This window comes from Sceloporus occidentalis, unplaced genomic scaffold (assembly GCF_023333645.1).
Source record: "Sceloporus occidentalis isolate IW3139 unplaced genomic scaffold, rSceOcc1.0.p SCAF_51, whole genome shotgun sequence".
In the NCBI taxonomy this organism is placed as follows: domain Eukaryota; kingdom Metazoa; phylum Chordata; class Lepidosauria; order Squamata; family Phrynosomatidae; genus Sceloporus; species Sceloporus occidentalis.
The window spans coordinates 2,126,548-2,270,726 of record NW_028317031.1 but is presented as its reverse complement, the minus strand read 5'-3'; the positions used below and the strand labels follow the sequence as shown (position 1 = coordinate 2,270,726).

The 144,179-nt window shown below is 38.2% G+C and overlaps 2 protein-coding genes across 2 annotated transcripts; both read right to left on the bottom strand.

Annotated features, from left to right (window-relative positions):
* Positions 1-52,016: 52,016 nt before the first annotated feature.
* Positions 52,017-93,614, bottom strand: LOC149288425 (protein transport protein Sec16B-like). The gene is made up of 25 exons (XM_089491632.1): positions 93,316-93,614; positions 91,783-91,877; positions 88,718-88,835; positions 88,225-88,270; positions 87,808-87,940; positions 86,763-86,917; positions 86,068-86,129; positions 85,172-85,307; positions 83,716-83,943; positions 82,874-82,971; positions 82,421-82,502; positions 80,078-80,195; positions 78,764-78,875; positions 76,496-76,601; positions 70,123-70,257; positions 62,764-62,865; positions 59,821-59,890; positions 59,015-59,245; positions 57,631-57,692; positions 56,416-56,541; positions 55,523-55,609; positions 54,909-55,029; positions 54,104-54,183; positions 53,939-54,025; positions 52,017-52,175 (listed from the first exon to the last, which is right to left on the bottom strand). The coding sequence occupies exons 1-25, from the start codon at positions 93,612-93,614 to the stop codon at positions 52,017-52,019; spliced, it is 3,048 nt and encodes a 1,015-aa protein (XP_089347758.1).
* Positions 93,615-122,896: 29,282 nt separating this feature from the next.
* On the bottom strand, positions 122,897-129,675 carry LOC149288424 (histo-blood group ABO system transferase 2-like). The gene is made up of 4 exons (XM_089491631.1): positions 129,665-129,675; positions 127,622-127,768; positions 125,193-125,324; positions 122,897-123,605 (listed from the first exon to the last, which is right to left on the bottom strand). The coding sequence occupies exons 1-4, from the start codon at positions 129,673-129,675 to the stop codon at positions 122,897-122,899; spliced, it is 999 nt and encodes a 332-aa protein (XP_089347757.1).
* Between the last annotated feature and the right edge of the window lie 14,504 nt (positions 129,676-144,179).

Sequence of the window (144,179 nt, the reverse complement as noted above, 5' to 3'; positions counted from 1 at the left end):
TGCACAGTTTGATTTGTTACATACATCCTTGTTTTTCTTTGATTATCTAACAAAGACACAGCTGAAAAGGTTAAAGAGTGATAGCTATCTATTCCATCTGGCGAATGACTCTGAGAGTCCTAATCACAGAACATTTTTTTCTTTAGACTTTTTTTTTTACCCCATATCGGCAGCTTGAAAAAGCAGGACAAGCCTATGGTCCAGACCCTCTTTGATTCCTCATCAGCCAATAAATGGCTGGACTTATACTTTGATGAAAGGTGGCTATCTGACGAGAGAAGGCTATCTAAAAATAGCTTGCCTATATTGTAGAGCAGAATATACGATGTTTGTGCTTCCAGGAATATAGGCCCTTTGTTAAATGCCAGCATGTTACTAATGACAAACTGTTAAAACTGGAATAGCTCTGCTTAACCATTTTCTTTTGTCATATTTTGCTTTGTGGCTCTCTCCACCAAAGAGAGGTCTACATTGAATTTTTACAACAGCATGTCAAACGGACCGCAAAGTAGTAACAAATCATTTTCTAAACCGTTTCATTTTTTTTTGCATTTTGAAAATTACAAAAAATATTCCATTATTAGTTAAACACAAGAGGACTCTCAGATCCCACTTGCACAAACTGGCATGTTCAGCATAAAGAAATGTAGACAAATAGAGCCGAGGGGAGGCTATTACAATTTGTACTACAAGATGACAGTGTTTTGTTGTGCAAGTCAAATATTTCGAGTTACCGGGGTTTTATTATAATATCTTTCCGAGTCAGAAGGGGAAGACACAGCTGAAAAGTATTTTGTAGAGAAGTAAATAATTGTTATTGCTCTTCTTCGCATTCGCAGGCTGTGTACTGCGGGGGACTGGCAAGGAAAGGGTAAACAAGCCGAAATCACAGCCTTGCCTATAATAAAATGATTATGGGCAAGAATGAGATGCCAAGTCATGTTAAATATTAATCGTAAACCGAGCAGTAGTTTAAGTGTCTTAAAAGTGTGATGTTACTATGATTGATTCCATGAAATTCTCGACATATTGAACATTGCTAGGAAGCTCTTTGAGATGTATTTTTGAAAGGTTTCCAGATGATGTATGATTGGAACCGAAAGATGAATGGAAATGAGAGGAAATTTAGGTCTGAGATAGAAAATTGCTTGTTGTCTAGGCATAGAAATAAAAGATTTGTTAATCTATAAACTTCATTGCTTAGCATAGTGAATAGGATATGTCAGGCCCCAGATGAGACAAGGATTCTGTTTGATTTAATTTGTTTAATTTTTAACCCCTTAATGACAAAGCCCGTACATGTATGGGCTCAAAATGCATTGTTTTCAATGGGTTTAGGGACCGCCCATTGTCCTTAAGGGGTTAAAGTGAAATAAAATATCACAATTTTAACACATAACTACAGCAATAAAATATGCCGTGTATCCTACTGTCAGTTCTTTTGATTTATCATGTTAGATTACAATGATAAATATAAATGCACCCATAGCTAAGTAGATGGCTTTTGTAGTAGACTACAGATTAAGTATATCACATCCAAACTGAGATTATTGGGATATCAATGGCAATTCTCTTTACACATTATTTTAAGAATGTGGTTTCCTATCACAACTGATTTAAAAGCCTGCTTGCCGTAGCTGTATTTGGCATTCTTCTTAACGTATCCTAGAAGACGCAACTGTGTATGTTAAAAATAGTTTAGACATTGCCCGCGTTTACAATAAATGAAATGCAAAAAACATCAGGAGGATACATTAAAAGCGAATACACTGGTCAGTCTTGGGATGTTTATATGCATAACGCATAGGAGCTTGAGAAAGACCTAGCAAGGTGGAAAAGTGTGTTGGCTCCCTTGCGTGTTCCTGTATTCAATGGGGGTCAAGGAAACGCTACAACACAGCACACCAGTAAATCAGGGGTTGTTGTTATACAAACTTCATGTTTGTGATTGATTGAATGTAACAAAGTTGCTCTATCATGTCAGAAATAACGTTCACTCTAATTCAGTGCGTAAACACAAGTGAGCAATGGGTCCTGATGGTGTGCCAGGTGGTGTTTTACTGCTGCTGTCTTAGCATATAGGCCGACGTTGGGGATTTTGGTTACCTCAAAGTGGGCTATTCTTTTCCTCCTATTCCAGGGCCGTTGTAGGTATTAAAGTTGAAGGTGCATATGAGTGGGCAGTATAACAGAAAGTGCAGCGTTCTTTTCCAGATGGTAACTGCTGGTAAGGGATACCAGTGGAGATCGCTGTGTGCCCTCGGCATACTAATGAGCACCCAGGCCTCAAACAGCAGATGGCTGAAGCATCATTATTACATAAAAATGGACACATATATTGATATATCAATCTATTTGTCAAAATACATGATTCTTTGAATATCCTCCCATTAAATGGACCTTTTTTTGAAACTCGGCATATATGATAGTTTTAGAAAATTGTGTTTACCTTTCAGGCCATAAGGTAGATGATTTTAAACCATCTGTGTGAAGATTGAAACAATCTGTCCAGGTAATCCAGGTCTAGCTATAACAAAGAGGAATGATTTTTAGTTATACATAGTAGCAAAGTTCTCAACATATTCCATATCATGTTATTTGGACATATTACATGCTCATTCAGTATTTCAGAATAATCCTATTTAGCCTCCCACTACACCCCTAAAAGTTGGGTTGAAAGCAAGTGCTTAACTTGAGCAATGGGGTAAAAAGCAGTAGCACTCAATCTAGTCCCTGACAATGGCACCACATTTACTATGGCTTTCACATCTAATAACCCGATATTCTCAGTGCCACCACTGTGACGTGTCTGTGTAAGACAAAGCTGCTGTTATAAAACATCACTACATTGCTTGGAAAATAAACAAAACTATATATATATATATATATATAATGTGCTTGTGTTAAAAATGCTTTGTCGCTCATCTTGTTACACCGTCAACTCGCTTTAGGAAGAAAATAAATAACCCTTATCATTCACTATCTCCGCCTAATAGTCCTTTCAAAATACCCCCACTGCCCTACACCCCCAGGTGTCATTCCTGCAGCAATTCCCCTTCCATGATTACTGTTGCCTCTGTGTTTCATGTGAATTCATGATTAATTATTTGATGTCCCAGGTGTACTGTTTCAGTTATTAACTGTACACCTATGCTATGTTTGTGTATATACGGGTATATATATATATATATATATATATATATTGGGTAAACAGTCAATGTTTGTGTTCTGCATTCCGTAGCAGTCTGTTCTGTCCTTAAATAAACTCAATCAAGCCATAGATCTCTCCCCAGTCCCTGTGCTGACAGTGACACCCTATTTACTATATCCGTCACACCTAATAGCCTTATACTCTCACGTGACAGGTCTGTGTTGGAATGAACTTGTTATAAAACATCACTTTACCGAACTGAAAATAGGGGAAAAAATGGTGCATATATTGGACCCCTCTGTAAAATAAAACCCCTCTTTAAATCTACAACCATGTCTTTTAACCGGTCAACTTTGAGTATGCCGTGAGTTTTAAAGGCTGAAGCATGCTGATGATATATAGACGTAGCACGAACAATAGAGCCTGCAACTAACTATGCACACAAAAATGATCTTAGTAGAATAATTGTAGCCAAAATAACCTTTTTGTGCAGTAAATTCTAGTATTCCGGAGACACATTATGAATGCTACATAAATAATCCAGAAATATAGACTTATTTCGATAGAGAAAGAAGGTTTTTTGGCTGTATAGAGCCATGTGCTGAAATCTTATAGACGTAAATGTACATTTTCTAACAGAATAAAAAAAAAATCATGCTTTGTTTTAGGTTTCTCTCTCTCTCTCTCTCTCTCAGCTTATTCTCAATAGAATTCAGAGAGGCTCTGCCAATTTTGTCAATATTTGAAATCCTTACTCGGCTAATGTCAAATAAGTTTAACAATTTCAGTGCAAATATGCGTGTAACATTTGGCTTCAGAATATACAAGCATGTCTGGATATTGAAGGGTTAAACCTGGCCTTTCTGAAATCTACTCAGTTTCCTGAGAATGAAGCATAATTTGCCGTGGTCTATATTTACACGCTCATATACATATGTATCTGACCTTCCCCGACCTGCCAAAAGCAGCAGTAGATATTTTGAAGTAAATAATCAATGGTCATTTCTGGAAAGGCAATAATTAGAGACAAGTGTATGAGATCCTCATTAGATAAAATGCCGGCTAAAATGACACATATCTTTACTGTTTACTGCGGATCATTAATGTTCACCCAGAATGACTTTTGCGCCTGTATGAGTAATAGACTCTTGCATGTAGATAAGGAAAAACAGAATTAATGTTCAAAAAGGAGTACATTTCTCTTTTAATCTGTTTTTTTAACTTGATTTCTGGACAAAACTGGATTGTTGTGTTGTGCCAGGTCGAGACTTTAGAACCCAGGCTATGGTCAGTGCAGGGTGCACTCAATCAAGCTCATAAGTGTAAAGCTAATGCCAATTTATGGGAAGGGGGTCAACTAGTATGCAATGCATAGCTCAAAGGATACGATCCTGTTTTTCTTATGGAGGTCAGCACCGCGGAGAGGGACTCATAATCGCAGAATGCTGGCGGGTAGTACCCGACCCACTATTTGGGGTTTTGTACGGCCGGTGGTAAAATACACTGAGTAAGTTATCCTACCGCCTCCCTGTAGTAAGTTTTCATTAAGAGCAGGTGTGCCTTTGAGAGATGGGGTTTGGGGGGTCAGGGTATCTCGCCTATGGTGGGGCAAACTGGACCTGTGGTTGATTGGAGCAAGCACTATGGTGAGGGGCTCATAGTTGCAGAGTGCTGGTGGGTAATGCCCAAAACACTGGTTGGGGTTTGTTATGGCCATTGGTACCTGGCAGGTTACTACTAAGGACGAGGCTCAAGGCAGGGGTCCGTCCATCATGTGTGTTTAAGGAATATGCTTTTATACAATGTTTTAGTTGTAGATTACAACCTGTCACGGCGTTTAATAAAACTAGGTGGCCTTTAAAATACAACCTCTGTGTTTTTACTTCGCCAGGTAAACGGCGCTGAGATCTTGGGTCGGTTGGGGAGATTAGTGATTAAAACAGTGGCACTACCAGGAGCCTAATCCCACAACAGGGGGCATGTTCTGAAGATCCAGTAATACAAACAAGAAATCATATCATGGGAGCATGTGAGTACTGGAGTCAGGTGAGCACCAGAGGACTTGCTAAAACCGTGGGGTTATTGTCCAAATACAGTTCCTAATCTGTGTTATTAACATGCATATTATCTGTAATCACGTTGCAAGTACATTTTTTACAGCCTCCTCCACCCCCACACACCTAATCTGCTCCATGCAAACAGGTATTTGTATGCATTATATATATAATCAGCATCTGTACCCGGTGGGCGAGTGCTCTAATAAACTTAGGAACAGAGCCTATAATGCTAGATAATAAACATGTTTGCTTTACCTTATGACTTGCTGAAAATGGGAACTCCCTTACTGTGCTTGAGGATCAAGCCTTAATATAAGTTTTTGTTACCTTTTTGTCACCCTCAGTCAATAGCAAGGCTGAGAAGGAGAGCGTTTACCTTTTTGACAACATACAGGAGGTCCACTCCTTGTGCAGTCTATGCCAGGAGATCTGATTGTTGCAGCATCCATTTCTGTTTCTCCAAATAGCCTTTAATAAAAGAAGCCTGAAACTACTCTTGTTGGGTACATCGAGTTGGCGGATCCCCTAAGGTTGATTCATCACTTCTGTGATTGTGTCCTACAAATAATCTATTCCTTAGATTTGGCGAAGTCACTGTGTGTACTACGTATTTACTTATGGCGAATAAGATCAAGGACAAAACCCTTTAATCAATAAACTATTTACCACATTCATATGCTTTTGCTTGCCCACACATACACACACACCACTTTTTTTATTTTCTCGTCAACCATGGTTTACAGCTGATGTGAATGATAAGCAGTAGTTAGAGGAAGAAAGGTCGAATGCGAGAGCCCTCGCATTCTACTGAGCATTATCCTTTTTTCAAACTGTTTTCCCTTATTGCATTGTTTATACAGAAACTGCTAACACAGACTATGCATACATTTCTGTGCTTAATATTTTATAGAGAATTCGGTGAAGGGTAAGCTGGTACTATACAAAACAAGTTTGATGCTCACCAAGACGGACAGCACTTCATAGCCTGTCCTATGGTATGTCCCTGGTTGGGACTATCTCAGGTTTTAGTTCTCTTGTGCCATTACAGGGGAAAAATCTCCATCAACATATGAGTCTGAGCTTGCCCATGTGCAGTCCAGAACTGAAGTGTGAGGGAAAACTTTTGTGAGGGAAGGCTGGTGGCAAGTGGGCAATGTGGTAATTATCTACTGATCTGCTCTCATTTGAAGTTAGAAGATGTTGGGCCACCGTCTAAAGCTTTCTTATGTGTGTTAACTGCAGCTCCATATATCTCCTCCAGGGTATATAGAATTAGAATGATTAAAGTAAGCTTTACAGTCCTGTGTATAGGACAGCGGTGGATGGTGCATCTACCAAATGTCACTTGGTTCAGCATGATGCTGGGCTGAATGGCGCCACCCAAACCCAGATCCAAGGGCAGAGTGGCAACTTTCAGAAAATTGGTGAACCCAAACAAACAGCCAAGTGGCTGCTAAATATATATTTGATGCAAAAAATAGTCACAGCTATTGGTTCTGTTGTTTCATGGACTTCAGTCTATAGAGTCCATAAATAGTGTTATGTGATTGTGGCATAACCACTGTAGGCAAAATTGGATGTCTATTTTAACCATTTACTGCAACATCTGTGATAGCCCTGTTGTTCTCTGTACTTTTGATTTCAGTCTTCATGGATTAATTCCAGATCACTTTACAAAAGCGCAATTGAATTTTCACATTTACAGAGTGTGTCTGGCAGCCAGACATCTAATAACGCTGATATTAATAAATATAACTGTAAGTCTGTATTTATGGTTTGTATAGAGGAGGGTAGGTTTCTGTTCTCGGGGAGGAGGAAAATAATAAGTTTGCTGATTAGTTTCTGCAGAGCCACAGCCTGCCGTTTTCTTGTGTTGAAGGGCAATTCCCATTTACTTCAAAGTGAGCATTGTCATGGCTGCTTGTTCAATATACCTTTCTCTTTCTATATTTCATGTGTGAGAGACGCCTTCCCATATGGCCATTGCTATAGTATAAGGCAGCAGGGAGACAGAAGTTTGTTTTTTTGTGGGTAGAGAAGGTTTATTACGCATGCATACTAAAGCCAGCTCTAATTTCTAATGTTATTTTAAAATGTGCCAGGACTTGGGTTGCTAGCCACTGCCTCCAAGAGCAAAAACCCCTGGATCTAACGTAGCAGAAGGAGCCTTTCAACACTCTGATGTCTATCGCCGCTGATTCTGATTGTTACTCCACCAATCACAGAACGGTATAGCTGAAATCCCACCTCCTATTCCAGATTCTTCAGTCACCCTTCCCTGTCTGTCACACAAAGGAATTTCAATTATTACAGATAAAAATGGATCACTTCTTAGTTAGACACACAAATCCTTATCCGATAAGCTGCTTAACTTTCAAAAGGAATTGGCAATTAAATAAACACAACAAACCCTAAACATCAAACTAGTCACAGCCAAGAAATACTAGCCATTGAATGCTAGCCCAACTGGATTGACAGTAGAAAATAGTGACATCTCTGACGCTCAGAGTGTGCGGTGGATCAGTGATGCAAAACAACAGAAAGCCTCAGGGCACCATTCATTTGCAGGAACATTTAATTGGTTAAGCCAGGACTGTTATGGAAGTGACTTTTGATCAGTATCAATAGGAATACATTGTTCTGATAAAATGATCATCAGACAATTGGAACAGCTGGCACATGAGCCTGCGCTGAGCAGTACTCCTGTAATCTATCACATAACTGCGACAACATAGTCCCTTAGCCCGACACTTTTTTAATTGCTACATCTCCGGCGTTTGTGGGGCTACCACGAATTGCCATCCGATGCTGAAGTTTTCCTTTTGTTCGTTACAAAGTAATTTCGATTTCCAGTGACCAAATGTCACGGTAGATTAATTGCATTTTTTAACATTGGTTAGAGGACAATAATAATATATGTTGCACCTTTTAATTCTGGGAACAATGCATAATGCACTGTTATGTTGGATACATTTTTGTAATTAAATTACAACAATGTGTATCATACTCCCATGAAACATTCCTATTCTGGCGATTACCTTTTACTTATGCATGCTTAAAGCTAGCAACATGAAGGTAAGCTTTGGGTACACTCTTCCTTTTTTTGGTTGTCAGGTTGTATCTTGTCAGGAATGCGTGTTATCAGTAGGGCTTCATGATGGTCACGTGAACACTCAGCTTAACTTTTAGTGGGGCTCCCTTTGACTCCTTTATTTAGAAACAGAACCTCAATTAATTAATATTAGACTTGTGCATTCGTACTTGGGAGAACATGAAAACAAGCACGAATGTTGCGTTTTGGTAATTTAAACCGAATAAACTAATCTTCGTGTTCGTCTTCGTAAATATCTCCTAGCTAATCTCCCTGGTCCCTTCCCCCCATACAAGTCACTACCTCTAGCCTACCTTAAATCTTTGTAGCATCGCAGGGGTGAACAAGAATCTCTAGGACCGCGCCAGGAGTTAAAGGTCCGTAAGCGTGACTCTATAGGTCGCCGGCAGGGAGCTCCTCTGGCATCAACCAATGAAGAGTAGAACACAGGAACAGGCAAATATTCGTGGAATAAGGAGGGTTTATTTTTTTCACCAAGATGAACACAAAGATTTGGCCGGTGCCCAAGTCTGATTAATATATGTCATCACACTTATGGTGCACACTAAGTCGCTTCCATACCTTCCCATTAATACAGAGCTAAAGTGAGCTTGGGTTTTATAATACAAGTATTAATTTAAACTCTTAGTGCAGGGGCGTCCAACATGCGGCCAGGGCAACCGATCTTACACGAGCCGCACCTCAAGCCCTGCTACTTACTTGTGGGAGGGTCTTCTGGACAGCACAGAGGAAGCGGAGTTCACGTGACTTCCTACTTCCTCTGTGCTTTAGCAGAGAAGGCAGAGGGAGGCCGCGCCCCCTGCTGAAGTCTGTGAGCGGCATCGAGGGAGCTGCAGTACAGGTAAGGGGGTGGGGAGGGTGTTTGAATGAGTGTGTGTGATTGAGGGAATGAATCTGTGAATTAATGATTATATGAATAAATGAGTGTGTGTGTGTGTGTGTGTGTGTGTGTGTGTGTGATAGCATGGATGTGTAAGTGCTGGAACCTAGGCATGATGGGACTGTGATTGCTGTTAGCAATCACACTCCTATCATGCCAAGTCAGCCAGTACATGCTGAAACCTGGCCAGCTGCCCCCCTTGTGTAGTGATAATGCCAGCAGTATGGGGTCTGCACTTACAGCCACCCTGTACCAGCATGTACTGGCTGACTTGGCATGATAGGAGTGTGATTGCTAACAGCAATCACAGTCCCATAATGCCTAGGTTCCAGCATTTACTGGATGGATGTGTAAGTGCTGGAACCTAGGCATGATGGGACTGTGATTGCTGTTAGCAATCACACTCCTATCATGCCAAGTCAGCCAGTACATGCTGAAACCTGGCTAGCTGCCCCCCTTGTGTATTACATAGTAACATAGTAACATAGTTCATAAGGTTGAAAAAAGACCAAAGTCCATCAAGTTCAACCTATATATGTATTGATGCTGCCAGCAGTATGGGGTCTGCACATCACTTACAGCCATCCTGTACCAGCATGTACTGGCTGACTTGGCATGATAGGAGTGTGATTGCTAACAGCAATCACAGCGAGCACAGTCCCATCATGCCTAGGTACCAGCATTTACTGGTTGCCTAGGCTAACAGCAATCACACTCCTATCATGCCAAGTCATATTGCTAATTTTGTCCAATTGCGTGTTACCTACTTTTATTAAACATGTGAGTTTTTATTAGTATTTTTAAAGGTGGGGGTCATTTTCGGTTTTGGCTAAGTGAACCCTGAATGTTTTGGTCCAGAATTTTCATTTTAGTTCATCCCTAGAATAAATCTAGGGAATCCTGAATTTGTAGTCGCAAAACTTTCAAGGCCCAGAAATCAGTGAGAGGAAGAGTAAAGGTTTTGTGTCATTTTACTTTATTTTAATCTGCATATTTTATTAAAGGCCATATTTTTTGTCACAGTGAAAAATGAGTGCGGCCCGCGCACGGATACAATTCTGATGAAGTGGCCTACTGCAGAAAAAACTTGGACACCCCTGTCTTAGTGAATGTTATTTAAAGAGAAATACAAACATATGTCGCTTCTTACAAGGTAACCATTGCCATTGCTGGGACCTTGCTGTCTTTTCTTATGGTGCCAGTCAAGAGCACAATGTAGCACTTTTTTGCCAAGTCAAATAGATTATATTTGGAAGAAGTATCTAGGGAGAGATCTCTGTTTAATGTACTTGAAGGGTTGAAAACTATTTTTTTTCATCATACAGACATGCACACAAATTTACATAGATATAACAATGTACATTTTATAAGGAGGGGAGAGTCACTCCAAGGTTACAGAAAGCTTATCATGTGTTCTGCATATAGCAGCACAAAAAAAATGGTATGTGGTTATATCTTACCCCAAAAATGATGGGTTTCATGATTTAAAGAAAATGTCTCCTTGATATAAATAAATAAATTATATCGTATAAAATATTCATATACAATTTTTTTCAGATGCCTCCTTATAAATCATACAGTACTCATTCAGCCAACTGACAGGAAAATCATTGCTAGGCGTTAGAGTTGTCTGCCTATGTCAAATGTATGACTAAGTCTGACATTAGTTTTGACAGATGCCAAAGAAAACAGATCGACAATGAAATGTGTTCTATTGTTGTATGAAGGGATATAGTTTCATGTACTAGTATAGTCTTATTTGTTGTTTTATTTGTGATACACTATACAACTATATATATCTGGTTCTGCCTTTTGTAATTATTTGTTATATCATTCATCAGAAGATTCAAAACTACCAGGAGACATGAGCGATACTGAATCCTAATTGTACTTATGGATCCTCTAAATACAGACTAGGGATTTTGTCGATTGGAATTAAGCAGATGTGTCTTGTTTATGTTTTAGCTATAACTAATGGTTTGTTGCATTAAAGTGGCTTCTTATGTTACCCTTGTAGTCAGCTTTACATACTTTCATTCATTAGTTACCACTTTGGGTTGTGAATAATGTTGCAACCTTCCACTTGTCATTCAACTCATCAGAACTCCAAGTCCATCTTAGTTACTGATTCCACGATCAGCTCAGATATTGTAGCTATTGTGTTAAGTACTAGGTTTCTAAAGAAAATACAGTCAGAAAAGTCCAAATACAAGCAATGAGCAATATGATGGAAATGTACTTTGCCTGGGGCAGTGGTTCCCAACACAGTCCTCACTTACACATCAGAATTAAGTAACTACTACACTCTATTCCAACAGAGAGAATCATAAAATCTGGGCCATTGATGCGTCTTGAGAACTAGGTTTGGAACCTCTAGCCTAGGGTACTTAGAACGGAAAGTGCTTTGTGAATTTCCCATTTTCCATTCAGTTCTAAGATTTTCAAAGATGTCTTAAGTTGAATCACCAGTGATTTTAGTGGGATTTTGGAATATTTGCAGCTTTAAATGGGGTTCCAACAGAATCTTCTATTATCAAAAGTAGCGATAGATGATAGAATTTTCTGCAACCTGACCTTTAAATCCATTGACATTCAATTTTTGCAGACTTATTTTTTGAGGGTTAGTCGGAGGAACATGTCATGCATTGCGTATGTCTCAAAATAACCCCTGTGTACACCATGGTTCAAATGAAGCAAGTCCAATTAGAGTGATTGATTTTTTTAATAGGTATCAACATTGATTTTTTTTTCCTTTTATTTTATGCAATTATATTATTTTGTTACATATTGTTTGGAGGGCTATAAATATGCATTGGACTTCATCATTAAAAATATGTTTGTGCCTTATTCTGTTTTTTCAGGGTTATGAAATTCTGAAAAAGTAACATGTTTTACTATAGTTTTTGTTATGATTTGTACATTTAAATCATGGAATATGTAACATTTTTCATTTAGAAGCACAGAGTTTTAATCACCCTGAGTGAGTAGCTGCCAGGGGTCCTTGGATGGTATCTTATAAGCAAGCTCATAAATCTCTGTGATTGGTTAAATAAGACATGAGGAATAGAAAGTGATGTGCGAAGCTGGAGCAGTCTCCCTTGCCATTGAACCTCTTTCACAAAGACCTTTGAGGTTCTTCAAGTTTATACCGTTTATGTGGCATGTAAAGCAGAAAGTTAATCAAAAGTCTGCTTCCAAAATGGCTATACAGCTGCGTCAAGCTCCACTGCATCAGCTTCTGCAGTGAGCAACTGGGCTCCCGTGATGGTAAAAATCACTGAAATCAAACTAGTACATGGAGAATTCGTCTGATGCTGCTGTGACCCCATAGGGACAGAGAATTCCAAGGAAATTTACAAAAAAAAGAGAAAGGTGCAAACAATGCAAACAAGTATATATAGGCATTCAAAGATATGTACATTTCTGATTAGAGGTAGTTCCTGTGACCACATGGAGGTAAAAAGTCATAATATGTATGTGCTGATGATATTTTTATGAAGTACATGTAAGGATTATGACCCTCAGAAGGACTGAACTGGTCCCAATACCAATGGTAATTGCACTAAAGCCCATTACACTCTTTACGTTACTATTAATTTATAGAGCACCAGCAAATTTTATCAGGTTCGTATATATCTTCAGAAATGTCCTTGGCCTAACACAGAATAAGGTAGCCCAAATTCACGTCATGGTCCATAATGCTGATGATATTATGTCATGTCTCTGGGTCTTAAAGATGTGTCCATAGGGTGGAATTAAGTTACGGAGGCTCTTGTGCTTCCCCCCCACACCGGAGTTGTGTTCCTCCCGCTCCCCCACCCCAGATCTGCTGCTCCAGGTGGTAATGCACCACTAATAGAGAAAGTTATGAACCAACCTGCTTATGAAAAATATCAGTCCAAGAATTAGCACATTAGTGGAACAGCTGTGAAAACACCTGACAGTTGGCTGTTATAAATCTTTGCTGTTGCGATATCTGGACAGCTATCTGGTATTAATCCGTAGTCTCATTTGGTTTTGGTGAAGCACTGGCCACTGGAGGGAAACCTCAAAAGATCAAAGCTGCTGATCTCAAGACTATTGGGATGATTTTGTATTCCCAACTTTCCCTGCTGATATTCATCAGTACTAATCACAGACATAAGTAGGTAGCTTATTGTTCAGACTCACTAGCTTATACTTTGACATTGAAATGTCTACTATTGTCACGGGAGAGTACCAAGTTATTATACTATTGAATAATAGTATAATATTCTCAAAGGGAATGTGACATATAGTGTTTTTGTTTTAGAAAAATACATCTAATTATGTTATCCGCTATCGGTTTGGCCTTTCCACTCTTTCCCTTGTTGGTTTTTATTTATAAAATAAAAGCTCTTGTTAGAGGATTATAAATAATGCAATTTGTGATTAAGTTGACAAAGATAAAGTAACATGGATTTGTAAATGAAGGAAATCAGCCCTTCTAGATGTGACATAGAATTCTGATACATATAAAATCCTCTGCGGAATTTACTTAATATGGACTAAGACAAATATCTCCTAACAATCTGAATTCTAATGTGAATGTCTCTACACATATCTTAAGGGATTTAACAGAACGTCCCTTGCCACCCACTGCAGGCAGGAGCATGTAGCTGTATTCAAAAGCAACTAGTAGATGACTACAACCAGGTATCCCCCACATACTAGACATTCTGAGATTTCGTCAATATGCTGTGACGCTTTCCCTATAGAAACCCTTCCGAGTGCCTTACTTTGGTGTTCAAATTAGATATGGAAATTTTACTAGAAATACAATTGTTTTTATACATTTAACTAAGGAGGATTATATATATTTGTTTTATGTTTCCATAAATAAATGAACTTCTGTCCAATGCATATTTGTATTAATGCAGAAAGTGCATAACAATGATAAATTTAGTTACCAATAATAATGACAAATGTCATTATAAACCAAAATCTTTTACAGAATATTTCTTCCCACGTATTCTCTATTCAGGTGAAAACAGCACCGTTATAATAACATAATACAGTATAACATTATAGTACCACCTAGTAATTAAGGTTGAAAAAGATGTATGTCCATCAATTTCGAACAATCACACATCCTTGTTTAATACAAAACTATAAAAAGGAGAACAAAACAATTATTTTGCATCCAAAATGACAAATGTTTTTTTCTTTGGATCAACCATATGCCATTACATAAACCCAACAAATAAAACAGTAGTCTCTGGGGAGGGAGACAACATAGAAAAGTGGTATTGTCTGTGCAATTTTAACACTTTTTTTGGTTGAGGTTGATAAAAAGACTAAATGCTGTTATTCGTAGAATGAATATCAACCAAAGCTTGTTTATACTGTTTTCCATGTCTAGCATAAAACGTGAGCATTAACAAAACATCAACAAAAGAAGCTAGATGTTAAATTGGAACATCACCCAATGGGGATCGTATACCAATAAACTCACAAGGCAAATCTTGATTGGATAGAATGGTGGGTTGTATAATGAAAACAAAAAAATGTCAGAAATCAAAAATATAGTATAACAATTATTAGTTGTCCTTTTTCCGCTAATTATGGCTAGAGTGATTCCTAATTTCCCAATCTCTATTCTGGTTTCTGCTGCAAACAAGCTTGTCACTTAACAAAAATATGCTACAATTTACAGTATAAAAGCAACAGGGTCACAACAGTAAAACAATTTGTTGTTATTTAAGAATGTAGGTGTTCAGCATTTTAAAATATTACATTTTCATCTAGAATTCAACACCATCCCAACTTGTCATTTTCTGTACAGTATACAAAAAAAGTTGGACCGTGTATATAAACAGTCACTATTTGCCTCTGTATGTTCACACATATAAATCTCATTAAGTTATTGTGTATGATCCATATTCCAAGCAAACACGCAAAACGGGTTAAATGGAATTGTCCTCCTGTTGCTGTTCTCAAAAGGTAATGTTTTCATTATAGATAATGAGTAAGATCCAGAACATCAATACTAAATGCCCTAACTGGAATTCTGTAATGAAAGTTTAAATAAAATAAAATAATAATAATAATAATAAAATTTTTAAAAAAAAGTGTATTATTTCTTAACCTTAACCACATAGCTCAACATTATGCCTGGCAAGCAATGGGCTAGCTTTCAGGAAATACATCATTAATCAAAATTATTAACGGACAAATTACCGCTGTACTAACCTAGAGCTAGTCCCTTTACTGCGATTACCTTAGAGGTCAAAACTGGGGCTCAAAAATCATTGATGTAAATAATTAAATACTGTATTGCATATTACCTTGTTTCCCTCCCTCTTTCAACCCCTGGTTTGAATAATTTCTTCCTCTGGGAATAAAGGCTGGACATTGATTATTTGGAATATTATGATTATTAGGAAAAGTACCCCATGCCCACAGTTAAATTAGGTAGTGGCTCTGTAATGTTTTGTGGCTGTTTTTCTGCCAGAGGACCTGGAGATTTTGTTAGGATACATGGCATCATGTACTCTATCAAATATCAATATTAATTGAAAACCTGGTTGCCTCTGCCAGAAAGCTTAAATGAGCCATTCTTCCAGCAGGGCAATGATCCAAAACAAAAATCAACACAAAAATGGTTTACTGACCATAAAATCAAGGTCTTACCATCATACCTGGGAACTTCTGAGCTCTGGCTACACAAAGCCTTCCCTTGTGGGAACGGCAGCCAGGACTGCCCACTGACATCAGCGTGCGTGCGGTTTCTGCTTACATTGGTGGCCGTTCCCGCTGAGGTCCCTCCCCATTTAAAGAGGAAATGGGCATGTCAAGACCCCGCTCCCGTGACCCAGAGAATTCGGGTATTGACCCCGAGAAGCGGTGCTTCACCCGGAGATCTCCGGGTCAATCTCAGGTATGCTTGGACCATGTAGATTTCAGTCCCTTGACTTGAACCCCATAGAGTACCTGTGGGGTGAACTGAAGATAAGAGTCCAGCAGTATCAACCTTGGAACTCTGGAGAGATTCTCTGTGGAGGAATGTATTCTCCAACCTCATCAGGCATTATAAGAGAAAATTAAAGGGTATTGACTAAAAGGGTGCCAATAATTGTGCCACACATTTATTTAACACATTTTTTCTTTTTTTTTCTTTGGATAAACATGTGTTGTGTTTCCACTCGTTTGATATCCACGAGAGCAGAGAAAGGATCAAAGGGTTAAACAATAAAGGATTTTTCACAGCCTTCTTTGCTTACCAAGGGTGCCAATGTTAGTGGAGGGCGCTGTATGTTTTTCAGTTCTGGTGGGGCAGGGCTTTACTAAGCCCTTTCATGTTAATTTTTGATCAGTTGATTTTCTGTATTTAACTAAGGCTTTAAGAGTAAAAACAATGTAGTTTGCTCAAATGACACTTTTTTTGCAATTTCAATACATATGACTGCTATGGCCGGTTCCCAGCAAATGCTAAGCCCGAACAAAACACCAGCATTTATGTAAGGGCAACAGCTATAGCTTTAACTCAGAATTAACAACCAAACATTACCAACCTGCCCGCTGCTAGACTCCAAGCCCTAGGGGCAATTACCTCTCTGCAATGTAAAAGGTTCTGGTATCCTGTGGTGCTATCAGACGCCATCAAAAACTGTCTTGTTATGTCTGTTTAGGTGCTTAATTTAGGACATCACTTGAGCCATGAGAGAACCATAAAACAAGAAAGGGAAAATCGCTCCCTGGTAAGAGAGAGTAAGAGACCACCTAGGGCATATAAACACCTTTGTGAAATGTATATCTCCATTGCTGCCACGACCTCATGCTGACGAGTCCCATTAAGGACAAAACAGCTGTCCATGAGTGGTGATCTGGCTACTGCACCTCTTACCCGAGTTTTGTCTAAAGGCTCTCTTGTACAGCGGGCAATTACTTTCAAGGGATCCATGTATAAAGTGGATAAAGAGGCAAAAAGTGATTGTTGTTGTCCTTATTTGCATGTGCCTACCCAGAATCCCTTGTGGTTGTGGCAGCATCATGAGATTTCTGAGGAAAAAACAAGCCTTCTGGTGTCTGTAGATGAGTGTTTAATAATGCTTCTACTACCCGCTTAATTTTAAGTGGAAGGGTTTTCCATCACCTTTACCCACCATAACTTATGTAATGGTATTTCTCATGCTACCCCAAGCCTCACGTATTAAGCCAGTATTACAATTTCATGCTGATGAGTCCAATTAAGGATAAAGCAGCTGTCCATGACCAGAGGGATCACCGCGCCGGGCAGAGACAAGAAGGAGATAAAATGCTCGCTCTACATGGACGACGTGACCATCTTCTGCGCGGATCGCCGGTCGGTGAGAGCGCTCGTCCAGACGTGCGAGGACTTCAGCCGAGCTTCAGGCGCAAAGGTCAACTGCGGGAAGTCGGAGACCATGCTGTTCGGGCAGTGGGACCTGACTTCTGAGCCGATCCCGTTTCCCGTCCAAACCGACTTCCTAAAGATCCTGGGAGTCTGGTTCGGCAGAGACGGCGCGGCCCTGAAAAGCTGGGAGGAGAGACTCAACAAAGTAAAGCAGAAATTTGGGCTGTGGAGCCTCAGAGACCTCACCATCGAAGGGAAAGTGCTGGTGCTGCGCAACGAGATTCTTCCCGTGCTGCAGTACGTGGCTCAGGCCTGGCCCTTGCTGGTCACCATTCACCGAGCCATCAACCGAGCAGTTTTCCACTTCATCTGGGGCTCCAAAATGGACAGAGTAAAGCGCGCAGTGATGTACAAGGAACCCGGCAAGGGAGGCAAAGGAGTGCCTGACATCCCTACCATGCTGAGGACCTTCTTTGTGTGCAACTGCGTGCGCAGGACTCTCAGAGACATAGCGAAAGGCTCTGCTGGAAACTCCATGTCTCGCTTCTTCCTGCTGCCCCTGTGGAGGCAGCTCAAGTGGGAAAAGTGGGACAGCTCCGTCCCTTACAATTGGACCATGCCCTGGTTCTACTCGGACGTGGGCAAATTTGTAAGGGAGCACCAACTGGAGGGAGTTAAACCAGACTTGTGGTTACCCCGTGTGATCCACAAGTTCATCAGAGCCAAAGACACTATGGAGAACATCCCAGGGCTCCCCGACGCCACAGCCAAGACTGTCTGGGCTAACGTGTCGTCGAGCAGGCTAACCAACAGGCATAAAGACATGGCATGGATGGCCATTCAGGGAGGCCTCCCCCTAAGGACATTTATGCATGCCAGGGGGCTGTGCAGATATAGACACTGCCCACAGTGCATTGTGGAGGAGGAGACTTCTCTTCACTTGTTCTGGCGGTGCCCGTTTGCACAGGCTTTGTTCAGAGCCCTGGAGCTGGATCTCAAGGACTCTATCGAGAGAAAGTACCTGTCTTACCATTCGGTACTTTACGGACTTTTTCCAGGAACACACACGGAGAGCGCCATTGAGGATGCTTGGCGTCTCATGTGCTGTGTAAAGGACGCTCTATGGTTTGCCAGGAACCGCCTGGTGCTGAGGAGGGAGCAGGTCACAGTCCGTGACTGCCGCAGGCTTATCCACAGCCTGCTGAGAGACTACTCTCTCAAGGACAGTCTAGAGGCTGAAGACTAGCCCCATTCTCCTCGGCCCCCTCCCCCCCCCCCATTTCCCCAGGTTATGTTCCACCAAGTGCTAACCATATGCGCCACGTCTGGAAATGTAATTGTACACTGCTTCTACTGAGCTTTCCGTAACTGAAGTCGTACTGTAACGTGTATTGCCCTGCGCTGCGTCGCAGTACTGCTTATCGTCTACCTGTACCGATAATACCGATTTATGTACTCCTGCTAAAACAGGTTGATGTCTGTTTTATCATAATCAGTTTGTATAATAAACTTAAATACAAAAAAAAGCAGCTGTCCATGACTTGGATCTGCAGCTAAGGTTTTTGCAGCCAGTAGTCTGCATGGTTCAACCCAGAATCCCTAGTGGTTGTGGCAGCACCATGAGATTTCTGAGGGAAAAACAAGCCTTCTGGCTTGTCTGGTGTCTTTAAATGAGTGTTTAATAATACTTCTACTACCCCCATAGATAGTATACAGATATATGGAGTTTTGCGATTGAATTCTGTAAGGTGCATACAACACTGTTTTATTGTAATATATTTATGTATGTTAGAGTGTATGTGTGTGTGATTCTAAGCATGTGTAAGCTGTGGATGTGCGATAGCGTGGAAGATTGTGTAAATGTGAGTGTGTGTGTAAATTTCTGTGTCGGCTGGTATGTCAGTTACTGGGGGGCAACCCTTCTCTGACCCCAAACCTGTGTACACATAACCATACCTATCTAACCATGGCTTCATGGCCTTGGGATGTTTGGATTTATATATAAGACGCAGACATCCAAACAAAACACATTTTAATTCCCAGTTATTTACCAGACATTTATAAATAAATAAAAAAAATCATTTTGTAAATGGCTTCCCTTTTTAATAAAGGACACCTTTTAAAAAACATTAGTCTTTACAAAATTTCATAGAAGACAAAGCTTAAAAATTCTCCTGTTCAGAAAGACAAAACCAATATGTTTGCTAGCCTAACTTTCATCATGATGCTAGCTTTTTGATAAATTAGACACCGAATGGAAAATTCACTTAATGCTTTTATTTTTGTCTTTGGGATCTTTAGCATAAAACATTTACAAAGGGCTATTAATCTCCTTATGTTAGAAAATGCTTTGCAATCTCCCATGGAGAGAAAGGCCTTGCAAAACATTACTAATTGAATGTTCTGATATTTACAACATTGTCAATGCCGTTGTAGCTTGTTATTCAGATGTGCCCAAGGTAGATTTTCTAAATCCAGAGCCTAATTGTAAAAAAAGCACGCAGGCAAATAGAACACATGCCATTATCTATAAAGTCACATCTTATGCGTGTTCTTCTTACTAACGTGGGAGTCAACGTCACTGTTTTTCTACTAGCACACGGTACTGTGCAAAAACTGATACTTTGCAAGTAAAATGCAATTTTGGGTTAAAATTTCCAAACCTCATTGATTATAGCTGTTTGATATTTGACATCTGTAAATACATTGGTGATTATTTACCAAGTCTGTCTACAAAGTAAACCAGCCAAATCAAGCCAATGGAATGTATAGTGATTTACAGCATACTGACATGTCCCTTGATTAATCAGGCAGGATTGCATGTATTACAGAGAGTATAGGATTTTATTGATTTAACCGGTCAAATGCTGAATTGTTTATACAGGGACTGTAGTAGGAAAACAAGCAGTTATATGCAAGCTGCAATGTAAGTATTATGATTTGCATTTATTTCTAGGTATTACAGAAGGCAGATGGGTGAGAGTGAGTAGCTCAATGTCATTGTTCTCTTGGAACCCAAAATCCTTCTGTGCCTTTGATTCCCCTGACATCCCTCTACTAAACTTATAAAGATTTATAGTGTCCAAGGTAATGTATTTTTACTAACTTCACCGTGAACCCAACCACTAGCATAGAATGCATTGGGAACAACCAGCATTTTATAAGTAAGGACAGGCCGTTTGCGTCATTGTTCCCTTAAAGAAATATGGGTATGTCTGCCCCTTTAAGAGTGAACCCGATGTATTCACATGGCAGTGTAGTTAAAGATCTGATAACAAAGAGAAGATTAAATGAGCTGTCAGGGCTAAATTAAGAAGTAAATCAATGGATAGTGCTTAAAGAGGTTTTAGCATTAATATCTGGTTCAAATCATGCCTTTTTAAATTTTAGAACAGACCATCAATGACCCATCTGCGTGGCCATTCTCATTTGCATTTCATCTCAAAGTAGTCCTGGATCGTAATGTACTAAAGGTCGATAAAACCATTTTTAAAATGAATTTATCAAGATAACCGAAAAAGTAAAAATAGTGAAGCAATTGAAACGAAGGAAAACATTCCAATAAGATGTTCATTGTTTTATACAACATACATTATTTACCCATTTATGTATTATCACTTAAAACATGAGTCTGAAATTGCTTTGTGCAAAATGATTTTAACCCCTTAAGGACCAGGCTGTGTTTTACCTTTTGTACCATTGGGACCGAGGCTGTTTTAATACTTTTGCGGTGTTCGTGTTTAGATGTAATTTTCTCTTCACTCATTTAGTGAACCCACACAAATTATATGGTTTTTTTTTTCAGGACAAGAAGGGCTTTCTTCAGATACCATTGTTTTAATCATATTATCTAATTTCCCATAAAAAAAGTAATAAAATATAATGAAAAATGTAAAAAAACCCCACATTTTCTGACTTTTACCCCAAAAATCTTTTACTCATCCAAAAAAGCTAATGAAAAACCCTACTAAATATATTCTACTATTTGTCCTGAGTTTAGAAATACCCAATGTTTTTATGTTTTTTTGCTTTTTTCTGCACGTTATGGAGCATTAAGTACAGGTAGCGTTTTGCTATTTCAAAACCATTTTTTCCAAATCTGGTAATTCTTCCCCCCATGTGCCATTTCGGGTATCTTTGAAGCCGGCCAATGCAATTTACCCCATCAAATCATATATTTTTGAAAACTAGACACCCCAAGGTATTTCAAATGCTAGTATTTTAACCCTTTCCATGCATGAGATTCTACCACCAGCCTTTGCCACACTTTGTGTTAGTATTTTTTTGGTATTTTTTTTTACACAAATTGTACTTTGGGTATACATTTATAGCTCCAGGTATACGTCACTATCAAACAACACCCTAATATGTGTTCAATAACATCTCTCGAGTACAGTGATACCACCCATGCATGGGTTTGACTGCTGTTTGGGGTTAAAAGGCCACATTTGGGAAGTGCGCTTTTTTTCCCCTATTTTGGTTAGTCTGTGCCTATGCCCTATCTTTGAGCCTGGCCACTACAATTTACCTCATAAAACCATATATTTTTGAAAACTAGACACCCCAAGGTACTTAAAATGGTAGTATTTAACCCTTTCCATGCATCAGATTCTACCACCAGCCTTTGCCACACTTTGTGGTAGTATTTTTTTATTATTTTTTTTTCACACAAATTGTATTTTGGGTATAAATTTATAGCTCCAGGTATACGTCACTATCAAACAACACCCTAATATGTGTTCAGGAACATCTCCCGAGTTCAGTCATACCCCACATGTATGGGTTTGTCTGGTGTTTGAGGTTAAAATGCCACATTTTGGAAGTGCGCTTTTTTTTTTCCCCCATTTCGGTCAGTCTGTGCCTATGCCCTATCTTTGAGCCCGGCCACTCCAATTTACCCCATCAAACCATTCATTTTTTTAAATTAGACACCCCTTGGGTATTTGAAATGCTTTTATTTAAATTTTTCCACGTCAGGATTTTTGGGAAGATACAGCGCTAATTTTAGCACTTGCTCATAATAATAAACTTTATTTTTTAATTTTATTTATTTTACTCTTTTTGGACTTTTTTTTTACATTTTGCTGGAACTGGATAGTTCCTCTAAAGCATAATAATTTTTAAATGTTACCATGTTTTTTTTAAGCTTTTTCTTTTTTTCTTTTTTTTTTTTTTTTTAAATATTTTACTAATCACATAGTGATTAGAAAGCTGGCCTCCATTGACTTGTATGGTTGAATGCAGTACCTGTATTCAACCAGCAAGTGGAGCCAGAGTTCTCTAGAAGGTCAGGAGACCGTCTAGCGAACTTTTTCAACTTTATTATTTTTCCCGGGCCGCCGCCATCTTGCGGATGGTGAAGACTGCGTGCAGCTGCGGCTGTGACCGCTCTCCGGAGCGGTCACAGTCCATCAAGAGGTAAGTGTTTGGTGTCGCTGGATGCCTCCTGATCGAGGCATTCCAGCGACACCATTGAAGTTTAGGAGGTGATCGTTGATCGCCTCCTAAACGCTTTTAAAACGGGCGTCCGCCGCCATACAATGTATGGCGGCTGTTGACGCCCCGGGGAGGGGCCAGACATGGCCCATCATGCCGATCTCGGTGTTGCTGAATGCCTCGACATCGAGGCATTACAGCAACACCGTTTAAGCTTAGAAAGTGATCATTGATCACTTTCTAAGCTTGTTTAAGTCTGATGACGTGTCAGGAACGTCATAGGTCGTTAAGTGACCGTTTTGCATGACGTGCCTGACCCGGCAATGGACGTTAAGGGGTTAAAGGAAATATTTTCCTTTGTTTATTAATAATGACATTAATGAGAAAAGAGACAGAAGTATCAGAACATATACAGTGTAATTAACAAATATGTATGGATTTAAATTGCTTAATGTACTTTTACATGCTTAAAAACATTAGATTTTACGCCTGCTATTCTTTATTAATATAGAATTTGCATATTTGTATAAATACAGTACATTATACAGAAGCAGCATATTAAAAAAAACAGGCTTCACCGGCCTGGAGCTGGAAGTATAAACAGGGAATATTATCTAGAATCATTACGGTTATTTCAGGCATCCAACATTCATGACTCGAGTGGCCGTACTATACATCGGGAAAAAAATCTCCCAAAGCTATGTATTTATTGAACTCATAATGTATGTGTTATATCAGGTTATTACAATCTTGAATCGATTGACTACAAAATTAATAATAATAACTCAGCGTTTATGGAATAAATGTATGTGGGTTTTTTTTAACAACTTAATGGTTCAAGATTCACTACAGGTCAATATTTAAGGCACGGGGAATGGGGGGGATTGGCACCCCCCCTTCATTGTTTTAAAAAAGAAATTAAGGGTGGATAAAAAAAGCAATGAGAATTTTGATATTAATTCTATTTTTAATAGCCCTTTGTGAATGAAACTGTTGGTCTCTTACTGGCTCTGAATGTGCGTGAAGAACATTCAGGGCGATGTTAAGTGCCAGGAGTTTACACGGATAACAAACTGAATCTTTATTGAAAGTGGGGATTATATCATGGTTCAACAAACAACAGCCTGTGTGATAAGAACATTTTCAAATAATTTGTACACCTTAATAAAGATAACGCGGCCACATAATGCACTGATCTGTCTTCTGTCCGGGGGCATAACATAACCCCGAAGCCCCGAAACTTCACAAGCAACTTGTCCTACAATGCCACCTCTGCCCTCAAAATAGGTTGTTAAAATATAACTTTTTAAAAAATGCATTGAATTCCCTGACCTTCTTTATTGCTATTCAAGTGGCTAGTATTGTGGCTAGTATTGTGTGTTTTCCAATGGGGACGATGAGGTATTTGGCCCTTTTGACACCAAGTGAGCTTGATGAGTTTTGTTTGAAAAGGCATCCACCATTCTTCATTATAATAAATAATAAGGCAGCATAACATAAGTGTAGCCTTGGAAAATGTATGAATAGGTCACCAGAGTTCAATAGTTGTATAATATTGTGCATTTTAAAATCACAGATGCAGCTATCTTTGGATATGCTTATATTTTTTTTAAAACACGATACAAATTCATTAGTTGAAAAGGTGCTGAAATTCTAAAGGTATTAAGACCTATACAAGTGCAATGTTCTGTACAAGTAGGCACATCATGGTCCTTTTACAATAAAAAAAACATTTATAAAACACAATGTTGGTGATGCATAAAGAAACCATAATTGGTGCGATATGCCATCAATTAATGCATAGAGGTTGAAACATGAAGACTTCAGTAGTGGCTATTAATTAATTTTTTGGGGGATAAAAACCTGAGTATTTTTCCATTCCCAAATCGACTGTGTAACATTCTTTGAAGCAAAACCATTTCTACATTGTCACAGTTTTGCATACGTTTTATCCTCAGTTTCACACACACACATATATATATATATATATATATATATATATATATATATATATATATACTATAACATAAGGTATGGTGGTTAAGGGTGATGGAAAACCCTTCCACTAAAATTTAGGGGTATGTAGAAGCATTATTAAACACTCTACAGACGCCAGACAAGCCAGAAGGCTTGTTGTTCCCTCAGAAATCTCATGATGCTGCCACAACCACAAGGGATTCTGGGAAGGCGCATGCAAATAAGGTCAACAATTATATACACTTTATACATGGATCCCTTGAAAGTAATTGCCCACTGTACAAGACAGCCTTTAGACAAAACTCGGGAAGAGGTGCAGTAGCCAGATCACCACTCACAAAAGGTGATAATTGTTGACCTTATTTGCATGTGCCTACCCAGAATCCCCTGTGGTTGTGGCAGTACCATGAACAACAAGCCTTCTGGCTTGTCTGGTGTCTGTAGATGAGTGTTTAATAATGCTTCTAAAAATATATATATATTCTGTACATTTCTACCATAGAAATAAGAATGCTCTAACAATGTCATGTGATTTAAAAAAATGTAATTTTCATATCTTCCAACAGACATTAGGGTGGCCAGGACATTTGCTAAATAATAAAGATATAATTAATTTGCATTAAAGTTTAAACCATTAGTTGTAGTCCAGTGGTGTCAAACCCAGTGATTGGGAGATGGAAATCTGCCAGAGTTATATTATTCTTCTAATTAACATGTAATTAAACAATTAGCAGCATGCATCACTTAGCTAAATGTTATATACCTTCCAGAAAAACTGTTATCCCTGATGACTGGACATAGTCTGCTAATAGGTAGCAGCTCTAGCTGTTGATGTTTCCCTGGATAGCGGAGTATGACATAAAGTGAAGCTCATCAACGGGCAAAAAACCAGCCCTCGGTCCAGTGTTGTTCTTATATATGAGGACCACACTAATTCTGTCCATGAATTAGCTTTTTTTAAATTACATTTCAATTTAATGCTTCATAGACTCATCACGAATTAGGCAGACCACATGAGACATTTTCTCAGCTCACGTATACATTTCAAATGGTTTGGACCACCATTGTGTAGAGTGCAGCCCTTGCGGTATTTGGAATGTATAATGAAGTAATTGATTCCCTTCTGTGTCTTTTCCTCGTGTCCTAAGGAATCATGTCTCTTATCTAACCCTTTTATACAAGTAATTAATTATTTACTCAGTCCGGCTTCATCAGGCTGTGTCTTGGATACTCTTAACCAAAGCCTTTTTGACCAATGTGTAAACCCCCCCCACATTTCTAGTTAATAGCTGTGTTCTGAAAAACAGGCATCAATCATAATACAATAGTCTTATATCAAGTGCATAGGTTGCATGTATAAAATTGTAAACACCAATAAAATTTATGGCTTATAGAAGTACGACTGAGTTACGTGTCACAAAGTCAAAGAAACATCCAGTGTGGTGTATTGATTAAAATTTAAATGCAGTATTGATTTCTTGAGATAATTAGTACAGATGATTTTAATGACTACAGGTATCAATCATGACAATTCTACGAAAATTGTGGGATTGAACCTAGTATAGTGGATTTTTTTAGAATTGTGAATATTTTATACGTATAAGAAAGGGTCCATATTAATGTGTGTAATGACATGACCAAAATGAGGAAGTCTTAAAAATACCCCAAATACCTATATTTTATTGTTATTGTTGAGAGAATACGTTTCACTTAGTTGTCAAGACACCATAATTTTCAACACATTTCAGCAGTAGAGATATCCTCTTTTTTGTGCATTATTTATCATGTAGCGATGGGCACAAGAGCCATGGAAAGCACACGTCACTGATGGAGGGTCAACAAACCTGTTTGGTTCTGTTTGGAGTAGGCGAATATCACCACACACAACACTGTGATTCGACCACACATTGAAGCACGAAACAAACCTTGTGCTATATATCCCTGTAGGGAAACAAGTACTGAGCTGCCCTGCATAATGCTTCCTTTTTGTGGAGAGATTTCTTGTAGGTCAGCTCATCCATTTAACTATGCATAGTGCAAGAACAGCTCTGGTAAGAGACACTCGCTGGGGTTGGCCCTTCACAATGCATAATGAAGGTGGGAAGAAACAATCAGCTTTTCTGCAAAATATTTATTTGTGAACCGACCCTATAAAATGAGTAAAATTTAAACATAATATGAGTAAAAGGTTCAACTGTGTGATAGTAAAATGTGTGATAACTTATATCTGACATAGCACTCCTTTAAAAATGTTCTTATAAATTTAGCTGTGACATTATGTAAGCTTTTCAAAGGGCTGTTTTTAGACCGGCACATATCAAAAGTGGTGCTTTTCCACTACCTTTAATTGTTTGACCTTTAATACTGTAGTACTTAAATTGACAAGTTGACAGGAAAGGAAAATAACTTAAATGTACTTATTTATTTTGTCTTTTATTAGTTATTGGATCTGACCCAACAAAAGCAATACAAATGTAGTACCATGGGTACTTGTGATGATGAGTACTGGGTACTGGGTACTGTCTCCCGCAAACTAAAACAAAAACAAAATGCTCCCCTCACTCTTACCAGGTCCTTCTAGGATGAGACACACAAGTAAGAGCTGGTATAGTGCTTGTTTCGGCAGAGATGCCTGCCTCTTGTGTCCTGTATTGGCTGTATAGTTGCTGTGTGTCATAAGCCTAGCCTATGACATCATAATCTGTCATCAGAGTCCTGAAGGAACAAGTGACAGAGATCTGTACTAGTCCTATAGCTATTGAGTGGCACTTACTGTGGCCTGCTGCCCCAGGCCTTCTCATGGCTGTCCTGCCTACCCTGTGGTTCAGCACAGATCTCTTCTTCATCAGTCCATACATAGCCAGGGAGATATGAATGAAGACTTGGACCAAAAAAAAGACGTATATTCATCTGAGATTATAGAACAAGTCTTGCTAAATTAAAACTCAAAATCAATCAGCAAATCGTTCCATAACGTTCTAGCACAGAAATCATTAAAAGAAAAAATTATCTTTGTATTCATACATTTACCGCAATTGGTAGCACATTTGAAGGCAAAAGGGTTAAACAATTTATGACAATTGTTGGCAATAGTTTAAATTGTAATTCAAAAACACATATTGTCTTGTTCTAATTTGTGCTGTATGTCTTTTCTTTAAGTTATACCTTTACTTGAAAGCTCTTCAGACACACAGTAGGTATGAATGAGGCTGATTACTTTACAAGAGAATGGGATTTAAGGGCTGATAATCAGAGTCCATTCTAAGAGAAAAAGCAAAAGAACATATTTGAACTAATTGTAAAGATAATTAATACCCTTAGGTGATCTCAAGGTTTCTTTGAAAGACATGTCACCTTGTTGGGTTTCTGCAAGTCTCATTTTGTTAGACAGTGTCAGTCCCATTGATTATGATATAATGCACTCTTTAGTCTTTTACTACAGCCTTTCTGAAGAAGTGACCTCAGATCCCATCAGGAGTGCCCATCAGATACCCTAAAGGGTTAACATATATTACTATTACCTTCACTAACCTGAAAGCAAAGACTCAAACAGGCTGTTTTAACCGTCTGATGAATCACCCCCTACTGACTTGGCTTCCTAAGAGTTCACAGTGACCTGGTTTTCCTATTATTCCTACTGATGCCACATAACTGTTTTAATGTGCTAAAAAAGTCTCTTCTACCCACAGCCCAACACGTCAAATCACTAATGTATCTTAAATTGCTACATGGAGTCTGCAAATGGTCCAATTTTAGCTGCTAATGCACACAGTACACGTCATGCAAAAACAGTTCTGCTGAATTTCTCTACCAGCGTCATGTTTTTTTATCACCTGGATGGCAAGGAGTCAACAAGCTGCACCTGGGAGAATTGGCCTCTATTTTTTGCGAAGATGTGGCGTGGAGTGGGTTCCTTTTGAATGCATTAGGCAGGTCTTCAGAAAGGCTGCAACAAAAGCAATGCCTACAGCAATATCACCTTCTGAAGTCCAAATCTCATGCAGCTCTCAAGCTTTGTTGATAAATTATTCCTAGTCTTGTCCTCAAACGTTGCTCTCATTCATAGTCAGCCGTGAAGTGAAATATTATTTTTGCTTTTGATCGCATGTATTTGGAAAACAAATATGTTATATCTGTATACAGAATCAGCCGTGGAACAAAAGCCTGTTTTTGTGACACTATCTTCAGATCTATTGTAAACAATATGGTTGATGGATGTTGGCTTGCATGCTGCTGTCTTTCTATCATACACGAAACTGCTGGTAACATAAACCCGGAGTTTACTATTGTCCGCAACACACAGTTTTTGCTGCGCTTGTGCCAGCAACATTTTAATTGGAGATACTGTAATTAGTGTGAATTTACGAGCTTCAAACTGACTAAACATACATGCAAACCAGACTGGAAAATATTGTTAAAAAGACAGTCCTACTTAGCAAGGGAGAAGTTACTGGTGAACGGCCTTCGTTATATTTTAACAAGACTACTGTGCTGATTTTTTATAATTACCATTCCAAAATCGATTTCATTTTAGTTTTTAGTGACCCACAATGATTACCTGTTAGTGTTTAAGACAACATTTGATGGAGCTGAGGTTTCGACTACAATCTTACACTTTCATATACTTTGTGGCAGAGACGTGGGTTTGGCTGCCACTTATTCTCACGCGGTTGACATTGTGACCACTAAGAGATTTGAGTTCCATTGTGTATTTCCACAGATACAGGGGCATGCTGAGGCCGGTTTAGAAGGTGCAATGTGCCTCCATCAACACAGACAGTATGCTTCATCTCCTTCAGGTTGCTCCCCACCTTATGGTGCCGAGTATTGGGATCTAAGGTCATATCCTGAAGCTCAGCATGTTGAGGCTGTGTATGGCACGATTTAGAGCAAGTCTATTGAAGGAGGCACAAAATCCCCACAATCTTTTTGTATGTTCAGGTGAACAAAAAAACATTTTTGACCTCTCCCATCCTCCTACTTAGTAGTAGGAGGTGATGGGATTCAATAAAATTATATCATTATCACTTAGAGTTCTGGGTAAGGAAGAAGGGTTAAGAGAGGCAGATAGTTCCTTCCTGTTCCATATGGTACATGAGACAAAATGATTTCTGGCCCAACCCTGGCGTGATGGGTTTGCAGAAGAGCTAAGGATTTCGATTTTGATCTCTGCTCTACTAAAATATGTCCAGGCCCTGGAGGCTCCAAGTTTCCTGAAACGCTTCTAAATACACTGACCCTTTGATTTAGAAAGAACCACTCATCACAAATGGTAGAAGGAGCCAGATCGCAAGGGTGACGAAGTGTTCATCCCACTCCACAATGGGTACAAGAACATCAAGAACATGGTAGAGAAGACAATAGAGCACTTGATGGCCCATCCAACAGAAGTTCCAGTCCAATATATATTTTATATTTAACCCTTTAATAATATGTTTATTTCTGTACTTTTCTGAAGGTAAAGGAAGCCTTAGTATTCGTCCTGGTGAAAAAAGGGTCCGTGTGTTTATTTTATACAGTATTTATTATAATGTACAGTAGGGAGCCTGTGCAAAGTGCTTTCTAACTGGTAATATCTCAGACCCAGCAGACCCGCATCTCTACAACTATTCCTTAGTTGCCATGTTAACACTCAAGTGTAGGATTTTAGTCTTCTGAGATACAAATAATTTAAATAAAAATAGTTAGCTAAATATAAATGCATCTGCCTGTGGAACAGAAACATGCTTCAAGCTAAAACTACTTGCACTTATAGTGAAAGTAATTTTGACCTGACACATTCAATTCCATAACGTGCATTTGCATAGTACTTTGATAACTGTTTTTGCATTAATTTGTCTCCATATGAATGTATGCATAATAATATCAATACCAATATTATTCTAGACAATCTGCACATAATGTAAAAAAAAAAATCCTTGTTCTTATCAAAATGAAATTTCCTGGCTACCTAGCATGGAAAATCTCAGTATTTACATATGCAAATTTGCAAAAATGTGACACCTTTCTACAACTGCAACCTTGGATACTGGCTAAGGGTTCTTACAAAACAGGGGCATCCAGGCGTGGACTGTACACACATCTATTAACAAATAAAATAAAAACATGTTTGTTATATTTTCTCAGATGACATCTGTCATGTTTGAGATAATACCATAAATGTTTTTCGTTGATGCCCGAGGCAAATTGTTCTTCCAGCCAACAGGAAGAAAGCGAACAGGTGCTCCAAGTAGAGTGACCATATGTCCCTGATTGCCTGGATCCCGGTCCCGGGCAGCCTCAATACCGGAATAATGCAATGAGAAGTCTGAGTGAAGGAGGTCTCAGACAATCAGGAGACTTCTCAACTCTCCTGATTGCCTGAGAGTTCAGAAGCCTATCCCTACTGGGGGATATACAGTCCCTTCCTTCCCTCCTTGGCCAAAACCAATTGATCTGGATCATCAAAGGCACCCCAAAGAAGGGACCCACTGAAGTCTTCAAGGAGCGGTGGCAGCCAAAAGGCACAACCCCACCCATACCAAAAAAGCCGTGTCCCTTCAGACCTAGAATGCATAAAAGGTACATTATTGGTATTTTTATTCTGGGTCTATCTTGTTGGCTTATTTAATCATTTACAGAAAATAATATATTTTTTTACATATTAAAAACCTTAAATTTACAGTTATGCTGGGTTTTTGTTTCTTAAGTGGACACAAAAGTCCCCGTTCTTGACTGTCAAGGCCTCAATCTGAGAAAATGAGTGTGGTTTAAACCCAAAAAAGCAATTAACTAATGAAAACCAAGAAATCTGCAGAAGTTGAAAAATCCCCCTCAACGAATGATCAAAAATTCTTTAGTAGATGCGGCACAAAGTTATTAAATGTGAACAGGAAGCATCTTCTCATGGCATCAAAGCTGAAGGTGGATGTGCAGAATACCGAATGCAGGAATCCGAATAATTTTGATCATGGTGATTTCTGAAAAGGGTGTCATTATTTGACAGACACTAACCATTGATCTTTGTAGTACTGTTAGTGTTCAAATAAACCCGCTTTCAATTTATTTGAAATATTTCCACAGAGAATATTCTTATTTTTGTTGACTCAAATATTTAAACTTTAATTAGATATTAGAGACATAGGGAGTGCAGATAGATAAATCGACAGATATTGTTATGGATGCTGGACCCCTTTGTAGGAAGATTATTGGTACTGTAATGTTATATTAAGTTGCAGGGGTTAAATTGTAATATTTTGTTTTCATTGCTATGTGTATTAATTATGACTCACTATCTAGTCTGTGTTTAAATGTTACTTATATAATCCCTTTACCTCTGTTGTGTATTCACCATTTTCGTATGTGTGATGAGATTAGTCTGTTGCCGATGTTGTCTCTGTAATCCCATGCCGTTACGTTATGTGTTTGACATACACAGGAAACAGGAAGGTAGCAACAATGGCCGGGGACTTCCCTCTAGGACACCTTGTTTCTTTTATATATACATCCAATGGTTTATTTTGGTCTTGGCTAAGTATGACCTAGAACAGCACTGCGTGGTTGTGGCAGCACATTGCGATTTCTGAGGGAAAAACAAACCGTCTGGTGTCTGTAGATGAGTGTTTAATAATACTTCTAATGTCCTCACACAAACAGTGGGCACTGTTTGTGAGTGTCAGGGTTAGACTTTACAAAGGCTATGAATGGATGTAGGAGCATAGAAAAAGTCAAATATATTAAGATGAGACAGAAAGAGTTAAGGAGAAGATGTCTAACTAATTGGGGGGCAGGAAACCCCATGACCCCTCTGCCCTTTTTGCCCTGCATTAATGATGGCCTTGGGAGACAGGGTTAAGAGTGGAGAATGTGGGTGTTTTTGTTGAAAAAGCAAGGATTCCTGGCAAGACCCAGAGAGCCACAAAATACATATCCAGATGGAGATCCTGGTGCTTCAGGGTGGTCAGGAATATGAAGTAGGGGGATGAGTGTGGCCGAGTACACTTCACAAGACAGTGGGCAGCTGTGAAGGGTTTGTTTATTACACACCCAGAATAAACTATTTGATTGTGGTTGTAATGGTATCGAGAAAGCCTTTTGGAAGCTCTAAAGTAGAGATATGAACAGGAAAATTAATTGTCATTAGCAAGGACCTGAAGTACACTGAATGTCTGATGGATTTATCTAAGTATCTGCCTTCTCATTCAAGAAATATATTTGGTAATCAAATCCTTCCAAAGACTAGAAATAATTGTACATTTCACAAACCAAGTCAACTAGAGAAACAGATAACAAGTCTAGGGGCTTTATTGAGTGCTACATACTTCAGGGATGAAAACATATGGCTTTGGTCTCCTTACACAGCCCTTGAGCAGTTATTAGTGAGCTCTAGATTGTTAGGAAAGGACTCTAGGCCTCAGAAAAACAATCACTGAGAGTTCAGAGGATATAATTATTTTTTTCTCAAAAATAAAATATTTTTTATCACAAAACAAAAAAAAGTTTAGCAATACATTGTTCAAGAAGCATTGATATATATTTCCCAAAAGGACTCATTAATACCTTAGTGCTGGGTTAGTGATAGTCAAGATTCCGTGCCTCTTTTGAACTCAAAACCTCCAGGCCAGTTTGGTGACCATGAGGTATTCTTGTTGCCTGAGGCACCCTAACCAAGAGTACTTCTGTTTTGTCTTGCTTCACTCTTAGCCAGCTAGCATTCATCGACTCAATGAGGTCTGCTAAGCAACTGTTGATGACGCAATTAATAGTATCTGGGGCAATTGAGTTGTGTGCCATCTGCGTAGCAATGGTTTCTCAGGCCGTGTCGCCTAATAATGTCTCCCAGTTATAGAAAGTAAATTGCGAATAGCATAGGAGACAAGATGGAACCTTGTGGAACTCCACAGGCTAATTCTTTTAGAGCCGATAAGCATGATCTGGATGTTACTCTCTGTGAGCTATCATCTGCAACCTGACTGGAAATGATCAAAGAGGTTATAGCTTGATAGATGGGCCTCCAGTTGAGTTGTCACTACTTTTTTCAATTGTTTGCACAAATACTGAAAAATTCACTGACACTGGTTTTCGACAGTCTCAAGCATAACCTTGATGCAATGCACTCGTGAACGTAAGTCACGTCCCTGAGTATCAGTTAGGAAATGTGGTCATCTTAGGTAGGCCTTCCACATCCCCTCAGTGTATGTCTGCAGGCCTGTGATTTTATGGCTTCTGGCTTTAAAGTACCAGGACCGACTTTACCCCTCTAGTCCGATACTAGAGTTAATGTTCAGGGTGGCGTTTGAGTTGTGCTTCGTACATTTGTGCAAGTTGTTTTGAATTATGCTAGTCATTCCTTCAACATGAATGCCTACATGAACTCTTATGGGTTCTGAAGAATATAGAATTCTGATTGATTACAGATGAACCACTAAACCAATGCAGTAAGTTCTTAAGTTTATTTAAGTTCTTATTTAAGTAATAGTAGTAGTATTGCCAGTGATGTCAAAGGAAAGCCTTATCATCAGAGAATGACATTCCACGAAGTGAGGCATAAAAAGCCTCATGTAAACTTGGAAATTTAAATTTTGTTTCCTCCTATTTATAAATATATATAATATAAATATATGTTGAATTGCTATGTGTGTCTAAAAATACCTATCCGTTGTTTTAATTAACCCTTCAGTTGCTGGCTTTTTTTAGACCAGATTTTTGCATTTTATCTCTCCACCTAATGTATCGGTTTGTCTTAGTCTGTCAATTCTCGTCTTGTCATATCCCTTGAACTTATGTATTGTATTAAGCGCTGCGTAAATTGTTGGCGCTATATAAATAAAAGATAATAATAATAATAATAATAATAATAATGAAGCTCAGGCCGTGTAGAAGGGATTCATTCAGTGTAAACCTTTTTAATTGGTCCTATTATTAAAGATTTTGCAAGTGAGTTGTCTGAGGTTAGTGTGCATTGCTTGGTAATGTCAGTCTGACAGGCTTTTTACATTATAGCTAAGTAGGGCAGCAGTCAGCGCAGACCATACCAGTCATGAATATTCTAATTGGTTATCTCGCGCTACACACTACAAGCTCACTTTAGCAAGAATGCTTTAACTGTAATTTGTTGACTACTGTATGTGTCAGTTTAACAAGGTGCATATTGTTGCTTATGTTTAATGTAATCCAGGTGCAGGGTATAGCTAAATGATTTTGTTATAGTAGATGGAGAGGGTAAACAAATGTTAGTTTTTTTTCAGAAGTCCATACTATATCGTGCGCATGATACAGCTGTATTAGCCCGAAAGAAAATTCAGACTTTAGTTGAAGTTTATTCCTCATAAAAGATGTAATATTACGTGAGCTTTTAGGATCTCAGAGGTCTCGTCTTTAGATGGAAAAGTAAAGCTAAGGGGGGCAATGTTTTTCCATTTGAAGAAGAGATCTATCTAATCATCTACCACCTCTCTCATTCTCTCAGAAACTTGCCCAAGTGGCAATTTTGAAATGCCCCTTCCTTTCTGTCCCTGCTTTCTCTGGTCTGGCCCACTCCCATCTTTGCACTTAATTTATCTTCTTCACTCGTCCTCCTTGGCATAGCCTTTGTTTTATTGGTGAAGGATAAATTACGCTATCCATGGACTTGGGTCAGATGGCTCACTTTATTTATACACTTTTTTTTATTAAACTGTAAATTACGGGTCCAGCTCTCTTTAGAAAAACAGAGTTTAATTATATTTCAAATTTATAAAATCTACAAATTGTTTTGAGCCTCTGTTTGATTTCTTTTGATAATCATGAGGTTTCGAGCAAGTGTTTTTTAACAAGGAATGAAAAAAAAATCAAATGAATGCCAGACGATACACATAAATCTGGTGAATTCTGAAAAAAATGTATGCATGTAGAATTCATATTACTATGAAATATCTCCAGTTTCAGCTTGGTAAATATTGCCCATTATATGGAGTAAATTCAAGAAACCAAATAGAAACCTCATACTTTGCTTTAGTGTCTCTGACAGACAACTGAGCTTCCGTTAATTAAATCCCACCAGGACATTCAACTCCGTGTAGCAGAAAGAAGAATCTTTTCTCATAGATGGCTCCTTTGGGAATATGGTGAGTCTTTGGTAAGTGAAGCGATTGTTGCAGTAATCCGTAGGGAATATCTGCGGTATTTCATTCAAAAAGGAAGATGATATCTGCAGAGGGAGAGTTAGGAGGTGTCTCGGGTTGAGGACTTTGGCGAGTGTATACCTTGCTCAATCCTTCTGTGATCTTTAGGATTCAGCAAAGCTGCCCTCTGCTGTGCAGGTCTATGTTACAGATGCAAGATTGTCCAAAAAAGACATATGAGAATAAATGACTGTAAAATTGATTCACTAAACCTATTAATAGTTTATTAATATCTGAATTAGTATGAAACTGAAAAAAATGTAAAATGTAGAATTTGTGTACACAGAAACTGATGACTTGATCCAATATTACCCATTGTAAATAATTGCTCCTATAGTGGACCCTTATTCACCAAACACTGGTAATTTACAGTTTTGGGGTGCCTGAAGGATGACTTTAAGATCATCCACAGGGCTCATCAAATTCTATGATGTGAACAAATGATTTAAACAGGCAGTTCTTTTAACTTACTGAATTATACTAACTTTATCCTTTGTTTTTACAAAGAGTTCCTGCTAGACCAAATTCATTACTCTGCCCGAAGTGTGTTTCTATTCAGTGTGTTTCTATTTTATTGTAACTAGTTGCATTATTGTAAATGGTTATGCTATTAAATAGCTAATAAAATACTTTTCAGAAAAGCAACTTCTCTTTTCAGAAGTCCTGCATATTATTATTAACGTTTATCCGTAAGCCAGATATATGTGACCTGTGAAGCATTACAATATGACAAAAGTAATGCGACAAGCACTAGAGCAATATGCCGGCCAAGATGGAAAAGCATGCATTGGTAATAACGTCCATCCCAACTCTCTCTAAAATGTAAAACAATGTTGCTCTAGGGACAAAAGGCTTGCAGTGTTTTGGCATTCTTTCTGTTATTACTTTCAAGGAAATGCTGGTACCCCCAGAATAAAAAAAAAAATCAAGTACAAAAAAAAGACTTGTTGGAAGAGCTAGAGATATATATTAATTGAGCAATTAGTTAGAGAAAATATATGAGATCTAACAGCAGCAGAAACATTAAAGTTTTATAATTAAGTTTTACAATATACGAATTAAAAAAAAATGTAATGGTGGCCTGGAGTAAATTTACCGGATGATATTTTTAAACTAGATACCTATGAATTGTACTCTTGGTATATTGCAAGGACAGTAAAATTCTAGTATCAGAACTTTAGTAGGACCAACATGACTTCTTATTAATGCTCATTACTGCCAAACCCATTTAAAGGTTAAGTTACCATATACACTCACTGGCCACTTTTTTAGGTACACCTTGCTAGTTGGACCCCCTTTTGCTTTCAGAACTTCCTTAATTCTTCGTGGTATACTTTGTACAAGGTGCTGGAAACATTCCTCAGAGATTTTGGTCAGCTGCTGCAGATTTGTCAGCTGCACATCCATGATGCGAATCTCCCGTTCTCCATATCCCAAAGGTGCTCTATTGGATTGAGATCCGGTGACTGTGGAGGTTATTGGAGTTCAGTGAATGTTCAAGAAACCAGTTTGAGATGATGTGAGTTTTGTGACATGGTGCATTATCCTGCTGGAAGTAGCCCTCAGAAGATGGGTACACTGTGATCATAAAGGGATGGACATGGTCAGCAACAATACTCAGGTAGGCTGTGGAGTTTAAACGATGCTCAATTGATACTAAGGGGCCCAAATTGTGCCAATAAAATGTCCCCCACACCCTTACACCACCACCAGTCTGAAGCGTTGATATAAGGCAGGAAGGAGCCATGCTTTCATATTGTTTACGCCAAAGTCTGACCCTGCCATCTGAATGTTGCAGCTGGAATCACACGTCTGAACTCACCTTTTCACTTGCGAACAACTCCAAAAAGAAAAAAATCCAAAGACAAAATAGTAACACTAGCTCAGCAGCATATCAAATGATCCCACCAACAAGGACAGTCTAGAATCAAAATTTGCAGTAAATTCTCTCTGCATGCAGGAACCAACAACTCGAGACATGTGTTTTGGCTTTCATGGGCCTCATTAGAGAGGAGTGGTTGGAATTAATTTAGGTACTTCTTTTCTCTTCTTTCTCTTTCCCTTCTTGCTTTGACTCTCTCTCTTTCTTTCATTTTTCACCTTTTCTTCTATATAGTTACAATAATCTTAAAAAAAAATTTTTTTTTAATTTAAAATAATTTGTATGTTGGTTAGTTAAGCAAATTTAAGTAAAAATTACCTAATTTTTTTTTCATTTTGGTACTGCTTGGACACAATTTTTTCCCCCTCAATAATTTGCTATGTGAGTGCAGGCTGCAATTATAATTGTCCCCAATATGTTTTATTGGCATGATTCCATCATTGGAGGTTGTGAACATGGCATGCTTAAACATGTTGACTTATCCGAAGACTTGTAAATTAGCAATAAAATAAAAAAACTACCCTAGAAAACAAATAGCAATTTTCTCTTAACTATAAACTACAGGTTGATTTTATGCTCTGCGTTGAGTTTTTATTGTACTACAATTCTGGAAAACACCATGTACGCAGTATGAAATTGGACAGCACTGCATACATGATGAGATAATCACATATTCTACTGGGACTACCTCCTTCAACATAGAAGAAGTGGATGTTCTGAATGGCAAAAACAAATTTTCATGAAAAAGGACCGATTTTAAGTGAGATCAGGTGTTACTGGTTACAGCCACATCAAGTAGATAGCACAGCATGACTGCTATAAGATGTTTTCTCACAGACCAGAACCTCTATCGAGCAATGACGGTGGGATCCACTTAACATGATAAGTGATGGAATTTACCAACAGTACAGGAATAAAGTACATTTAAATGTTGTATCTGTCACAGTAGGCTAAAATTTAAACAAACAGGGTCAAGAATACATGAATATAATATTGAGATCATAGTATGTGTCTTAACGTGTTCTGTAGACTGCTTAGGATTGCAACTGTTAGTGTTATATAGCACCCTAGAGATATGTCCTGATTATTTTTACAGAGTGCTTGCTTTTGTTTAATAAATGAAACATTTCATCCTACCAGGTTTTGTCCAGATGCAACAGTCATAGCGTATTTCAGCTGAATGTATTTTATGGTGAATTTGATGGAATAATCTTATAAAATTTACCCTAAAGCTCAAATTCCAACAAAGGTGATTATGGATGTTCAGAAAGACTTAACTATTATGCAATATACTGTGGATATATTTTGGTTTGAAGGCATAGAATATATTAATTCTTTGGTATAAAAACAGGAATGCTTTGTTGTTATGCTAGACTATATCAAGAAAGACAGAACATATAATTATCGTAGTGTTATTTAACAAAACTTGTTATTGATGTGGTGCTGCTTCATCCACTCTTTGTTTTTTTCCTAGCGTTGGGTAAATTGGCTTGCATTGTGTTAAAAACAAAGCCAGAGCACGCAAGCTGCACATGAGCAGTAAAGGACCTTCTCATTTAGAAAATCTTTGTTCGTGTTAGTACTAAAAAATCTTGGCTCTGGCACACAGTTACCTTGAACACAAGCCACTCCATGACACTTCTTGTTCTTCTGCTGCGATCACTTGTGCCTGTACCCAGGCCCAGACTGGCCATAAGGCACACCAGGCAAATACCTGGTGGGCTGCTGGCCAACAACCCCACACACTCCAGTAACGGATCTACAAGAGCATAAAAACGTAGTGTGCTGCTGTGCATAACCCAACTGTCAACTGGACTTATGTCGTCTGGCGGCTGCTGGCCTTAAAGTGCCAGGACAGCCTCATCTTTGCCAGTTCAACACTGTCTATACCTGTCTTTTGGTACTCACTGTGTTACTTACCCCCAAGCTTCTCTTTGGTGCGTTACTCAGCACACATTCCCCATATAGGGGGTGGCGTACATATACAGCCTAGCTTAGGGGTTTGTTTTGATGTTCGCTAACTTGGAGGATGATTGTTTTAAGATATTAAAGGGTAATCTCTGGTATACTTTGAGTTTCATATAGCGTGGAGATTAGATAAACAATGAAATGTCCTGTAGAAGATCAATACAGAGTTTATTAAGCAAATGCCGTTTTTACAGAACACAACTGAGAAAATACTGGATAAACAAAATACTCTAGAATGATGCACCTAGATGTTTAAACCGTATACTTTAAATAATTAATCCTCACTACTCTATAATCTATAATTCACAATGTCTCCATCCAAAGCACCATTTCCCCTGCAATAACATTTTTTTGGATTTGGGTTGTAATTGGAAAAATTAGTTTACATCAATATGTATGTAGTTCGATTTCCAGCCATTTTCCAACCTTATATTTACCAGGAAAGTATCTCTTGATATTTGAATGCAGTTATATGCGAAGGCACTTTGGTTTTCTCAACCTTTTTTTAACATTCATTTCAATCACAATCATATTTGGCAAGTCCATGCATTTATGCAGCATTACTGATTTTATTGTGGCTTCACTGGAGCATCTGCATGGTGGAATAACTATTGGGATTGCAGGCAAAAGTTGCAAAGCATTTATTCCTTTTTATGAGGGGAAAACCCTCTTTGGGACCATATTTCCCTGCCTCTGTTTTCTTCCCGGATAAGAATACTTGGATGCTCTACAGCCCTGAAAGTCACAACAATGTAGATAGAAACAACAGAAAATAGGCATATACAATTGCTGTAATTGTACATTCTCTCCAGGACATACATTCAATATAAATCAACAAATAAATAGTAATTTAGTAATACGCCCAGCAATGCTTACAACTACATTCCCTAATAAAAGAGTGACTTTCTTTGGCCGATTCTCATAAAGGGAGGTATGCCAGGGAACCTACACCTCTTGTGACTATTATGTTGAGGAGTCCATTAGGGTAGTAGGAAGATCACTGCACTTGTTCTTATGGGATCTTAACTTGAGTTTGTAAGGGGGATAAAGGGGGGTACGAGTATGTTTTAATTGAGGCAAATATTAGATGCAGCCATTATAGGCTTAGATGGGTAGATATACTGTATACAGATAAAATATTCTTTGATAAACACACATAAAACGAAATCCAGCTAAGGACAGAAAGCAGCTTTTAATAGCCTACCCTACAGTATGAACTCACTCAGGAGTATCTCAAGTTTGAGCTCAGTTATGCCATTACAGAGAAAAATGACATATCAGCCTGATCATGCTCACGCTGCATGAGGGAAACAGCAACACCACTGGATGTCTGCTTCTGCCTCAAAAGCAAGGCATGTTTGAGAACACACTAAGCACAAGCAAGCCAAGAGGTTCACATCTGTACTCACCTTTACACTTGGGGTAAACCCCAAGAGATCCTCAAAGGGTGAAATCAAGAAAACAAATGAGCTAAAACTTGAGATGCTCCCAAGCACCATATGTCAGGCCATTAAGCAGCTGTCCATTCTCAGTTGAGTTGTTCTAAATATTTCATGGATACAACTTAACCTAAACACCTGTGTCACTTTGTAAGTACTGCTGCAGTACAGAGACAGCTTTTGATCTAGGGGACATGTGCTGATTCCAAGTGCACTTTGAGAAGATTAGAAAAAAAAGCTCTAGGGGAACACAAGTATGATGATATGTTCTTTCTGGATTTCACCCAAATTACCTAATGTCCCAAACTCAGCCCTTGAGCACCAATGTTCATTAAAATAACTTCCTGGAACCCCTGTAGAAGAAAATGGGGATACAGGGCACATAACCCTCACCTCTACCTTAGAATGACACAATTACTAATGTATGTATGTATAGATTTCTTTCTATGAAAGAAAATACATTAATAAGAGAATGTCTGAGAACAGAGGGAGATCAAAAATTTCGATCGTGTCTCCTGAAAAGGAAATACTGAATTTTCCTAAATTGCAGGAACCTATTTATTTCTGTTTCATGTCAGTGACTGAATTATTCCCAATCCACCAGCTGTCATAGCTCTTCATTTTAATTAGGTATTAATTAAACATCATTGCTGTGATTAAATAGCCATACAATTGCACACAATGTCAGCCCACAGTTGTGTTTAAAGTTGAATTGCTTATTCCCTTTGTAACGTGACAAGGTTGTGACTCGCCTGTCCATCCTGTGATAATATGCAAGGTGCCACATTTAGCTTCTTGTAAAATTTCTTCATTAGTAGAAAAATCCCAGAATTCTAATTTCTGATGTTATATGGTAGGTAATAATATAAAATAAAATGATAATGCCCGTGTAGCATTAGATATCTTTATGTTCCTAAGGACCCTGAGCAATAAAATTATGGGTAGAACATTCTCCTTGACATGACCCTGAGCAGCAAAGTATGGGCGAATTCCTCTCTTGATAGGATTGTTATTATGATAGGTCTACTTTTTGTGTGAAAATATCTCTAGATGCACCAAGTAGCTCTTTTATATTGTATCGGACTAGAATATATTGGATGAGAAAAAATCCAGTATTCACATAATTTTAGTTTATATTAATAATGCTAAGTAAACAAAGGATCAGATACACCAGATAATCTAAAACCAGTACCAAAGATATGACTAGAAAGGTATAAAGCTATGACTGTGAACTCTTCTTAATGCTAATCGCAGGGCGCTTGAAACACCTTTCTTTTTGTGAATTTATGTTTATGGATGGGATTATTACTAACACAATTTTTTAATCTAATCATACACAACACTTGATGATGCAATATTATGACAAACATGAATCATACTTGCATGTCTTCCTGTTAAACTGTCCCATGCAGCCCAAAACTTAAGTGTAAGTTCTTGGATATGCATTACTTAACCGGTAGGAAAAGAAAAAAAAAAAAGAAAGAAACTATAATATAAAGGCTGAACTCAGCTCTCATTTGCATGATGGCTGGAGTGTCACTTTTGCCTGCTTAAAGGGTAGAGTGAGCGAGGCATCATGGTCAGTTGTATATAGGTTTGGTGTTTGTTTTTTTTTGGTTTGTTTTTTTTTAAATGTGCCCTTTTAATAAATTCAGCACTACAGTTAAAGTTGGTGTCAAGGTGCTCCCATTTCAAAATTGCATCCTTCATCCGTAAATGACAAGCTGGCTAATTCCCCATTACTACTGGTTCACCTACTTTTACCTGCACAATGTCAATTATAAAGCAGGAAATGGGTAAAAGAATAAGTATTGCGACATTTATTTAACACTCATCTACAGACACCAGACAAGCCAGAAGGCTTGTTTTTCCCTCGGAAATCTCATGGCGCTGCCACAGCCACAAGGGATTTTGGGTTGGTGCATGCAAATAAGCCTACCCAGAATCCCTTGTGGTTGTGGCAGTGCCATGAGATTTCTGAGGGAAAAACAAGCTGCCTGGTGTCTGTAGATGAGTGTTTAATAATGCTTCTACCACCCCTTTATTTTAAGTGGAAGGGTTTTTAATCACCTTTACTCACCATAACTTATGTAATGGTATTTCTCGTATTACCCCAAGCCTCAAGTATTAAACCAGAATCACAACCTCTTCTTGATGTGTCCCATTAAGGAGTGGTGCTCTGGCTGTCTTGCATAACAGGCAATTATTTTCAAGAGATCTGTGTATAAAGTGGATATAGAAGCGAAAAGTGATTATTGTTGACCTTATTTGTATGCACTTACCCAGAAATCCTTGTGGTTGTGGCAGCACCATGAGATCTCTAGGGGGAAAACAAGCCTTCTGGCTTGTCTGGTGTCTGTAGATGAGTGTTTAATAATACTTCTACTACCCCCTTAATTTTAAGTGAAAGGGTTTTCCATCAGCTTTACCCACCATGACTCATGTAACATTTATTTAAGACATTAAAACCTGGTGGTTGCAAGCAAAGTTTACTTATTTTATGTAGCTCTCAATGATCCTGATTAACAGCATTTGCATTCATTTCTATAAGAAGCTGGAGAGGTCTTTTTCACACTTGGAATGTTAGAAATGCAAATTCACTTATGCCCCATTACTGTATCCAATGCAACCTCACACAGGAGTAGTAGACACATTCTTGTTATTGTTGTTATCAAGAGGATTTTCAAATAAAATGCTAAAATGAATCATTTGCCACACAAAGTTTGGTAATTATTTTTCAATAGGGTTAGCTTGCTATATATGGCTTCTAGTTTTTGGAAGAGAATATATTAACCTCACCAGTGCTATGGGTCAGTCACACCCCATCCGGTTGGCACCCTTTGGATTGAGCCTGCTTGTCAAGCAGTACTGTAGATAGTGCATGAGAACAATTCAATATACTCAGAATCGCTCAATAATACCATTGCTCACGGTTGCTATGCAGAAACACAAGGCTGTTGTGAAAGTGGATTTATTTTTTGAATCAGAACAGAACACTTACAGCATATTTGGTCTTTTCAGCAGTAAAATAATAAAAAGGAACCTTCATCAAAAGTATTTAACACCCTTGGATTCAATATAACAATTGTTCATCATTTTCATTAAGCCAAACTATCATCAATACTTTTTTGTTGTTCTTTAACAAAATTTTCACCAAAGCAATAAAATGTAACCTAGAACATCTAACTCATATGAGTTCTCTTTTCATGTCTGTGTAGCTTTCGTATCATGCGCATATTCAGCCAAATGACCCAAAATTACACCAACAAATAAAACATATCCAGAAACGTAAATCTATTTTTAGACATCTAATGTTAGACCAAGCAGGCTTAGGGGGCCATAGCTTCATCTAGTTACACTAGAGAACTGCATGCAGCGGCCCATTCAGACCTGAGGACCTGAGAACCTGCTAGTCCTCAACCATCCCAACCAGGAAGATGCAGCCTGGGAATACTTTTCAGCCACAGGAGGTATTAACAGGCCTAGCAGTCCTACTTCACCACATGAGCCCAGCCAAAAAGCTTAGAAAAAGAACAAAGCTGAACAGGCTCCTAAGAGCCCCTGCAGTCAGTACCCAACTCATTCTAGGCTCCTTTGGGGAACACCACAGACCACCTGTGATCTCAGTGATGTTTTAAGGTATATGATTCCTCTGAGGTCCATGTCTGGACTCACGTTTTCACTTAGGGAGAGCTCCTAGCCGTTTCCAAATAAAACAAATATGCTCAGAAAGCCAAGGCACAGATCTTTGTGTGTACACATAAGGTTCATATCTAGTGAAACTGTAAGTACAACCTAGCTCAGCTGACAGATTTAAACTCGCTCTACTATGAAGAGACAGTTACAAATGACGGCTTGTTTTCAGATTATACCTGCTCACTCTACCATAACCCAAAACATTTCAGCTGCTCCAATCAGGATACCTGTGTTGATGAATATGGAAATTCCCAAAGAAGGGTACGGCAACCTTTTCACCTTACATGAAGAGCTTCAAAGTATCGTGAGATAACACAAAAGAGCTGCAACAGAAACCTGTAATATAAAAGCATTGACAATATAGCTCCCTGTGCCAGTCAGGGGAGACCAGAGAACCCCCCCACAGCCAACAGAAGAGGAAAAGCACCTGATAATTAAGACTGTCCCACCAAAACCAGGACAAATCATCATACCCAGATAGTCATACTTCAAACCAGCAACAACATCACTTGTATTGCTGTAATGTAATTAGCAAGGTACTCCATGTATGGACTCACCCTTTTAACTTAAGGAGAGCTCCTAGACATTTACAAAGGAAATGAATATGTTCAAAAAAACACAAGACTAGCTCAGCTGTAAAATACTCAGATTGCCCTAATTGCTCACAGCCCCCAGAGAAAAACCAAACATAATTAACTGAGCAGACTTAGGCTAGGTTTCCACTTGGGTTTTTGTCCTGCGTTATTTTCTTGATGAAAAACGCCAGGAAAAACACCAAGAAAACTGCCACTGCATTTACCTGCGTTTTGGTGTTTTTTCTGGAGTTTTTTCTGGCTTTTTTTTTACCTTAGGCAGTTTTTCCAGCATTTACACGTTAGAATTGTCACCCAGCTAAAAGGGATTAGGATAAATGGCAAGTATCTGCCCCTCCTGATGTCATTTCCTTGGTAGAGTTCTACTTAAACGCCCCGGCAGACCCTTTTGTCTCTTTTCTGTGGTTTGTAAGGCATGCTTTATTCCGAATGTCTGCTCCTCTAGGAAGATTGGCCCCAAATGATGGTGCAAATGGTTTGCTGTTGCTTTTGGCACGCTGGATCCCGTTGGGTATGTTTGTTTGTAATGGCATGTTTGTTCCAAATGGTGTAAAATTCAAAATGAACTTTGTTTTGTGTGAAACTGTTTGTTTCCAGCCTATTTCTCGTAGGACACACAGATACTGGGTCCATCCTCTGCATTGTAACTGTTGAAAAAAACGCCATAAAAAACGCCAAGGCAAAACCCACATGGCTTTTTCATGGCGTTTTTTCTCTCCCATAGACTTCTGTTGGAGAAAAATGCCAGAGTGTCAACATTGTGCGATTTTGAAAAACTGCCACAGAGCCCAAAAAAGCAGAAAAACGCCACAGAGGACTGAAAAAACGGCAGACAGAAAAACGCCAAGTGGATATGGCATTGTGCGATTTCCTATTGAAGAACGGCTAACATCTGGCCGCAGCGTTTTTTCACAAAAAAAACGCCGTGTGGCTGAATTGGCGTTTTTATGGGCGTTTTTAGCAAAAAAAATAAGTGGAAACCTAGCCTTAAGAAGACCAAAATGTATGTCTGGGGTGTTGGTTCCTATGTGCTTCTTATTTCAGTTCTTGACTTCCCTAGTGGGTCGCCTGGTGGCGGATCTCCTCTTTCATAAACACATATTGTTGGAGAACCACTAATTACAATTTCACCATTCAGTAAAATTTAGTTACAATACATTTTCTGTTGTATTATATTATTCTGTCTTCTTTCAGGTTAATATTGCCATATTTTACATAAGACTTTTGTCTGGTGTTCTTTTTTTCCAAGAGGTAGAGGAGAATACATGTGGGGGAGTCTCATATCAGCACTGCCTATGAACCTTATTTTGCCACACAAATTGAAAAAGTGTAAAGATGAATTAATAGTCTACTGTAATATGTACACATGGACAGAAATACCGGAAACTGTTGCCGTCACAACTTTTAGGAAAATGTAAAAAAAAAAAAAAACATCAACTTAACAGGAGAGAACTTAATAGGGAATAATAATCATGTAGTTCTGGAGTAAGTTAAGACCATGGTATGCATTTAAGGTGCTTCTTAAAGGGACACTATAGCCATTATATGTACTTTCGCAGAATCCCCCAAATGCATTTGCCCCTTTACCTGCCCCATCTCTACAGGCTGTCTGCAACATTGTAGTGCTCCTTCAAATTCACTTATTTTCCATATATTAATATGTTACTTACATTCTTAATTGTAGAATCGGGTACCCAAGTGTTTTTTTTCTTCTTCAAGATGCACAACAAGACCTGCATTTCTTTATATAATACTTGTTTAATAAATAATGACAGTAATAATATATTCCCCTTCTAGTGTTCCTTTGTTCCATCAATATTGCTGCATTTTTTAACTACCCTCCTCGAGTTTTTTATGCTGTGTTGTCTTGGAAATGACGTTAGAGGTCCAAAGTCAGAAAGCGCTAACACCTCCAGGAACAGATAGAAATCTTTCTAGGAGGCTTAATGGTATTTTTTTTTTAGAAGCATTGATTTGTTTTAACATATTTCAAATACTTTTATACCTGATATTTCACAACACTATCATTTGTTTTGTACACTTTAGTTGCATTCCCTGTATTTATTATTATATTATATTGGTATATTGTGTGTCATACTGTAGATTTAATGAAAAAGCCTCCTATTATTATATTCATCACATTATTACCTGTGTCTCAGACCTTCTCATTGTAGTTTAGTGTTTGAGGATCACCATATTGCTTACGGTACAATAGTACAATAAGTAACGTCCTTGTATTGTAGTTCGTCTCTGGAATGGTTTACCTTCTTGTCTGGCAATACACATTGATGTACAAAATTTGAAAGTGACAGATTAGGTGGAAAAAAAACAGAAATCAGAAATATCTGATTTACCTGCTGAAGGGCAAAGTTGTCTGATCCCTGTCTCCTACTGAACAGACGCAGAGAGAATGATTGATGGCTATTGCAAAAAGTGACCTCCTATTACACTGTTCTGGTTTAGGTACTAAGATTAACAAGATGTAGTGACCAAAACACGCATGTGGTAAGGCACAGTACTCCACGTACCACTTTGCAGCATGGAATTGAAGAGGCAAGGTTAGTGTTTCCTATTGTTTTTAACACAGGTTCATTTCTGATAATTTCAACAACATTCATTCTGTTATATATTCTCCAATTACAAGAGACATATATACTTTAAGAGAACTGCTCTACCATACTTCTTCACAATCACTATCTATGGGAAATGAGGCAAGGTCATTTAATTCTCCATTAAAATGGAACCCCTTTATTCTCAAAAGGCATTCTTTTAAAGGATAGTCCAAGAAAAACTCTGTAATGAAAGCAAGCTTATAACAGCCTCCACTCTTCAGGGAAGGCTTTCCACAAGATTTTTCTGCGCTCTGTGCACTGGGGCACAGCCATGCTGGATTAAAAATGGCCTTCCCCAAACTGTTCCCACAAAGTTGGAAGCAGAGCATTGGTTTTGTGGTAACAGTTTTGGGAAGGTCCTTTTCTATTCCAGCATGACTGTGCGCCAGCGCAGAGCGCAAGGTCTATAAAGACATGGTTGGATAAGTTTGGTGTGGAAGAACTTGACCGGCCTCACAGAGTCCTGACCTCAGCCCCATCAAACACCTTTGGGATGGACTAGAATGGAGATTGTGATCCAGACCTTCTCATCCAACACCAGTGCCTGACCTCACCAACGCTCTACTGGATGAATGAACACTCCAAAAGCTTGTGGAAAGCCTTCCCAGAAGAGTGGAAGATGTTATACCTGCAAACGGGGACCAACTACATATTATTGTCTAGGTATTTAGAATGCAATGTCATAAAAGTCCCCGTTGGTATAATGGTCAGGTGTCCCAATACTTTTGTACATATAGCGTACCTAGAATTTCCTAATTATGACCCATCTGACTGATTAGAAAATAATCCATGTACCTTGTTTTCTGACAGTATGTCCAATACTTAAACATTTAAAACCAGCAGTGAAAAGATTAGCAAGGGGAAACCTCTGAATATGTCATTTTGAGACTAACATCATTGATTAAGCCGTATTAGAACTGATAAAATTTTAAGATCATTAATTAATATCACTGATAATACAATTATTATGTGAATTACACAAAAATGGCAGGTTGTATTTATTTGATACTTTTTTTACTAGCTTGTTGATTATAAATTAATTGAAGTATGCTTCTTGCCCGAGGCAGAAATTCACATTTCAGTTTTTGTCTCTCTTTTTTCTCTTCCTGTTATGGTATTATCTAGAAATTAATCACAAGTTCTTTTTTTTAGGTTATAAATAGTAGTCCATCTCAACATCCCCAATAACTCACACATTCACTTGTTTTCCGCTTCCGAGATGCGAGGGTGTATAGACAATCACTTGGAGTGACTCACTTTCTCACTCTCTCTCTCACAATGTCCACTCTCTCCCTACTTTCTCTGACAACCATAGCTTCACTAGATCATAAAAGAGCTCACCAGTCACGAAATGCATATTTATATATATATATACATAAATACATAGTCCTTTTAAATTGTCATGGTGTCCCTTTTACAAATGAGAGGATTCTGCAGAATAAACCATATGCATTTGCATGTGTTATATACTTGTCTTTAGTGAGGATAAAGCAAAAAAACAGGTAAAGATGCATGACATAAGGCCAAAACAAGATATTTTCTGTTTTACGGAATGTTTGCATTGCAGTTGCAAAAAAGAATGATCAGCTGATTAAATATACAACCACGTGAATGAAAGGATTCCAGAGGGAATGAAAGGCTTTTTCCTCTGTTTGATTTGTGCTACTAGTGTTGAATGATCACGTCTCTCTCCCTGAGTGGTGCTCTGTAAAACTGTTGATCATCAGGGCTGCACCGGGTATCGTCCTTGTAGACGGCTGGGCTTGTTCATAATGTGACCAGTTCCTGAGAACTTGGGAAGAAGAACAGGTACATGTTAGTAACATTTGTATCTAGAAAGAGCATTTGTCCGTGTGTGTGTGTCGAGATACATCAGCCAGCAGGATACTGTGTGTGTTATTTTTTTTTTTTTCGATTCAAAATTTTTTAGTGACAGCCAGACCCATCATGTGACAAAACAAATAGAAATAAAGCATAGTGAAACAAGGACTGCATCCCGGCGTCTTTTTCGTTTTTTTGTTTTCAATGGAGATATAAATGCAGCATGAAACATGTGAAAACAAAATGCGACAGAAACAAGACCAAAATCAGAGGTCCAAAGGGGCCTTGCGCCCCAGAATGGTCAAGAGAGTATAGGTGGAGAGCATATGCCCCGACGGGCGAACATAGTTGACCTACTAGCAATTCTGGAAATACAAAGCGGAACATACAGAAATTTTTTTGTTTTTTTTAGAAAAAAAAAAAAAAAACGAGGCGGTACGGGCAGAAACCACCAAAGAAACTGAGACCTCAATAAGGAAAAAGGAGACCCATGGGCAGAGATCCCATGTAACAGTAGGCAAAGCCGCCCAGAGGCGAGCAGTATAATAGGGGTGCCGCAGTTGTCTGGGAAGCACACCGCGGGGGCGGGGGCAGAATGACCTTATAATAAGACCAGACACTAAGACTTATGAACCTTCCACCCTCAGAACAGGAGAGACATGAGAGATGACATGAGAGAGAGAGAGAGACAGAGGAAAGAAAAAGAGAAAAAAAAAAAAAAAAAAGGGGGTAAAGTTATAGATACATATAAATGGGTCCGAAGAGCCGCGGAGGTAGATCACAAAGCGGCCATCCTACCCGTAGAGCCATCGGCGTACGCAGAAGACATCCAGGGGGTCCACACCATCAAAAAACGCTCAGAAGTGTCATGTATGTATGCGGTGAGTTTTTCCATGTGCATAATATGCCAAATTTTGGCCAGAAGCTGTGAGTGGGATGGGATGCATGTATTCCAGTTTTTAGCAAGGGAGAGTCGCGCCGCAGCACAGATTCTATGAATAAGCCGGTGAGTATGCGAGAGGAATTGAGGATTAGGGTGATGCTTATTAAGCAGGGCCGTCAAAGGGCACCGATCCACCCGAGTACCAATGATCTCACTAAGAAGATCGAAGATCCATGTCCACACATCCACAACCAGGGGACACGTCCACCACATGTGGAAATATGAGCCCCTTTCTCCACAACCTCTCGTGCAACAATCGCTGGAACCCGGAAAAATCTGGGCAACGCGGGAAGGGTGGAGATACCACCTGCCAACCACCTTAAATGCCCCTTCTTTAATAAGAGTATTAGCTGTAAGCGAGAATGTGTTAACGTAAATTTCTGACCAGTCCGACTGAGTTAAAGAGATACCCAAGTCACGTTCCCACAGCCGACAGTGGGGAGGGGAGTCAGGAAATGCATAGGTGATAAGGTGTGTATAAAGTTGTGAAATCGCACCCGGCTGTCTCCCCCCCGTCCAGCACAACCGCTCAAACGGAGTCAGAGGCGGCAAGGTACTGGGAAACCTGAGCGCTGTCAAGAAGGAACGAAGCTGGAGGAAATGAAAAGTTTCAGTAGGGGGCATCTGTAAGACAGTGGTGAGTGGGATACTGTGTGTGTTATTTTTTTTAATATTAAGTCTGACACACACAGCATTTGATGTTGAGGTTACCTGACACGCTGACACCAGGGATTCCACTTCAGTTATGTCAATTAACAAACGTTTGCTTGAGATAATCATGATGAGGCATGGAAGTGCACAGATAACCTTAACAATACATATAAACAGTGGGGAAGAAGCGAGGCCTCCCTGGGACACACGGAACACTGTGTCTCAAAGCAGCTTTGGACACTTTTGTCTGGAGCAAAAATTATTGAACGGCTGATCTATCCCAGGAAAGGTACCTTCGAGTTCCCTGGGTTTACTCTGTCTGCTAACGCTTATCTTTCAAAATACACGCTGTCCTCTCCTCTGCGAGCATCAGCTTAGTGCGGATAAAGCTGCGCTCTTTGAAAACATCTCCATCTACCAGGATTTTCACTATATTGGACATTCTTTGGACTACCTCATCGATTTTCGATACATTCAATTTCTATTTGCAATATGTATGTCTGTGCACGTGTAATACATAAGGTATATAATACATATTTACTTATATAGATGTATGTGTGGCTATATGTCAGTGTGAGCATGTTTTAGTGTCGATATATGTGAGTGTGAGTTTGCGTGTATGTGAGGCAGGAGTTACGGGTGCATATTATACTCATGTACTCATTTTTTTCTTGGAGGATACATTTGTACCTGCATATTATAACCAAGTGCGTATTATACTTAAATTTTTACTGTATATAGAGTATACATTCTTTCTCTTATAATAGTTAACCCCTTAATGACAAAGCCCGTACATGTACAGGCTCCAAATGCATTGTTTTCAGTGGGTTTAGGGACCGTCCATTGTCCTTAAGGGGTTAAAAGAATATTGTTCAGAAACAGAGGTTTTAATGAATTTGAAATACTATACAACCCCATCTCTTGTGATTAATGGCCCTTACGATTGACAATCTACCTTCCCCATCCCCCACAAGTGTTACAAAAGCTGAATGATTATTTTTCTATTAATTTGGTGTTATTGCTTTTCCCCCCGATTTCTTAAATTATGTTTGCACAACGAGCCTTGGGTTGATTAGCATTTATAATATTGCTATCACTGCAAAATTTGAAACCGCATGAAATCAACCTTCCTTATCATATTTTTTTTTTAGAATAAAAACCCATCTACGAGCACTGAATATCTCTGAACTACATTAAAAAATCTACTATTTATAGCTGTCACCCTGATTTAATATTAATCAGTATACAACCTGCCATTTATTTTGGAAATAGAGCACCGTTCGCCAGCATCAAAAAATGTGAATTAATAAATCAAAATACTTAAATATGTAAATATATTTATTTAAGAGTAAGATGTAGTGGATTTATGGCAGAACTGAACAAGCGTTTTATCTAAACAGTTATCTTTAAAGAGAAAAGTTACATCATTGTATCTGGAAATTATATTAAGCCATTTTTTTCAACCTATATTGCTCAACATTTTTTTTCTATCCTGCAGAACTTGGGTCTCAGAGCAAGGTCCATTGATAAAGATTTGTTGTTGTTATAAATCAAAGAAGAAAATATCTGTTTGCCAAGGAAAAGCAGCAAAATATTGGCAAAAATCAAACAAGGTCCCTGTTCTGATAAATACCATAATAATAAAATAAGGTGTTTTGTATTGGTAATTAGAGAAATTATTCAACATTATGATCTAAATAGCTATAGCTTTTCAGAAGATTGGGGGAACAAAGCACGTGACCCACTTCTCAATTTGGCCCAACGTCTTCTACCTGCTGACTTTGGGTAGGGGATTAGGTTGGGATTTGGGAATCGGAGTTGGGCTATTAATTGATCAATGTGCAATTAATGCTACATTTCCCACTGGTGCATCACAACTGAACATAGGTGAATGAATTCTGAATATCTGGGGTTTCCTAAGGACCTTTATTAAAACCAACCGGTTACCACCATTTCCAAAAAGCTGCAATAGGATTCTCAACATCAGGCCATTTATTATAATAACCCTTGTTTAGTAACCTGCATTTATCTATTTACCTGAACGTAGCTTAAGTACACGGGTTCTGGAAACATGCAGACGCTGATACTGTCAACCACATAGCTTCATTTTTGAACCACATAAAAACCTTTAAACCTCTGTTCTCTGTTTTTTTACATTTTAGTTGCCATGAAAAAACAGAAACACTGAACCTCTGCTACAAACTGGTTAATTTAACGTATGCACCAGCATTTAGAGGATATTACCTGTGAAGGATTATACATTGGAACGGCTCCACCAGGTCTGCCTGTCTGATCTCCAGGGACTAACATGGGAATATTTGGTTGTCTCACCTAAAATAACAATGCATTTAGATGATTCCGTGCACATACATGAGTCCTAACCTCACAGCACCAGAACTGTACACTTACCATGTTCTCCTGTTGACCCTGAGTGTCTGGTAATACTGAACTGCTATTGTTGTTCTGCGGCTCTTCAATTTCTTTACCGCCTGCCAAGAAGTACATTATACAAAGAATCTGTGACTCTCCTTTGATATTGGGGCAGTGCTCTGTGAGCTAGCTCTTACATTGCATGAACAGGCTGCCATTATTTGAATCCTCGTGGAATTCAGAACTTCTGAAATTAAGTTCCGTCTTCCACAAAACAGCATTGACATAGAAAAAAAAGCAGGCTGATAAAGAAAAAATTATATAAAATAAAAGCCTAAATTCTGCTTTACAAGAGCTCTGTGTTTCTTCTTTTATGGGCTCAACAGTTTGTTTAGATCAATTACTGTAAGGTTTAGCAGGCTTCATCAGGCCACTTCTAGATTTTATCTTCAACAATGATGGACAAATCTCTAGCTATGTTGCTGTGTTCTTCACCGCGCTTAATCAATATTTGAGGAACCAGTAGTCTATTTTTATGGAACGTCTATCAATTAATAGATCTCTTGAGCCACACATTGCATTAAATAAATCAATGTGATGGAAAGGTCAAGTAGGTACTAATTTAGGTTCTTGGATCTATAACATGCTTGCACTAACACCGTATGTTTATAATAAATTATACACCATGTTGTATGCCAAGTTCTTGGCTTGATCTAAACCTATCAAAATTATTTTATTATTTAGTCTAAAATGTTACAACGTTGACACTGAAAAGAGGCAGGTTTTGCCAAATTTGAAAATGTGAAAAACTGTTGTTATAAAAAATATTTGTAGCCAGTGTTACCTGCGTTTTTGGAAAATGGATTGATTTGGGTATTTGCTCGAGGGTAAGCTGGTGGTGGAGATGAAGAATAAGAAAGTGTTTCAGAAGCTGCATTGGCCTGCATGGGTGGTATAGGCTCCTTCTGTTGGAAATAATATGCATGAGCCAAATACGAGAATGTATGATATATGTATCACCTTTCTATGATTGCCTCCATGTTTTGGATTTTATGCAGATTATACAAGACACCTAGTAATAGTCTAGAAAAAAAAAGACAGAAAGAAACAGAATCCAGAATGGCAGACAAGAACCATTCGGCTCATCTGACGTATTAACTCATTTTGTCTTAGATTCAGTATAATTGTATGCCTATCCCATGCATGCTTCAATTCCCTCACTGTAATAGCCTCCACCACTTCCACCACCTTATCTACCACCCTCTCCATCAATTAAAACTGCCTTATATTACATTTAAACCTCTGACCCTCCAGTTTTAAAGTATGGCCTCAAGTTTTAAAATTTTTCCTCTGAAATAAACGTCCATCCTGTATTTGGGTACTTTGTTACGTTGTTTATGCATTTCCTTTATGAACACATTTTTTCCAGTAGATTCATGTTTTAGGTTCAAGCGTTACCTGATTTGTAGTGTCTGTTGATTTTGGTGGTTCTGCGTTTCTTGCTGGCTTTGAACGGAACCATCCAAACCAACCAAAGGAAGAACCCTGAGTAGTTAAAAGAAAAAAGAAGAATTTGTGGAAAATAAATCAACACCTGTTTTGTGCTCACAGAACTACTGGCTATTCAGGACAGTTTAGGAAGGATTTGTCAGACCCTGGTTAACCCTTTGAGCAGCAAGACCATTGGATTTCACTCCTGCTATTTCACAGGGTTCCATGTCAAATTTGATTTGATACAATGAGAACATGCAAAAATGAACATCAGATATTGAACTGGCAAATAAAAAGCTAAACTATGTCCATGTGACCAGCCAACATTGAATTCGGTTTTGGCGACAAAAAAATAAAAAAAACCCAAAAAAACCTGTTCCATGGGGAGAAAAGAAAAAATAATCACAAAAAGCAATACATCTGTTGCTGGCTTTTTTAACGCTAGGTTTGCAGTTCCATGCCTTTGATTAATGATTCCCTATGAGCTCGTTCTGAATAAAAGCACCAATTCCATTTAACAGAACACATTACAGATGAACTTAAAGATTTATCCAACTTGCATCTCTCCGTTCTGTGTTGATGCTGGCTTGTATTGTAACATACACAAAGCTATTTAAAATTTAATCACAAACACTCTGCTATGTACAGAACAAAGGAAAACTCCAGGGAAATATAATCAATGTTAATTTAGCCCAAAGCAGAAGGGCAGCTAAAGAGAAAAAATGAAGACATTTGGAACACTGTTTAACTGATTTACATAAACCCATAAAATATGACATCAAACTATGACACAGGAGAAATAGGAAACAAATCTTCATATATAAGGTTTTTTTCCCCTTGCATAGTGCACATTATATCACCTTCTTTGCTTCATATGACTTGTCATCTGATGTTTCTTTCTCTGCTCCGTCTTCTTCCTCCTCTTCGTCCATGGAGACTGTAGAGGTCTCGGACACAGTCCGTACTCTCCCCGATGCAAACGGAGGCTGCAAAATATGAGGCACAGAAGTGGCAGAGATGTTTTGTATTCCCATGCAAGCAAACAACAAAAATTCCCTCTTCTGTGTCAAAGATTCCTAATGTTTCACCAGTGTGATGGCTTAATTATTAGCAAGAATAAATGTGACGGTCCTCCAATGACGGGCATAGCTAAAAACTAAAGTTTTGTCTTCTACAGTGTTTCTGGAAGACCTGCTCAACCCTTTTTGTTGACATCAGCATCTTAGCCTTTAAAACAGGCTTCTATACCTTCCATTAACATGATGTCAGTGTGCTATGTGTTGAACCAAGTTATCGTTGGTTATTTGAGTTGCCTTTTTTACCTTACCCAAAAGCACAAATAAGAACTCAAGTGGTTAAAATACCACATGGCAAGCTATCGGGGTTATCAAGATGTGGACCTCATTTATGAAATGCATAAAGTACTTGCACGTGGTCTCCTCAGGCAATGTTGCCCCAGTCTGTTTCACTCACTTTCCAAAGAATTATATATTCTGATTTATTAGCACTGATCTACTCAAAAGCCACTTTGAAGGATCTCACAGATAAAAAAAGCGGCCAATTATTCTAAGCCTGTGATTATCGTACCCATACTCAGACATGCATAATTCTTACAAACCCAGTTAACAGTTGAGGGCAAATCTGCAAAAAACCTTCCACAAGACCATTCGTTCTAAATGCCATACATCGGCATGACTGTGTACTATTACAGGATTATTATGGGATTTTAAAATGCTGGATTAGACACTCTTACATCAGCTTCTTTCATTTTTGGTAATAATGGTTATATTGTTATTTCCATTTTTAAGTGAACAATTCAGGTTGTTCTTTTGTGATTTTGTGTGAAGCATGCACCCTATTATGTAACTACAATGCCCCCTTTTATAGCTTTTGGATTCATAAATACTGGAAAAAATAATGCGTGCAGCAGTATTACATAATTTTTCTCCCAGAGATTCAGGTAATTTAATTTAACCTACATTTTACTAATCTGGCACCTTCCAAGATATCAGTTGTGTCCATGATTTGCTACACAACCTGTCACTCTTAACCGACCTCTTAGTCCACCAACTCACCTGCGGGAGGACACCAGCAGTAATAAGGCTGGTCTGCGGAGGGGGCTCTTTTACTGGGATGTCTAGAATAGATGGGAAAAAAATGAAATGACTTAAAAGCTTACATGACCAATAATGTCGTGGATGATTTATGGAAAGCAGAAGAATCTTATTGGAACCAGAAAATACTGAAGCGTAAGTCTCAAATTTCCTGCCCTGAAAAGCCACCACAAATACCATTAGACTATTTTAACAGCATCATTAATCAAATATTGTGTATTATGTATTAAATAAAAACAAATAAAGTGGAAACAGTTCAGTTTTGAATTAGACAGTCCTATTTGAAACAGCATGTATATCAATGCAACGCAGATCACAATTATCATACAGTTGGTAGCCGAGAAGAAACCATGGACTGGTCTTTTTTTTTGATCAGTAAAGGAGAAAACAGAGGAAGACTTGGGTGGCAGCTGATTATTATTGATTAGATTTTGGGTTTTTTGGCATGTTGGGCACTTTAATTTTCTAACATAAAAACCAAAACAACATTAGACTCATATAAAAATGATTCATGGTTTCGTATTTCCAGCTGAGATGAAGACAACAAAATAAATTTGGTCTACATTTTAGGATACATAAGGATTACGCATCATGGGTAGTGAGCTCTAGTAGTAGTAGTAGTAGTAGTAGCAGTAGCAGTAGTAGTAGTAGTAGTAACAGTAGTAGTAGTAGTAGTAGTAGTAGTAGTAGTAGTAGCAGTAGTAGTACAACATGTGCAACATGAAGTCCACATACCACAGCTGGAATATAAATGGTTATTAAACCTCATAATGTATAATTTCTATTAAGAGAACTAACAATATATACAGCAGAGACAAAGCATTACATTTTCCCTTTACTGCAACTTTGTTTCCTACCAAAACTCTTTTTAATTTCATGCAACAACGCATTAATCTTCAATCCTTCATGCCACTGCATTGTGGTTAATTTTCAACTTATATTCGCACTTCAGTTGCCCCCTACCGTATGTACGCAAAAGGCAATAAAAGTAAAATAACAATACATTTTTAGTCAAAAAGCACATTAAAAACTATGGGGATTTCTTTACTAAACTTGATAAACCAGTCATATGTGAACTCCTGAACATGGTAGAATTTTAGGATTTCTTTAATAACTGTGCATTTAATTAACAAAGCATGCTGCTGAATCATAGCAGAATAAGGGCGGATTAGAACAAAATCCCAGAATTCTTCCAGCTCCGGCATGAGGGATAAGTAAAGCAACCATACCCAATGAAAAGGTTTATGGGAATCATCAGTGCCTATAGGGCATGTAATGAAATGTCCGATGCTGCCTACCTATGTCCAGAAGCTTGTATAACATTTATTGGTGAGCCTGGTTATACCTGGTATGTGCGTTGGTTCCTGAGCGTTAAAGCAGGAGGTATATTCATTAACGGCTGCCAACTGCCGTGTATTGTGTTCCATGTCCTCCCTACTTGGGGTTATCATAGCTTGCATTGATTGGTTCTCCGGTGTCCACGTGGCGCAATGACCTGCTGTATCATCCATATCTTGAGTCTCCTCAACCCCACTGAATGCCTGTGCTGCATGACCTTCAGTCACAGTGATTGGTGCTAAGAGAGAGAAGAATACATTGTGTCCACTAACATTCCAGATTTAACTTATACATTCTATCCAAGAACACTTGCAATGCAATTTATGACAATTTATAAAAATGCATGTATCCTAATAATATGGTCATCAAAGAAATAATATAAACACAGTACACACTCATGCTGCAGATTACTCTGTCCTGAAAGCATAAGACATATTTGAGATCCACTTTAAAGACCATTTCTGAACTGAAGGAAGTGTCCAACTTTAAGCATTATTGTGTCCTACCACAGCTTATGCTACAGGCAGGATTTGTGGCCCATTATTAGCACTCTGACATACAGGAGGGTGGTATAACATACTGCATTGGCCTCTAGCAATTAGAGAATATTTCCCGACCTGAGAAGCTTATCAAAAGGACCCTCTGATCTTCAGGACCCACTCCCTAAGCAAAATATGTTACAGGGAAAAATGCCTCTGGCAATGTGTGTGATATAAGTAAATATACACCAGTAACCTGTGTTTGTAAATTAATATTATCAATCCCGCGGAACCTGTTAATAATACATAAAAGGTGTATGTACAGTAGCCTTACCTGTAAATCCTGATGCTTTAATTGGTTCGTTGACAGGCACAGGGGTTTGTCTGCCCACATCAGAACTAGCCTGAAGAACACACAGACACATTTCCATAAAGCTCTAAGACTCGCTTGTAAGAGAGCACACAAAGACAATGTACATCTTACAAGCTAATTGTAGTTCCTTATGTTCGGGGAGATAAGCTACTGGTTCACAGTAACACAGACGCTGACAGTAGAATTTATATCAGATTCACCCAGTTTGAAGCTGCAAAGCTGAGAAGCACTTTTTACTGTTCATTGTAACAAAAAAAAGATATTCCTTAACTTATTCTGCTCCAAATGTATGTGCAAAGCATTTAGTGGCGCATTCATTTACAATGTAATGCTAGTTTGTGGAGCCATGGAAGGGTTAATGAGCATTTTCTCTATGGCTATGAAATATACAGAGAACACTATAGGTACTCTACTGCGGCTGTGTTAATTGCAATTACTGATCTACCAGAACTAACCTTTCCAGTTGTGACAGTGACCACTGGAATTTATTAAAGGTCCTGTGGCTATGTAATATATAAAACATTATTAATGTCACTGCAGTTGCAGGATATGGGTAATGGGATCCGAACATGATTGATCATAATCGATCATTTATGCGTACGCACAAGAGCCACAATTACTGACTGGATTAAAGTAAGATGCCATTATCGGCCGTGGAGGTGCAGCTAAACCGCAGAGGATCAAAAAGCAAACAATTATTCAGAAAGCTGTATTTTCTGCTTTATGTACAAAGAACCCTATAAACTAGGACAGCAACATTAAGCTCATAGATAAATTCATTTATCAGAACAACCTACTACATATACTTTTGTCCACGATTGTTACAATCAGCGTAATTGTTTCGGATATATGTGATTTGGAAGTGAGGGATCATATGGAAGCTGTGAAGACATGTGGCCAAGGGAGGCTGAACAAGAATTATCTAATCAATTCCCTGTCCCGATCCTGTCTCTTCCAAAACCCTTACAAAGGTTACCTGAACAAATGATCTGCATTTAAAGGCAGATAGCGACTTAACAAGTAGGAAAAAAAATAATTTAATGGGGTGGGATAATCATCCATATTATCATTTAGAAAAAAAAGGAGAAAAATAGGAAAGCAAATGTCATGTAGACTGATAGAAGATAATAAGGCTAAAAACATACATTTTTTTCGCTAAAAAAATGGACTTAATAAATAGGCCTCGATGATGTACATTATGAGGCAAAATCACAATGTGTTTCAAATTGGAAACATGTGGCATAAAGGATACTAATCCTGTTTATTTCAATACAAAAAAAAACAACTAAATGACTGTTTAACCGACATTACAGATGGTCCCTGAAACGTGTGAAACCTGATTTCCCAACTGCAGTCATGACTATTCTATACTTTTAATTAAGTCTCGAGATTGTACTTTGAAAACAAAAACAGCTCAAAATGGCTTCCATTTTCACGGCGGATTGTGCGAAAGAGTTTCCACGTGCCGCATTTTAATTAATAGACAGCAATTCAATGTTTTTTTTCGTTTCCACCGGCTAAGCAAGTTATAATGTGGCCTCCGCGCCTTGAAACATAAACAACGCATGCTGTTCTTCTAGTTCAGCTCGCATACAAATCCTCTGTAAGACTTTCAATATACCTCTAGCTGTGGCTTCCTCCGCTCTAACGGCTTCACCTGCTGGTCCCTGGGCTTCCTGTCAGAAGCCCTTTTATGCTCCTGTAATTGCTTGATTTTGAAACCACAGAAAGTCTGTGATATCTTGTGCCAATTACAACCATTTCCTCTCCGTGCGTACGGACCCCTAGCCCTTGTACAGTCACAGGTTTTTATATCTGCAAAGTGCCGAGAACCAAACCACAGAGAAAAGTGAATAAAAAAAAAAAAAAGAATGAAAAACATGATGGCAAAAGGGGCATTTTTTTCTCTTTTTTTCTAAGATAAAATGTAATTTATTTTTTTCATGACTCAGGAGTTAGATTTATAAAAGACTCAAAATCGAGTCCTCCTTACTTAAAAAAAAATATATATAATCCCCCATACTTGCGAAAAAAACATGGATTTTCAAAGTGATGGGCTTGAAAATTACTACTATATTCAGCGATACTGATAATTGGAACATAATATTTATTCTCATTTGCCTGGAAGAGGATTAATTCAAAGAACACTAATCACTGTAGTATTCTATAATTCACGAAAATCAGCATTAATTTGGTTTAGCAACCCAGCCGTAAAGAGGTTCGATATGTCCCAGTTTCTGGTGCTATTTTATATAGGGCTACTGACATTCAAAAAATGAATTACCATACATTCAGGCACCAAATAGATTGATGAGGAATACAGATATCTATGATTCATTTATTAGCAGATCCATTCAAGCCTGCATAGAATAGATGGTCAGCGGCTGACTGAGTGAACTATTAAGAGTTAATGTGACAGGATGATATTTCAATAATCTGCTTTATAAAATATCTTCTTGAGTGATTACATTTATTCTATCAATATGAAAACAACTAAATACCGTATATAAAGAACTAAAAATAAGCCTGGGGATACTAAAAAAAAAACAAAAACATGAAAGAATGACTTTGTTTCTCTATCGTACTGATTTTTTGTATAAATAATTGGAATTCTTTGCCATGTCAGAAACCTTAAAAGGTTCTCAGTATATTTTTTGTATACCGATTCTGCCCAACGCATTGCCCTAGCTGCAGCCCCAGCTTGAACCCGGTATCGCCCTGTTTTGGCGCTGGCATAGAAGAAGGGGGACTATTTATTTGAAATAGATATAAGAAATAATAACGGCACTGCTGCTTCTGTAGGTCGCACTCCAATCAGGTATCTTGCTTGCACAATAACACATGACCTTTAATTTAATGGGGTTATACAGTATCGTAAACAAACTTGAATCCAAATGAATTTACCTGTAACTGCCCAAGCAAAGTCCTTAGTTGCGTCATCCATTTGGGTTCCTCTTCAGACCTGTCCAGGATGCTTGGGTCAGAAAATTTCAGACGTACTGCCAGCTGTGAATTTAAAGGGCATGTTCAAAGCACGATTAGTAACAAGAACTGATACGGCTTACTCGTGCAACAAGCAGAACCCTCTCTACCTAATGTATCAGTTTGTATTAGATTGTCAGTTCTAGTTTTGTCATACCTCTTGAATATATGTATTGTATGGCGCTATATATATATATATATATATATATATATAAATGATATAATAATAGTCTTCTTTATCTCCCTAAACCTAGTTAAGTTATAATAATAATGTATTGATATAGGACATTTTGTATCTTTTATATCACTTTTAAAACATAAAATATGTGTGAATGGGGGGACTGGATCTTCTCTAAATAATATTTTGTGAGTCTGCTCTTAGCTCAAAATGTACGAGATAATAATGTTGTGCCACTTCTCCTTAGGGACTTCTGAAAATACCACAAGGGAGAATTCTCCATCTCGCTCAGTTTTCTTTATTTTACTTTTAGGCGACTTCATTGAACTTATACAACCAATATTCTACTGAGCGGAGGTCTCAAAATTTCAAGGGTCAGTCCTCAACATTGATTAAAATTTTGGGCATGATACACTTTATTTTATTCTGTTAAATGTTATGGCACATGCATTTCAAATGTTGAGGAAGGCACTTGACCAGTTTTATGATCAGAAGACAGCATGTATAATAATATAATGTATAATAAATGCTTATTTTCTAGATACATTAAACTTGTTTCTATTGCCTTTTCTCTCCTTTTTACCCATGTACAATGTAGCATTAGACATACATTTTCATTAGAAAAATAGATTTTCATAGAGTTGTATTTATTTGTGGCTATTCCTTTATACATTTTTTTATTTTGTACATACTGTATGTATATTTTTATTTAATTAGAAGTATTTGTTTTGATTGGTTAGCACTAGGTCAATAGCAATGGCGGTTCCTTGAAACAAAGACTTATGAGTAGGAGAACCTGGATTATATCATGCTAGAATGCATATTTTTAAATTAATATTGAGCAGATTTTTTTTAAAATATGTATTGCTTAGTTGACTTCTCCCTCAATCATCACAAAGATACTAATGATACAAACCACATAAAAAACACATTAAGGACCATGTTTCACCAAGGGAACTGTATTCTTAGAACTGGACATGAAAGTATGGACATGAATGTAAAAGCTCAAGATTCTTCCTTTTGATACTGTTGCAATGACCATATTCATGCAGTTCACGTCAAATGAGGGTTTGGAGAAAATTTCTCCTAATGATTTCCGGTTTCATTGAGACTTCGCTTTAACCTCAGGTTTATGGTACTTTCGCTGACCGTTATTCATACCGCACTCGATGACAATGATTTTTTATGGCCACTTCGCAGCAATGAAGTAACTTTCCCAGTGACCTTGAACTTGTTACAGATCAACCCTACTGTATATTTGTGTATATTTGAACCTGTGGAAATGAATAACCTATTTCCTCTGTTGTTCTGAATGATCTATGACTTTGGCCATGATGATGGATGCTACTAAAAAAGTCCCTTGTGTGTTGTATCTTTTTTTACACTCCATGGATAAACAGTATGTATTATTCAAAATCTTCTACGGGTTCCACATGATTTCTACAAATATTCACTCAATGTGGTATTGATGTAGGTTCAGATCATCCAGCTAATTTTAATATAAGAAAAAGACAACATGAGTAAACATAAAATGAAGCTTTAAATGATCATTTCATTTATTGAAGGAAAACTTATATTACTCATGTGAAAAAGTAATTGCCCCTAACCCTAATAACTGGTTGTGCCACCCTTGGCAGCAACAACTGCAATCAAACTTAACTGGGTTATGAGTCTTTTACATCGCTGTGGAGAAATTTCGACCCCATTTTCTTGGCAGTAATGCTTTAATTCAGCCGCATTGAAGGGTTTCCGAGCATGATCTGCCTTTCTAAGGTCCTCCCGTAGCACCTCATTCAGATTCAACTCAGGACATCAGACTAGGCCACTCCGAAACCTTGGTTTTGTTTCTTTTAAACCATTAGAGGTGGATTTTCTTGTGTGCTCTGGATCGTTGTCCTGCTGCATAACCCAACTGCTCTTGAGCTTTAGATCACAAACTGATGGCCGGATATTCTCCTTCAGGATTTTCTAGTAGAGAGCAGAATTCATGGCTCCATCAATTATGGCAAGATGTCCAGGTCCTGAAGTAGCAAAACACCCCCAGACCATCACACTACCACCACCGGAGTTTTGGCACAATGCTCTTATTTTGTAATGCTATGTTAGCTTTACACCAGATGTAATGGGACTCATGTCTTCCAAAAAGTTCCATTTTTGAACAGTCAACAAAATATTATCGTAAAAGTCTTGGGGATCATCAAGATGTTTTTTGCTAACGTGAGACGACCCCTTGTTTTCTTTTTGGTCAACAGTGGTTTCTGCAATGGATGCCATTTTTGCATAGGCTCTTACATTTTAGTCTGGGTTCTTTTGTGACATCCCTGATGAGTCATTGATGTGCTCATAGGTAGGTTGGCCTCTCCTGGGAAGGTTCACCACTGTTCCAAATTTTCTCCATTTGTAGATAATGGTTGACCATGGTTTGTTGGAGTCCCAGTGCCTTAGAAATGGCTTTGTAACCCTTTACAGACTGATAGATGTCAACTTTTCTCATCTCTTCTCTAGATCGTGTCATTTTATGCTGCTTTTTGAGACCTTTTAGCCTTTTTCACTTTGCAAGTGATGTTTAGATTCAACAGTACTAGTCATAATCGTGACTAGGTATGTCTAGTGAAACTGAACCTAATTATCAACTCAACTTGGTTTATTGGTTAATTTAGTAACTAAGGGGGCAATTCCTTTTTCACATAGCGCTAGGTAGAGTTGGATAGCTTTTTTTCTATACACAAAATCATCATTTAAAAAGTGTTTTTAGTGCTTACTTGGGTTAATTTGGTCTTATCGTAAAACTCATTTCACGATCTCAAACATTTAAATGTGACAAATATGAAAAATAAAATAAATCGGGAAGGGGGATATACTTTTTACAGCATTGTAGATTTTTATTGGAAATCACTAGCGTACAATGATACCTTAAGTCTATTTTGTTGAACCAGTAAAGAGGGCAGCAAAAAAAAAGAGAAAAAAAAAACATGGTGTGAAGTGGATAATAAACACTAGCTTGTTCTACTCAAATAGTTAAGAGGAGTTACTGATTAAAAGCTTATCTGTAAATCAAGCTTCTTGTATTTTATATTTGACTAGTGGCTTGTCATGTTTTTTAACAATGAAGCAAATGAATGTTGCATCAAGAGACATTTCCATCAGCAACGATAGATCATTGTAAGACTCCTTAAAGTGTACGGCTTACTTGGATAGTGACCGCATTTAGAAAGTACCTTGCTGCTATGGTATTGGATTGTACCTAGCCAATGCATCTAAATGTTTATTTTAGGGGCATTTTGCTTTATTTTTCAAAAAGACTAAGAAATAACATGCCAATTAAGAGCTTTTTTCATACATTATGAATGCCTAAAGAGGGAATAATGTCCATTCTGGAATGGGCATATTCCATTTTGTGCCCCATAACATCTGAAAAAAACATGCAACAAATCTACACATGCTAAGTATTTACCAAATTAAGACACATATATTAATACACTTAGCAGTATTTTGGTCAACTGAACTAGTTTGGGAACAATTTTCATAGGAAAATATTAGGGACATTTAAAAATATATATTTTCATTATTTTAATGTAATATTCATACTAAATGTTGGACTATACATCTAAATAAAAAGCACCATCTTTCCATGTAAAAACGATATATATTTGTGTGGAAGAACAAACAATTAAAAAGGAGAATCGTGGTTAATGTAAAAATGCCCTGGATCCTTCTGTCTGCACTTTTTTCCCTCCCTTAAATACGCCCTAGCCTATCGCTGGTGGGTGGAGGGACACATTCTTATGACACCAGCCATGGGTCGGGGGCGATAAGCACAGAAATCACACAAGCACCATTTTTTTAGTTTTTATGCACGTGGTTTTTTTTTATATTGATTTACTAATATGGTTTTGAACTGAAAGTGCCATCATGGAGCCAAGGCCTTGAAGACTCTGCTTTTTGGTGGGGAGGTGGGTTGTGTCTTTTGGCCACCACCCAACCTAGACGAGTTTGACAGGTCCCCACTTCAGGGGGGGGTGTACAAGATCTATGCAACTCCTTCCATCTCTCCTTGGCCAATACAGCCCTACAAGAAGATTGGTTTCCACTATGGCCCTACGACTTGAAGCATCTGTTCAACTTTCTTCATGAAATTACAAATTACCTCAGGAATCAAACCTGCTTTAACTGGGCTGCCAAAGTTTGATCTGGGTTAGTTTTTTGTAATTCCACATCATGAAGCCAAGGCAGTAGTTATATATTTCTTCTTTCTTTGCTGCCGCATGGAAAATTGCCTTCAGGCGGCCATGTGCATGTCACCATCCAACACCCTTCCATTCTTTCTACTTTTCATACATATGAGAGGCAAAATGCAGCAATAATTAGGGATAAACAGTAATTGTACTAAAGACCAATATCCATTTTCCATTCAAGCAGCAATTTTAACCCAGACTATGGATTGAGAAAGCAGGCAGCGGAAATAAATTAAAACTACTGTGTGTCCAGATTTAGACTAGTGGAAAGGAGGCACTTACATCCTAGTAGTGATTAGACCCTTTGATGACTAATGCACTTATTTTATATACAGCCCTTTGCCCAGCACATAAAACTTAACTATTATATTTTTCCATGAGTTCATACCGAGGCTCACTGTTTTTATTTTCATCAGAACTATAGCAGAAAATATTTCCATTATAGTCAGAACCAGACAATCTTGTCTCTACAAAAGCACTGGAAGAAATCACAGGACCATTAACTTGTACAGCCTCAGTACTTTGGACTTGAAGGGAATCCTAAATGAAAAAATGGTAAAGTCTACGTTCTTTAAACATAGCCATACACAAAACATAGAACCAATATAATTCTTCATACTAACCCTAAATCTTCATACTAAGCATACTGAATATGAATAAAATAAATGCAATAAGGTTGCTAGGCCAAACAGTCCACATCTGATGCTATTCCAAAAAAAATATATCTGTTTTGTCAACAAACACAAAATACTAAAGAATCACCATTCTAAAGCAATAGTGTGTAAATATCAATGGCTTGTAATCGTTGCTTCTAATAATAATAATATGCTAGGTTAAAACATTATGTTTAAATCTAGTTTACTATAAAGCCTGATGTTCTTACTTAGTAAATTGATACAATAAAATAATGTTTGCAAGGTAGTAGACTGATGTAAATACTGTGCCTTCTGTATTAATTGGTAATAACATAAACAAGAATAAAACATTTTATAGAAAGTCTCATGAAAGATTCAATTGTGAAAGATGGTTTACACGCAGAATAGATTATTTTGTGAGCCCTGCAAATGAAGTCATGAAGTTGACAGGACCACTTTATTGCGGCATCAGTAATGCTCCTTGAAGTCAAGAAAGTCTATTACTATTAGTTACTATTATTGTTACTATTCAGGTATGTACTGGGGTGTATGTAATAACAGTTACACTTTTTCATCATCACCATCAGAGTTGTATTTACCTTTGGTGCTGCCCTAACCATGGCAGAGCCGTCTGCGGCCCCCTGCTGTTCTTCCTACTGGGTGGTGGGATAGGACATTATATCCCGGTGCTCCACTTTTAAAGGGAGTGAGGCGTGGAATGAAACTATGGAGGACTGTGCCAACACGGCACAGCCCTCCATGTGTGTATGGGCTGGTTAGACAGATCACTGTCTCCCTTTTAACTGGCCTATAGGCTTCATTACTAGGGAGCCTAATCGCCCAATAGGGCAATAAATCATGCACTCTGTTATGTGCAGAGGACCTGCCGCCTCCCTGGACCCACCGCCCTAGTCGGCCTATGCAAGAATACGCCGCTAATGACCATCATTGTTTGACAAACAGGTGTGTTGCAAAAGAAGTGTGGGTGTTACATGTGGCCATATTTAGGCAGTTTGCTGTATAGAATAAAAAAAGTACAATCGCATGTATAAAAATAATAGGTAATAATGTTTTCATACAAATATCTATTTCTTATATTTTTATTATCATGGTTTACATTGCATACAATTCCATGTGTTATTCTGAAAGCTGTCTTTTTGTCAAAAATTCAATAGTATCGAGTAATATTGAATCATAAAGCCGCTGCTCCACATACTCTAACTAAAGGCAGCATTAGAAATAGCTTTCCTGGTACTGCTAAATAGCCAAAGCCATCTCTGAAATCATTTTCAAGCAACACATTTTGCTTCATTTCAGGGAATCCTTAATTATCATGTGATGCAAAAGCAGGAACTCATAGGTTGTTGCCATAGAAACGGAAAGAGCTTCTTAATTGATGCAGTGCTTCAACATAACTATATCTGCAGGACTTAACTAGCGTGTTCAATGAACGTTTCGTCTAAGTGGAAGAGCACCTTTGTTAATGTTTGAAGCAAAATCATATTGCTGGGCAATAACACGAGCATCTATACATGCGAAAAGGGGCCTTATTTTCCAAAAACTACAGGAATTCTGGGTTTAATGCAAAAAAACGATGCAATCAGTAAAAATATTCTTTGTATGAGTACTAAGTGGACCGCCGTTTGCATTCGTTTGCATGATAGCTATAAAGTTTTAGTATGCCTGGCAAGCGAGTATTGAACTAATTGGTGTATACTATATTAATGCACAATTAGGCAGGACTGAAAGATGCCAGCCTGCCTCTAAATGGCATCCTCTTTCAGATACAACATTAATCATTATGCTTAACTCTTGACGGTATAGGAACAGAAACACAGACAGTCTGCTACATCCTGATACCTTCTGTTGGCAACAATGAAAAATATTTTAGGAAATTACTAGCTAAGCCATGAACAAGTAATGCTTATGAGTTTGCCGTATGGGTTTTAAACTTTTAAACTCCAACCTCCATCAGTATATTAGACTGTTATTGCTCATAAATTCAGAATAGTTTAGTGCCTAAATACAAGACAACTTCTCTTTGAACCAATACAGACATATACACATTGACCTTCTTAGTCTTCTTCATTGAGGTGTGGTTGGTATCTCTCTAGGCCAGGTGACCCAAAGGGGTCCACATATTTGGATAACCCTTCTACTACGATTTTTGTGTATTAATTAGTGTATCCAGCAGCGAGCCTGTCCATTGTTGGAACGTGAGAGCCAAGCTTACCTTGATTAACTGTGATATCAATGTTGCAGAACCTGAGTGCGAGAGGACAGCAGCGGCAATGCACTCGCAGTAATGGAGAGCAAGCGATGTCAGGCCATAATCCAGCAGGCGTGTGGCATATACCAGTTTGTATACCTATGGGGCATGAAAGAAGCGAGATAGAATTTAGAAAAACATATAGAATGAAACTAGTAAAATTAATATAAAACATAGCACATGGAGATCTATGTACAAAATGCAACATCTGGTTATACGAGAAATAAAGACACAAAGGTATTCAAAAAGTTTGGATTCATCACCACAAATATAATACTCACGTCTTGAGAATCACTGCTCCTAACAACATTGCCACATCGATGCTGAACTATTATCCCTTATATATGAAAATGTTCCTTGAGAGGTTGGCTTCTAAATATGTTTGCATGGCATACATTATTTTCTGCCACAAAATTAGTATTTGCCCTGTTCATCTATGTTCTAAAGAAACAATGGCTCCTGGAACCCACAAAACAGCGTAACATTATCCTCATAAAACCTTTTTTTTTTTTGTACAATGACTGACCGCTGAATTTTTAGCACTAATTACTTTTTTGAATATTCTCTATTGTAGTTTATGAAATTATGTTTTACTTGATATGTTTCAACATATTGGTCCAGAACTCTGTGTGCCTAGATCATTTACTATTACCGTCTATGTACGCACCAACAACGAGATTAGTTAAGTGCTGTAGATGAATCAATTTATCAGTGCTAAGCTCTCTAATTTCTTCCTATACTTGGGTGAACATCTGAAGAAAAACCCACCAAGTATCAAAGGATGTATACTTGATCTATATGTAAAAATCCTATTATATTGGTATATTAATTGATGTGAACAACTTTTCTTTAATGTAGACCTCTTGCATATCACAATGGCAGGAAAAAGATTAGATGCCTAAAGGCAGTGAATATAAATTAGAGAAACCTAGATAGAGCGATAAGATATATTGAAAGTTGTGTTCATAATGTATACAGGTAGCAGAGATGCCTTGGAGCCTTGTAGAAACCCCCACCGCCGTGGGACGATCAATACAGATTGTGCGGGTGCAACAGGAGACAGGGAGGTAGAGGGAAAAGGGAGGTCAGGATGAAGTAAGTCAGGGATGGCAATATTAATAATGAGGTCAGGAAGCCAAATATGGATCAAGCCTAAAAAGCAATTAATCAATATTCTCAAAGCAACCATAGTTGAAGAACAGGAACAGCAGAATAGGAGGCAGGAGCAAACCAAACTCATAAATAGATCACATACACAAAAAAAAACATACAAGAACAAGGCTAAAGACCAAAGGGTGACCAAAACGGTCATCACACAGAGGATTTTAGCAGCGAGACATGGATCAGTAATGAATCACTATCATTGTGTTCTGGGTTTTTTCCAGTTGTACAGTCATGACCTCAACGACGTATAATCATATTGCAGATGGAAGTGCATCTGGACGCTCTCATTAGGTAAAGCCATGTTCGCTGCAGTCCAGTCTGAGCGAAAAGGCCACGGCTGATTGTCTAAACAGGTGAACAGATGTTAGCAGAAGCTCATCGCAGTCACCCAGGTCATGTAAAAGTGGCTATACTGTTGCAATCTTTAAAAATGCTATATAATAATTATGAATATGATACTGAATCCTTTAACTGTTTCATGATCATGAGTGCTTTGTACCCTACAGACCAGTAATTGTTGTCATTTTTAAAAAGTTGGTTTCTTTTGTCGTGTTAAGTGTATCCGCACAAATTACATATATTGTTTACTTTTTCCAGTGCAGCTTTCATTTGAGTATATATTTATACACATGGCAATATTTACTATTATTACAATATAAAAGGTGTCTATGTCCCAGTAACGAAATAATACAAGAATAACTTATGCATATTTGTTTTACGTTCTGGAGGGCCTAAATGTATCATTACATGTTACACTATTTCAAAAAATAAATTTGTGTTGATATATTTGGTATAATGGGAGAGGTACAAAGTGTATATGGAGGCTTTTACTTATATATATCTACATATGCATCAACCTTTTTGCATTGCTCACCCTCTTTGTAGCTAGATGCTCCTTCTGATGATGGCATAATAACAACATCATTAGGATTCCTATAAATATGTATTATTATTTTATTTTTTTAGTAGTGTTTTGTAGAGGGATAAATTCTGTTTTAACCCCTTATCCATTCTGATCTTATTGTGTACAGATCATGCTGTGTGTGATCAGCAACGAGAGGTCATCAGAGTCCCCTGTATGGTCTATACAGCCAACACCGCAGGAATGGAACAAACTACCTTTTGAGCATTCAACCTTGTTGATGTTAACAGGGCTCGCTCGAGGGGAGATGCAAGATGTACTATTACATCTTATGTTTGTTCTGGATTTTTTTTAGATAGTTTTAGTATGTCCTAAGGTGGTTTAGATCAGGTAAAATGTTGGAATATAATAGGCACAGATTTTTTTGCTTTTAAAGATGTGTGCACAGTATTAAAGGTAGGTAATAAAGGTAGGTAATAAAGACCCTCTTAATACGGCTTCTTATGTGTGGCCAGGGCCGGCCCAAGGCAAAATGCCTGGGGCGAATTTTAAAATGCCGACCCCCCCCCTTATCTACCCTTCCTCTCCCTCCGTCCCTGCCGCCCCCCACCCATTATCTACCCTTCCTCTCCCTCCGTCCCTGCCGCCCCCCCCATTATCTACCCTTCCTCTCCCTCCGTCCCCCCCCCCCTTGTACTTACCTTTCAGCAGTCCTGCGGCGAGTCTCCCTGTTTAGTCTCGGTGCCGGCTTGTAATGCTGAGCACCGGAAATCTTCCGGCACTCAGCATTACAAGCCGGCACCGAGACCGAACAGGGAGACTCGCCGCAGAGGAGAGAGAGAGGGGCGCCGAGCGGGTACTGACAGCTTGGTAAGCGAAAACCACTCGGCGCCCCTTTCTCTCTTTCGCTTTTTAAACAAAAAAAAAGGGCTTGGGGCGGCAAAGTGCCGCCCCTTCAAAAGTGCCGCCTGGAGCGGTTGCCCCACTTGGCTCCATTGTCGGGCCGGCCCTGTGTATGGCACCCAATGCTTACCATGTTTTCAAATGTTCTCAACACTGATAAGGGAGAAAGGTGTTTATAGAACCTGATTACATATCAACATGTTCCATTCTTTGCAAACTCTGACTAAGGTTACCATAGAAACCATGTGGAGTCTGCTAGTTTAGATCTATTGAGAGATATTGTGATATAGTTTAAGTAAATTCAACCTAACAATGTCCATCTGCATAAATGTGGCACATGTGTTATAAAAAGTACCAGAAACTGCCTTCAATGACCATGTCTATACTTCAAGATCAGAGATATTGAAATATTGGCTTTGACGGCCACAAAGAGGCCAAATTTTGTGATATTACAGTACCTATCCAATGAAAATCATAAGAAATATTAAATCCTGCCTAGGAGCTTTGAGGTTTTGGAAAAATGTTACATTGTAAAAGTTGTCTTATGTGAAACCTCTTGTTGACTTTCAAAATCAAGGACCTTTTGGGTTTCCCCTTTGCGACAGAGATGTTTTTTCTTTATGATACATTAAAATTTGATGGCGCTATATAAAACAATAAATAATATTAACAATAGAGGTGTAACAAAGGCCAAAGTCCATTTGGTTATCTGTAATAACAATGTTTGCAATATTTGAACTATTTTTTTTAAAACCTTAATAACTACGTTACCATGAAAACAGTGGACCTGAAAAATAGTTACACAAAAACACTATCTTTACAAAATGTATGGCTGTGCTATTGTATTAAACACAGCAATGTCACTTTTTTCAGTAAATAATAGCATGTTTAATAAAAAAAAATTGCGATTATTTTGATCCAGGCGTACATACAAAAACAAATCCTTCTTGAACATGTAAGAGAAAGAGGTAATATGTCCAATCCAGCCTGTGTACATTTATAATTTTTTTCTTTTTATTATCTTTTATTTATATAGTGCCAACAATTTACGCAGCGCTTCTTACAATACATATGTTCAGGGTTTTACGACAGACTAAGACAAACCGATACATTAGGTAGAGAGGGACCTGCTGGCAAGCTGGCAGCCGCCAGTGTAATTAAAATGACGTCCCACTCGGATTAGTAATAAATGTATCAGTGCCATTTGTATAGTCTAACATTGCATGAATAAAAAACTCTTTGATCCTTGAAGAATTTCTCCTGTGCGATGAGGATCAGACATAGCCTGTATCCCAAATGCTATACAGATCCCTTAATAATAATGAATCAAAAATGGAGCTATAATTGGTTTCTGTGCAAGTGAATAGACACAATTAACATTAAATTAAGGCCGAAAAGCAGCAACTAGCATCTTCTCAAACTATAACTACAGGGAGCCACGCATATTAATACTATGCTTCAGTTTAGGAGCCCTTCCACTAGCATTTCATCTATAAATGTAACTGTTTGTTGTATGGTTGAAATATTTTAGACCCACAGTCTCATACATTATTTGTACACAAAATACAGCAATATATTTTGGGTATTGCCCTAGGCCAGCTCCCCACCCTCTCCTCCTGCGGCTGCTATCTTTACTGCTAAGGGCCTGGCTATGACGTCATATGCTATAGCACTTTTATGCGTTAGGAATCTGGTCCTAGGAATTCCGTTCTGTTTTTTAATCACTCTGAGTACAGAGATGAGAAAGCTCTGCGCATTATCTGGAGCACTCTTGCTGCATATACTTGCAGACTACCTCCACCTCTTACCTCATGGCTATGTAAGGTTGGCTTCTACCTGCTGCTCCAGATCAACAACCTCCATACCTTCACCCCTTGCTTTTTCCATTTGGCATTACATGGTGTCTTGGTAAACAAGACTTATCTATTTGGCTCATCTCTGAGTTTGGTTATGACCAACGCAAAAATTCTACCATTATTGTATTGATCTATTACATTCTAACATTCTATTTAATGTATTGCTGGTCCATTTTAGGAGACCTTTGTAACTAGGTTTTGAGAAGGTTGTATCTGATCATAAGTGGGAATACTGAGCATATTGTGCAATATGTCTTTGCTGATTGGTAGGGAATCAGTTTTTCTTGGTTTGTGTTTGGTTAAAAAAGAAAGTCAAGATAATTAAAGATCATGTCCGCAATAAAATATGGGACTTTATCAGTTCTGCTCTCCTGTTATCTTGCGTCTTCAGGTCCTCGTGCCTTAGTTAGGATCGATGGAAAAATGAATACAAGTTGACTACAGGGAAAATCTTTGGACCTCTGACTACAGGGTCAAATTTGATAGAAGATGGACATACTAAAATGATAATGCTTTGTATGAGCTGCCTTCAAAATGCAATGGTTTAAGTGAGCAAAAAAATCAATATTCTTGACGGGTCATAGCAATCTCTGTACCTCAATCCAACAGAACATTTGTGGTTTGAACTAAAAAAAAAAAAAAGCAATTAACAAGTGAAAACCAAGAAATATGAAAGAATTGGCGAACCTCTCCCTGGAGCAACAGTCTAAAATATTTAAGAAGACATGTTGGGAAATAAAGTGATGAAAACCAAAGTTGGATGAAATAACATTCTAGATTCAACAATGTGAATCACAGTGACTATTTCAGGTTTTATTTCTATTATTTTCCTTAATTTATCATTTTAAAACTAAATATATTCCTCTTTGCAGTGTTGTTTAACAAAAGCCAAGTATTTTTGGAAGTTAAAATGTTGTTATACAGAACATTGGATGCACTGTATAAAACCAGTAATTCTTGCCATTTTTCACCAGTGGTGTTAAACTCCACCACCCTGCCAGAATTTTAGGGCTTCTTTAGAAAAAATAAAATAAAACTGGGCATCATGGATCAACATGTACAAGTGTCAACCTGACATATCACTGCATATCACCCAAGCTTTTTACTTATTTAGTACTAAAATGTTGGTTAGAGAAAATAAAGGGTATTTTGTCACTTAGTAGAAGACCAAAAACAATATTTAAATATCTGAGGATCCTGTCTACAAATGTACATTTCAGTAAAACATTTGAAATACATTCACATGATTAAGAGGACAAAAAAATATATTATTAGGTGGAGTACAATATATGAATGCATTGTACAGTCTTTACACCAATAATTGCAGACTCTCTATATGCATCCATACATATGGTAGACACATGATGTGTATGTGTGTACGTGCCGGACTATATTGATGAATGGGTACATGAAAGATAGGAGGAATATAAAAAACAGATGGTGAGTAATTTGAAAATGGTGAGAAAGATGACATGTTAAGAGAAAAATTTAGTAGACTGAGCAATAAAAACCCTTACTGACAGTAGAATCGGATCCTTGCGGCAGTGGTTACCTGGAATGCAGGAATACAATGGTCAGGTTTCCCCAAACTTTGGCAGTACTCCATGATTTCAGTACGTTGGATACTCTGTGAGCTGGCAAACTTCTGAAATCTTTGGCTGGAACACACAGCATTAAAGGTGGGTGACCAAATAGTAACACAGAGGCAGAAATATATAAAGGGAGCATTGGTAAGAATGACCATTAAATAATAAGAAACATAGTGAAAAGATTGAGAAAAAAATATATACCAAAACACTTAAGATAACCAAGTCAATAAAAGGTGAAATCTGTAGAAAGACATTGCCCCCTAGTGGTAACTCTGGCAGAGTGACAGAAACCTGATATTCTTTCAACAGCTCAATATTTTATCATTAAACCGGGATTTTTTTTAGCTGAAAATAAATTATAGACTTTAAAAAAAATCCATATAAAACATCCATATAAAATTGTAGAGTGCTTTATATTTTTTAGTATTCTACTGTTCTACATTTTCTAGCTTTCTGCTTTTACTGGAAATTATTAGGTTGTTTTGTGTTTCCTAAAATTCCCAAACGTCTACATTTCGTTCTATACAAAGCTTCAGTATGAACTATTTTTTTTGGCTTAAATCTGCCATTGAAATCAATGGGCGATTTCATCTGAAAACATCCCAAACTGCCACTTTGGTGTTTATAGAATCCAACCCAAAATAACTCCAACGAGTCAGTGAACAACATAGAATTATGTCTCCACTGAGCCTGATAACAGAGGCAGCTAGTTGTGATGAATAGTCTGACAGAGAAAAACAAGGTATTTGGCTGGTATCCACATCTATATCTACCCATGTTCATCTGGCCATTAAAATGCACACGCATCACATTGCATGTCAGACACAGAACATTATCTTAATTATTCTGTATGATTAATATCAGTAGCGTTGACAGCACAGCCCAAAGAGCCAATGGTGATCTCACACCATGAGTTTAAGCTCAATGGATACTGGTGGAGCTACAGATAATTTCAGGGGTCAGTGAAGCCCATATAAAAGAGGTATAGTGCTTCTCAGATTGTTTATGACATGATAAATTACTCTGGGTAAGGAAAAAAAGAACAAAAAGTAAAAAAAAAAAAAAAAAAAAAGTCTAATGTCTTAAGTCTTAATCGAATGGAACTCATAGTTTCTTAGAAAACCTCTTTGGAACAAGCAAAACCTGAAACATCTTGGAGGTTATTTGTAAAAGGTGATTATGGTGCTAAGCTTGAAAAGAAGTCTTATCACCGTAGCATAGAAACATAGAAAGTGGCGGCAGATGAGAACAATTCGGCCCATCCGGTCTGCCCAACCTCTGAAACAACAGAATTATCAACCTAGATGAAATATAGACTCAAACCTTAATCAGTCCTTGGCCTTGTGTTTAAATTCCCTGACTGTATTAGCCTCTACCACTTCTGGCGGTTGTTCCGTTTATCTACCATGGACCAGGAGAATGCAGCATCAGAAGCCCAACATGGCAGCTGATGCTGTTTGTGACCACACCAGACAGGGATGTAACAATCATGGTCGCAGGAGGCTCAACTGCAACCGCGCCACCACTTGTCTGCACCTTTAAAACGGCTAGGTGCGGGGGAAGTAAGAGAACATCTGGTTGGATTATCTCTCATACATTCTCCCTGCATGTTTTGTCTGACAAAAACATCCACTTCCTACATGCTAGATCAGTCTATACACGGCATGGAGGAAGAGAGACACACCACTCCTGCAGGTAAGTGGTGTGGGCAGGGCACAGGCAGGTTGTTTGGGGGCACTGACAAGCATTTTAGAAGCAAAGATGGCACAGGCAGGTTTTGGGGGGCAAAGATGGCACATGCAGGCTGTTTGGCGGCACTGGCAAGCTACTTGGTGGCAAAGATAGCATAGACAGGCTGTTTGGGGAGAAAAATGGCACAGATAAGCTACTTGCGGACAAAGGTGGTAGGAGGCTGTTTGGGGACAGAGATTGCACAGACAAATTGATTGAGGCTAAGATGGCATTGATAAGCTGTTTGGGGCAAAAGTGCCATTCAAAAACTACATGGAACATGTTGCTTGGTGAAGTTGGGGGACCCCGGGGAAATTTCCACACCAGGGCCTTGTGGTTTTAGGTTATCAACCTGGCACCAGAATTTATTTTTATGCATAATTACTATTATGTTGCTTGTCATGTATGCTGTGTATTTTCAGGAGAAATCAGGACACCCTTAAAGAAAAAAAGTAGAAGTATGTGGAAAAAACAGAGAATTGTCTTTGGAAAACACTTACCTGTGGCTGCTTCCCAACAAAACAAGGCGGTCCGATTTTCCATAGTACTGGCCAAAAGGGATATCAGCTGTCAGGTAGCAGCAGTGTCCAGCTTCGGTTAAGCCTTTAAGAACTAAATATTTGGAAAGAGAACAAGGTTTAAAGGGCAGCTCTACTATAACTGATTAATACATTGTCTGAGCTGAAAATGTAATTGAAATGAAATAAATATAATAAGTAACCTAAACTGCCAAAAGCTGTCTCATAACCTCTTCTACATGGGATACCATTATCTTGCTGCCATTATTTATGACATGATAGGATGGCTCTGTGTCACTCATACAGGGAGATACAGTGCACCTCTGTCACTCACGCTGCAGGTAGTCTGCATTATGGTCATTAATACTGCATTAATGTAACACGGAGTAGAACAGACTGCACTGCTGCGAGTTACAGGACGAAGCTCCATCAGAGTCACTCATACTGCAGGGTAGACTGCATTACTGTCACTTAAGCTGCGCAGCGGCTTTCATCACAGAGACCTATTCCGCAAGACAGGCTGTATTACAGACACACAAACTGCAGGCAGCTTGTTGTAATTGCACAAAAATGCATTATTTTCCTTCATTCTCTTTGGAATGAACCATTGTCACCTATACTGCCGACAACCTGCATTTTTGTATTATTACTGCATTGTTGTTTTTCAAGTGGCAGAATAGACTGCATTAAATGAATGAGCTGTCCATTTGCTAAAGAGATTCGTACCTAAGGATAACAATCTCCCTAGTAGATGAGTCGTTTCATATACACCCTTTCACAGACACGTGAAATACTGGAACATCTCACTTACACTGTAGATTATTTAAACAGTCTAAAAAAATCCCCTAACTCACACTGACATTAGCATTCTCACTTATGGCACAAGCTGTTTTTATATGTACAAAGAACTGTCCCATACTGCGCCGCCACCTGACAGATACTGTCACTCACACCGCCAGACAGATACTGTCACTCACACTGCCACTTTCACTCAAACAGAACTATCTGCTAGATGTAACTCTCACTCACACTAGCAGGTAAGACTCTCACACCTCCGGATAAGACTATTACATTGCCAGAGAGATGCTGTCACTCACACACTCATGGATACGCAAACTAAAAAATCTGCATCACCATTTGAAAACCCTTTTTTTTTAAATCCCCCCAAATCTAGAAATTTGTTAAACACGCGTCAGACTCTCACATCAGGAACCTGCAAATGCTTTCAACATAACTCACTGATAGCACAACTCACTTTCATGTCCCAAAAGAAACACAAATACCCTTGTTCCCTACCTAAATTGTCTCCCATGGTAATGACGGCATGTCGGTTAAGTTCAGAATCTGCCATCTGATTGGACAGAATCGCAGCCAGGTGTGGCCTCCAGTCTCCCCACTTTGTGTCTCCGCAGCACTGTGTTAATATTTATAGAAAATCAATGTTTACATAGAGGTTCTTGTAGCTGTATTGATTCTAGAGAAATCACGGCATGTTAACCTACAGTAATGGGAAAAAAAATTGAAAACACACAACAAAACCCATTTTTTTTATATCACTCCAGAGTTTCCATGTTTAAAAAGAGACCCCCTATGAGAGGGACACAAATCACCTGTTGCTATTCTAGTATAGAAAAGCCATGAATGCATACTGTGTACATCCAGACAATTCAAACGTGGAACAAATGTAAAGTTCTTTTGTTAAATCTCTCATCTTCATGTAAGTAATTTTACCAACTAAATAAGCTAGCCACGTCTACTAAACAAGCACATTTACTATTAGCATGAGGATTGTATGTATTGGGAACAGCAAATAAGCCAATGGAATCAATATAGTAATTTCAGAAAGTCTGTAATTTATTTGTATCATAATTTTGCTCTTTTTAGTGACTTACTTAGCCTTATAGTATACTTAAAAACATTATATTCCAAAGTAGATTTTAGAAAACTGCGTACATCCAACAGAGAATGATCTGTAGATGTTTGCTCTTAGTTCTTTGCGTCTCTTTGACACTCTGCAACCTATAGCTACTGCAACAATTTTTGTGTACTGATCCGGATCCCCCTTCTCTGAATTTCTTAATAGGATACTTAAGTATTAAAGAGCAACTCATCAATATTGTCTGTTTTAATGAGTGTCAAGCTTATATGAAGAATTAACAACACTGTGGCGCTGTGATACAGAATATAAGAATACAATAAATAAAGAGTAATTGATGTTCATCTTACTTTGGGATCATTAACATTACAGAACAAAATATGTAAACGGTAATTAAATTGTGGGATCTGCAGAGGACCATGCATTATACAATCCTTTTTTTGGCAAACCCATACTATTATCCCAAGGGAACATAACATAAGAATGTGTTATTACGGACATATTTATATTCCATGAGATAGTTTCAACTCATTATAAGCATGTTCAAACATATTCAAACCTTTAACACAAATTCTGCATTAAGCAATGTAATATATCCACTTTTAATTAATTGGCATCTCGTTATTTATTTAATTTAAAAACAAACTAATGAATAAAAATTTTAAAACAATAAGTATTGGTTAAAAAATGCAGCTTTAATTTACTGCCTCTTCAAGTTGCCTGACAATATTTTACACTCCAAAATATGAACAGAAATAAATTCACATATAGTTATTTACTACCCGGTTTTTTTCTTTTTTAGTGCATGTTTAGAATTGTAATACTGGCTGAATTAAAACTACCAATACCCAGCATGGTTTTTTTTTAAACATGTACTACTTCTATTAAAAAGATTTGGTTTAAAAGATAGGGATTACGTTACCAAACAGTGCTTACATTGGTGTCACGATTCTTCCCTACACCACTTCAAGGCTCCCAGAATCAGTCTACTTCCATGGTAATGTTGGAATAATTTAATGAGGAGGAATAATCGTGCGGTTAAAAGGGCAACTCCAATGCCATACAGACTGGACCAATTTCATAATAATTATATATATAGATATATATATATATAATTCTTATGAAATTGGTCCAGTTTGTAAGCTTTTAAAACCCACAAAATTTCGAAAGAAAACTGAAACAAGTGAGAATTGAACATTTCACTTTTACCCCAAAATAATTCAGTTCCTGGTGTGTTTATGATTCCCAAGACAAAATGCGACTGATAAGTTCGACTGAATTTAAAGGAAAGGTACTTGGTTTTGTAAATTAAATGGCAAATCTTTTCCCGAATTTAACACACTACAAAGAAACCATGTACTTATTTATGTGCCTATTTAGTTATTCTTTCACATTTCCAAGCAAAATGTAACGGCATGAATTTGGTTGCCACTGATCTGGAGACCGGCAAACAGTTGTTATTCAATTTATACAATTAATAGGTATGTTTGTCAGAGGTGTGTCGGAAGCAATGACTGGGATGTGGGAGTGCTGCGTTACCTTTGATTTAATCCCACGGAGAGTAGAACTGAAATGTGTAACACATTATACCAATTCTAGCAATGTGTAATTTCTATAAAATACTCTGTACATTATGACATTATGACTGCTTTCAGCTATGAGTTTTTATGATGTTCATTATTAAAATCTTTTCGAATCCATACAGATCCTAAGACTGTGCTACTTTATGTGTTTTTGAAAAGCAAAGCAATGCAGGGTCTTACCATGGCTGCCTGCGGGATCCGTCCTGCCATCAGCTGGAAAAGAGTTTGCAAGGGGTCATTCTGGGCTAAAGTGCTCGTAAACCTGAGAGTAGAAACAGGGTCATAATTGACATTCAATTGTTATGCATGCTGTGAAGGAAATTAGATGGGAAAATCACACACTGGGCATTCGACTCGAACTACGAGTCATGTCTGATCAATTCTCCACCTTGAATGTTCTGTTCATTCAATATGGCCCCGTGCAGTCAATTTAGCATCAATTCTAGTTATGGCTGACCCTATCCCCTTATTGTCATTACAAACAATGAACGGTCTCAACACAACTTCTCCTCACTATGCCAGATTTATGTGTTCTTAACAGGTCTAATCCCTTCTCCAATCACTTTTTGTCACCCTTGTGGCTGATGGCTAATAAGGTTCTTTTGGCACATCAGTCCCTCTGCATTCACGTACCGTCCCATCACCCAGCTGTGGGTCCGTGAGTCCATTTTGCTGGACAGGAACAAGGCATGTCCCCAAAGCTCACTCCTCATTGCCCAGTCTAGAGCCTCCTTCAACAAGTCAAGATACAATAGACAAGATTAGCCTGGACATCCATTAGCGGTGTCTGGTCCTTTTTATTATCCAACAGTTGCATATTATCCAACAGTGACATACTTTTTATTTTTATCTCCAACCAAGGATATTTGTATTGTGTGATGGCTGAACATTAACAGAACACAATTGATCATTGAGCTCCTAAATTCATATACTAATCCCCAAAAGATACAATCTGATAAAGATCTAGTCATTAAAAACAATTTCTTTCAAACCCCACTGTGGGATATGACTGGACCTCTAGCTCCATAAACAACAATTCTTTAATCGAACAGCATCCTGTTAAAGAATAACATTTGAAACATTATAACACATTGTGTTTTTGTTGTTTTTTTATGTAATTGGCATTTTGTGTTTTTTTTCTCAACTCCATCCCAAAACAATTGAAAATAAAAATAATTTATGAAAATCCAGCCAGCAACATTTCAGAGAGACTCTTAAGTTTATACGAACAAAGGCACTTAAGCCTGGAAGAAAATATAAACGGAGAAAAAAGTCTGGAAGATAAATGTGTGTTAGAGATAAAATCTGGGAAAACATTTAGAAGATCAAATTTAATGAAGGCAGCAAAGGAAGAAGTTACGCTTATTGGAAGGAAGTGTCACTGAGGCCAAAGATGCACGTAGATAAAAGGATAATAAGTTAAGCAGTGGACTGGTGAGGAAGCCGTGTGTCTAATATTAGGCAAAGAAACTTGCTTTTTTCCGTCCGTAGAAAAGCAGTTTGGTGAATTTCTCCACGGCTTGTGCAGAGGTCTCAGCAGGAGATGGGATCTCCCCAGTCAAAAGGTCCATCTGTGCACAATCTGGTATCAGTGGAGGCTCTTCGCTTAGGGTGATGAGGTTAGCACTGGATAACGCTCTTCTGTATGGATCCCGTTTACAGTCTTGTAGCAGGAGCTCTGCTACATCTGAACCAGCAATACACTGTAGGAAGTAAAGAGACATATCTCCGTTCACTAATACTTTGTAGACATATAATAAACAAAATCAGCATTACAATGTATATTCTTTTTGTATTTAGTGCTTTACAGTATAATAAAAGTGGAGATACAATAAGTGCTGTCATATGATAAGTGCAGTAGTCTACAGTCTTTTTGATTGAGGTACAATAGTAATGAATACATTGGAAGTGGAGGTCCCTGCCTCGCAAAGCTTACATTACTATGTCTGTGCTACATAAGTGCTTTCAGGAACGCTCAAAACAGCAGGCGAACGTATATCATGGCACATTTGGTATATGGATAATGCTAGAATTGCAGTACTAATAAAAGAAAATGTATACATCCTCTATGTCGTTATGCGTCTGTGTTCCATAAGTAGCACTGTGCATATGTACATTATCAGCTATGTTGTGTCCTCCATGTGTCTAGAACGTTGTTGATTTATCTATCACATGCATTTTTCGGGTGTCTTGAGTCACCATTCTTACACCTAAACTAATTACCCTTGATATTATTCTATTTCTAAAGCGCAAGCAGGTTCCGTAGCACTATTACCATGATGGTATAACACGAAATTAAGATCTGACTGTGTCTTGTATACATGTTTCTGATGGCGTGACACCAGCGGCTGAACTAGAACTGGTGGAGCAGGTGCCTAATCCTTGCTGGTTTATAAAATATTACTTTAATATAAAAACACTAGATGCTAGCGATGAGTAAGATCACCAGCCAAGTTAGGTGATGTCTGTAAAAACAAACTAGCTTCCAAAATTATTTTTTTCTCATACATTTTTTATTATAGATATTTTTAGCAAGTCCCTAAAACTCCGGGGAAAAGAGATAGTTCTAATTCTGCAAGATTGTGATCTTTAAAAACAGGGAAAAGGAACAAAACAAATCAGAGGGCAGATGTTATAATTTATACCAAACGGAAGACAGCTTCACTGAATATTAAGAAGCTGCCTGAAGCCAGTTTAGTTCCTCCAAGCTCATCAACACTATATAGCGCAAGCAACCAAGCAAATATAAGAACAAAAACAGAAGACTTGGCTGAAACCCCTGAAAATAAGATGAGCGCGTAGAATATTAATTAAGCAAATACATATTTATTTAATATGTGTTCATCTGTACGGTATGTCATAAACACCACTCCTACAATACTAAGACATTTGTTTAGTCCTAAGGCAAAGCATGCTTTCTGAGATACATACCCCGTTCTGCCGACACATCTGTAACAGCATCTGCCAGAGTAAAGAATCGTCCCCGCTTCTTGGTACTTTTGAGTGGAGACACTCGCTCACTTTCTGCTGGCAAAATTTTATGATGTCCACTTTATGTAAATCTTCCCTGAGGAGAGCAAGGATTAAACTTATTCTCTGCCCCATGACAGCTATAGGGGACTTCTGCTGACTCGTAACACAATGTATCCATGAAATGGTTTTGATGTATTGTAATAAATAAAGACATCTCCCTAATTTAGTAATTTCACAAATCAATGTGTTTGGTATGCTGTGGATCCTATGAAATGGAACACCTTTTATCATTTAGAATACAATATTGTATATGTTAATGGAGTGGGCTGACACTCTTCATGGTCCCCCAACAAAAGTATGGCATGGACCTCTCACTGGGCCACACCATCTTGTTCTGCATTGCAATATTGACTCCAGAGAGCCCAAGCCACCACTAGTGCTGGGCCCTAGGTGCTTGAACAAGCGACAGACCATTCAATCCATCACTGCGTAGGAAATACATGGAAAGAACACTGGTGCTGGCTAAACACTGAATAGTGGTCAACCAATGGCCTCATCCATCTACCATGTTATGATAAGTGCCGGTCGGTAGTGGTAATCCTTTCCTGTTGATACAAGTGAGGAAAGGTGTCTCCTTGCACACCAGCATTAGAACTTTAGAACTACCAATACTATACATCATCACAAGCTCTTGGTGCTAGATTGCTCAAATGCATGATGTTTCTACTGAGAGAAACTTGTTACTCAGGTGACAAGACCATGTTCAAAACTTTCCGACAAAATAACTTTTTAGACATTATCGAAAATGTCATCGAATATAAGGCTAGGCACAGCTTTCAGCCATACCATCCTACCTTTGAACGGGACCAGGGAAATTCCTCATCTCCTCTTGTTCCAACGTATCGTGAAGAAGTACCTAAAAGTACAACAATACTCAATTGTAATCATAGGTGATGCCACCAGATTGCCAACTAATTATAATTTATCTGCATTTATCTGCATTATGTATCTGCATTGATATATATATTGTTTTAAAGAGCCGCTGATGCGTAATAATAAGTGTGGTATAATAATAAGTGTGGTATATTTGTCAGACGCCAATGTTATCTTCCAGATGCCGTTATACTAACTTACAAGGTGCTTACTTATACTAACGTACAAGGTGCTCTCCTAAAGTTCCTGGGGCAAAGTAAAACAAGTTTGGCTTCTTCAAAAGAAGCTGAAATGATCATAAACGTTTAGAAGCGCATTATAGTTTATTTATTCATGGTCGTAATATAGTAACGCACTTCAAAGAATACATACCCTCACAAAGCAGTCAGGAAGAAAATTACAATACATAAAAAATACATAAAAGGACCTGTGTTGTGGCCATTGTTTCCACCTCCAAATTGACATAGACAGTCCTACAGCACAAGCATCATCTTTATTAGTATGATGTAAGAGTGTATTATTGTGTGCTAAACCCAGAGCAGTCCAAGCCTGGCAATTACTTTATAAAAGCATTTGCAGAGCTACATACATAAGAAAAAGGGTTTACTAATGTTACCTCTATGCTGTGTATCTCGACACGCGCAGGTTGCCCTTCAGTGGGGAAGTTCGGGCACGCTCTGACCAGCTGGCCCCGGGCCCCGAAGCACACAGTGACATGCGGAAGAGAGAACTTCAGTGGAGCTAAGTGGTGAAAAGCCTGCTCTGAAGAGACTAATTTATAACACAGTAAAGATACATTAGTAAAACGTTCAACACATGGGATATATTATTCTGTACTTGGAAAGCATACAAATGTTTAGCCAAGATTGATGTCTGTGGCAATAAATTAATTTGCTTTCGCAAGGTCTCTGAGTATAGGTATTGCCCTAGAGGTACTGCTGCTAGTGATTTACCTTTAGATGGTAATGTAACAACTGCATCTGAAGAAGGTATTAGTTTAACCTGTAGCTGTATGACCTAAGTCATGATTTAATACAATTTCACAATGAATATTTAACCAACATTACTTTGGCTTATGCGATAAGACATAAAGTGTTTTGTCTTATTTCTAGAATACACAGAGTCATTTCGCTTTCCCTGTAAGGACCTGGGCTTGGATTAAAAAACACAGTTTGTATAGATTTCAACAAAGAGAAGCATGTTAGCTCAAGTGGGATTACAAATACCAAAAACAATCTAATTTCTGTCTTGAAAATTTTAGGAATCCCTAAAATCTATCAAGTCTTGACATTTGTCGGTTGTTGTCATAAATATTTACATTTTGGAATTTTGGAAATAGCAACATCACATAACAAAAAAATACATGAACAGAAGCATTTCTCCAATTTATGTATATTTCTATATTCAAGGTTTTACATTTCAAACGTCTAATGACAAAAAAAAATTTTCAGATAAAAGAGATCACCCTTTTGTTGTGTTTTAATGTTTTAATGTTACAAATGCTGTAAATTGTAAGGGGCCAAAAAAATTAAATAGGAAAATTACGTATTTACAATTTTAAAAATGTTTGGATATAATATTATTTCATCTTCACCTACTGTAATAATGATGTCTACATAATACAATGGTTGATATTTTAATATGATCCTTTGTCTACTTACCTTCCTGTATACGACTCCATGAGTCGCTCGTATCAGAGGGATCATTCATATACTGACTTAACTCATAACTACTGGACGACATGCCGGAGTCTCGGTACTGGGACAATAGACTGGGTTCCGCTAAGCTTAACAACTGTAAAGAGGGAGACCAAAGTAAAAAGTGTACGACAAAAGAAACATATCGAATGGTAAAAAAACATAGCTGAACGTACCTTGAAAAAGCATTAAAAAAGCAAACCATTGTTATAGAAAATAGCTTTTGCATACTAGTAAGAAGATGAGTGCCACATTAAATTAACGGACAGCAAGTCTTGCAGCTTAGTAACAAAATTGTTGTTGACAGCATGCGGTATTCTTGGAGCAATGTGTATGTGTAAATGTCTGTATAAATAAAGCAAGGTAGCGGAAAAATCTTACCTGTAATTTGTCCACTTCATTTTTATTCTCCTCATATCCTTGGGTCCTTATGGACATAAAAGAAGTATTTGTATACAGTTTACATAAGGTTGGAAGAAAGGAGCTTTTGTCTTAAACACAGAGAAGGTCTCTTTACCGTTAGGGCCTTTAAATAGCGGAATCGACCTTCATCTGAAGTTGTTTTGGCCAATTCAATCAATATATCGGAAAAATGTTTGGATGTGTTTCTAGATATTAAATGCATGCAGGGTTATCGCGAGTGAAGGTACATAAGGTAATGCTGATCCAGGTTTGAGTCCCTTTGAGATGACATTACTGTTTCAGTAGGTTTTTTGCTTTCTGGATCGACCTATGTGAGTTTGTGGAATGGTTGAACTTCATGGACTATATGTATTTTTTTTCAAACCAATTAACTATGTAATTATATATATATATATATATATATATATATATATATATGTAATCATGAATACTAATTGTAGGCATTCTTTACCAGCTCTGAGTCTGTGGCGGCGCCCAGCCTCCTTCTGCGGTCTGATGTAGCGGAGGTCCATTGTAGGAGTTTACCACCCATTGTTCTGTTTGTCTACTTTGGGGCCTTCTCCTCCAGTCTGCAAGGACAAGAACCAGTCAATTGAAGGGTTTTTATTAGAGAGGCACATCATAAAATAAAAAATGTATACTTAAATGGCATGTGGCCTGGAGCATAGCATTGTAATATTGAAAATAGTCGAGGACGGCCTCAGTTTACCATTCCTATCACCATAGGAACCATTGCGCAGGTCCAACCAAGACACTTTTAAATTTTTGCGGCAGAATATTTGCATCTTAAGGGTACTTTTGGCTATATGTAAGTATTACTGTTTACATGAGAGCTGTAATAGATCAAGGATCAAAGGATGAAGTTGACAATTTTGAGGATATGAGTTACTGTCCAAGTTGGACTTGTTGACTGCTATTACGCCAGCCATGCTACCTCTGTAATATGACTGGCATGAGTCTTAGTGAATTGACTTTCTTCCTCAGTAAATCAGAATGTGATCCTATTTGCTACAAAATAACATTTACCATGTAAAACGCAGATCGTAAAAGTGGGACATTTTCTTCCATGCTTCCAGGTTTGGCTAGGGGCATGATTAGGGTCAGGGTTTCTATTGAGACTTTGGGCTTTATTCGCTAAAGCTGGAGAGGTGTGCTTTCTATCACTCAGTTTGACTTCATGTCCGACTAAGAGTGGAGATTCCTTAATGCGGCCACCTTGGCCATTACCTGGTAATGCCACTGGATGCCTATGTGGATACCAGGATTACCTGCTTTTAAGAGCAAAGCAGTAATCATGAACATATTTGGCATATACAAACCATAAGCAGTCAGCGAGTGCAGAGGAAGAATATTAAACACAAGGTGATTGCCACTCCAAAAGTTTAGTGATTGCACATAACACAACACAGTGATTAGTGACACATAAATCAATCAGTATCATCAGTAATGTTGATACACTAAAAATAATAGGAAAATGTGGACCAAACTGGGTCCAGAAACACAAAACAAATGTCAAGCCCATAAATCCAATCAAACAAAGGGTAGTGAGATTTTTCTTTAAATTCCTAATGATGACCCATATGTTTGTCTATATGAGGCATATTTCTTGTCAGTGTTGTGTGACACAATAAGGTGCCATGCTCTGATCTCCAAGATACCTCCAGGTTTGTGAGAACTAGCAGATGGATCAAAGAGCAGAAGAACATAAGTAGCTGGGTAGTTGCGTTATACATAGAAATTAAATAATAAAGTTACAATTGGTGGATTTGTGTGTCAGAACAGCTTGTCAGCTACTTTACAATCCTGTTTATTAGTTGAGTGCATATCGATATTCAAAGAGGGATCCAACTCTAGCCTTGGTGGACTGGAGACATCCCAGGCTTTTTAGGTTAACACTAACACGTTGCTCAGTTTTCACAAAGTTAATTGGTTAATTCAATGTTAATTAAAGCAATCCTTTACATTTTCCTACTAAGAAAACCACATAAAAAAACTTGGACAACCTCAAGGACAATTACTTACTGAAGATGGCTTTTACGTTGTGGAGTGAGAATTTGCTACATAACAAGGTATAGGAGGGGAATTTCAATATTGCTACTTATTCCAATGCTTCTACCAATGTGCGATAGATGATTAACATATTTTTTAAATGCTGAGATTATTCCAAGACAGCGCACATGCCATACACCGGGCATACTGTAACACATCACATCATTATCAACAGCATAGCAAAGTATATACAGACATGTGTACAGCAAATATTAAAAACAGTATACCTAGAAACCTCAAAAACCTCATACATCTGTAAGTATTATACTGTGATACAATACAGCACCGGTAAGCAGACATAGACTGACACAAGACATAGAAACAACAGTAACCATGGTAAAACCAGAAAAAAAGTCCAGGGTGCAGAGATTGTTGGACTGTAGGTGAAAAGAAGGTTGGATGAAGAGGCTACTGCCATGCCTTCATTGGGCCACAGTGGACCAGCAAGTCTACAATCTTCAATTGCTGGGGCTGTACTCCTCCACCGGGATATGCAACCCCTTCCCTCTATTCCCAGCCAAAACCCTAGCAGGGGGGACTGGATTTTCTTCAAAGAAGAGAACCACTAAAGTTTTTAAAAGGGAGATGGCGGCCAAAAAAGCCAACCTACCTCTCCCACCAAGAGCCTCTGCAGCATCTTCAGTGAATGCAAACATACCACCTAACTCATCTTAACAAAAAGCTTCAATCAAAAACCAAAATATACATGCTCAAAAGGGCATGTGTGCAAAATAATCTATCTACCACCTTCCAGCCAAACGAACAAGTGTAGTATCTGTGATAGAGGACAAACACCTGGTCTTCTGGCCCTAAGAAAGCAAGAAGTCCAAGGTGCTTTTAGTGTGCCCAGACAATATCTGATCTGTGCCCACGTCACGAGGTGTGCCAGTGAGCTGACAGACTGTACTAAACTTTTTATAATCTGCCTACAGTAATTAACAGCAAAATAATAGTTTAAAGCAATAACAACCATGAATTTAGTGGATTGTCTGTATCTGACTAGGGGTTTTGTTAATAAATAAGGCAAACACTGACACCGTTAAATCACTTGCAAATGACCTTGTAACATTTCTATGGTAAACAATTTAACTGGATGGTTTTTAAATTTGTATTTAATGTACTCTGATGATAACACTTTCCTGAAGCCTGTGCAAACTGTTTACTATTGGTTGTTGACTGTAATCTTTTCAAGCAAATAAGTGAAAGAAAACACTCATTATTCCGCCGAGTATAATTACATTTCTATCGCAAATTATAGTATGACTATGCATTCTGAAATCAGGGGAACCTCACCTATTCTGCTAGTGTTGGTGTGTTATCACCTTTATACTTTATACATTTGTTACACCGGTAAAAACATTCTCTGTTGTTTCTTGTGCTCATATTATATTAATGAAGACAATGTTAACGCGCCTTAAATTTCTAAATTGGACAGTGTTGAAGAATGTAATGGGTGGGCTACTGTACCTCGGTATTCTGTTGGAGCAGCTTGATGGTCAGAATAATAATTTCTTTGCCTATGAGATGCTTCATAAAATGTGTATCTCTCATCATATTCCTGCCTAAAAAACAAAGGATGAAAAGGCAGGAATTAGTACAAAGGATTAACCCGTTTGACTGCAATTCCCATCATCTTTCAATTGCCATCATTGCCATCCAAAACTATACGAATATTTGCTGAAATATTAATGTTCACAAAAAGCTTGAAAAAAAGTTATGTTATGCCAATTACTTTTGCGTTTCCAATGCATTCCACCTCCAGAAGAAGCAGGATTTATGCAATAAGTCTGCAGTCTATTGTTCCACTTGCAGATTGGAAAAATCCAAGAATAGTCAGTGACCAGCCAATTCCTATTGGCTAAGCACTGACCTCAAACAACCAATAAGACATTTACATACAGAGGAAGTGGTTAGCTGAGCACAGGGATAAGCAAAGTATCCGTACAAGAACACCAGGGTCCATGGCAAGGGTTGTGAAGGTCCATAGAACATCATTAAATTGTCCACCACAGACCCCAGTAGATGTCCACCATGAGCAATTTTGGTGCCTACCCCTCGAGCCTGACCGCAATAAAGAGTTCTGTGGGGGTTATGTTGAAGTGATAAAAGTGATGCAATTACCATAGCAACAAATGGAATTCTGCTGCTGATTTTAGCACACTGTACCAGGCTCCCACTTCATACATAACTCTGTTATTGTGTTCAAGCATGGATTTGAAAATCTGAACGCTGATTTATTGATATTCCAGATTTGTCACAAGTACAGTTTTTCCATTGAACACACCTGTGATCAAGAAGGGGTATGTTTAATCCCCCTCCCTTAGAGACCTTGGGTACCACAATATGGATTCAAAGCTTATAAAATTCAATGACACTGCAAAACCAAAGAGAATTGAGACCTTTGTTGCTGAACTTTCTTTTGCCCAGGCCATAATTCTATGTTTCCATAACACAGTTAGCGTAGCCCTCAGACAATTGGTTCCATGCTGACAAAACAATTTTTGTTTTTATTTGCAATATTTTTCCAAACAAGCTTGCAATTTTTTTCCGTAACGCAAAATAAAACGACAGCTATATCATTCCAGGAAAAATTCACTGCTTTAATTTGTATGAGAATATCAGTAAAACAGACAGCAAACTTTCGGTTTCTGCAGGAACCCCTCTGGCAGCAGAAGGACTAAATGTATTAAATGATTATTATGTACTGTTGAGGGGAAAAGAGACAGCTGAATAAATAAGATTATTTTTATCTCCACTCTTCTCTTTTCAGAATAACCTATGTGATAAGTCTAAAGTTGATTTGTAGGTAAGATTTTATTCTCTTTTTGGTTGTCTTTCACGTTTATCGGCTATGTTTTTCACTGAACAAAAAAATAAAAAAAAAAGTCCTGACGTTACAATTCTGCTTTGTTTAATACATATATCATCTATATATCACAATAACTGTTCATTAAATTGCTTTGGGTTTTTTATAATTACACACAGACACTAAGATCTCACCTAGACAACGGACGGGATGGATATGTGTCACTTCTGTCATAAATCTCAGCTCTAGATGCAGGCCGACCGCAGTCACTGTGTCTATGATTAGATGTCTGATACTGGGAATAGTAGTCACTCCAGGAATCTGGTGGCCGAGGTTGGTAACCATCCTTTGGGTGAGGCTTCTGGATATGCCTGTTGCCATTGTTCATGTAATAATAAGGCGGTGCTTCGTGGTACATGCTTCTCCATGTGTCCGTCCTTCTAGTTGGTCTTCCCCATGACTGAGTGGGCCAAGGATGGGCTCCATGGTCCATTGCACTTATAATGTCTCACCTAGGGAAGATCCAATTATGGAATAAAATTAGGTAACATTGTTCACATTGATCACCATTGCATGTATCATTGTATTCATGCTTTATAAGAATTACCAATATTTGGGATAGTTTAAAATGCAAATCAACATTTATCACTGAACACCATTGTTTCGTAGTATTTATGAATTTGTAGAGGATATGGAACTCTCTGCTGGTGCGACCTGAAGGAAACACTTTAGCTGGGAAATTAGCATGCTATTGGCTGAACTCATACCAAACAACCAACATTATTCCAGATACTCAACTGTATTCAAATTAAATCAGTTCAGGAATAGCTTTCCAGGCAGATTTCATTGCAATTATTTCACCTCGACCTTGCTTTTCCTAGAGGGGCAGAAGTAGTTTTTGGTTAAAAAATAAAATGACAATAAAATATATTTTTTCTATTTTAAATATTAGTATCAAAGATGCATTGGCAGAAGATGAAGTGTGACACCATCCAAATATTGTATGTTTATTCGTTAATAGTATCATGTACAGAATCGTGTCTCATGCCAAAGTGCATTACATCAAAAGATACCAATTTTATATCTACACATGACGTTATTAGTTCAAATCGTTGTATCTCAAAAGAAACTGATCCCACAGTGCAATCACCATAGCAATGAGCGGAATGTTCCTTCTTGTTGTCCCATGCAGTGGTGTAACTACTACGGGGGTTGTTTACCACTTTGTACTAGATCTTCTTTTTATCCATAACCCCTTGCGATTAAAAACAAGACATTTGTCTATGTGTATTAATAATCACCCACAGCATAAAGCAAACATTTAATGATAAAATGGAGTGGTTTCTTCCGGGGGTGACACACAAACCCTTATACTTACTATTTCTGATGTGCTTCAATAGTCCTTTCACCAGTAAAATTCACACATCCACAGCACCTGTTGCTATTCCTACGCTGGAAAAAAGTATTTTAATGGATTAAACGAGACAGACACTTGTTCAAGATTAATAACACTGGACCTCACCTGTGTCAGTCGGGAGAGAATCTGTTTGCAGGTCCCTACCAAAGTCCGCGTGCCACATGAGCAGGCTGTAATCACAATCACAACAGTGCTTTACATCTAAGCTAAGGCATTGCAGAAAGTCCACAGATATCACAGGGTCAAAGTACAGAAGCATGATAATAAACACAGTCCAGTTATACCTAACGGCAGGAGTCACCGCTCATGACAAAGACTAGTAGTAGTAGAGATCCAAAAAAGTGACCGGAGTTCATGGCCTCCCAGTGGTGGTAGAGGCTAACACAGTGAGGGAGTTTAAACACGCAAGCGATAGGCATAAAGTTATCCTGGCTCTAAGACCATAATTGATTAAGGCCAGATTAAGGAGTTTAGGGCACTGGAGAAATTATACAGGAAGGGCCCCTTCTCTGGATTTCCAGTCATTACCAAGCTCCCTTTTCTTTCTCTGCTTCCTGCGTCTTGAAGTCTTTTTTCCTTCTATTCTATTCTTTCCTCCCTCTTTGGTAATTTATTTTGTCTAGCGTTTACATTTTTCATCCTCATCCTAATTTCTATTCTGCCCCCCATACACACGCATTTACACATACATATAAACACATATACATACAGACACACACATATATACATATACACACACACAGTACTTACCGAATCCTCTACTTCCCTGCTGTATGTTCCTAGTTGCCTCACTGAGCGGCGATGCAGTCAGGTCCCACGACATGTGGCAATTATCCTCCCTCACTGCCACTGTGCCCTGGGAATTGATGCCACTTCCAGACGCCCGGGACCCGATCGGATCGCCGCTGTGTGGGACAGGTGAGCGTTATGGACCAGAATGCCGGAGCTCTGGAGCAATTGCTCTGTGTGCTTCCCTGTTAATCTGGTCCTGTCTTTGCATCTGGAAGAGCAGGCAGGCTAGAAGGGTGAATAATTCTTATCTGCCCTCAGACTCTATGTTTCTATACCCCTGTACAGATGGTAGAATTTCTACTTCAGACACTGTACCTGTACATGCCTCCCAACGGTCCTGCTTTGTGCGGGAGAGTCACGATTTTGGCACTCTATCCCACCGAGCTTTGTCCCACTTTTCAGGACAGAGGGAGAGCTCGGTGGGACAGCAAGATCTGAGACTGGAATACCGCGGTCCCAATTTTATTTTCCGGTGTCAGGAAAAACCAAAGACTGCATACTGCACATCCACATGATGTGGCAGTTTACTTAAGGTTGATTGACCATGATCATATGTTCCAGTTTGGGCCAACTATAAAATAAAATGCATTCTGCAGGCCAACAAGGACTTTAATGATTTCAAGAGGAAATGTCTAGATTATCCCTGAGTCCCATTAAATATATCGGTACATAGGAATGTATATGTTACAACATATTAAATATAGAATTCTATTTCATTTAATCAATAGATAAATAGCTTCTATTATTTTACAGTCGGTCAGTGGGATTCCAAAGTAATCTTCACAGGAGTATCACGGGAAATGATGGAAAATGCGCCTAAGATTTCTTGGCTGTGCCTTTGGTAGAAGTCACAGCGGTAAAATATGCATCTAAATAATTTAAAAACAGAACAATAAATAAAAATAGTAATAACACAAGAGACAAATTATTTTTTGTACTGGATTCAATATTTTTAGTACAGTTTGACAAAGCCTCTAGAGCTGCAGCTTATAACGGTACAGTTCCTAAATAAAGCTGTTGTAAACCCACGCAACCATTGTTAGGGATGTCACCCCTCTGTCGTGAAGTTTTTACCATTTTACCATATCCTTGTTCAATCGTTTTTCCTCTTTTCAATGCTTAGTGCACAATTTATATATTGTTTTCTCAAAAGACAGATGGGGCTTTCTCTAAATAGCACTTTGTATTGTACAGCCTATCATTTAGTATGAATTAACGTATATAATTAATAGTAATAATAGTTAAAAACAAAAAAACTCACTTTATTGCTTCCACTGGTTAGGCACCACTAATAAAAAAAGCACCCTGCTTTTTATCCAGCAATATCCCCTGAGTAGAATAATACCCTGCATGTATACATACATAATTTTGGGTTGGGGCAGGGAAGGGTTTTTTCTTTTACTTTTTACACTTTTTGGGAAGCATTTGAGGTCTTTAAATACCTCTGCAATCTCATTTAAAACCGTATGGAGCCCATTATGATGTCATGGTGACGTTACTGGGGACGTTTGTTTATGTGAATTTTGAATTAAATTTTTTATTATTTTTACAAATATTTTATTTTTTAAATATTTTATTGAAGGGGAGAAACACTGGTTTTCTCTCTTTTCACTTTGATACATCACAGAGTGATCAGCAAGCAGGGCTATATTGCTGATTGTTGTACCTGTGATCGTCATACAGGCGGGGTCATCAGAGGTCACAGGTAATATTTTTTCTGGCAGTGTCAGCGCCACATTCTAATGCATTATTTGCATATAGTGTCACAAGTAGAAGCAGTGGGCGGACAAGGCTAATATACAACAAAAAAATTCTAACTTATTTTCTATGCTCCATCTATTTACCGTAACCACGGTACAATCCAGGGTATTGTGCTTGGTTTTTGCCAAGTTACAGTGAAGTGTGCCTGACAAAAAATAAGAACAAAGCAAACATTTATAAGATTAAGTTATTATATCTTGGGTGGGTTTTGTCATTCAACAACAAGACTAGGAACAATGTTTTTAGAGCTGCATTTACTTACAAAAGTATTAAAATTAGCAGGCTTTAATTGGAACAGCACCTTTAATAAAGATTGAGAAACGCTACATTGTAGAAGAGCAGATGGATACAACCCTCCTTTTTAAGTGTTCTGTACTCATGCTGGCTTCAATTTGCGACGACAGTTTTATTTATACCATGCATGTAGGTCCTATTACATTATGTGTAATATGTCAAGGTGCACTTTTTGATAAATGTTATTTTTTTAATTATATCAGGAATAATAAATTAAATATATTTTTACACGTTAGTTATTGCAATTAATACAGAAGCGGCACCGAATTTTAGTAATTATAATTAATGGAGCAGTAATGAAGCAATTATTCCACAGAAGGATTATACCCATGGGACGTTTTGGGGTTTATGTGACAGGGATGAATCCAGCTCTTCAATGTAAATCACACTGCTTCAATGAGTTTTATTATTAGCACTATTTAAGCGGTAGTTGTTTGTTTTTTTTTTTAAGAGATCCTAACATAATTGTTGTTCGGTGGCCTGTACATTTAACAATCCATTCTTAATAAAACTTCATTACCAAATTAAAAAAAAACAACAAGCGCATTCGGTTTAATGTAGAGTTTCAAGCTGGAGACACGTAAAGCATTTAATCAATTAATCTCAATATATATAAAATGAAACACACATTTTCAGTCTAGTTAAGGTTTAGTCTCAGACGAGACAGATGTTCCCCTTTAATTTTTGAGTTTCTTTAAGGGTGTATTTGAAGGAGATTTAAAAAGACTAGCATACACCTCAATGTAGCTCTGTTCATATATATATATATTTTATTTTTTATATATATATATATATATATAACGTTGGGGTTGAGCTTTGGCATCCAATCCAGGTTATGTCTAGGAAAACGGAAACTTCTCAGGTAAGGTTGCCAACAGGCCTCCTCATATTCTCCAGTACAGAAGTCAAGGAATATATCGTTGGTGGAGGTGGGCAAGCCAGGTGGCTGGCACACATACCTGGGAACTCTCAGTGGGGGTTTTGTCCCAATTCTCTGAGTCTCGGGGTGAAGGGGCAGATCCTGAGGGTCACACAGTCTGGAGCTGACTCCATCCTATTCTACACTGCTGTAACTATAAATAAGACTCCCAATTGCTTTTGTTATCAGTATGTTATGGTTGATATCCCTACTTGAATACAGGTGACTCAATTAAGGTTGTCTTAAAATAATGACAAATCAAGGTTACCTAGAGAGTTAGTGAGGGTCTCAGGCTAAGCTAATTTAAAGGTCCCAGGTATGCTGGCACTCTCCACACTTGACAAAGCCCGTCTAGGCTCAGGTCCACACCAGCTTGCCCAACTATATAAGCCAGGTTGAAGTTTGTGGAACTTGCCACACGAGGGGCCATACCTGCAAACCAGTGGGATAAGGGAGTGGAACTGCAGGGAGTGGAGAATATTATGAAGAAATTTACAATCATGGTATAAAATCTCACCGAAGTTACGGTAAAGGATTAGGGTATAACCCCGAAAGCCGGCGAATATGCAAAATAAATATGGCTACCCACGTTTACAGCAAACATGGGCCGGTGAAATATTCATACAATTATTTCTATAATATCCAGACTTTTTCCCTTTGATATAAAAAGTTAGGCTCGTCACTGTGGGTGGATTATAAATGAGCAAATATAGATTACTGGATTGTTTGCTTGTGTACCCCGTGCTTCATAATGCTATCATTATTAGAAACCTTCTGCGGATTTGGGATACCAGAATGTAGAAGTGAGTTCTTAATCGTGCAAGCTTTTTAATTCAGGTATCCTGGCGTGATGAGAGTTTGTGTGATCTGATGCTCTAAACGGTTTTAGTTTTTCATTTAACCATACCTCCCAAGTGTCCCTTGTAAAGAGGGGCAGTCCTTTATTTATACACAAGTCCCTTTTTTAAGAAATTTGGCTACTTATTCGTGGAAACATTGGCAGTAAAGTTAATTTTAACCTTTGTTTTCCCAAAGCAGCTCACACCTCACTCCTACTTTTCTACAGTGTCATCATCTTGAAGGGAAAAATAATTAGGGTTTAAATCCAATCATCTTTATTTTATTAGCCAGTGTAAAGTGTACCAAGCCATTTAAATCAAGTGCCACCGTTCTGGATAATCTCCAGTGATATCAGAGCCACTGCTTCTTAGGTCTCTGCACCTTTTGTGAAGGCAGCAGTGTAACTGCAGACGGCAGGATGAATAATGTCTTGAACACAGGGAGGCAGACTGCGACTGTGCGCTGACCGAACCACAGAGCGAGTACTTACAGCATCTTTTACAAGGACCAGGTAAAGCGCTGCTATCAATAAGCCGGCAGCCGACTCCTCCCATCAGACAGCGGCTCTTAATCAAGTGGCACGTCATCCTCCGGAACCTTCATTGGAGAGTACTATGATGCAGCACGGAGTCTTTTAACCGACGCGACGTGCCCTTAGCGGCGCCATATTGTGAAGGGCAAAAGAAACATTCTGTACGGCTGTGTCCAGCGGCTTTAATAGTTTGACGTTTGTGTTTATATATATATATATTAAATATTCAATAAAAAAAAATTGGTGAAGTAAACCTCTATAACAGCTGGACAGCATAGCATAATAAGGCATAATGTGCTTTTAGCACTTGAGATTGGTTCAGGAATTTCTATTTTGCTTTAGTGCTCTACAACATTTCATTTTGAGACCTTTTCATTTCTTCCCCCATCCAAGAGACCTAGATTATACAGAGCCTCTTGGCCAAAGCTAAGAATTCTTAAGTATGTGTATGATGTTTAAAGCGACGCTGCAGCCATCGTGTGCACTAGGAGTAATTTTCCTTAGGTTCCCCGATTCTGTAGAGCCCCCATATGCTTTTTACTGCTCCATATGTCCTTAGCTTAGGCCAGAAAAAACATGGCTGCTGTTTGTGAAATCCCATGCAGACTATACCCAATGAAAAAGTCCAGGAGGTAAAGGACTCCCGTTGACTTTATTGGATTCTAGCAGCCAAGAGTGACACGAAAAGCAGGATAACTTAGGGAATGAAAAGTCCAATGAATGGCCCCAGGTGAACCGACTTCTGAGTATGGCCACTACTGAGTGCCCAGTGTACACCTAAAAACCCAACCAATGATGTGCTTATAGAGTAGGCTACCTGGAGCCTTCCCTCATTTAAGACTTTGTGAGGGGTAGGAATAGCATTAAGTGGGTTGGGGGTGGGAGAAGAATTGGGAGCTGGAGAAGCAGCTCTTCACCCGTAGACTCCAGGTCAAACACATGGCAAATAACTCAATGGCAGCAATACCATTCTTCCTTCAACTAGCCCTTTTGTGCATTTGTCCAGGGCCTTTTTGGGGCTTTTTCTATTTTGTGTTGCGACACAAAATACAAATATATTTTCTGTCTAAGCTCAGTAATATCATGTTACATTTTAGAACACAGCATTTGGTAATTGGTGTGATTACTGTATGTGGCCGTCGAACGTACAAACCTCTCATTTAGGAAATCAATGTTTGTTTAAGTTTCTAGGTTGCTTTATTGAAGTAAATGCATTCCTTCTGTACAGAACTAGAAATAATTACCAGGCTCTCAGCTTACACAGAAATATACAATTTGATAGCAGATGAGAGGCAGAGAAGCATTGTGGATAATGAAGAGATATTATGACCAAAGAAGCTAAGGCCTTGTTGTGCATACTAAGAAATTAAGTATGCAAAACGAGTTTCTGATTAGTTTTCCCAAGTGCTAACATATATCAAAGGCAGGATCGCACATAATAGGCAGCACTAAAGAAAATATATTAATCATAAAATCTCATGAATTCATAACTAGTGATATTTATCGCACATAGATGTAATCTATTATAGTAGTTGAAATGCATAATACTGCTACATAAAAAAAAACAAATCTTCATTTTAAAATATTGAAACAATGATGTAGTACCCAGATGCAGCTATGTAGCTAGCGGCTTATGTCAGTAATAGAAATGCTATTTTCATAACAGCAAGCTAATATGATATTCTTAATGGTAATAAATATTAACAAGAGAGTAGACCAAAATTGCAAAATCTCCTGTATTTTTTTTCCCATATAAATTCCTTACTCTTCCTGTGTCTGTGTTTTAAACTGGGAGATTCATCTCATATTTTATTTAAGCAGGTACATTATGCACTTGCTTTTAAAAGATCTATGGATTTTATTATTTTGTGTATCTAATATTGCTTATGATTTTCAGATGTGGGGTTTAATTATTGTTTTATAGCACAGTAATTTTATGCAAATACATCTCTGGATTGAAAGGAAGCAAAAGCATACCCAATGTATGAATATACTGATAACATTGTAAGTACTTTAATAGACACTTAGCGGAAAAAATCCACTCGCCTTCAGAAGAAGCTGATTCTGCCCCCTCCATGGTCTGGTTTTTGTGCCAGTTTTGGTTTCTTGAAATCAGTTGGAACAAATATTGTGCGTGTGAAAATGTGCATGTTTGATGCCCCCCCAGGACTGTTGCTGGGGCTAACTGGTGGTAAGTTTGGCACACATGCCCAGTTGCCAACAAGAAGTGTGTTCAGCCGAATGGATGCCCTGGAAGCCTGAGAGCTAGGGGGCAAAGAAATAGAGCCAATAAATGGGGGAGTCTAATTCATCGATGCATTTGCAAGGGGACAAAAATTATAGCTTAAAAAGGACACCCAGGTAACATATCCAATAAGTACATGTCTTTAATGTAGAGGCCAGCTTACTGAAAAGTAGCATGGGATGCATACTATCAAATTAATAATACCCTGCAATAGAAGTAATGGGTTGAGGGTCATAACAAGACTTGGTGGTCTGCATCCAGCCAATGACAGTGGTCTGGTGGGCCTAGCAGGAAATATATTAAGGCTTTGAGCATAAATTACTTTCCTTTAACACCCTGAGATTAGAATAACGCTTGGTTCACACATTTAGGGCTGGCAGGTATTATTCTGTATGGATGCCTCACTGATCAGAAGCCATCACTCTGTGAAGCAACCGTGTGTTTAATCCTATTGTTTTGTCATACTATATATTTTAATACTTCTCTGATGAATGGACGTTATAGTGGGGTTGGTAATCAGAATACATTTCAGAGAACATTTATAAAAACACTTAAAACCGGTACTGAGTTAAGCCTTTAGTTGATTAGAGAACAAGCTGAAGCGACTTGTTCTTGTGGATATAAATTGTGATAACAGACAGAGTGCAGAACCAACTTCAATTAGCTCTACAGCTGGTGTGATTTATTTGTTAACATGTCTTTGAGCTCTATTCTGCGTTTAGAGCATTAGGTGCCTAAATGACAGGTGGTTTGAATACTAAAACAAATTTCGAAATAACGTTCAGGCTGATCTGTAGCTAAGCGCTTAGTAACACAATATTTAGCACCTGGTTTAAAGTACAGGTGTCTAAGAAAAGAGATTCTAGGGTAAGCTAAAGTAATGCAAAACAAGTCCTAATATGATTGTATGGGGTTGTATCCAATCACCTCCTGTTTGACCTTTGTACGCATTTAAATGCTAATTATGAAGTATAAATGTAAAGTTATAAACGCAGGATTGTACACATCTACACATAAGTATGTTCAAGTTGTCTAAGCATATAACGGACTTACAATGTCAAGCCAAGAAAGGCATCGCGTCTTCTTCTGAAATTGCTTCTGAGAGTGCATATATGGAACTTAAGCATCTACACACTTTCCCCACTCTTGTAGCTATACCCTTTAAGTACATTGAGTATTTTTTAATTAGATATGTAAGTACAACTGAAGGCTTGAGCGAGTTCTGCAACCCACCTTTTAAGTGAGGGCGTCCCGACACAGCTTTACCTAGACATACACACACACAGCTCACATCTTTTTTACATAACTATGTATTATACAAACGAAACCAACAACGACCTTCCTGCAGGATAAATGTACTGTGGTTGTCTCTTTATCATAAACATAAATGAAATGTATACACAGGTCCCCTGACCCTCTTTATAATAACCAGCACAAGTTCTTGCATGTGGGAATGCTTGCAGTACAAAGACCTTTTCAAATGTTTATGTAATGTGTGGGGATCTAGTTCATACGGGTCTCCATCATCATAGATTGCCATTCTTCTATTGCAATCAGGCTTGCTGGACATGCAGGTACTGGATTATGATGTCAGAAACCAGATCTGTGAGTTCAGTGCATTTACCGGCAGAGACAGTACAGGTCTCATTGCTTCAACGGCAGGCCGCCAAAGAACCCTTTATATGAATGAAAATATTAGGCAGTAAGCTAATTTTACGTTACACTGCATTTCACAGTTGGGAAAATGCAGTGGGTTTACAGTCTCTTGAAAATGATATTCGGCTACACATTAGGATAATGAAGCATAAGTGTGTGAGCGCAATTAATCTACATTACAATGGTAATTGTTAACAAAAGTGTCCTAATATTATTTTAGCCTTTTTAAAGCATGTTTTAAAAACCTGTCTTATTGGGAGGTCCCTCTCTAAAATAATTGTTCTCAAGGAAGTTCCCCAGTACCCAAATACCCTTGTTTCATTTTCCTCTGTATATTGTAGCAGCCATCTCACTGCTATCATCTTCTGTATTTTTGAATTGCTGCCTGCCCATGTCTGGGATGTTCCCATCGTAGGCTGCCTGAAGCTATCCCTCTTCTGGATAAGTGGCTTCAAGAAGGCGTAGGCTAGCAGTACTTAGGGGTGGGGCTAGCCAGATTAGGGGTGGGTCTAACCTCATAAAGTCTTTAGTGGGTGGGGAGTTGGGAGTGAAGTGGGCAGGGAGTAGAAAAGAGGTGGTGGCCAAACACCATTCCCCTGCACGGAGAAGGAAGAAACTGGAGACCCAGGGAAACAGGACATCACCCAGAGACCCCGAAAATATTTGTGATATTAGTTATGCAGACAGTTAAAACCAATTTCTAGTGCTAAATAACATATGCTGTCTGCTGACAATACAGCCCCTAGGAAGTTTATTATGACTCATAGGCTGGTAGAAGGCTTTGGTGAAAGCATATGCACTGAAAATATAATTTTGAAGAACTTAAAAGTAACAATAGCACTAGTAATGGATGGTTTTAATTGAATTGTGATTTTATTTCAGACGCATCAGTTCCACTGGAGCTAACTGGCAGTCTTCCCCCAGCTAAATAGCTGGGGACGGGAGGACAAATGCAGATTGCCTCATTGCACTTGCGCAGGAGCATGGCACAGATAGTATATGCATTAACGTGCACATGATGACTGCCGTGTCCCTTTAAGAAACTCGAGAGATGCCTCTGGATGCAATTAAACACCACAGTCTAGTTTGTATTGCCATACATTTGTCTCTCTTCTATACTTTGCAGAAATGGCATCTGAAAACACACAAAATTCTGGATATTAACTCAGTATGCTCAGTAAATGTATAATGCACAAGTCTTAAACTTACTGTGGAGAAGATCCCTGCTATTTAATGATTTTAAGAAGCTTAAGGGCCAAATCATTCCTTCTAATCCTTTATTTATAACACAAGGGTTATAAACGAGTCACAGGTAAATAATTAATGAAATATACATAGGAATATTATATTTGGGTGTTTCTAACATCCTGTATTTTACAAATATTTTCAGAATAGGCTTTTATGTGTTTCCTATTTACAGTTAAATGTAAATAAAAAAAAACAGTTATTACAAGTACAGAATGTTAGTTCTATACTAAATTCCTACATAGCAAGTATTATACGCTAACCTGCCGAACGTCAGCTAAAAAAATAGCAATAAGCTTGTCTAGGTTTATACTAATATTAATGTTTATGTGAAGCTGTTATCTCTAGCTTCTAAGTTGTTGCTGGGGAACAGTATGGAGTGTTGAGATGTCACAGTGCCTCCTCTGACACCAACACCCTATATCTCTCGTAGGATATACATGAATAATGTACACACACAGTGTAATGGAAAAGCAAAGAACTCCGTGCCACATGAATAATACAAGTAACGCGGTAAGATAAATGGAAAAAATGGCAAAATGCTTATTACGAATGTACAGTCTAGAGGCTTGTGTAAAATCACACCACTCAGAGACAAATCATCTAATGCTAACATTTTTATGTTAGTATTTGGAGGAAGCATCTCTAGAATATATAATCATAGTGGTTTTAGCAGACCTAAAGGATAGCCATTCCACTCTGCATTTGAAGTGACCACCATCTGTAGTGACTTGTGGAAAGAGCAGTAGTTTGGTGCCAGAGCTGGAAAAGCTGCTATCGGGGGCACCGATCTCCTGCCCTACTTCACTAGACACCAGAATATACCTACGTGAATACATGGTAATCAGTCACGGGTATTTTTGTCAAAGGCGGCGTAGCCACACATCCTAAAAGAGTCTTGAGTCTGAAAATGTGGTCAACAAAGTATGATGACTTTTCTATTACTACTACCTACTGCCTTAATGAAATACTCATTTTCAATGGGTAATAGTTTATTCAGCTACAAATTTGCAAAGGTGTAATTATATAAAACATTCTATATTGTAATGTCAACTTGGGCTTAGAACACGCGATAGCAATATATAAATGTATGTATGTATGCATAAATATATTATCGGTGAAGAAATCAGCACTTGTATCTTTAGTTGTCCGTGAACAAGGTTGTATTCGCAGATTTGTTCACTAAATCCTTTCATAATGTATCATGAAGTAAGTGATTGAAGCACAACTCATCTGTCAACTTTATAAACATAATATAAAGGAGCAATTGCTTCTATATCAAGTGAAGACATGGTGATGACAAGAAAACTCCAGAGAAGCCACAGTGAATCACTTGATCCCAAGTTCTTCTGGGGAGCACTCCACAAAGAGATATGCAATCCTATCCTTGTCAAGCAAGACACGGTACAGAAGAGTCCTAGAGGAACATGTACAGTTAAGTAAAATGCTAGGGTTCCCCACAGTTAGTGATATTATGTATTATTATTTCACCACAATCTTATATTCTTATATTCTTTCATGTAGTGAATCCTACCATTAATATATTGGAATAGTCCATTCACCTAATGAGACAGGAAGATAACATATAGGTTCAATTAGATTATAATTTTAAAATGTTAGCATATTTAGATTGAGAATATCTGGATGAAATGGAGTTCCATAATTGTTTTGTCTGGGTAATGAAAAATAATATGTTCCATCTTAACAAAGTCATTAATTTGATTTATGATTCTTTCCCAGCTAGGAACATTTTAACATTTTGCCTGTTTCTGGTTATATACTATTTTATTGCTAATAAAATTTGGATTACTGAGGGGGTGACCTTTTCTCATTGGTTCACTTCCAATATATAATTTCTTAATTGGAATGTCTTTAAAATGACTCTGTTACAAGATGTTTATAATCTGGGAAACCTATTCCAATTTCACGATCTCTTAAAAAAAAATAGAACTTAACCCAACATGAACTCCCTATTTATACAAAATTAAAACAGCATTTATCTACTCTATTGAGTTCTAACGTAAATTACTATAACAATCATATAATCTTCAACCGGTTATCTACTATTATAGCTAATTTATTATATCACATTTTTAATACAGAGTTTGGTAATGTAACCGTGTAATTACACACAAAAAGTGTGTAATTACCTAAACTTAACTCCTTACTTCTAGGCGTCTTGTAAACACTATATAGTTGTGTGGCCAGGTTACAATCTTTATGAACAAGCCACATTGATGACCCAGTTTAAGGGACAGAAAACTCAATTAATATCCATACTGATGAACTTCCCAGGGGTAGTCTCCCCAGTGCTTACCCTTTTCAGGGGGAGTGGCTTCATAAAAGGGTGGGGCTAGATGTGTGGGGGCACAGCTAGACCTAGACAGTCTTTAGTGGGAGGAGAAGTGGGTATGGAATGGGTGTGGCTAAACACAGCTCTGCTCTCTCTCTCTCTCTCTATATATGTATATATATAATTAGAATTGGGGATGATGGGGAATGCAGTTGTTTCCGGCTGATATGTGAGAATCTATATTTTCTGCGATTTATCTGGAACACCATTGTAATCCCCTATTACTGTAAAACTTATTATAGTGATTGAATCTGTACAGTGTCTGAACTGCGCAGCGCTATGTCACAATACTTACTAATGTATGTAAATAATAGTTACATTGTTATTGCTTTTTAATCTGATAGTGTATTTTTTGCTTAAATAAACAATTTTGTATACAAAAATGAAGCCATTTAAATCTATGGGGTGGTTAACAACTGCATATGGTTCTTCTATGTTCTTATTCACAATGATGCCACAAGAGGCATCTACAACAAATCTTCCTTCCCACCATGCAGGAAAAATCTATTTTCTGTCTGAGGGTTATAGTAATTAGAGTCTGGCAGCAGATGGAGGCTTAGGTTAGACTGACGGTGACCAGCTTTCAACCAACTTTACCAAACACACCAATTAGTAGAGGACTATGGTGGGCCACACCAGCTGCAGAATATTTCCTTCTGCCATGATAGAGTACTGCGCGGCATTGATTACAAGCCCTGTGCCAAGGAGGCCTTTAAAGTGCCAATTAAACTCAGAAAGAGATTGAACACACACTTTCCCAAGAAACATTCAAAGAAGTCAGGCTTTCACGGCAAGTAATAGATATACACAAAAAACCCTCCTTACTCCGACAGTAAACTTCAAAGCCAACAAAACTTAGTCTTGTACGTGGCAGGCTATTCTGAAGCGCACTTAACGGCAATCCATTTATATACCCTGGGCAATGCCGGATCTGATGCTTGTGATAAAATATAAAGGAAATGAGCTTTTTTTACTGCTTGAGTGAGCCCTGCCATTGCCATTTATATGGCATTTAAAGGTAATTGACAACAATTACTTATAAAAGATGTTACAGCACAAAGAAGGCACAGTGAAACCCAGCTATAAAAAATGGTTGTGTGAATTTACCCTGACACTAATGATGCGTTGATTGAATGCCACAGTAGAGGGCTGTAAGCCTAGGTGGCTTTTGGGAGCAATTGGCCTATTTTGTTAGATGTGCCTGCAGCTCTATCACCGCCAGGCTAATTCTTAATCCAAGCCCATGTATGATGTTAGCTAAATTATATTTGATGAGATGTAGGTGAATGGACCAAGAATTTTATAGCCTTGTTTTGTGTTAGCCGTGGGTGTTTACAAGGGAATGTACCAGTTCGTGTGGACTAATGTAAAATATTTCTGAAAATTACATTTTTCATGTGTGGATAATGGCTGCGGGAGAGCACAAGTTGGTATAGAAATATTTCCTTAAAGTAATTGCCTTTACAAAAGACATTTGGGACTAGTTCTTTTCCTTCTTGTAATTTCTTAAAAAGATGTTATACTACAAATGTTACAAAGATTTAATTGCCTGTAAAACGTATTCTCTGTCATGAGTACTAATTTGTCTATGTATATAATACAGAAAAAAAATCATAATAATTAATACGTTAAAAAGTGATTAAAAAGAGGCAGACTAGGTGGGCCAGTTTGTTCTGCCATTGCTGTCTGTACCCTCCTTATAGGCAATTCCTCTTTTCTAACTTTTTATACTAGAGATTTTCACTGACAACCCCACAATAGTTTTTATTTCCGTACATTACATTCTTATTTTTTTCTATGATTACATTTCAGCATTTACAGCCAGGCTAGGCCCCCTACTACCTACAGGCATACCCAACGTTAACGTACACAATAGGATCCAGAGCATGTATGTAAAAGGAAAACATCTTTTTTCACTCATCAATGCATGTCATGCACTGCAATCATCAGGTCATTTCCACCACAGTACATGAAACGCTCGAAAGACACTTGAAAGACGAATTGACGTGCTGGCGTCATGCTGTTATATGTCCATTATCCATACTTTAAAAAAAAAAAAAAGACAGGAAAAATTAGGTTGTAGTTAGTCCTTGTAGACGTTTTGGTTTAGGGTGTTTATTTTTGTTAGGGTGGCCATATCAGCATAATAGTTCATTTTTGTTTTTTTTGTTCAAATTAATAATAGAGTTTGCTAGTGATGTTTGCGAAACTGCGATAGAAACTAACAAAATGTTAATTTTATGGCTACTTATGGCCTCATATCTTAATTAAATCAAACTCTGTTGCCTGTAACCTGTAATTACTATATCTGACATCCAATTTGCACAATATTTTCTTGTACTGCTATGATTGTTTTATTACCGAAATGGTAGATTAAATTTAGCACTGGTTTGATCCTTAGACAGATTTAAAAAAATCAGTAGCTGCCTTTGTATCTAGCATACACAAATGACATTAAATCATAAAACAGGCAGCAAGGGTGAACTAAAAGGAGACACTCCTGGGTGGGGATGTGCCATACGGCAGGCCATTAAGTGACTGTTTGGCATTTGAGGTTTTGATTTTAGACTATCCTTGTAGGTTGAACTTTTGATGCTGACAGAGATTTTAACCCTGTAATTGCACGCATAAATTAAAATTTGAGACTGTCCCAAGTGGTAATTCCACAGGCCATCTTAGTATTTTGTTTGGCTGATGTATCCTCATTTTTTGTGTTTCTATGTTTTCCTTTTGGGAATCTCTTGGGATTCTCCCCATGCCTAAAATTATATCAACAACTCATTGATCAGACTCATAACCATACCTGGGAACTTTCTGTGAAAAGCACTGCTCCATGGGACCACCCACCAATGTTCCCAGGTATGCTCACAACTCCAGCATTCTGAGGGGCCCTGCAGCCATTGCCCCAGTATAGTGTGTGTGTGTTAGAGTGGGTGTGAGAGGGTGGGGTGTGTACCATTACATAAGTTATGGTGGGTAAAGGTGATGGAAAACCCTTCCACTAAAATTAAGGGGGTAGTAGAAGCATTATTAAACACTCATCTACAGACACCAGACAAGCTAGACGGCTTGTTTTTCCCTCAGAAATCTCATGGTGCTGCCACAACCACAAGGGATTCTGGGTAGGTGCATGCAAGGTCCATAATTATCACCTTTTGCCTCTATATCCACTTTATACATGGATCCCTTGAAAGTAGTTGCCCGCTGTACAGGACAGCCTTTAGACAAAACTCAGATAAGAGGTGCAATAGCCAGATCACATTAATGGGACTCATCAGCATGAGGTTGTGATACTGGCTTCTTGGGGTAGCCAAGAAATGTCGTTACATAAGTTATGGGGGCTAAATGTGATGGAAAACCCTCAGAAATCTCATGGTGCTGCCACAACCACAAGGGATTCTGGGTTTTCCATCACCTTTAAAATGTTAAAGTCAGTCAAGCAAGATAAAAGGAAAATATGTAATGAAGAATAAAATTGCCAAAGAGGGAGGAAAGAATAGAGCAGAAGGAAAAAAGAGGCAGAAAACTGAGAAAAAAGTGAAATACAGAGGGGCCCATGCTATGTAATTGCTCCAAGGCCCAAAGCTCCTTGATCTGGCCTTGGTGATTATGGCATAGAGTGCTAATATCATGGCTGCAAAGAGATAAAGGGTTGGGAATGTATGCTCCCAGTGCCTTTATATATATCGGCTAACAGAAAGTTGAATTAATAGTGCTTCAAAAACAAATACTTTTTTCATGTAGCTGAAAGACAGGGATCAATGAAGCAAACAACATTTATTTCACTCATCTCTGAAAAAATACAATATTGCACCTTTAACTGCAGGCAAGGTCACAAAACAACCGACGCAAAATTTCTCCTATACCTTTCAGTTCCCATATTCCTAAGAAGCCAATGTTATGTCGCCTATAAAAGAATAGTTACATTGCTTGCCTGAGATAACCTGCAGAGCCAAGAATTTTTACATTTATCATTCATTTCATCTTGCCTATTACTATTACCAAGTTCATGCTGCCCAAAAGTGCATACTTTTTGGTTAATTTTAGATTTTATTAAACGGAGAATTCATTTTGATCTCTGATCTGTTTTATTAAATAAACCCATGACTAATATATCGAAAGATCTAAAAAAGGCTAGTCTTGCATGTATTATGAGCTGACATATGCCTCCTGGTACAATGTCCTTCTAGACTCCTTTTCTTAATAAAATATTATACTTCTACTGCATGGCAAGTATTTGAGACAATCTTTTTAGTTACTAGGGTCTGCATTTTAGCTACCCTGGTAGGGACTAAAATTGCCCCTCACGTTGGTAGTTGGGGTAGAGAATATTTTAACAGTACTACAGCCAAGGATGTTTGCTAGTACTGTTGCTGCTGGTTGTATTTCTGACTCCAGGCAAGAAGCCTTCAGCCTACTTGGGACTGATGCACCAGGGGTCATCTGACTACTTTTTCATACACTCCTGCCACCACCTTTGCCCGATCCACAAAAACTGGAATCATTCTCATAGACAGTTCCAAATAGACTGTATTCATTGGTAAAAATGGAAAAATGTCCCCTGTCCTCCCTAATTGGCCACCAACATTTTTGGATTTAGTTTTTGTGTTGTTCAAAATTAAGAGCTTTTTCTGGTAGCATAAATGTGCAACTGTCTTAAACCCAATTCAGGAATAGTATACCAAGAACTGAAACAGACTCCACGTGTTGCAGAGTCCCCTGCCCTGCCTAATTTAACAAAAAGCTATCCTCGCTGTGTGACCAGACCAAGGACTGATAAGGATTTGAATCCCATACATCAGGAAAAAAGGGGCAAAATAGATGGTTCTTATCTGCCGTCAAATTCTGTGCTTCTACAAGATATTTAAGTGTTTACCTCATGTTGCCAAACTAATCAACATTAATCAGCAACCTAACAATAGATAACATCATGAACAGGAACAATCATGGACATCCTAAGAACATTAATATGGCTGTTCCTGTGGCATATAGGTTTGGGGATTTTAATACTTATATATACATATATTGCTTATTTTAATCTGTAAACACAGTTGTATAGGTTTATTTAGCATATGGAATAATTAAATGTATAATTTGAGAAGAAGTGAAATATTTGTCTTAGCCCCCAGTTTCAAGTTGGCTGAACTGGAAAGGAACATGACCGCTAAGGCTATGCCAGACATTGAGCTCTAGCCGACGGTAGCTTGCTTGGCTACGTTTATGTATGAAAGCAGAACTACGTTGGCCTGTGTCGGCACTTCTTCACAAATAGGCACCTGAGCATTCATGGATCAAAGTATACCCATTACTGAACTGTACTTTAACAAGGTTCCCAGTTAACACCAGCTAGTGTTACACCTATCCAGCAGTAGCACCTGTCAGGTGCTTCTGAAATCTGAGACTAATGATTGTATTGTGGACTTGCTTATGAAGCACCTCGATGTACTTGGTCACGCTCTCCAAGCTTGCTTATCCCTTAATAGCTGTGATTTTCAGTACAATGTCACACTATACTATATTATACAGATTTGACTCTTCATATACACTTGTTTTGCATTCATAAGGATAATAGTGTCAGTAGATTATAATAACTTTGCCTGATTTATGCATTATCACTTTTCATTACATGGACATTTACTATATGGCGGTGGGGACATTATGACCTTATTACAGAGGTACTAATTTCTTTTGCCATATTCTTGTTCCTTCGTTTCATGGATCGCATGCTTAATTGTAGAATAAATCTGACCTTTCTCTACTTCATTTCAGTAATTGTTTTTTTTATGGCAAACTATTTTTAGACCAACATTTTCCAACTTGGGACCTTATTCCCAGCATATCTTGTCTGTTATGAACTAAATATGATATCAATTGGCTCTCATTTATTTATACATTTTTTTAACATAAAATTCCCTTTCCCCAAGATGCTTATTGCATTTTGTAATCAATTTTTGATGGTTTGTTGGAGATGGTTATGCTGTAGATGCATTTTTGAATCACTGACAGACAACTGATTGACTGGTGCAGCCACATTTCAGGGGCCAGATGGTAAATGCCCATCAGGCCTGTCATATTTCTTCTAACAGGGCTAACGCCAGATGAGGTTCAACTGGGTAACATAACACTATTTGCTTGGCAGCTCATACCACATGGAAGCTGTCCTGGAGACAGTCTTTGCACAAGGCACCGCTTGCATAAGTGTGTACACGTGAGCACATGTGTCAGTGTTTGTATGTGCTTTTTATCATGGTTGGGGTGACACTTGCTTTGCATGTCTCCTGGGCCAGAAGGTGCCAGCCCTTCTCTGGCCACACTCAAAAAGCAGAGATACCAGAGATATTAGTAGGATAGGATATGCTTTGTCTAATATCTGCCGTAGAAAAGGAATTTGAGATGCTCATCAAGAACAGACAGTCACTTTATAGCCGCCTTACTGCTCGTCCCCACTTGGGAGCATCTCAAGTTTTAGCTCTCTTGTACCACGACAGGGAAAAATTCTCCACCTATATCCCACCCAACAGAGCAGGAAATATGAGGCAGGTTTCGCCTGCGCAAGGGACCCAACCCCAGACATATATTTTGGCCTCCTTGGCATTGTCAATGGGGTACAGTTGGTATCCCTCTAGGCACAAAAGAGCAAGGAGGTTCACATCTGGACTCACCTTTGCACTTCAGGTCAACCCCAAAAATTCCCAAAGGGTGAAATGCCCTACAAAAAGAATATGAGATGCTCACCAAAAACAAACAGCTGCTTTATGGTCTGCCTTATGGTGTGTACCCGCTTGGGAGCGTCTCAAATTTTAGCTCTCATGTGCCATTACAGAGAGAATATCTCTGTTTAAACAAACCATTTAGATTATTATAACATATTACATACTAAGGAGCAAGAAGTGTACACAACATTTGGTAGAAGAAAAATATTCATAATAGAGAGTAAAGTGTAAATGAACAAACAATAATGGTAGAGGTATAATTGTAACTAAAATGTACCTTTTATATCCATTCAATATAATTGATCTATAATTTAAGGGTGTTATTAAACAAAATAAATTGGATCATAGAGATGTTAAACATTTCAAGCAAATATTTTTCTTCTTTAATGGGAACTTCTGAAACACTGAAAACTCTGTTCACTCTGTAGGCTAGTTATGTCCTTATCATATTGGTGTTGGTCTGCTTTCCCAGGGAATGGCTAACATGGTGTAACATAACTAATAATAATATACACGTGCATAATTTGTGCATAGCTACAATCTTGCGTGGTAAATCTGTGCTTGTTAGTGTCAACATGAATTCGTACCCACTCACGGGTGGTGTCATAATGTCACAATCCACACACCTAACACCCCTTTCGCTCAATAGGCGCCTGCCCTGACTGCCTAATCCAAACTGGGATTGTCAGCAACGATGATTTTATATATATGCATATATATATATATATATATATATTTTAGGGTCACCACATTTAGCTGAGCCATTTGGAGGCGTGATAAGAAATAGAGCGTAAGACAGAAAACAGTATAAACGTAAATGTGTGTATACGTAGAGAACTTAAACTTGGACAGGTGGCACCCTTTATGATGTACTTACTTTCCTAGTGTCCTAAAAAATAAGATTTTTTTTTAACAATGGCAGCCCTATGTCGTTTTTGTTCTTGTATAATGGAAAATGATACCTAAGGTTAGTGTGACGCACAAAACTATACAATACAATCCTACAATAAGAATCTTCACGTTTTTGTTTACGCTGGTGCATTGTGTTTATTATAAATCACCATTGATGAATGGGAGTGTGAAATCCAACCAGTGCAGGAAAAAACATGCAGGAAAATATTTGCAAAGTATGTACTTTTATTTAAATGTGTGGAAGTTAGTAAATCATTGAATGATTAATGTGTTATGAGCATTAAAGGCATAACATTTTGGCACATAAAATTCATTTATTTTTAGTGCATTCTCCTTGTCAATCTTGTATATAAAGGGCAATATTTTTATACAGTATTTTGAAGATAGATTTCCTGTAATGAATTATTTTTCTACCAATGATTTCTGGAAACATTCTCACAGTGCGAACACAAAGCTGTCATAAGAATTGATCTCTCTGGCACATTCACCAAAGAAGGAACCAAATCTATGAGCTGGCAAATTTACAATAGAATTTCAACACAAAAGACGGCCATAGATTATTAGCTTAAACAAACTTGGAAACTAAATAATGACATCAAGAATCCAATTTATCACAATGAAAATCGGGGGATAGGATAATTAATCCTCATAAAATTTTATACAAATTTTGGAAATGATTATCATCAAAAAAAAATCTCAGTGAAATAAATGTGCTGTTCCCATTGCAAAGATAATTCTTTGTCCAATTAAATCTAGTTTGGAACCCAATCCAGGCAGAACAGAGATAAGCATTAGTAAGACGGATCAAATGTTGAAGGAGTCTTAAAGAGGTACTGTCACAGCTTTTAGCCTATTTATTTTTATGCATTATAACTACTTTAAGCTTTAGGGTTTAATTTAGCAATCAGTACAATTAATTTGGAGATATGTTAGTCTAGTGGAAGCTGAGATCTCAGTGTCTCTGTCTAATCAACAGGGGAGGGCTTGCAGGTCAAGCTGCCTCCTGCCAGGGCTAGACTGGTAAAAGCAATGCGACCCTGGCACTTTAAGGCCAGTGGCTTCCTGATGATACGTGTGGTCGACAGATGCATATGCATATGATCTATAACGTTATTGTTACCTTTTTTATATATATATTTTAATATCACCTACATGAACAAAACAGTGCTCTAAAAATGTAATATTTACAAATAACTGCCATGCAGAAATGAGAATCAGCTTCCAAACATCCAAAAAGCAAGCGGCCATAACCATGAACAATGTGTGTAATATATTCAACAACAGCCCACAATCAAACCCTTTTCTAAACACGGCTGTAAGTGAAATACGTGTTGCTAAGGTAATGGGAACAAAGGACTTTGCTTAGATGGTAGCGTTATATAACTTAGCAAGAAAATCAATACAGTAATAGCAAAACAAAGGTATATCTAAAAACAACCATCATCTTCACGAAAAAGAAAAAACATCAATTGTTATGAAAATGCAGAGCTATGTAACTAGTGTCATCACATTAACATTTAAAGAGACTTTCTTAAGTGCATTTTAATGGCACTTCAAGGAATATTCATTGTTTTAAAGCCAAATAAAATACGCTTTCGTCAACATGGTCATGCTTTAAACAGTCCTGCTCTTAGTTCACAAAAGTGCAAAGTTTTCAAAGCACATGTAGATGTCATTTTTTAGATCTGCCCAATGCCCATATTGACAAAAAAAGGTAATCAAAACCTATATAACCCATGTAAAAATGGCACTGCCCCTAAGCCTAATAACTGGTTGTGCCACCCCTAGAGTCATACAACTGGAATCAGACATTAGCAATAGCTAGAAATGAGCCTTTTACCTCTCTTTGGAGGAATTTTGGCCTTGGCTGGATTTAAAAGATTATTTGTATTCCAAGCCCATAAGGGTCAATGAGGAATAGAGTGAGGTGTAGCTAGCCAGGTGCTCTTCATGCACTTATCTGCTCCTCACAAACAGTGATGCAATGTTGTGAGCGTGCACAGGACTGCTCTGGGGACTTGAAAAAGACACCCCAGGTTATACCAAGTTTTCCCCTCATCCACTAGGGTACTGCACTTGATTTTAGCCAAAAGGCTAAGGAGCCTTCCACAGACCTTGCCACTGCAGCATAACTGATATTCCTCCAGTTGTGTGAGCCAGGGACCTCCAAAATGACATTGGAGCCTCATCTCAGACAGAGAACAAACAGTGCTGACATAGCCTGCTCTATAGGAAAATACATACTCAGGAGAGGTATCACTGTTTGTTTGCTCCATTAAAGAAGAGACCTCTTCATTAGCATATCAGATTAGGCCCACCCATCAGGGCAGTCCGGACCCAAAATACATGGCAAGCCTTCTCTGCATTAAGAATAAAGCCACCACAGACAAATGTTTCAGCCTCTCATAGGCCTCGTCAGTGTGGTACGGTTCATATCCTTCAGGTGTAAGGAGCCAGAGACCCACGTCTGGGCATACCTGGAATATATATATAACATTAGCATTTCAGGGCATGTGAAGAACTGCCCGCTGGAGATTGGGGTTGTGTAACCGAGTAACTGATTCCCTTTTGTGAGTTTCTACATCTACACACAGGGGGCAGGATTTCACACGTGGCAATCAGTAATATGTAAAAATCTAAAGGTATACTGATATGGCAACCCTCATTTGCAGTACTTTTATATGTCACTCCCTATGTTGTAGCACAACACATGGGAAATGTTAATAAAATGCATGGCTGTAAAAATGTTCACCCATCTTAAAAATAGGAATTCACGTGTAGACAGTGATTAATGTAAAAGCAAATTAGGTTTCAGATCCACTTTAAAAAGAATGCACAGCTTACAGTAATAAATTGTTATTCCAATTGTTATCAGCAGAGGGGTAAATAAAAAAAAGAACCTGCCCTCAATTAGCAAATTTCATTTTACTCTGCCACTAGAGAATCACCTGTATGCATATAAATGCGGTCTAGCCTTGAGAAATGTGATCATTCGAGCATATCTTTAAAATTCAAATTTGGTAAACAAATTTTTAGCAGAGAATTGCCATCATGGTCAGATTTGTCTAACCTGTAACACTCAGATATAAAAGGTATTTCTGTCTAATAGCTGCTACCAGGGAAACAGTGTCTCATTAGGGACACAGTGTGTTTTCTTTACAAAACACAAATGCAGAAAATAATGTCTAAGCGTCTCTGTTTTTTTTTAAGTGGTGCCTGTGCTCAATACAGGGCTGCCGCAGGGCTCGAGTTTGGCCCAGCGATCGCAGAGCTCGCTTCAACTTATCTGAGGGAAAGTGGCGAGCCTGGGCTGCACAATACCCTATTCAGGTTATCACTTTTCAGCCTTCCGATTAAGATCAAGCGGGTGCCTGCGAGACTCGGTCCTCTGGCCACGTGGCCAAGATTTGTATCAGAGAGAGAGTTAGAGCTCAGTTCTGATATTATTGGTTCTGATGGCAGGAAGTTGTCCCTGTTATAACTAATTTGCATATGATCTGGATATTGTGTTTTGCATAGGGTGTGATGCATGCTGGTCATAACTCACCGCCAGTGTATAGAAAGGCTCTTAGAGGCTGGTGGTGATTGTTTCCCCAATAAAGTTAGTTCTTGTTTTACCTCAATGTGAGTTCTGTCTTGTTATTGGGGTAAGCCTCGGTGTGGTCCTTGTCAAGACAGTAAAGCACTGATGACCATGGGCAGAAGGATGTGATGTCTGATGTGTGTACCCAGTCCAGGTACAGGTCTTTCCTGTCACATCTACCTAACCCAAATGCTAAACCTAACCTTAAACCTATCTAACAAATCCCCCACTTACTAGACACCTACCACACTAACTATAAGCAACTAACCCTTTAGGGCCATGGAAAATGCAAACATTTAAAGAATATATATATGTATTAATATATTTAAGACTTGGGACACAGGAGAGAAACAGAGAAAATGCAGTGCTTACAAGTATTGACTTTGACATGCATGTGATTGGCTGTAGAAGTAATAATATGCAATAATATGTCAAGTATCTCGACAGTCATGGTTGACGTGGGAGCAATTTGAATCAATTATGTACCAGGTTTGTCAGGGATCCTATAGGACTGTTTGGGGAGATCAGAAATCCACCTTGTAATCAGCCCATATACAATCTCCATAGCAAAGGGAGCGGCAAGTCTGGAAAATGCAAAATGCTGGTGTATGACAGCATATGCTGTGCTCAGCAAAGAGGATGGTGGCCATGGGGGTAAGTGGTGGGCATACCAGGGTATTTAAATGAAATGCTGAGGCTTCCACTTTACTCAGTTGGAAACATGGAACTTGATGGCATATATCATTTAGCCCATCTCGTATGCCCATTTGTCCTGATCCTTGGTCTCATCTAGATTCAAGATAACCATACACTCTTCCAATGCATATTTAAATTCCCTCACTGTTTTAGCCTCTACCACTTATCATAGGAGGCTGTTCCACTTATCTACCATCTTCTCAGTAAAGTAAGACATCCCTTTATCACATTTAATCCTCTGATTATGGCATCCCTTTATGTATTTTAATGTTTCCATCACATCTCCTCTCTCTCTTGTCTCCTCCAAGATTATATTGCGATATATATATATATAAATAGTTGTAGATGCTTTAGTTACAGGTACATGGGCTCAGCTGGAAACCAAGCCTCCGGGAGCCTTGGGAATTCACATCAAATACAAGTACACGTTTTGTATTCTGCTCATCCGAGCAAAGGCTTGGAACACGGAGATCTCACTTGTTTGTTCATAACATGAGTATGTCATAAATCTGAGCAATAACTTTATGTTTACAGTGGCTTTATAGCAACAAATTATACTTGAGAAAATAATTTAATGTTAATCTGTTAATTATATGTCAATAAACATACATCTGAAGCCTTGTCTTATTACAAGCGTAGGTGGAAGTGTTCACTGAAAGAAGTTGCTCTTCAGCCTTATGGTGCTGAGAGAGGCCGTGATCACATGGGCAGTATTTTCTATACAAACAAGCTGTGTATATAGAGCCGCCATATGGAGGGTAGATCTCCAAAATGCTTGGATTGGATACCTTAGGTTGCTCTGACTGGGACACGCTTGTTGTGTGTCATGCTGATGCCTATTGCTTTATGGTGTTTTTTGCACCATTGAAGACTTGGAGTGAGCTGTAATATTCATTACTGTCAGCGCGGGGATATAGTTTGGTGAGTAGACCTAAGGTTGGGTCTTGTTATCATTAACATCCACTAGACCCAGGCCTTCTACAATGCACTGTGTAGATCATCAGGTATTAAATGTTTATGACGTAAGGTGGTAAGTACATTAGAGAATGACTGAATGCACTGACGTGGATGAAGGGAACCTAAATGTTAAATGAGAGGATAAAAGTAAAAACTGAATATGGGGGAAGACGGTAGCTCTAAGGGGTAGGAACCAAAGTGAGAGAGAATAAAAGATAAGGATGAAAAAATTGGGAAAATAATGGTTGGGTAGGCCAGTGACCTTAAACTTAAACCTTGTACTAGGACTTCAAATCTGCTCAGACTGTGTTCTTGCTTAGGTACAGTATGTGGTTCATTAATATGTTAGAAAATAAAAATTTTCTTTTTAGCAAATGCTGTTACAGCTTTATTGCATATGATAGCTAAATGCCCTCTCCCTCATTAGACACATTTCTTGAATAGTTGGCAAAAATAATCAAATCACTTACCTTAAAGAAAAGAGGTATCTCCCAAGGGAAAAAAATATTTAAAGGGACCACTCATTTATCATATGCATATGATGGCTTGAGCGTCCCTTTAAAATGCATTTGGTAAAGACGACACCTTTATTTGCTAGCTGCAGTATTATAGACTGCAAGCTTTTCAGACTATCTAGGTCTCTTCTTTAGACATATTATACATTTGATGTAGAAGTTGCTCATACATTTATACAACAACATACAGACAGTCACAGCAAGATACAAAGATTGTGTCTGGCTGTTTGTGTCTGTATGTTGCTTACTTTTCATAATATACAGAATAGACACAAAGTTTTAAATTTTTTAAGAAAGGAGGAAAAAGTGGATGCACATACCAGTTATCCATGTCTATATATTTTATATATAACTTCGTATTATATGTTCATCATGTTTTATTTTCAATTGATATTTCCATTTTAATTTAATCTTATTTTATCATTTGTTCTTACAAAATCTGTGTGTACCTTCAATTGGTAATTGCGACATGACTTTTTGTATTTGAATAACTCATGCACTCAGCTCTCTTTAGTATATTTAGCATTCTCCTTATGTAACCTCAAGGGTAAATGCAGGTATAAATATTAAAAACAGGAAACTAATGTCAACCTTTGGCAAAGGAAAGCAGTCCTATTAACTGTTAACAACAGTGAACTACATTTTTAATCCATTTAAAAATGCAATTAAAATGTAGAAATTTTGTAGACAGTTTTGGTCCTCCAACGCCCCTATGAGGCCACACAGAGAGAATAGCACCACTGATGTGAGATTGTGAATCAAAGGTTCCTTTCCACTCACACAACACATTAATTACACTCTTGACAAGTACCGGACTGGAGCAGTAAAATAGGCCCTGGCTCTTTAAGGCCACCACCCCATAAATAAGAAATATACATTATACTTTTACAACATATGATTACACGCAAGGGGGCACTGTGTTTGGTATTCTGGCCCGCTCTTGACTATGTTAAATAAACTTAAGAAGATTTGTTATTTTACTCTAACCAGTGTTTACTTTGTGCGTCATTCAAATTTTTACTGGGAGCACTTTTTTCTGGCTCACGTGGGAGACTGTGATGTACCCCACTATAAAGTGGTTCATAGTATAGACAGAGGTTTATTTACTCAAGGAGAGTTGTGGTTTCAAGTACCTCTTCAAATACTTCACTTCAATTACCATTATGAAGGGCAAACACTGGTAAGTTTCTCTAGGAAAAAAGAACTGGCCCTATAAAATACATAATTAAATGTGTAAGGACACTGACAAAATCTCATGCTGTTGAGTTCAAAGCAGCTGACTATAGGATGTATAAGGTGTGAGTGGTTGGTATACAGGGATATATGCACCTTGGGCACTGCCTTAAGATTCACCCAGCACAGCGCCCCCCAGCCGCCCCCTCCATGGCCGCGATCCATGATTTTATGTAATATTGTGTATATATAGGGTATATAATGGTTTGCGTAGAAGCACATGTGTTTTTGCAGCTGTGTTTATTCTTGTGTTTAAGCCCCACATCCCAAATAAGTTTTATACTGCCCCTCTGTATTACTGAATATATTCACCTTAAGTATAATTAAGCTCCATGCAAAACAACATTCAAGCAAACAAAAGCTCGAGGGCATGCAGTTTAATGTCTTCACAATAAATAGTAGTTGTCCCAGGGAGAGGTACTGTTGTGTTCTAAGCAACAACTGATCTCCCTACCCTACATTTAAAGAATTAGAGGGCTCCTGCAAACTGAGTTAGATACCACAGAGAGCAATTAAAACGCCCTCCAGCAGAAGACTGACCAGGGCCTGTATCAAGGATAGTCCTCACCAATATTATTTTTCTCAGATGGGTTATCATAGGAATTATTTAAACAGAACTTAGATTAGTTTTGCAGTTTATGATTTTAAGTGGTTGAGGAAGAAAAACCAGCATCATGGTCAAATTAAAGACTAAACCTTTCACATCATTGATTTTATTTATTTACCTATATTTAAAAAAGCCAGTTTAAACCAGTTCATTGTTTTCTTATATGCCACAATTGTGCTAAAATAAACAAATTTAAAAAACATCAAATATCATACTCATTGTCCGTGCAATACCTGCTCCTGGCATCAATTTGAAAACTGCTTGGCACGGTGGATAATTCCAGTTTAATATTGCAGACTTTTCTACATTTTGCTAAAAGTAATTAATTCTGTGAAAATCTCACCCTGTGCCACACTCCATGTTAAGCATCCATGAAATAATGGTATGTCATGCAGCAATGCAGTTATGGTAAAATGTAAAGATTAGAAACTAAAATCTCCATTTTTCGGAAATATTTTTCAGTTAAAAGTTTGGGAATCATTTAGAGTCAAAATGCACCATTTGCTCAGTTTATATCTGTCAAATCTCTCCTATTCCGTACTTCTTCATGGTTTTTATGCACTGCAAGAAAGCGCTTCTTCTGTACCAAGTCCCCGTTAGGTAGGTCGGTATCCCAAATATATTCTGGGGAAAGTACCTTAGTGGGTTTATTATACACTAGGTACTTATTAAGGTGAGATTCTTCCTGCCACACAGCTTCAATATCCTTTTTCTTGTCCGATACTATGCCTTCTTGGCATGCTGTGCTAAGCTTATAAATTTCATCAACAGTTCCACCATAGAAAGCTGCCATGTAATAGAAGTCTCCTTGCCCATATGGTATGTAGGCATTAGATATAGGTCGGCGCTCATATGAAAATGATAGAGGTTGGTTAAGGAAGTATCCCGGGTGTATTGTTGCCACTCGCTCACCAAGTATTTCAACCCCAACATGGTCAGCAAACACCATATCGACATCAGCACACACCAAGTAATCAACTTCAGTTTGCAGCTCTCCACGGGTCAAGTTGGTGAGCACTTGCATGCGTCTCATGGACACATCCTGCCAGCGTTGGTCTGCAGTAACTTCCCGCAGTACCAAAAGGCGATTTTCAGCCATTTTGGGCCACTTGACTTCTGCAACCTTGTCAGTAAATACGTAATACCTCACTTTGTGACCAACCATGAAGTAACGTTCAGCAGATTTCAGGAAAGGCCCGAGGAACCGAATATATCTGCAAAAAATGAATAAAGAATTCATAATTACTGAGCTTACAAAAAACAACTAATACAAGCATCAAAATGCAATAAATACCTTACCTTCCTTGATTTCCTAAATTGTATTGTTTTGAAAGATGTATATTCTGCCTACTCTTCTGCTAAAACTATGTTAATTGCACTGTGAAGAATAAATAAATATCACTGTAAAATTTAGGAACCAGAAACTTATAGAAATTGGCTCCATTTCTAGGAGCCTGTTAGTGGATCCATAGGAAGAGATCAAAAAGTTGAGCATAAATAGGAAAATGAGCCACTGCTAAGGGATCCATCTAGTACTGAGAAAGTGAGTTTAGTAAAATGTAAGGGGAACACAGATAATACAATTTAGATAATACAATCCGGAACTTTCTTCTTTATGTGCTCAATCTGAAAGTGAATGATGGCCACTGGTACTTGGCATCAGATGCAAAGTTAGAACACTCATTGTCATCAGACTAATAGAGCTTTACATCCCCCATTAGAACTCTACAGAAATGGAAGCAGTTGGCACCTAGACTGTATTTTGGGGGGGGGGGTTGGTTTTTAAACTGCCCCCTATCTCCTTACATTATGCTTCCTGGTGGAAACTCTTTGGTGTGAGGTGTCACAAGTGTAAATGTTCTGAATTGCCAACATAAGGTGCCATTTAAGAAAAATATGTTTTTAAACTTTACTAATTACATGTTTTCAGTATTTAAATCAGGTCATATCAAATAGCTAAATACAGGAAATAGAAAATAGCAAAAAGTAAAATCATTACAATAAAAACAAAGCTTTGAAATGTGAACACTTTTGAAAGCAATTGTTGACAATATCCAGTATTCACAGGATTTATCAAAAGAGAAATACTGTGGCCAAATGCTAATATGATTAATGCCTCCAGCTTGAATCAAGCTAATATGACCTTGTAATTCATATGTTTGAATAGCTTTGAAGACAATAGAAAAATAAAAGCAAAGCTTTGACATTTGAACACTCTTGAGGGCAATTACCGTCAATAGTCAGAATTCACTGTATTTATGAAAATTGAAAATGTAGACATATGCCAAACATGATACCTCTAGAACAGTCCAAGCTAACATGACCTTTAAATTCTTGCAGCATGGTGAGGGCCACTAGTAATCCATGACACCCATGTTTTCCTAACAGATGGCAAAGTTAATGTAATCTTCAATACGTCTTTATATGTAATGACGCCAGAGGCATAATACTTCCACAACTGAGTTTGAGTTGAAGGTATGTGCAAATGCCGGCACAGACTTCTCCACAAACGCTTCCTCGATCACTATCTGTAGAAAGTATATTTTTGTGATGCATTACAATCATATCTACTTTGCACAATAAACTTTTCATTAGAGCATCTGAAGATGTCATCTTGTCACCCTCTCTATAACTACTAAATATAGAGGGCTGGGACCGTGGCGAGGAATATAAACTTAGTGCTGGCCCTCCCTGGCTATACTTAATAGTGATGGAATGGAGTAAGGAGATGTTGGAGGAAAGCCAGTTGAAACAATGAGAATATCATCAGGGGGTACTGATTGCACTCAATGATTACTTACTTTTTTACTGCAAACACAAATAATCCAATGGTTTTGTCTTTATACTGCGTGTTTAATAAATCAATATCGTATGTTCCATCCCAGATGATCGGAGCGAGCCAGGGGGTTAGTATTTGTAGGGCTGCTGTCCTTCTGCAGAATACAAGAGAATGGAAAATATTTGCTGAGTTAAGAAAGGAGTCTACTAATAGACAACTATCACAAAAGAAAGAGCTGTAGTGCATAGTGAGGCAAATCATCGTATAGGGTGGTCGTCCCGTAGTGAGGGGCTGAGGAGCGGCCAACCCACTGGACCTATCGCCCTAGGCTAGAATACACCGCTGTATGTAAGAAAGCATTGTGTGGAAGATGTAGGTTGTTGTGAGCATATTTGTATTTCAGACACCTGTAGTTCTGTGCTCATGTAGATTCCTAAGGGTTTTATCAGGCAATAACACATGACAAAAAACAGTGTGGTTTCAACATGAAACTGATCTGTTTTCTCTAACTACCTGCCATCTTTTTTAACATAAAGGAATAGATAGTCGGACAGAAACACAATTTCTTTTGGTTAGAGGCATAGCTAAGGGTGATTTTCTTGACTTATTTATAGCTTTCTTTTATTGAGGCATTTAGAAGAAAAACATTTTATTTACATTATTTAATTTAGAAACTGTTTCTATACACATAATGGAGACAAATCTAGGAACATAATGATCCTCATACCCAGATAATGTTCAGAGCTCCTAGAAAAGAGAGAAATACCTCGCAAATCTATTTTGGAACCCAAATCACTCCACGTCAATGTGTCCGTTTGTGTTTCTAACTTTACAATTTGTTCACATTTAAGGGTCACACGGTAAACAATAAAACCAATCTCTCTTTCATTGAGGTAGTAAAAATAACCTTCCTTACCCTCCCACATTGCTTATTTGGCAGAGTAACAAAAGGAATCATGCGGTTTTGTTCAAACTTTGAGGTTAGGATAATAACATTATAAGACTTGTTTTTGGACTATTTTAAATTTCTTCAAGGTAATTTAATATGAAAGGGCATCATTCAATTTTTTATGTAATGTAGAGCTATTTTATTTACCGGAATTACATTTTCCCTTGTTTAGGACTAGTTGATAAGTAACATTGAATAGAATTGTCTACCTTACATGATCCCACCAAGGTTTAGTCAGTACATCCAGTACATGATTTGTCATATTTTATTTTTATTATTATTTATATATGTTTCCGTTATATAGAAAGGTGTTTGGGTTTTGTGTCTGTGGATTGTGGGTTCAATCCATTCCATTTAAAAAATATTGTGTCATTTCTGTAGAGCCGTGGCCAACGTTGTAGGGTAGCGTGGATCCATTGGGAGAGGATAGCTTTTTTGCAGCAGCGGAGAGAAGGAGCCACGAGGCTGTCTCCCTGGCTGTGACATAGCAGACCTTCTCTTGTAGGAAAAAGCCAATCAAGGCCCAAAGCAGTGTGAGGTATGAACATGGGTCCAGAAAGTTTTAGTTACAGGGCAAGCCCACAGACAATGTAGGTCGGCCGCTGAAGCCTCGCACTTGCCCAAATGTCCTGGGATTTGCAAAGGCAGCCCAGCTTAACCTGCTTCCTCCTGATGTCAATCCCAGGAACCTTTTTCCTCATTCTCCCACTCCCATCACGCTTACCCTATCTTGCCTTTGCTCTTTGAAAAGTACATTTAAAGTAATGCTACTACAACTCTCAACACACTCATCTCGCCACCATCTGGCTTTGAGTTATAGTCAAGAGACAACTAGATCTGGAGGATTGTCATAAGCAAAATGCAAGGATGCGGTGGTAAGGTAATTTACCATTAATTCAAATAAACAAACGGAAAGCTTGCTGCTGTTTTTATTGAATATTAAAGGTAACTTTCCTATGCTTCTGTGCTATATTGTTTCCATGAACTATCACCATAAAGGCCTCTGCTTAGCTCTTGTCCATGTACATGCACTTGTGTGTGTATCTCACATCCTCTTTAATATCAGAAGTTGGGGAACAACACCCCATGGAAACAATACTTATTTGTCACGGACCCATAAAACAATGGGCTTGACTTTTAATGTAAGAAATGGATGACTAAATAGACTCACATTCATCAAATGTTCTCAGGAGGCATACCTACATTTTTTAATTAACTTTGTAGCTACTTACTCAAAGCATTTATATCATGACTAGATCATTTATATGATGACTTCATGGATTTTCCATGCATTCTGTAAGTGTGTTTGGGACAGGACACTTCATATTCAGCAGTTGCCAAATGTCCTTTGGGTTTCCTATTACCCTTGAGTTTAAAATTAAAATAGTCTCCAAGGACTTCAATATAAGTTTTGATTTAATGCTTATGAAATAACAGTGTGTGTGACTGGTAAGGATGGCATTTGCCCCCCCCCCCCGTGATCATTTGCAGAAAACACATACCCAACATTGCTTCTCTTTATTCCCAGTTGCCTCTGACAATAATTCAGCTCAATAGTTTTCTCAATTAATTCATATGTCGAAATTATTTCAGGATGTTGCTCATGTTTCAAAGAAAAGGTTTCGTAAATCAGCTTTGGGTACTGCACGCTGTGGGGTTGACAAAAGAAAGGGAGAGGAGTCAGATTAGACCTAAACATCATATCATATGAACAAAATGTGACTTTGATAATATAAGTTCTTATATTTGTTGTATCTTTATTACTTTCTTTATTGGCTATAACAAGTTAAATAAATTGTGAAGTTCCGGCACGCTCTATACAAACTTAGGGTCTATAGCGAATTATATTATGTTGTAATAACAATCTAGGTTAAAAATTAACCTGCATTCTCATTGGTGTACTTCTTTGGCATGTCGTAATTTTATGATCTTGATTCATTTTGTTTATGAATTAAAAGAACACGTCATTTTAGGTCAGCCGTCTGATGACACAAGTGCAGCCGACGTCTGGATATTCACAGCTACAAGCTACATTTTCATGCTCACAAGAAAGTAAAACTTTCTTAAATTACATCCAAACCTCTGATCCTCTAGTTTTAAATTATGACATCTTGTCTTCTCCTTAAAAAAAAAAAAAAAAAAAAGCTTCCATCGTGTACTTTGCTAAATTCCTTTTATGCATTTAAATGTTAAATCACATCTCCCCTCTCTCTTCTTTCCTCCAAGCTATACATGCTGGGATACATTATCATCATATGTATATAACAACTCTTTTACATACACAAATAGTTAGTAAGTAAATGTAAAACAAAAAATTCTAAACCACCATCTTCAGGGGAAAATGGAAGGAGTGATGGATTTGAGCCCTAGAGAGGGACTTTCCTCCTAAAGAAATATGACATACAATTTTGAAGTGATTACAATGCTTTCAGTGTTGGAATTATACAGGGAAAAGCTAAAGGATGGGTATTTTTATAAGAAGAAAATAAAAATATGAACTTGCTAAACCGTGTTAAATAGGTTGATACTTATCCATCTACATTCCTCGGTTATCAAAAGCAAGATAAGTGGGTGTTTAAGCATATCTCAATTACAACGAAGCTAAAATATAAATTTCAATGAAATATGAGGAAAGACAAGTTAAAAACTGCAGAATACAGACCAAAGATTGTTTTGGGGAGGCATTTGGCTCCAGATTTCAGTAGTAAAACAAAACAAAAAAGTTTTGTGAATTTTATCAAAATATAATGATCTTTGTCAGTAATCTGATGCAGAAGACCTTGAAAATATGCTGTGTAAGGGTTCCTTAAGGCAATTCGGTAATTACTGAATCCGTTCATGACCAAAAGATCTTTGTACCCTGAAGTATTGTCTCATTTTTACCATATGCTTATTCAACCCTAGCAGGAATCCGGGTGAGACATCCTCACTTCATATGTGCAAGGCACGAGAGGAGCACAATACTATGTCAATCACATAGTAAATGAATGATGCGGGTCCTGCAAGTGAACCTTTGTCCCCTCCTTCCCTGTGACACATCTCTCTTTTCCTCCCTCATGTAGTTCGGGTATAGATCAAATAAACATATGGAAACAACATGCAGGTATAGATCAACTGGATAAGACATTCAAACCCTGTATTTGCAGTTACTGAGTAAATATATAACACATGGAATGATAGCATTGCAGGTACAGAGGAACCAAATAACACAATAACACACAAACCCCAGCCTTGCAGGTATAGATCAAATGACAAATCACATGCAAATCGCAGATAGAGATCACAGGACACATGCCTCAAAGGGCAGCCCTGGCACCCAGAGTGCACATTTAGGACTTGCCCCAGCACCCAGATTAGGGAAAAAGATGTATGTCCAAACAACTTGTCTGTGCCGTCTTTGTCCTCATACAGCTTGTGACAGCCCCAAACAGTCTGTACCATCTTTGCCCTCAAACAACCTGTCTGCTCCATGTTTGCCCCCCCCAACACTTATACATCGATGCTAACACATACATACTCGTTCAAACTGCCTCCCACACCCCTACCTTACCCGCATCTTTTACTGTGCAAGCAACTTCTCTTTAACAATCACTGTTATGTAACCAGAGTTCTGCCCCCCAAATGAAGCGTGAAGGAAAAGCAGGCTGGCTGGTTCTGGCTAAAACTTAAACTTGCCACTTTTATTTTTCTGTGTTTTACAGGTTCTGCTAAAAGAATAAAGTGGTCAGTGTGTTTGTTTCCCTTTATATGAAATTATATTCACTGGTAGAACAGCAGCTTTAGATCCATGCCCAATAATAAACATTAGGCTTTGCACTGTTTGTGTAAATATACATTTTGTATGCGGTATCCTACATGAGAGGCCATGACTTCAGGAACTGAATGTTAAAAAACCTTCAAACCCATAACCATAAACTCGCCATTACTATAATCATTACTTGGGTAGGGACCTCTACAGCGGATTTTAATTTTTCATTATTGTCACATGCTTGTTACACTTAAAGGACCAAACTCAAAACAAACCTTTTATTACATCCCTTTATTAAACAATTTATATTGCATATTATAGATCTAAATGCATGGTTTTGAAATAGCAAAACGCTACTGGTGCTTATTGTCCCATAACGTGCAGAAAAAAAAGCAAAAAAAACAAAACATTGTGTCAGGACCCGGGCGAGCAGGTCTGGTAGGAGTCCATGTGCAGGGGATACGGGGGACTCTGTCTGTACCCCTTTATGCATGGTGACAGAGAGATAGGTACAGACAGAGTAGCAGAACTGGAAAGGGCGGGAGCTGAGGCAGAGAGACGGGAGCAGAGGAAGGTACAGGCTCGGGAGCTGAGGCAGAGAGACGGGAGCTGAGGCAGGTACAGGCTCGGGTGCAGGTAAAGGCTTGGGTGCAGGTACAGGCTCGGGTGCAGGTACAGGCTCGGGTGCAAGTACAGGCTCGGGTACAGGCTCAGGTACAGGTACAGGCTCAGGTACAGGCACAGTCTCGGGTGCGGGCCCACTGGCAGGTAAGCCCACAGGCAGGTTCAGGCACAGGTACAGGCTCGGGTGCAGGCCCACTGGCAGGTAAGCCCACAGGCAGGTTCAGGCACAGGTACAGGCTTGGGTGCGGGCCCACTGGCAGGTAAGCCCACAGGCAAGTTTAGTTACAGGTACAGGTTCAGGCACAGGCGAGGCCCACTGGCAGGTCGGACGGGAACGCAGGCCCACTGGCAGGGTGGACGGGAACAGAGTACTACCGGGCCAGGCACATGTACAGGTTCATGCACGAGTACAGGCTTATGCTCGGGTACTGGATCATGCACGAGTACCGGCTCAGGCACGGGAACGGGTTCAGGCACGGGTTCAGGAACGGGCACGGGCAGGGACAAGCTCAGGTACAGGCAGCGGCTCAGAGCAAGGCAGTCCTACAACTTCAATGTCAAGGCCCTGACTGATGGGCAGGGCAGGTCTTAAAAAGGCAGGGCTTCACTCAGTTCATGAGGCGCAGCTGTACCTGATAATCAGGTTCAGATCACTCCAGAGGGAATCTGTGGATTGGTATGTGTGGATTGGTATGTGTGGAATCTGTGGATTGGTATGTGTGGAATCTGTGGATTGGAATCTGTGGATTGGTATGTGTGGAATCTGTGGATTGGTATGTGTGGAATCTGTGGATTGGAATCTGTGGATTGGTATGTGTGGAATCTGTGGATTGGTATGTGTGGAATCTGTGGATTGGTATGTGTGGATTGGTATGTGTGGAATCTGTGGATTGGTATGTGTGGATTGGTATGTGTCTTTTTCATTATATAATTATGCCCTAAAGTACATCATAACTCCCATCACTCTATACTGTTCCATACAGTGGCAGAGCTGGGAGACAGAGGCCTTACACCCCCACCGCAGGACTCCTGAAAGGTAAGTGAACTTCAAAGGGGGGAGAGGGTAGATAGGGAGAAGGGAGTGAGACGGGGGATAGGGGGTAGATAGGGAGAAGGGAGTGAGAAGGGGTAGATAGGGCAGAAGGGGGTGAGAATGGGTAGATAGGGAGAAAGGAAGGTAGCAAGAATATTGAAATAAAGAGTCAGAATGAGAGAGTGAAAATGAATGGATTAATGTGTGGATGAATTGTTTGAATGAGTGAGAGAATTAATGAATTTGTGAGAATGCATCAATGAATATGTGTAAATAATTTGTGTGAAAGAATAAATGATTGTGTGAATGAATTGTGTGAATGAAAGTGAATTAGTGAGTGACTGTAAAAGTGTTTGTGTTAATCATAGGTGTATAGTTGATTTGTCAAAAAGGCAAAGATGGTATAAGCAGGGTGTTTATGGGACAAAAATGGCACAGGCAGGGTGTTTATGGGACAAAGATGGCACAGGTAGCGTGTTCATGGGACAAAGGTGGCGCACACTCGGCTGTTTGGGAACAATGCTGACTCATGCTGGGCTGTTTGGGGGCAAAGATGGCACTTCCTATGTGTGTGTAATTTGGGTGCTGGTCAGGTTCTATGTGGACAATGTGGACGCTGGTTTTTTTGGAGGGTTATTAAAGAAAGCACTATTATATGTTCAGTAAATGTTATTTAAACATATTTATTTTACTTATAAGTTATTAATTTATTTTTTCAGATTTCTTGTTGTTTACAGTTGACATACAGTTTACAAATTGGTGCAATAAATATTCTTAACATAATTTTGTGGGGGGGTGCCACTTACAGGATCCGCCCCGGGTACCAAATACTGTAGGTACGCCCCTGCCCTGACACATTGGGTATTTCTAAACTCAGGACAAATAGTAGAATCTATTTAGCAGGTTTTTTTCATTAGTTTTTGCAGATGAGTAAAAGATTTTTTATTTTTTTTAAAGTGAGAAAAAGCCTTTTTTTTTTTACAAAAAAAAAAAAAGCCATAATTCATCATTTTAGTAAATTTACATTAAAGTAAATTAGATGATATGATAAAAATAATGGTACATAACGAAAGCCCTGTTTATCCTGAAAAAAACCAATATATAATATGTGTGGGAGCACAAAATGAGAAAGAAGAAAATTACAGCTAAACAGCAACACTGAAAATGTTAAAAGAGCCTTTGTCCCAAAATGTACTACGAGTAAGAAACCGTCTTGTCATTAAGGGGTTAAAAGACATAAAGTAAATGTAAACAAAAAACAACCACTCACCAAATTCCCACGATAAACACCACAAGCACAATCAAGGTCCCAATCACCAAATGCCGGGATGGCAACATTTTCCACCCAGTGTGTATAGGGTTAAGTTGATGTGTGACAGCACTGGATATCTCCTTTAGTTGATCTAGAAATACAAGTAACTCTCCTTAGTAACATTCTAGAATTCATAAATACACACCCAGTGTGTATAGGGTTAAGTTGATGTGTGACAGCACTGGATATCTCCTTTAGTTGATCTACAAATACAAGTAACTCTCCTTAGTAACATTCTAGAATTCATAAAAAAATGTATGAAACACAATTGGCCCTCTAAGGAAAGAAAGAAATAAAGAAAACCTTATAAAGCAGTAATTCCCCAAACAAGCGAGCGGGTATATCCAGCGAAGGGCGTTTTCACCTTGTCTCCACCCATTGTTGGAGTTAATGCCGGATGAGAAGTGTTTTGTTAACCCACACACCCAGCTGTTTCTGTCTGCGGCAGGATAATCTACCTTCTCCGTGGAGTAATCATAGAGTTTTTCTATAATGCCCAACAAAATTACAATGAAAACATAAGGAAGGAAAAATTAAAGGAGACCAAGGCTGCTCCAATATCAAATGGCACCTCAAGCAAGGGTACTGTCTGGTGCGGGGGGCACAATTAAAAAAAAATACAAAAGATATAGCAACATGGTTCATTGTACTCAACGTACAACACTGGGCTCAGGCCTAGTCAGCTTTAGCCTTTAGTTTTGGCACTGTAGGGTTACCAGGAAGCCCAGTGAGGCAGGTGAGAGCGCAGGGCCCATATCTGAAAGGTACAGTTGCCCCTGTGGGCCACTGCCCCTATATGATAGGTGCCACAGGCAGCTGCCTGGGTCACCCGGTACCAACAATGGCGCTGAAGGGGACAATTAGATTTTCCTCAATCCAAAAATAGATTTTCAATAAGTATAGCAAGCTGAATACATAATATATATAGCGTTCAATACATAGGGTTTGGACATTTTTCGTAGTAAAATAAAAAAGGGCAAACACATGCCATTTTGAAAATTCCATTTTAATAACACATTCTTTTTTTTTTTTTGTACAAAAAAAATGTTTTTTTGTGACATGGTTACAAAAAAAAATATTCTTTCAAGTATAAGTTTATCAGGAGTGGGAAAAGTTTCGGCTCCCCATTTGTGGAAATTGATTGGTTCAGGCAGCCTTTGTAAGGAGGGGGCTTTAGGAAAGGAAGTTAATACATCTGATGTAAAGTAATGCCTAATGTTCACACTAAATATCTATAGAAGAAATACCTGTTTTCTAAAGAGGAAAGTTCACAAAAGTTTTTGCAGATAAGCGATTATGATCGAATGAATCATTTCCTAGTAGTTTTCTGTGAGATAAAACACATCAACAATATCCATGCTACTTCAACGTTGGTATGTGTGTTAAACTGACCTTGAACCTGATCCATTGCTATATGTAAACGCTAAAGGTAGTTTTTCACCATTTTTAAAACGATTCTCCTTTTTCATGCACCCAAATTGTATTTATATATATATTTATTTTTTTCCCAAAAGCAGATAGAGCTTTTTAAATACCATTTTTAGATGTTAGGTATAACATTAAGTATGAATCATGCAGATGGGCGTCCGCAGGATTTTTTCCGGTGGGTGGACAAAATATCCTTCCCACCTTTACCCTCTCCCACCCCAGTACTTCCTTATCTCATCCCCATTGCCTACCTTTGTTGGCTCAGGAGAGAGGTTTCCTTGGAGGAAGCAAATATTAGTTATCCATTAATAGGAAAAATGATATGACCTTGTTAGCAATATCGCTAACAGACCACAATGCACCTGCTCAACATGAGAACTTTAGTGTACAATAGATTTAGATTGCAAAATCTAAAGGGTAGGGCCCTCTTGTCCTTTTGTACCAGTTTGGTTTTGTGCATGGTTTTAAATTATCTCACTCTGTTGTAACAGGATTACGGAATCTGCTGGCGCTATATAAATAAATATAATGAAATCCTATTTAGCAAATAATGGCTGACTGTATGTCATGGGAGCTGCAGTTAGTGTGTAGTGTAGGCCACCACAACCCCTACAATTTCCATGAGGCTCAGCCAGCAAAATGGCTGCTGAAATATTATCGTAGACAATAGTAACAAAAGTTAGTATTTGTACTGTAGACTTATTGTCAATATATTAATATGTATTGAATTTGAAGTATGTAGTATAGTATGTTAGTTATAGTTTTTTTTTTCATTTTTTGGACTTTACGAGGCACAAAATGGAACATGCCCGTTCCCTTTATCAGACTTACATTTTTTTGTGAAGCCTATGTCTCATTTGGCCAGTAGAAAACAGAATACCGTATTGGCTCGGATATAGGCCGCACTTTTTTCCCCCACTTTAAGTCTTTAAAGTGGGGGTGCGGCCTATATTCGGGGTCTAGCGCCCGACGCCCGGGACATGCAGTCCCGGGCGCCAGGCAGGCAGCGGGGTTAGGATACAGATCCCCCGCAGCGGTGCAGGGGACCTGCATCCTACTCCCCGATACGCTCAGACAGCCTCCCCTGCCAGCACTTCCCACGGGACATCCGGCACCGGAAGTTGTATACGCGTATTGCGTAGATGTCCCCCGTCGGCCTCGCAAGACACCCGGGAGTCTGCTCCGGTAAGTCGGGGGGCAGAGGAGGACAGTGGCAGCATATCTCGGGGAGGGAGGAGGACAGTGGCAGCATATCTCGGGGGGGGGGCGGGACAGTGGCAGCATATCTCGGGGGGGGGGACAGTGGTAGCATATCTCGGGGAGGGAGGACAGTGACAGCATATCTCGGGGGGGGGACGGATAGTGGTAGCATATCTCGGGGAGGGAGGACAGTGACAGCATATCTGGGGGGGGGGCAGAGTGGCAGCATGGTTTTTTTGGTGCTTTTTTAAAGAAAAAAACTTTTTCTTTAAAAAAGCACCAAACTTTTAGGGTGCGGCCTATATACGGGGGCGGCCTATATCCGAGCCAATACGGTATATTGCAACAAAAATAGCTTTCTTGGTAAAGCTGAACTGGATGGCCCCCTCGAGGACACATAGGGGGACAAGGACAAAGATAGTGTAATACTGTCACTTTAAAAATATCTGTATACAATTTATAATAAATGAACTCACAAACATGCACTGAGGACAAGCTCTAGTGCAAAATGTGCATCAATAAAATTAGGGTTACCGGACACCTGCGTACGATAAAGTGCTCTTCTGGAAATAATGCAGAACCGTTACGGGGAGGAGAGTCACAAAAACAGTGACTTACCACACTTATTCACTGCACTCTGGAATGCTTGAGCACTTTATAGAAAGCACCTGATTCTGCGTTATTACGGAGGTGTCCGGTAACCCTAATTTTATTGATGCACGTTTTTTGTTTTTTTGGTGTTGTATGCCAGGGAGTGTGGAGTTGGGGAATTCACAAGCAAATGCTTCCCTGAGTCTAATCAATATTAAAGGCGACCCTGGCCTGGGGCAGCTCTGTGGCTGATAAAGAGCCTCTGTACGCCTATGAAGATATTCCATTAAAGTTAGCTGTTTCCAGCTGTAATAGTCACTTACAACATTAACAACACCGGCACTGTATTTCTGATACATTTCATGTTATTTTAACGGACAAATTTGCCTTTTTTTCAAAAACAAGGACATTTCTAAACGACCCTAAATCTTTGAACTGTGGTTTATATGCAATATGTGTGGGTACATCAATTGAGAAATAGGCAGGGCCGGCCCGACAATGGAGCCAAGTGGGGCAACCGCCCCAAGCCCTTTTTTTTTTTTTAAAAAGCGAAAGAGAGACTTTGCGGCGAGTCTCCCTGTTCGGTCTCGGTGCCGGCTTGTAATGCTGAGTGCCGGAAGATTTCCGGCGCTCAGCATTACAAGCCGGCACCGAGACCGAACAGGGAGACTTGCCGCAGGACTGCTGAAAGGTAAGTACAAGGGGGGGGGGAGGAAGGGTAGATAATGGGGGGGGGGCGGCAGGGACGGAGGGAGAGGAAGGGTAGATAAGGGGGAGGCGGCATTTTAAAATTCGCCCCAGGCGGCATTTTGCCTTGGGCCGGCCCTGGAAATAGGAAAGTAATAGTTGAAGAAAGACATAACAAAAACACTGGTCCTGTATAAATAAAATAGCCCTGGTTCTTAAGGGGTTAAACACAATTTTTTGAAAAATACTTGTGTAGGGGGGCATGATTCTGTCATTTTCTAAAAGACCCAAAAGATTACAGTTGTTGTTCTAATTTTATTGGTTCAAGTTTTTACCTTGAACACCGTCAGATTAAGAAACCCAATTAAAATGAAAGTTGTTATATTTTATGGTATCTTTTATAGCCAGTTATTTATTTTTATGAACGTCACTTTTTGCAGAGATGATTATAGATTTTGAAAATTGGGGATGTAATGTTTGTTAAATAAATTTGCGCTCCAGAAGAACAATTGTAACTACAAATTTAAACATAGCCATTACAGTTTTTCATACTAATAATCAAACGTCAGTTAATATTCTTTATTATAACTGTTAATAAGGGCTATTATACAGCATTCATCAATTAAAATGCTCACAATAATACAGATAATAACATTAGGTTGTTTGAGCATTTGCTTATTTAAAGTTAATTTACTCTTATTAAAATTTCTAGATTAAATTAAGATTTTATTGAGCCAACAGGTGATTGGTTGGAATATTTCCCAGTAAATATCTCCTATGTCACATAAAAACAAAAAAGGTACATGATTTTCTTTAGTTTTACTATTTAAATCTATTTAAATTGTCTGCTATAATAATGGATTGGTTACTTGGACAATAGTTATTTCATTCTCTCCCGTAGAACACCATATATTTAGGAATTTATTGACAAGTCATCAACATTTCAAGGAAATAAAAATTATGGCAATTTCAATATTAGGTTACTGTTAGACACTCATTTCCAGGCAGATATGCATATCCCCATAAAATATATTAAGTGTTTCTGATGATAGTTCTGTTATCTTTAATGGAGAATGTTTTATATTTAAAAGTGAGAAGTTTTGCCGTGAAAATTGTCCGTGAATCAGAAATATTATTATAATTAAATTATCTGAATCCATAGGCACTTTTTAATAATTATAATATATTTAACCAAAAAAAAGAAATATACATTGAAGATTAAAGTGAACATATTAGCCAAATTTTAGTATTTTAACAGTATTTTATTGGGTAACTCCATGGTTTGATAATGTGGCTAAAAAAAACCCCAATATCCTCCTAGGAAAATGGGGTGCTTTATTTCATTTATGGAAGAATAAAGCTAGCATTGAGTAGTCCATAATGTGTTCACCCTCCCCTTTTTGTATACGATCCTATTATGGCTCTACAGATTTATCTTAGAACATGTCGCCAAACATGTAAAATTAATAAATCAGTGTGGCTATAGAATAGATCCAATGAATGCAAGAAACTCATTTTCACAAAAATAACCCAGGAAGATTGAAAATCCCCTGGGGCTTCCATTATGCCTCGGTTCAAATTAGAGCGTTTAGAATGCTGCGGTAAACCATATTGGATGATGGTACAGTCAACAAGAGGACTCTGATAGTATCTACGTACGTACAGTATGTATGTGTGTGTCCATATATACAGTGACAAAACTCCCTTGTTCGTCAAGTTTTTTGAGCTGACGCATCCAGCTCAGTTTCAATGTTTATTTAGTGAAAATAAAACGTAGTGGCTATAAATCAGTACATAATAAATGTCTTTGCTCTTGCTGGAGCACTCGCTAGACACAGCTTTTCTCTAAATTGGCCGGCTTTTCCACCTTCCCACCTTGCAATAAATCAAAGTTCATACGTTTTGTAGAGAGAAACCACTCCTCTGTCCATCAGCGATCCTAGCCGGCATATCAATGGCTTTTCCCTGCTGCATCAGGCTGATCCCCTTTTACATGCCGCCTGTTAATCAGTCAGCCACAGGCGGGCTTCAACTAGTCCTAACCTGAGGAGCTCCTGTTTACAATACAAGCTGCTGGAGCTCTGGCCAACCCTGTTCCCCAGACGCTCTCACTCAGGCACCCTTACCATGGTTTGCAAATTACCAGCAATATAGTCTATATGCAAACTCAACATCTCTCCCTGCGGCTTTTTTGTAATTGACAAAAAGTAGGCTACTGTTGGCCAAAGCAGGTCTATTATACCTCCCACACATTCTGTCACAATATATAGTATTATTATTAACATTTATTGTTATATATAGCGCCATCAGATTTTACTGTGCTGTACAAAAGGTAGGCATAACAATTAGTATATAACATAACAAGATGGCATACAGAAACAACAGACGAGGAGAGCCCTGCTCCAATGAGCTTACAATGTAGAGGGTATATATATATACACATACACATACACACACACACACGTACAGACACATATTTATTTTATCCCCTGTTCCCTTGTGCTGTATTTTATAGTGTGTGTGCATGGCCAATAGCCATATGAAAATATTGCTTAACTATATTTGCCCCCTAAGGGAGTAGTGGCCATGAATTTCAAAGGACAAAATATAGAGTAGCTCATTAGCAGATGGCCTTTATTCCCATTCATCCACTTGTAGTCCATTTTGAGAGTAGTTTTGGCCATTTTCCATAGTCACAAATGAAGATTGCTTCACGAAGTCAATATTCTGTGCAGTTCTAAATGTCTGCTTTTATTGATTAAGGCTCTCAAGCATTTATTGCCTTTGATAGGTATAGATCAGAATAATGTTTTAGGGCTCTGACCCAGTTAGATGACCGGCCATGCACTTGCTGATACAGCACTCTGTGTGAATACCCAAGTCTGCAATATAACTCCCTATACATCAGACATAGGGCATTAACATTACCCCATCCAACAAAAAAGAAATATATGAATGCAAGCTGTAACATTTATACGTAATTAGGCTATCGAGATAAAATGTAAAATGTGGCCCATCCCAATTAATTGGGGATACAATTCCTCTAAGCAAGCACATCGACCAAAGTACAATACAATTATTTAAGAGTATATTTGGCTTTTTGAAATGGTTCCAGGGATTGACTAAGGGTGGATTGGTCATTAGAACAGGTATCAAAGTCAAATAACTCAACCATAAATCGGCAGTTTATCGACCATCAAGGGATTTGCCAGGGATATCCCAGCATAAAACCTCTCCTTCATTACAGGTTGCAATTAATAGACTGTGATGTTTTTAATATACGATTTCTATGCAAGACATAAAATTCACTGTATAATAAAAGATAATTCCATATGATTCCATATGGTCAAAATGTTTGTGCAAAAAAATCTGAAGCTGTTTGATATCATCTACAAGATGGTGATATAGGTATAGTTTGTAGGGTAGGGTATGTGGGGTATGGTAGGGTTGCCACTGGCACCTGTACAAGAGGTAAGTCCTGGGTCACAGAAGTCCTAGGGACCGGGCAGCCTTTGGGAAAGGAGCAGATTGCCACACTGGGGCCCTTCTTCCTCTCATTACCCTTTCTATCTCTTCTCTAAAGGTGGCAACCCTAGTTATGGGTAATACAGATTCCCCATTCCAAACTACAGTTAGTATTTTGTAATTATGGGATAATCCCACCTACCCCAAATGTAGATAACTGAGCTGCTCGACCTGTTTACTTGATTGAGAGAGGAAGCTACCAGAGCAATTGCAGTCAATCTACAGCTTTATAGGTTTACCAGGTTTTTGTATACTTCCGTACAACACTTCACCAATGGAATAAGAGTCCATTCAGGGATGGAATTCCCAGAGAGAAGGAAGCAAGATATCCAAAAACAATGAGAATCCTGGGAACATTCTGTGAAGATCTATGGAGAAATTCTACAGCCAGGGCCCAAATAAACTCCATTCTCACAGATAAATACCTGCATATTACTATTATTGCTCATTTTATGTCTAGTTATTGCTTATTTTATGGCATTTTATTGTGTTTATGTGTGCAATAATTGGACTTCTAGACTGTAACGGTGGGCTAATATAGTTATCAATATATCTATTTTATACATTTCTGTATGTATTTTAATTCAACACATTTCTTTATGTGAGAACAAACCTTATAAAAGGATCATAAAACTTTATAGAATTATACTAAAAGCTGTGACATTTAAGCCTGGATCTTTGTTCAGTGTATGACCATCACAATGGCAGCAACTAAAGTCTATTTCCTTGATGGATCAGATATCCAGCCATAAAGTGTGACCAGCCCTAGTGAAGTGCGCTAAAAAGTCAAATACCAGTGTATGATAACTGTTGTGAGATAGACAGCAAATACTGCTATTGGGCTGACGTGGTGAACATACAATATGTATTTCCGGTAGATATATTGGTAGATGATCTGGCACAGCATAAAGTAAAAGAAGCATTGTTATGATACTCATCAATGGCAATGAGGTTTAGTTTTCAGGGTGTCCACAGTTATAAGTTGGGTTCTTTCTATTAAAGCAGATCTTCTGGGTGCTGGTAGGGTTCTTGACATTTGCAGGGGATACTGTATTTTATCCATACAATATCTCTGTCCAGGCATGTACTTATATGTTAGTGCCTTTGTCAGGTTACGTTTTGTGTCACTGTTACAATATATTAATGTAAGAGGGGCAATTAAGTTAATATTTTAAAGGTAAATATAATCCACGCTAGTTAGGGAAATAACAGAATCTACACTAGTTAGGTAAATGATCTGTATTTTGCATTGGTAACATGAATAGGTTTAATGTTGTATAAAGTAAAAGCAATTGCATCAAAGTAGTGATTTGTGCATGATGGATACATTAAATATATATACGGATAAATATACTGTATATATACTATATATATCTATCACTGTATAGCACTGTACCTGTATATTGGGGGCTAGCCCTACACCCTAGGGGGACTAGAACCCTGGGTGACCAACCCTTGAAAGCTCCCACCTATAGATATTATAATAACTCTTATAACTTTATAAACATCTTAATATATTTAAGATTACTTTTTATTTGCATCGGAGTAAACAAATAATTTCATATTTTGCAACAGATGGAAGGACAAAAGGTGTTCACCAGCTATATTCATGCAGAGTACCTTGCTCCATATTCTTCCTTTATAGTTTTAACATATATATGAATAAATCAGGTTTATTCAACATTTTGTTAGATGCTATAAAAATGTCCCTTTTTTAATTTTCTAGCTCTGGGATTAAGGAATGAGATTGAAAGGTAAGAAATGCTCATTAGTATAATAAATGGTTACTCGTGTGAACACGTCGTGCGTATAATTGGCTTAATGTAATTGGATATCCACCATACATCATATCCTGAATCACCTCCTCAACTTTAAATGGTAGGTTCTTTCGTGTAATATAATAATGCCACTTTTTTCTGTTGGCTTCAAATTGAGTGGGAGTGAAATTCAGAGGAAAAAGTTTGAATCAAATCAGACCATAAATCAGCTCAGTAATTAAAATCGTAAGCAGCATTGTAAATATTGACAGATCGCAAAAAAGATTTTTTTGATGTTTTATTTAAAGCATAGTCGACACTCCATAAGACGATTTTTCAAACTTTGCAAGAAAAATATATTTATACTGTATATGCTGCCACTTTTCTGCTGATGCAGACATTTCAAATCTGCAGATTTTTTTTTAATAAAAATACATTTGTTTTCAATTTACAATTCTTTACTGGGCACTGATATGTAGTGGTTTTTTGACACTGATATGGATATTGTTTAAACACATAAAATGATAATTATCTTCTTACAGATTTCGCAAATATGCTCTCAGATTTGTAATTATATTTGAAAAACACTTTATCTTTTTTACAGGCCTGGTGATTGCTTTAGGGACGTGTATAGAATAGCAGCATTTTAGAACTGCTTTATTAGGGTAAAGCAGAGATCATCATGCTCAAAGTACAGAATGTCTGATATGAAGTTCTGATGAACACACCTATTGAAACAGTATATTGTGGTGAGATGCTTCATGTATCAGACATCAAATCACTTTTATTATATATATAATATATTATATATCATTGCTATTCATAAAAGCTTGTATTTGGCTAGGTAGTATTTATTGTTAAATAACCGAAGCCAGCTAAAACGAATGGTATAACACTGTGCCTTACATAGTTCGTAGGGTATTCCTGACAAGAGTGGCAGAAAGGTAACTAAATTTATTCTCCCACTGTAATCAGGCAAAATCTGATACTATTTACATAGTAAGTGCTCATTAGTACACCTATAATGCAATATCCATACATTTGGGTCCATTCACTAAATTGTAAGTGCTCACATACACTCTCCTGCAGGAGATATTATTATTATTCTAATAATAATATTTGGTTTATACAGGTATTTCACCAATAACTGACACAGCTGGCAAGAGGGGCAGGGGGATGTATGTTGGACAGGCCTGGATAGTTGGTGTAGTGTCACTGAAATGTGTTTTAGGCTATTTTAACCTTGGGCCACTTGGTTTCAGAGACTTACATGGACTTATGAACAACTTGCATTTTAGTGACTACATAAGTTGTTTTTTGCAAGTGTCAGCATGCAAGGCAAACCGAAACTCTGACCACTGGCCTAACAAATGTGTAGATGACCAGTTATACTGAAAAGAAGTCAGGTCAGGTTGCCAAGCCCATTTTCTGTTAAGGACAACTAGGAAAAGGTTATGTTTGAGGTATAAGAGTATACTTTTCCATGCAACTTTTCAGCATGCACCAGACCATGCGGAGCAGGAGACACAAGAGGACGAGGAAGCTGTGTATAAGGGGAGATAGTCCAGAGCTGGGGACCAGGTACCTTTTGTTTAAGAAAATCAACCATGGAGCTAGCACTAAGCAAGGCCCTGGAATATTCTTGCAAAGCTATACACACCCTAAAAATGGAAGGGGAGATAGCATTTTACCCGGCCTAAATCTGGTTCACGGCTTTCCCTCCTAACAATCCAGCTCAGGTGTATTGTTTCGGCATTGTGAATAAGAGCGGGCTTTGGAAGAAGCAGAAAAAGTTTGCGTATATTTATTTTCTGGGGGTTTTTTTATTGCTTCCACAATGTATAGAGAAAATTGCATATCCGACGTAAAACTAAATCTGTCATAGACGTATTTGTGATTGACAGCTCTGCCAAACCAAACGGTTATACATTGCGTGTGGCAATGTTTCTATATTATTAAGAACAAGGTGAAAGCTGTGATTACTCTGATAACAACTTGGGTCTGCTGCCAGATTCAACATTCATATACATTTTAAACAAAATTATTGCAACATTATCCTGGGTAATGTGCCAAATGTCAAAAAAGACAGATAGTCACACTTCATTTAAAATTTTAATAATATAGAAAGGGAGAATTACAATCTCTTCGTTTAGTT

Coding starts and splice junctions, on each gene's coding strand:
- LOC149288424 (XM_089491631.1), bottom strand. Junction 125,325..127,621: donor ATAAAGAGAAGCAATGTTGG/GTATGTGTTTTC, acceptor TGTATTCTGCAG/AAGGACAGCAGCCCTACAAA. Junction 123,606..125,192: donor TTTGTGTTTGCAGTAAAAAA/GTAAGTAATCAT, acceptor CATTTTTTGCAG/ATATATTCGGTTCCTCGGGC.
- LOC149288425 (XM_089491632.1), bottom strand. CDS start 93,614: ATGGACCATGGAGCCCATCCTTGGCCCACTCAGTCATGGGGAAGACCA. Junction 86,918..87,807: donor ATGGAGTCGTATACAGGAAG/GTAAGTAGACAA, acceptor GTTATAAATTAG/TCTCTTCAGAGCAGGCTTTT. Junction 59,246..59,820: donor TAAAGCATCAGGATTTACAG/GTAAGGCTACTG, acceptor TCTCTCTCTTAG/CACCAATCACTGTGACTGAA.